General features: G+C 43.1%; 3 protein-coding genes across 6 annotated transcripts; all 3 read left to right on the forward strand.

Annotated features, from left to right (window-relative positions):
- Positions 1-33,041: 33,041 nt before the first annotated feature.
- Positions 33,042-51,730, forward strand: LOC132828656 (gastrula zinc finger protein XlCGF26.1-like). The gene is made up of 2 exons (XM_060845710.1): positions 33,042-33,128; positions 49,883-51,730. Exon 2 carries the CDS (start codon positions 49,985-49,987, stop codon positions 51,344-51,346), a length of 1,362 nt encoding a protein of 453 aa, XP_060701693.1. The 5' UTR covers positions 33,042-33,128; positions 49,883-49,984; the 3' UTR covers positions 51,347-51,730.
- A 4,655-nt stretch (positions 51,731-56,385) lies between these two features.
- Positions 56,386-111,137, forward strand: LOC132828738 (probable G-protein coupled receptor 139). 3 transcript variants are annotated; one of them, XM_060845859.1, is made up of 4 exons: positions 56,386-56,442; positions 60,983-61,185; positions 85,575-85,715; positions 109,959-111,137. In XM_060845859.1, the coding sequence occupies exons 2-4, from the start codon at positions 61,176-61,178 to the stop codon at positions 110,840-110,842; spliced, it is 1,035 nt and encodes a 344-aa protein (XP_060701842.1). In that variant the 5' UTR covers positions 56,386-56,442; positions 60,983-61,175; the 3' UTR covers positions 110,843-111,137. The 3 variants fall into 3 exon arrangements, with proteins under 3 accessions (XP_060701842.1, XP_060701844.1, XP_060701843.1); XM_060845861.1 differs by lacking the exon at positions 109,959-111,137 and adding an exon at positions 96,717-97,161; XM_060845860.1 differs by lacking the exon at positions 85,575-85,715.
- Positions 87,514-94,351, forward strand: LOC132828737 (zinc finger protein 501-like). Of its 2 annotated transcripts, none has more exons than XR_009646150.1 (2): positions 87,514-87,610; positions 93,960-94,351. XR_009646150.1 is itself a non-coding variant. In XM_060845858.1 (2 exons), the coding sequence occupies exons 1-2, from the start codon at positions 87,576-87,578 to the stop codon at positions 93,644-93,646; spliced, it is 1,266 nt and encodes a 421-aa protein (XP_060701841.1). In that variant the 5' UTR covers positions 87,514-87,575; the 3' UTR covers positions 93,647-94,351. The 2 variants fall into 2 exon arrangements, 1 of the variants encoding a protein (XP_060701841.1); XM_060845858.1 differs by having other exon boundaries at positions 92,416-94,351.
- Positions 111,138-144,179: the final 33,042 nt, after the last annotated feature.

Here is a 144,179-nt window from a genome sequence, read left to right on the forward strand (position 1 = left end):
AGTATAACTTTCATAAAATCGGAACAATTACACTTTATGCCTATGTGTGTTATGTTTTGAGTGCATGTTCACTTCTCCTCTTGACATGCTTTATTTTCCAGAACAAAATGGGAAAGGTTGGTGGTGTACTTCGTTTTGTGAATGTGAGCATAACTACAAAATGCTCCGTTCTCAAGGGAAATCTTATTATATAATTCACATAATTCTGTTTCTTGTCTTATCTATTTTTCATCGAGTACCGTCTACTTGCTGTGCTTTTGGCAGAGCTACACTTCATCAACTTTAAATAAATTTTCAAATATTTTCCACAACATGTTTAGTCATTTTTCACCGTATATCAAACATTCCGACTTGTTTTCAGTGCGTTTCCAATTCCTTCTCAGTGTTTTCTTACAGTATTTCAAATTCCACTATGAGTACAATGCTGAACTAGACATTTCATCGTCAAACTTATGGATACCAATGTGGCTGTTTTCCGAAACGAAAACTCAAATTTCTAGAATAAATTCAGAAGGTCTGGCAGCATTTGTGGGGAGAAAGAAAAGTTATCCATTATATTGCAGCGACCCTTCTTCAGAACAGATTCATCAGTGAAATGTCACTGGACCCTTCTGATTCTGATTTTGTTTCTGATTTCCAGCATTCACAATGCTTTCTTTTCTCTCCTCTTTAAAGAGATATATTCGTGTCAAGAACAACGGGACAAATGTTTAAGGTTTCAATATGATTTAGAGAACTTGAGTGAAGGTCGAAAACGGCACATGTGTAGTAATGCAATTCCTGATGAAAATTAGAGAGAATTAATATATGTTATATCGGAATACATTAGAATATGTGTATACAGAAAGGGATATTATATATATTTCAGTGAAGTCAATGCACGTAGACATGCAGATGCAGACAGCACACAAATGTGCTTTCTGATTTAAAGGCAAGTGGATTTGTGTTCTGAAGTTTGAATGTCTTACTCCTGTTATACAGTGCTAAGCAGAGACCACAACTACATTATAGGGTGCAGTTTTGGTCTTCCTACCAGAGAGAGAATATAGCTTACATTAAGGGAGTGCAGCAAAGGTTCATGTGGCTAATGTTGTGGGTGGCCTCTATGCTGTACAGTTTAGCAGAATGAAAGGCGACTGACTGACACGTATGGACTTTAACAAAGACTGACGGGTAAAATGCAAAATGCAAATGTTTTACATGGTACCAGTCTCCGAAACCAGGGAGTAACCTCTCAGATATGGTGTTGACAAATTACGAATGGGGAAAGTTAATTTCATCCAAATGACAGAGAACCTGTGAAACTCTCCACACAGATGACGATGGAAGCCACGTTAAATGTTAAGTGTTGTTTGAAATATTCCTTAATTATAAGTGGGTTAAGGGCTTGGGGAGAAAATTAGAATGTGACAATGAGTTAGGGAATCAATCCTGATCAAAGTGAAATGTGGAGCAGATTCCATGCACTAATCACATACCACTGCTCCAGTTTTCTGTTTTTCTAAGATTATGTTTTAACACAAAGGCATACAACGAAAAAGAAACACTCACATATGTGCTCCCTTTTACATGCCAATAACATGCGAGAAGTCTTTCCCTGTTACAGCTAACTTGGCGGTGATTGTGATTCTATCCCGTGGAACATGCGGTCTATCCAGTTGTATCACACACTACTTTTTGGCAATGGCAGTCATGGACATTTTAGTCATCATCGCTGCTGTGGTTGTAAACCGGATTGTTCGCATTTATTTACAGTTTAGTTTCCTATCCATCACGCCAGCATGCAGTTTGCGTTCTGTTATAATTTATGCAACTGTTGACAGTTCTGTGTGGCTCAGAGTCGCTTTCAACTTTGATCGATTTATGTCCATTTGTTGCCAAAAGCTAAACACGAAATATTGCACTGATAAAACTGCAGTGAAGGTGATCGGGATAATTTGTGCTTTGAGCTGCTTCAAAAATGCCTTCGTGTACTTTATATATGAACCGATGTACACAATCAAAGAAACACCCTGGTTCTGCAGCACAAAACCCGTATTTTACACATCAGCAGCATGGGCTGTATATGACTGGATGCATCGCATTCTGACTCCTTGTCTCCTATTCATTCTTATTTTAATGCTCAATGCCCTCACAGTCAGGCACATCCTCGCAGCCAACAGAACCCGCAAGAGATTGCTGCACCAGAACAATGGAGACCATGACCCAGAGATGGAGAACAGAAGGAAGTCTATTGTTTTACTTTTCTCCATTTCGGGCAGTTTTATTCTCTTTTACTCGCTATGTTTTAGCACTTTTCTCTACGTGAGAATTGCTAGTCTCACTTACTTTTCAGGTCTAAACTTTGATCAATCTAATTTTATTCTGGAAGAAAGCGGATTCATGCTACAACTGTTGAGTTCCTGTGTCAACCCATTCGTTTACGCGGGAACACAGAAAAAGTTCAGGCAGGAATTACAGAATGGTGCGAAATGTTTAAGAAATATGATTCTAAAATTGTTAAAATTATGGAAATAATAAAATCCAACATCATGTTTTCATTCTCAGGCATATTTTTTTTGTTTGTCAACTTCAATAAAAGTCTCTCTCCTCAGGGCCTTCGTCACTCGCTTTGAAATCATAATAAACAACGTTTTAATTCCACAAAAGTTTTTGCAACGTGATTACAGCAGTCACATTAAGTTTGTTGGTGGGAAAATGTCCACAAAGACAAATTCAGGCCAGAATAACCGTGAGGAGGGAGAAATGGACATTGCCTCAAGCAAACTTCTGAAGTTTCCTGATGATGTAATAGAAAGAGACGGTGATGTCACTTCTACTAGTGTCAGTTAAATGGTCTTCAAAACGAACATCCGTCTGGAGGGAAAGCTGTCTCTTATCAATCAAAGTAAGGGCAGGAGTAAAATTAATACAAACTTGACAACATGAGAGCATACAGAGATTAATGTTTACTGCACATTTTGTTTCGACTGGAATTGTGTTGTGTTGGAATTGCTTTGAGATTGGTATTGGAATCTCCATAAATTTGAGTTAATCCAAACCACTGCGTCACATGTGTGAATTCCCATTACGTCTCTTAACCTTATCACCTCTGCGTTCACCAAATAGCCTCACCTCTTGCTCAAGTCAAGCCTTTGTGCAAGAGGTATCACAATGGACTTGATATCCCTCCACAGCTTCAGCACTGTCTGACAACATCGAACCCCACATTTTCCGTGGAATCTGCTAAATCTTGCAAGGTGCAGACTTTTGGTCATACTATCTACATCTTTGATAAATACATATTGTGTTACCGTTGCCCCACGGTGTGCTATTACTCCCAGAGCTTTCCCCCTTTATAATTGTCCTCTTCGACTGAAGTTGTTTGATCTTGTATAACTGGATAGATATTTCTATTGCTGTCATATATGGTTACATAATGTTATAGTGCAGCAAAATATCCCATTTTATAATGATAACGATATTTTGTTGTACATTATCGGTAGAAAGACAAAATAACTTTTACACCTTTTTTTTGTTAACCAATGCACCGAGTTAATATAAAGTGACAAGAGTGACGCAAAGAGATTTGAACAACTCAAGTGTGTCCAATGGAACAAAGAAATAAAACTGATCAAGAGTGTTTCTGAAAAGATGACCACAGAGAAAGTGATGTTGTCGGCAATTGCACTAATTGTTTCACCGGTTACGAACATCGAATCCAACAGCAAGGACACAGGCCCTTTGGCCCAAAATGGAACATGTTGACTAAAACGTCCATTCAATCTATCCCGTTTCTATCCACTTTACCAATATCCTTCTCATCCTTTCCTAACCTTTTATTTAAACAAATACCATTTTAAATGCTGTTAGTGAACCTGCTTCAAGCCCTTTCCCAGCACTAATTCTATATGTGTACCATCCTCCTGTGTAAAAATGCCGATCCTCAGTTTCCCTTTTATTCTTTCCCATCTAAGCTTAGACTGATGCCCTCTGATACTCGATTCCCCTGCCCTGGGAAAATGACGGTTTGCATTCATCCTATCCATGCGTCTCTGGATCTTATACACTTCTTCAAGTTGCCCCCACAGCCTTTTACTTTGTCAAGAAACATTCCTTAACTTGTCCAAGCTCTCCCGTCAACTCAGACCTTTGAGGCCTAGCAGCATCTTTGCTCACTTGTTCTGTACCTTACGCAGTTTAATGACATTCATCCCATAGTACGTTGACGGAAACTGAACACAGTACCACCAAGTGCGGCCTCACCAACATCCTTTAGAATTCCAGGTTAACTTCTAAACTTCTATACTCAATGCCAGACCGATGAAAGTGAATGTGCCAAAAGCCTTCTTCACTGCCCGGTCTACCTGTGACGACACTTCCATGGAACGTTGCACTTGATCTCCAAGTTCCCTCTGATCCACTACACTCCAGAAATCCATACGATTCAGCAAGAAACTCCTGCCTTGATTTGACTTTTTAAAACCCAAAACCTCACATTCACCTCTATTAAACACCATTTGCCATTTCTCGGTCTAATTCCACAGCTGATCAAGGTCCTGATAAGCTTTATCACGATTCCACGAACCTATCTATTTCATGTCATCAGTAAACTTCCTAATCAAACTTACTAAACTTCGACATGCTCATCCAAATCATTGATAGAGATAATAAACACCAACCCCACGCCATTCCCTCCCTCCTCACGTTTCTCCCTTCTGCCTCTCTCCAATCTCTCCACTCCCTCTCTCTAATTTCTTCCTTCCTCTCTCCCATTCCATTGTTCAACTTTCCCTTCCTCCCACTCCCTGTCCTTCCTTCCATCCCGTCCATCCCTCCCTTCCACCTCCACTTGCCTCCCTCTATCCCCCTCTCCCTCTCTCTCTCTTTCTCCCTCCCAACTTCCTCTGTTCCGAAACTCTCTCTCTGCCTCCTCTTTCTCTCTGCCCCTTGCCCTCTCTTGCCCCTCCCTTCTTCCCGCCCCCTCACTCCCATCCCCTTCCCTTGTCTTCCCGTCCCTTCCACGGTTTCAACCTGGTGAAGTTACCATTCCGGACTACTTGCCTGCCAAATAGCATAAACAGCAAGTGATAGACAAAGCTAAGCAATCCCAATATCAACGGATCAGATCAAAGCTCTGCAGTCTTTCACATCCAGTCGGGAATGTTGGACAACAATTAAATAACTTACTGGAGGAAGAGGCCCCACAGACATCGCCATTCTCAATGTTGGAGGAGCCCATTACGTCATTGCCAAAGGCTGATGCATTCACAACAATCTTCAGTCAGAAGTGACGAGTGGATGATCTATCTCGGCCCAATAAAGTGGCCCTCAGCATCACAGGTACCATTCTCAAACCAACCCGATTCACTCCATGTGATGTCAAGAAATGAAAGTAGACCCTGGTACTGCAAAGACAATGGGCCCTGGTTACATTCCAGCAATAGTACTGAAGACGTGTGCTCCATAACTTGCCGTTCCCCCAGCCAAACTCTTCCAGTACAGTTAAAACACAGACATCAATCTGACAATGTGGAAAACTGCTCAGATATGCCCTCCATACACACAAAAAGCAGGACAAATCCAACTAGGCCTATTTTGCTACCCCCACCCAACCCCATCAGTCTACTCCCCATCATCACCTAATCAAACTACTCTCCACAATCACTAAAGTGATGGACGGGGTCATCAACAGTGTTAGGTGACAGTGTGATCTGCAAATGCTGGAGATCAGAGGTGACAGTGTGTTGCTGGTAAAGCACAGCAGGTCAGGCAGCATTCGAGGAGCAGGAAATCAAAGTTGCAGGCCAGAGATTGCTAATGGTTGTGATTGTCTCACCTACATTTTATTTAACTAGCTCAGAAACGATTCGCCAAGTCTTTAAAACTGTTGGCATCTTCTGTAGCCTGCTGGCACACCACTAACATAACATCAGGCGGAAATCATTCAACTGCTCTCAGTGTGGGAAGGAATTCACTCTGTCATCCAGCTTCCTGACACACCAGCAAATACATGGCGGGTGGGAACCATTACCCGTGAGTTCACGTTGGGGACCAAAATATTCACTTGCTCTGTGTATGGGAAGGGATTTGCATGGTCACCAATCCTGTTTAAACACGAATAAATTCACAGTGGCCACAGTCCAAAGGTTTTACTCTTACTCTTACACCAGTGAATAAATCATACAGCATTGAAACAGACCCTTCTATCCAGCTCACTTGCCCTGCCCAGATATCGTTAACTGATGTAGCCTCATATGCCTATGTTAGGCCCACATCCTTCTAAACACTTCTTATTCATGTATCCATTCAGATGGCTTTTAAATGTTGAAATTGTACTTGAACACGATCTCTGTCAGCCTGTTCCACACGTACAACATCCTCTGCATGGAAATGTTGCCCATCCAATCCCTTTTAAAACTTTTCCCTCTCAACATAAACCTCTACTTTTAGACGCCCCTCCCCTGGGGAAAATACTGTGGCCATTCAATTCATCTACGCCCCTCCTGTTTACATGAACCAGCATAACATCACCCGCCCTCACCTTCCGTTGCTCCAGGTAAGAAAAAAGTACGAGCCTCTTTGCCCCATATCGCAAACCCCCTAGATTTGCCAACATCTTTGTAAATCTTATCTACACACTTTCAAGTTTAGCAACATCATTCCCATAGCAAGGGGACCAAAATTTTACACTGTATTCCTAAAGTGGCTTAGCCAGTGTCATGTACAGCTGAAATATGACATCCCAACTCGGATATTCAACGCAACAACCAATAAAGGCTAGTATGCCAACTGCCTTCTTCACCACCCTATCTACCTGAGACTCCACTTTCAACCAACTATACAACTACATTCTTAGGTTTCTTTGTTTGTCAACACTCTGCAGTGCCCTACCGTTAACTCTGGAGCTCCTGCACAGCTTTCCCTGAACAAAATGCATTACGTCACGTTGGTCTAAACTCCATCTGCTGCTTCTTGGCCCACTGGCCCATCTAATCAAGGTCCTAATCAGTTTACACTGAGATATCCCTTTATTGTCCATTATATCACCTATTTTGGTGTCAGCTGTAAACTTACTAACCATTACCTCTGTATTCACACCCAAAACATTTTTATAAATGACAAAAAGCAGCATATCTGGCCTGGGTTGTTTGTTCCTCAACTCTGCTCATTTCAAAATGCTGGTATTGTGGTTGAAATATTAATCACATTGCGTTACTGTTATGGAAATGATTACAATATCAGTTTAAATCAAAGCATTCACACTGGGTATAAACTATCCATCTACCCAGTGTGTGACTTGGGATTTTCTCTTTCATCATGACTGGTTAAACACCAATAAGTCTCTGAGGGGGTGCATGTGTGAGTGTGGGAGTGTGTGTGTAGTTGTCTGGATGAATGGGCAACGCACAACAATCAACAGACAGGAGAATTCCCTACCAGTTAGGGAATACTTCAGTGGTCCAGGACCTTCAGCCTCGGACCTTTGGTGACCATCCTCCAAGGTGGACTTTGGGACAGACAGCAGAGGAAAGTGTAAAAAGTGAGGTCTGCAGATGCTGGAGATCAGAGCTGAAAATATGTTGCTGGTTAAAGCACAGCAGGTTAGGCAGCATCCAAGGAACAGGATTCATTCCTGATGACGGGCTCAGGCCCGAAACGTCGAATTTTCTGTTCCTTGGATGCTGTCTAACCTGCTGTGCTTTAACCAGCAACACATTTTCAGCAGAGGAAAGTGGCCGAGCAGAGGCTGATAGCTAAGTTCGGTACCGATAAGGAGGGGCTCAACCGGGATATTGGGTTCATGTCACATTACAGGTGACCACCAATGCACCACACGCAGATATTCCTACACACACACACACACTCTCGCATACACACGGACACAAGTACACACAGACGCGCACACAGCCACCCACACACACCCTTATAGGCACGCACACTCCCACACTCACATATGCACCACCTCACAGACTTAAGACATTCTGCACCCACTACACACACACACACAAACACCCACACCCACACACACACACACATATTCACACACACATACACACACACAAACACACTCTCTCACACTCACAACCCCCAGCCCAGACAGACACATACACACACAGACAGACAAAGACCCACATGCACACATATATTTTGTGGGGTGAATTTTTATTGCTGAGTTAAATTGCACTTTGCTCAAAAACTGCATTTATTCATGTAGAACTCTGAGCTCAAAAACTGCATGAATTTATGTAAAACTGTTATCTCACTTATTAGATTAGAATCAATCTAAACATTAGGCCATAAACAGAGAACACAGGGGGCCAACAACTTCAACATTTTGTATAGCTATCACCATTGTCAGCAGCTAACTCGAGAATGCAACTTTAAAAAGAAGGATTTTGTGATTTACACATGAAAGAAGTGAAACTATCACTGTATTCTAGCAGATGAAAGGCTTAACAGACAATCAATTTTTCAATGTATAATTCCAGTTACATCACACTGCAAATTTTTGCTATAAATTCTGTGTTACGATCGAGGCCTCCACAATCACCTGATGAAGGAGCATCGCTCCGAAAGCTAGTGTGCTTCCAATTAAACCAGTTGGACTATAACCTGGTGTTGTGTGATTTTCAATCAGGAATAAAGGCAGTGAGCCTGAAGCATGGAGAGATAAGCTAGACGAGGGTGGGGGTGTGGAGAAAGGAGCATAGAGTACAATGGGTGAGTGGGGGAGGGGATGAAGGTGATAGGTCAGGGAGGAGAGGGTAGAGTGGATAGGTGGAAAAGAAGATAGGCAGATTGGACAAGTCTGGACAAGTCATGGAGACAGTGCTGAGCTGGAAGTTTGGAACTAGGGTTAGGTGCGGGAAGTGGAAATGAGGAAAATGTTGAAGTAAGAGCTTCAGGGCAGAGGAAATGACCTGGGAGTTGCAGTGGGAGAGGGACTCCCTAAGATTCTTGTAGAGAGAGGAGGAAAGCTTCTTCAAGGCAGGCATCCTTGCAAGAGGATTCGCAGTCGGGTTAAAATCAACGAGGTTAAAACAATGACTGAAGAAGCTGGAAAGCAAATTCTGGATTCGTGGTGCTGGCCCAACACCTTCAACATGTTGTCTAGCTATCACCATTGTTTACAGCTAATCCGAGAATGCAACTTTTAAAAAAAAAGGTTTTGTGATTTACACATGAAAGAAGTGACACGATCACTGTTTTCTGACAGATGAGAGGCTTAACAGACAATCATTTTTTTCAATGTATAATTTCAGTTACATTACACTGCAAATTTAAACTACATTACACCGGCCCAGTGATAAACAGGGCGTATAGCATACAATAGAGAGTGGCGAGAGACGTAATTGACACAGATTCGTGGAGAAAACACCTCAGACAAGACTGAACTGGGAAGCGAGGAATAAGCCCTTCCAGATGATAAACAGGAAAAAAGCTTTCAATGGACACTAACAAACAAACTTTACTGTGCAGGACTCTGGGGAAAGTCAGCTCAGTCAGCAAGACTGAACAGCGGATCGAGGAAGACCACCCGCCCCACCCCATACCCACTCAAGCACAATCCAGTGCTAAACAAGTGGAAGAGCATTCAGCAAAGAGTGACAGACATAATTCACTCAGAAGAGTGGAAGAGGTCGACTCAATAACCACAACGTAGCAGCGTGTTGGGCGAGAACCCCCACTCCCGAATGGTAAATAGAAGGAAGAACATTCAATGGAGAACAGCAGAGAGACATTAGCCAGCGGTAAATGCGAATAGGTTTGGATGTGATATTCTTTAGAGGGTCAGCATTGACGTGTTGGTCCAAAGGGCCGACTTCCACACGGCCGGAATTCTAAGATTCTAAGACATCAATGGGGAGCATTCCGGGAGGAGTCGACTCAGTCACTGCATCAAAACAGCGGATCGAGGAAGAACTCAATACCAGGGAATGGCAATCCCTAAGACCGATATTACTGTAATCTTTTCGTCTTTCCACCTTTTCCAACCAAGGGGATTTCAGAAAGTAGCCACGAAAGTACTTGATCACTTTGTAAAGTTTGCACTGTAATTCAACTGACGGTTAATTGGACATTCTCAACAGTTTCAGAGTGATCGCTTTGTGATGCATGTGCTGCTGGTTTTTATAAATGCAACTTCGAGGAACACTGGGCAAAGTGCGTTCAATGTACAAGATAAAGGCAAGCTAGGCTTCTTTCAGTTTTCTTCATGTGAAGAGTCGGAGATGGCAGTTAAGGCCGTGGCTTGCTCCTATTCGCAGATGTGGGAGATCAGGGAGCGGTCTAGTGTTTCTGATGACTATACACACCGGAAGTGTGAACAGCAGCAGCTCCTCAGGGACCACATTATTCAGTTGGAGGGGACCTGGAAACAACGAGGAGCATGCAGAGTGGAAAGCAGTGTAATAGGCAGTAGTTACAGGGAGGTGGCCGCGTCAAAGTTTCAGTTTGAGAAACGGATGACCACCAGGAGAGGCGAGAAGAAGTGCAAGGGATTCTTATTGCTATTCCGCTCTGTAACAACTATCCCGTTTTTAATACTATTGAAGGGGGCATAGACTCTCAGGAGCGTGTAACAGCAGCATCCAGGCCTTCACAGAAACGCACTGCCTGAGAAACACAGTGCCTGATAAACTGAGTGCCTGAGAAACACAGTGCCTAAGAAACAGAGAGCCTGAGAAACACAGTGCCTGAGAAACACAGGGTCTGAGAAACAGAGTGCCTGAGAAGGTTTGGTGGAAGGTTATTATTATGGCTGGAGTTCTATGAACAGTAGTGTTATGCAGGTATCCGGACTGTGACCTCTGCTTTTTATGATATAAAGTACTTGGAAGACAATGCAGTTGCTGCTGGTAGTAAGTTTGCAGACAATACAATTTTCGGTGAAATTGTGCATAGTGACAGCAGAATATACATCATTTTCAGATTTAGCAGAGAAATGGAGTTGGAGTTCAAACTGCGGTCAGTGTAAGTGGATGCACCTTGAGAGATCAAATGTTAAGGACAATTATGAGGTTAATGGAAGGTGCCACACAGGAGGTTACTGAGTAAGATGCCTCTGATGTTAGAGACAAAGTGGTAGCATGGGTGGAAGTTTGACTGTCTAGCAGAAAGCAGACTTTGGAGATTAAAGGTTCCTTCTCAGGATGGCAGGCAGTGACAAGTGGTTTTCGCAAGGATTAATGTTTGGACCACAACTTTTCACTTTCTGTATTAAAGACCAAGGCGAAGGAATTCAGCCCTTTCTGGCTACGTTTGGAGCAGATACAAAGACACACAATGGGACTGGTAGCAATGAGGAATTTGGAAAGATTCAGAATGATTCGACTGCTTAGGAAAGTGGGCAATGAAGTGGCAGATGCAGAACAACATGGAGAAGTGTGAGTTCATGCATTTTGGTGGAAGAATGGAGGCGTGGACTACTTTCTAAATTTGGACTAATTTCTGAAACCTGAAGTGGAATGAGACTTGCGTGTTCTTGTCCAGGAACCTCTCAAGGTAAACTTGCGTCAGTAGTTAGGAATGCAAACGGAATTTTGGTGTTTATTTTGTGAGCAAAGAATATAAAAAACCGGTATGTACTTCTGAATCGCTATAAGGCTCTGGTCAAAGAACATTCGGAGTGTTGTGAGCTGTTTTGGACCACGGATCTCAGAAAGGATGTACTAGAGCTGGAGCGAGTTCAGGGGAGGTTCAATGAATCAAACGCTTAACATATGGGGAAATTTGAGGTCTCTGGGTTTGTGCGCGATTGAGTTGAGAAGAATGAGAGATGATCTATTTGAAACATATTGAATACTGAATGTCCTGGACAGAGTAGATGTTGGAAAGATGTTTCCATTCGGAAGAGAGACGACGACCCGCGGGCATAAACGTCGAGTAACGTGAAGATGTCTTAGAATGGAGATAAGGAGAAACTTCTTCATCCACTGTGTGGTGAATCTGTTGTTGCGATTGCTGTAGAAGGCTGTGGAGGCCAGCTCATTGAACATATTTAAGAGGGAAATAGTTTCTTGAGCAGTAAGGAGATCACGGATTATGGGGAGAGAGCGGTAGAATGGGGTTGAGAAACTTATCAACAATGATTCAATGGTGGAGCAGACTCAATGATCTAAATGGAATAATTCCATCTCCTATGCCTTATCGTTTTAAGATTTTTATTTGTATGTTGCGTGGATTAGAGGGTATGAGCTTTCAAAAGAGTCAAGTAAAACACGAGCTGTTTTACATAGAAAATAGAGCAGTTTATGCCCTTCGGAACTGATGTTTTGACAATCTTTAAATGTCATCTAAGATTAAACTAAACGATATACCCTTCATTGTACTATCGTCCACTTGCCTATCCAAGATTTGCTTCAATTTCTCAAATGTATTTGGCAGTGCATTCCACACACCTACACGCTGTGTAAAGAACCTAGCCCTGAAAGCTCGCCTAAACCATCCTTCAATCACCTTAAAATTCTGCCCTATTGTGGGAGCCATTTCAGCCTTGGAAAAAAAAACTCTTGAGTATTCACTCTATCCGTGCCTCTCATCACCTTATTTACCACTTTGAAGTTTGCTTTCAACCTTTTTCTCTGCAATGAGAAAAAAAAACCTTAGCTCCTACAAACTTTCTCAATAAGACATGACCTCCAGTCCAAGCAGCATCCTGTTAAATCTCTTTCGGCACCTTCTCTCAAGCCTCCACATCCATCCTATAATGATGCGACCATAAGTGAACAAAATATTCCAAGTGTTGACTAATCAGAGTTCCAGACTAATCAGGGGTCCATAAATTTGCAGAAAGTGAGGACTGCAGATACTGGAGATCAGAGCTTAAAAATGTGTTGCTGGAAAAGCGCCGCAGGTCAGGCAGCATCAAAGGAACAGGAAAATCGACGTTTCGGGCATAAGCCTGAAGAGGGGCTTATGCCCGAAACGTCGACTCTCCTGTTCCTTTGATGCTGCCTGACCTGCTGCTCTTTTCCAGCAACACATTTTAAGCTCCATAGATTTGCAGCATATCCACGCCGCTCTTCAACTCAATCCCCGTGTTAATGAAACCCAGACAAAGTATACCTTCTTAACATTTCTATCAACTTGTGTGGCAACTTTGTTGGGCACCTGGGCATGGATCCCAAGATTCCTCTGTTCATCCGCACTGCCAAGAAACCTGCCTTCAAACCTGTACTCTGCATTCAAATACGATCTTCCAAAATGGATCACTTCAAGTTTCCAGTTTGAAATCGATCTGACACTAAACCCAATAATGCATCATGTCAATGCCCCGTTACCACCAAAAACAGCCCTTCACATTACCCACAGCTCCACCAACCTTCGATGCATTGGAAGATTTATTAATCCCCCTTTCCACTTCCTCACTGAAGTCATTTACGAAAATTACAAAGAGGAGAGTCCCAACAACAGATTCATCCAGAACACTACTGGTCACCGAGCTCCAGCTCATACTTTCAATTAACTACCATCCTCTGTCTTCCAGTAGCCAACTATTTCTGTATTCAGACAACCAAATTTTCCCACATCCCATATTTCCATAATTTTTGAATGAGCCTGCCTTAACGAACCTTATCAAAGATCACGATAACACACTATACGCACCACAATAACTTTTCTAACCTCATTAATGTATTTTGTCATATCCTTGAAGAATACAAAAAAGTTTCTGTAGCATGATGCGCCCCTCAGGAAGCCATCATATTTCTAACAAAACAATAATTCTTTTTTCTAAGTAATCATAAATCCCGTCTCTCAGAATCCTCTTTAATAATTTGTACACCACAGATCTAATACTGAATTGTCTGTAATTCTCAGGATTGTCCCTGTTCCCTTTATTGAACAAGGGAATAACATCTGCCACCCACTAATCATCTGCTACCAATCCAGTTGACAGTGAGGGTTGAAAGATCATCGCCAAAAGTGAGGCAATCTCTTCCCTCACTTGCTGTAAGACCCACGGGTATGTACCGTCTGGCACAGTGGACTTTTCTGTAGTTATGTTTTCCAAAACTCTCAGCGCATCCTCCTTCTTAACCTCAACGTATTCGAACCCAACAGACTGTTCCTCGCTGTCATCGCAAACATCAAAGTCCCCCTATCTAATGAATACTGAGGCAAAGAATTCATTCAGGACATTCTCTACCTCGGCACAAGTTCCCTCCTCTCTGACTGATCGGCCCCACCCTCACTCTGGCTATCCTCCTTTTCCTCACAATTGTATGCAATGTCATACAATTTTCTTTAATCCTACACGCTAACGTTTTTATGCCCCTTCTACTTCTCCTAAGTCCATTCTTCAGTTCCTTCCTACTATCTTGTACCCCTAAAGATTCCTGTCTGTTACCTACCTTCTTAACCTGACGTTATCTTCCTTCTTCCTCTTAATTAGATGCTCTATTTCTCCTGTCGCTCATCGTTGCTTCGCCCTTTCATCCGTTCCTTGCCTCAATGAGACAAGACTATTATGTTCTCACAACAATTCTTCCCCAAACAACCTCCACATTTCTGTCGTGCCTCTTACTTACAACTACTGTTTCCAATTTAGGCACTACAGTTCCTGCCCAATGGCCTTATAATTCCTCCTCCTTCAATCAAATTATTCGCGTAGGTTTGCCTCTATTGCTTTCCATGACTGTAGCAAATATCAGGGAGTTGTGATCACTGTCACAGAAATGCTCTCCCACAAAGCCATCTGAAACCTGGCCTGGTTCGTTGCCAAGCACCAAATCCAATATGGCCTCCCGTCTAGTCCACCTATGCACATCTTGTGTGAGAAGTCCTTCCTGAACACACCTGGCACTACGCCACTGAACAGTGACAGTGATAAAACTGCTGCATTCAAGGTATTTTAACTAAGTTTCCAATCAATATCATGGAAGTTAAAGGTGTTACTTCTGCACCTTACCAAATCTGCCGACCTACTTGCTCCTCCGTATCTGTTACGACTGGATTCTCTGTTGAACACTCCTAAGAAATTGACATCTCATTTTCTATATCTGACTTCCAACTATAATGACTCTGTCGACAAAACTTATCAACAACCTTACTTTATGCAGCTATCATACTATCCCCGATCAGCAGTGCCACTCCACAACGTCCTTTACCTCTCTCACAATTTCTTTCGAAACTTTAAAACTCTGCAATACCCAACAACCATTCCTGTCCCACGTCTCTGTCATGGCCAGTACATCATAGTCCCAAGTATTGATACACACTGTACGTTCTTCACCCTTCTTCCTCATACTTCTTCCATTAAAATGGACGCATTTCAAACTATCGCACTGACTACAGCCTTGCCCTATAAACTGTCTATCTGTCTTCACAAATTCTCTGCACTCTCTACCCGTCTGTTGACAAGCTAATTCGTCCTCAGGTCTGTCGCTCTGGTTTCCATCCGGGTTATGCCAAAATATTTTAATTCCACCCGAAGAGATCTTGCAACCCTCCCAACTCTCCAGTTCAAGTTCAATCCGTTCTTCTTGTGCAGATCCCACCTTCGTTACAAGCTAATCCAATGTTCCACATATGTGATGTCTTCCTTCCAACGCAATCCCTGGATCGACTAAATCTAAGGCTAGATTATGCACTTTATAAATGCTTCGATGTGGTTGACGGTCAGGTTATTTGCAGATTGAATTGTCTGCAACTAGGGTGTTTACGGTGAGAGAGGCAATATTCAATTTGTATATGAGGGGCAAGTTTATTACTTGCAGAGTGGGAAGAGCCTGGGACGTGTTGCCAGGGGTGGTTTTGGAGGCAGACACTATCGTAGCGTTTAAGGGATTTCTAAACAAGCATATTAATATGCAAGGAATAGAAGGGCATGGGCCACGGAAAGACACAAAATCTGATTTGGTGCAATGTTTGACACAAGATCGTGGGCTGACAGGTCGTCTCTGTGCTGCATTGTTCTACTTTCTCAACGGATGTCCGAAGGGATTTGATGTTTCAGATGCATTGCTTGGTGAAATGTAACGTACACGTGCAGAAAATTTTCAAGACGGCTACTGGATTGCTGGCATTAATACTGAAAGGAATTGCATACAAAGATCTGGACGGGATGCTGCAGTTGTACAAAATCCTACTTCGGCGACATTTAGAGTATAGTGAGCAGATCCGTGCAATGAAACATGTTCTGACCCTGGAGTGATTTCAAAGCAGGCTTACATTGATGTCAACCTATCAGGATATAGTTGGCAGATTAAGTCTTTCAGTTCTAAATTTCTAAGTTCCGAGGTGAATTAATCGAGGTTTTCTGGATATTGACAGGGAAAGAGAAGTTAAATAAAGATGAATGATGTCCTCTGATTGAAATACCTATTGCCAAAGGATTATGGCCAACCATTCAGGACTGTGTCAGAAAGTTCTTCCAGACAAAAAGAGCAATGGATGCTTCGTTGTCTCTTCCTCAAATGGAAGTCAAAGATCATATAATTCTGAAATATACGTCTGAAAGCGACATTTTTTAATCGGCATGTTCCTCGGGCCATTTGGGCCAAAGTTAGTTGATCTAATCGAATGGCAGAGAACGCTGGAGAGACTAAATGGCCGCATCCTACTCCTATATACCAGTCGGAATGAAGTTTATTCCCTTCTTCTTCTGAAAAGTAATTGTCAGTTCCTGCTGTGAACAATAAAAAGATGAGATGCCAGGAAAAGGCAGACAAAAAGATAGCAGCGATATAATTTGCACTCATGACTCAGCAAAGAACGAAGCTAAAACCGAGAGGCTGAGACCTCTTGGCCACACAACCAGATGGAGTCTTCAAAAAAAAACCAAAGAGGTGACTACGACAGCCATGAAATGTACCAAGAAAAATCCTCTTCGAGTGTAATATGAATCGTGTAATTTCAGAATGTTTTCATTTCTCCCTTAAATGCAACTGGTAAATTCTGCCTCTGCTCTGTTGCCCTGGAGAAAATGTTGCGGAGGAGATTCGTCTGCACAGGAATAGTTTCCAAAGAAGAGGATCGGTTCCACCTGGATTTCTATTTAATATAATTAAATGAAGGCAAACTTGCATTTATATAACGTTTAGAAGCACCAGCGAACGTGTAAGAAAAGCGTTCTACTGAACGAAACCTTGTTTTGAATTGTGCACGTGGATTGGTGTTAGATGATATCCGCTCAGCAAACTCACACAAGCAGCAAAGTCAGAAGTAGCTGGAAATCTGCTTTTGTCATTTGCTTGAGGAATAAGCGTTCACCAGGGCCGCGGCAGCTCGCTTCTGCTCTCCTTTCAAATAGACTAACGGGATATTTGCTCATTCTGGCGCCTCAGCCCCGTTCCTGCTCGTTTTTTTTTTCTCCTTAATGAAATGAGAAGGCGATACTTTAAAACTACCACACTGAGTTTCTTCTTGTCCCATCTCATTGAATAGTTCCTCCTGCTCCGCCGTAATCAGAAAACACAGAAAAATTGACTCTGTAGGCTGTCTGTTGTTTCCTTACTTTCAATTACAGTATGCTTTGTCTGTCGTTGGGCACACACCTTACAATTATTAACTCTTTAACATGATAGTTGATATTAGCCTCCATTAATAAAGACATTAATATTTGGCGAGGCAGAATGAGCTGCAGAGAAAATTTATCAATACGTCACGCTTTTAGTACTTTAGCAACCATTTTCATCCTTTCGAGTTTTTTTTAACTAAACGAGAACTAGAAGTTAACATTACAGGAAATTAGTGCATTGAATGAATGATTAGCGGGGGATTGAGGTTTGCAATTGTTCCTCAGTATTGAAACAAGAACAGTGCCATGCAATTCTTTGTAGTAAAAATAGAAAGTGAGTTGACGAGTTTTAAGGTTACAGTTCGTATCCAAAATTGTGATATATTTGCGACAAATGTGGCAGTCCTTTTCAGGAAAAATCAAAAACATTCTGCTGAATTAATTTTCTGTAGGTTCACCAAAGCAACTGCACTCATGTTTATTTCAAAGTATAAACTGAAACAAATGATGCAATGGTCTCCCTGGAGCCTATAATGAAGCATAAATGTGACAAATTTCGGTTCTGTCCAGATCATCCTGTGACGTAACGCTATCCATAACAATGCACGGACTGCCAAAAGGTCTGGTGTTTACCATTTACTATCCCGCTCTCGTGTGTATAGGAGTTCCAGGTAAAACACTGTACTTTGTAACAGCACTGCTGTTGTTTACCGCGAATGTTCTTTCGTGATCCTTATTCTTCCATTGACACATATTCTTCTCTACTCTGCCATGCTCTACCTTCCTATCCAACAACTGGATTATCTTTAAAGTCATGGTTTCCTTCATTCAATTATTGCAATTTATTCTGATTTACTGATCTTTCTTGACTGTAGACATGCTACGTGTGTTTTATAATATTACCACAGTCCCCGTTTCATGATATTGCCTTTTATGTTAGTGATAAACTCAAGATTCTTTTCCAACTGCATGTTATTCTTTTAACTATATGAATTCACAATTTTAAGCGCCCTATATTTCTCCTGTAACATTATAATTTCTGTCCTAACCCCTTCCGCAACGATAGTTTCATTCATTTGTAAAATTAACAGCTCTCATTTACTTGAAATATTTCTCAGGGTAGATTCTCACAGCTACTGTCAATAGACTTGCAGCAGGTGGACAGCAATGGATCAAAAAGGCAATTCATCACCACATGTTCAGCGACAACGAAGGGACCAGGCATAAATACTGAATATTTTATGGGAGAGTTTAACAGTATAACTTTCATAAAATCGGAACAATTGCATTTTATGCCTGTGTGTGTTATGTTTTGAGTGCATGTTCACTTCTCTTGACATGCTTTATTTTCCAGAACAAAATGTGAAAGGGTGGTGGTGTACTTTGTTTTGTGAATGTGAGCATAACTACAAAATGCTCCGTTCTCAAGGGAAATCTTATTTATATAATTCTCATAATTCTGGTTCTTGTCTTATCTATTTTTCCGCGAGTACTGCCTACTTGTTGTGCTTTTTGCAGAGAGACACTTGATCAACTTTAAATAAATTTTCAAATATTTTCCACAACATGTTTCGTCATTTTTCACCGTATACCAAACATTCCGAATTGTTTTCAGTGCGTTTCCAATTCCTTCTCAGTGTGTTCTTACGTTATTTCAAATTCCACTATGAGTACAATGCTGAACTAGACATTTCATCATCAAAGTTATGGATACCAATGTTGCTGTGTTCCGTCAAAAAAACTTAAATTTCTGGAATAAATTCAGTAGGTCTGGCAGCATTTGTGGGGAGAAAGAAAAGTTATCTCTTATATTGCAGCGACCCTTCATCAGAACAGATTCATCAGTGAAATGTCACTGGACCCTTTTGATTTTGATTTTGTTTCTGATTTCCAGCATTCACAATGCTTTCTTTTCTCTCCTATTTAAATAGATACATTCGTGTCAAGAACAACGGGACAAATGTTTAATGTTTCAATATGATTTAGAGAATTTGAGTCAAGGTCGAAAACGGCACATGTGTAGTGATGTATTTCCTGATGAAAATCAGAGAGAATTAATATTTGTTATATCGGAATACATTAGAATGTGTGTATACAGAAATGTACGTTATATATATTTTAGTGTCGTCAATGCACGTAGACATGCAGATGCAGACAGCACACAAATGTGCTTCTTGATTTAAAGGCAAGTGGATTCGTGTTGTGAAGTTTGAATGACTTACTGCTGTTATACAGTGCTACGCTGAGACCACAACTACATTATAGGGTGCAGTTTTGGTCTTCCTACCAAAGAGAGAATATAGCTGACATTAAGGGAGTGCAGCAAAGGTTCATGTGGCTAATGTTGTGGGTAGCCTCTATGCTGTACAGTTTAGCAGAATGAAAGGCGACTGACTGACACGTATGGACTTAAACAAAGACTGACGGGTAAAATGCAATTCAAATATTTTACATGGTTCCGGTCTCCGAAACCAGGGAGCAAACTCGCAGATATGGTGTAGACAAATTACGAATGGGGAAAGTTAATTTCATCCAAATGATAGAGATCCAGTGAAAATCTACAGCCAGATGACTATGGAAGCCACGTTAAAGGTTAAGTGATGTTTTAAATATTCCTTAATTATAAGTGGGTTAAGGGCTTGGGGAGAAAATTAGAACGTGACAATGACTTAGGGAATCAATCCTGATCAAAGTGAAATGTGGAGCAGATTCCATGCACTAATCACATACCACTGCTCCAGTTTTCTGCTTTTCTAAGATTATGTTAAATACAAAGGCATACAACGAAAAGGAAACACTCACAGATGTGCTCCCTTTTACATGCCAATAACATGTGAGAAGTCTTTCTCTGTTACAGCTAACTTGGCGGTGATTGTGATTCTGCCCCGTGGAAGATGTGGTCTATCCAGTTGTATCACACACTACTTTTTGGCAATGGCAGTCATGGACATTTTAGTCATCATCGCTGCTGTGGTTGTAAACCGGATTGTTCGCATTTATTTACAGTTTAGTTTCCTATCCATCACGCCAGCATGCAGTTTGCGTGCTGTCATAATTGCTGCAACTCTTGACAGTTCTGTGTGGCTCACAGTCGCTTTCACCTTTGATCGATTTATGTCCATTTGCTGCCAAAAGCTAAAAACGAAATATTGCACTGATAAAACTGCAGTGAAGGTGATCGGGATAATTTGTGCTTTGAACTGCTTCAAAAACGCCTTCTTGTACTTTATATATCAACCGATGTACACAATCAAACAAACACCCTGGTTCTGCAGCACAAAACCCGTATTTCACACATCAGCGGCATGGGCTGTATATGACTGGATGCATCGCATTCTGACTCCTTGTCTCCCGTTCATTCTGATTTTATTGCTCAATGCGCTTACAGTCAGGCACATCCTCGCAGCCAACAGAATCCGCAAGAGATTGCTGCACCAGAACAATGGAGAACATGACCCAGAGATGGAGAACAGAAGGAAGTCTATTGTTTTACTTTTCTCCATTTCGGGCAGTTTTATTCTCTTTTACTCGCTACATTTTAGCAATTTTCTCTACGTGAGAATTGCTAGTCTCACTTACTTTTCAGGTATAAACTTTGATCAATCTAATTTTATTCTGGAAGAAAGCGGATTCATGCTACAACTGCTGAGTTCCTGTGTCAACCCATTCATTTACGCGGGAACACAGAAAAAATTCAGGCAGGAATTACAGAATGGTGCGAAATGTTTAAGAAATATGATTCTAAAATTGTTAAAATTATGGAAATAATAAAATCCAACATCATGTTTTCATTCTCACGGATATATTTTATGTTTGTCAACTTGAATAAAAGTCTCTCTCCTTAGGGCCTTCGTCACACGCTTTGGAATCATAATAAACATCATTTTAATTCCAGAAAAGTTTTTGCAACGTGATTACGGCCGTCAAATTAAGTGTGTTGGTGGGAAAATGTCCAGAAAGAACAATTCAGGCCAGAATAACCGTGAAGGGGGAGAAATGGACATTGCTTCAAGCAAACTTCTGAAGTTTCCTGATGATGTATTAGAAAGAGACGGTGATGTCACGTCTACGAGTGTCAGTTAAATGGTCTTCAAAACGAACATCCGTCTGGTGCACCACAGCCAACTGGAGGGAAAGCTGTCTCTTATCAATTAAAATAAGGGCAGGAGTAAAGTTGATACAATCTTGGCAACAAGAGAGCATAGAGAGATTAATGTTTACTGCACATTTTGTATCGACTGGGGAAATTTTGTGTTGGAATTGCTCTGGGAGTGGTATTGGAATCTCCATAAATTTGAGTTAATCCGAACCACTGCGACACATGTGTGAATTCCCATTAAGTTCCTTAACCTTATCACCTCTGCGTTCACCAAATAGCCTCACCTCTTGCTCAAGTCAAGCCTTTGTGCAAGAGGTATCACAATGGACTTGAAATCTCTCCACAGCTTCAGCACTCTGTAATGACATCGAACCCCACAGTTTCCGTGGAATCTGCCCGTCACCTTCTAACTGTTGCCAGGTGAAGAGGTTGGGTCATACTATCTACATCTTTGATAAATACAGATTGTGTTACCGTTGCCCCACGGTGTGCTATTACTCCCAGAGCTTTTCCCCTTTATAATTGTCCTCTTCGACTGAAGTTTTTTTGATCTTGTATAAATGGATAGATATTTCTATTGCTGTCATATATGGTTACATAATGTTATAGTGCAGCAATTATCGCATTTTATAATGATAACGATATTTTGTTGTACATTATAGGTAGAAAGACAAAATAATTTTCACACCTTTTATTTGTTAACCAATGCACTGAGTTAATATCAAGCTACAAGAGTGACGCAAAGAGTTTTGAACAGCGAAAATATGGTTCAATGGTTCAAAGAAATAAACCTGATCAAGAGTGTTTCTGAAAAGATGACCACAGAGACAGTGATGATGTTGACAATTGCACTCATTGTTTCACCGGTTACAGACATCGAATCCAACAGCAAGGACACAGGCCCTTTGGCCCAAAATGGAACATGTTGATTAAAATGTCTATCCAATCTACCCCGTTTCTATGTACTTTCCCAATATCCTTCACACCCTTTCCTATTGATGTGTTTAAACAAATAGCTTTTTAAATGCTGTTAATGAACTTGCTTCAAGCCCTTCCCCAGCAGCTAATTCCATATGTGCACCACCCTCCTGTGTAAAAACTTTGACCCTCAGTTTCCCTTTTATTCTTTCCCATCTAACCTTAAACTGATGCCCTCTCGTACTCGATTCCCCTGCCCTGTGAAAATGACGGAGTGCATTCATCCTATCCATGCGTCTATGGATCTTATACACATCTTCAAGGTGCCCCACAGTCTTTTACTTTGTCAAGAAACACTCCTTAGCTTATCCAACCTCTCCCTGCAGCTCAGACCTTTGAGGCCGAGCAACATCTTTGCTCACTTGTTCTGTACTCTACGCAGTTTAATAACATTCATCCCAGAGTACGTTGACGGACACTGAACACAGTACCACCAAGTGCTGCCTCACCAATATCCTTTACAATTGCAGGATAACTTCTAAACTTCTATACTCAATGCCAGACCGATGAAAGTGAATGTGCCAAAAGCCTTCTTCACTGCCCGGTCTACCTGTAACGACACTTCCATAGAACTTTGCACCTAAACTCCAAGTTCCCTCTGTTCCACTACATTCCTTAAATCCATATGATTCAGCAAGAAACTCCTGCATTGACTTGACTTTTTAAAACGCGAAACCTCACACTTACCTGTATTAAACACCATTTGTCATTTCTCGGTCTAATTCCACAGCTGGTCAGGGTCCTGATAAGCTTTATCACGATTCGACAAACCTACCTATTTCATGTCATCAGTAAACTTTCTATTCAAACTTACTAAACTTGGACATGCTCATCCAAATCATTGATAAAGATAATAAAAAGCAATGAGCCCAACACCAACCACACACCACTCCGTCCCTCCCTCCTCACTTTTCTCCCCTCTGCCTCTCTCCACTCTCTCCCCTCCCACTCTCTAATCTCTCCCTTCCTCTCTCCCATTCCTTTCTTCATCTTTCCCTTCCCTCCCACTCCCTGTCCTTCCTTCCATCCAGTCCATCACACTCTTCCCCCTCCACTTGCCTCCCTCTATTCCCTCTTTCCCGCCCTCTCTTTCTCCCTCCCTCCTTCCTCTGTTCTGTCTCTCCCTCTGCCTTCTCTTTATTTCTACCCCTTTCCCTCTCTCTCCCCTCCATTCTTCCGGCCCCCTCCCTCCCACCTGCTTCCCTTGTGTTCCCACCCCTTCCACGGTGTCATCCTGGTGAAGTTACCAACCCGGACTACTTGCCTGCCAAATAGCATAAACAGCAAGTGATAGACAAAGCTAAGCAATCCCAATACCAACGAATCAGATCAGATCTCTGCAGTCCTTTCACATCCAGTCGTGAATGTTGGTGAACAATTAAATAAATTACTGGACACAGAGGCCCCACAGACATCGACATTCTCAAAGTCGGAGAAGCCCATTATGTCAGTGCCAAAGGCTGATGCATTCACAACAATCTTCAGTCAGAAGTGCCGAGTGGATGATCTATCTCGGCCTCATAAAGTGGCCCTCAGCATCACAGGTACCATTCTCAAACCAATCCGATTCACTCCATGTGATGTCAAGAAACGAATGTAGGCCCTGGATACTGCAAAGACACTGGGCCCTGGTTACATTCCAGCAATAGTACTGAAGACGTGTGCTCCAGAACTTGCTGCTCCCCCAGCCAAACTCTTCCAGTACAGTTAAAACATTTACATCTATCTGACAATGTGGAAAACTGCTCAGATATGCCTACACACATACAAAAGAAAAGCAGAACAAATCCAACCCGGCCTATTTGGCCAACCCCACCCAACCCCATCAGTCTACTCCCCATCATCACCTAATTAAACTACTCTCCACCATCACTAAAGTGATGGACGGGGTCATCAACTGTGCTAGGAGACAGTGAGGTCTGCAAATGCTGGAGATCAGAGATGACAGGATGTTGCTGGTAAAGCACAGCAGGTCAGGCAGCATTCGAGGAGCAGGAAATCAAAGTTTCAGATCAGAGATTGCAGATAGTTGTGATTGTCTCACCTACATTTTTTTTAACTAGCTCGGAAACGAATCGCCATGTTTTTAAACCTGCTGGCATCTTCTGTAGCCCAAATCTGTACAAACCTGTCCAAATCACAGATCATCTTATTGGTTCGAGTTAGGCAAAACAATAAATTCAAACTCAGTTGGGTTTTAGTATGCCCAGGCATAATTTAAAATGATTGGTTACATTGGAATTATGGTGAAAAATAAACCAACTCAGGTATCTGTTTCACAGCCAAGTGTTGCATATTTTCAATTTTCCAGTACACACTGAGACTAGTAATTAGTCATTTGACAGATGACTGTGAGCAACCTTGAGTGCGGGAGTCAGTGATTCTGAGGAAGGTGAGGCTGTGGACTGAGGAACAACTAAAGCAAGATGGGTGCTGTAGACAAGGGCAAAAAACCTTTATGAAGAAGTGTGCACTGTGTCACACAGTCAAGTGAGGAGGCAATCATAAGATTGGGCCAAAATTGTGTGGTGTATTTGCATGGAAGACTGGACAAGCTAAAGGATTTTCTTACAATGATGCACACAAAAATAAAAGTTTTATCTGGAATGGGGAGATACTAGACACTTACTTGCAAAATTCGAAGAAATATATTCCAGGAACAAAAATGATCTTTGCAGGTGTCAAGAAGAAGAGTGAACGTGAAGACTTGATAGCTTCTCTGAAATCTGCCACAGCAAAATGGCTTTGGAGAGGGTGCAATGAAGATTTACCAGGATGCTGCCTGAACTGGAGTGCTTGTACTACGAAGAGAGGTTGACTAACATCGGACATTTCTCTCTGGAGAGAAGGAGGAAAAGAGGTGACCTGATCGAGGTATACAAGGTAATGAGAGGCGTGGATAGGGTCAATAGCCCGAGATTTTTCCCAAGGGCAGGATTAACTGTCACGAGGGGTCATAGTTTTAAGATAATAGGAGGAAGGTGCAGAGGAGACGTCAGGTGTACAGAGAGAGCTGTGAATGCTTGGAATGCATTGTCAGTGATGGTCGTGGAAGCAAAAGGACATTTAAGCGACTGTTGGGCACGCACATGGACAGCAGTGAATTGAGGTATTTGTGCGTTAGGTTAGCTTATTTTATTTTAGATTAGGAATAATCCTCGGCACAACATTGTGGGCGAAAGGGCCTATTCTGTGCTGTACCTTCCAATGTTCTATGTTCAAATAACTGACAGAATCTGTTGTCTTATTTATTGATCAGTTTAGATTTGACTCCTGCTTGAACAACGTCTGATGGTATTATTGTTGTTGCAATTGAATTTTTAACTCTCTTTTTAACGACGTGTCCAACTCTGGCATTCTCTACCATCCTGTAACATTGCACTGTTCAGTTTTAAATTTGGAAATCGTTAATCATTTCAACTAATCAGAATAAAAGGGGACAGTCAAACCAAAACAAATAAAAAAACGCAGCCGCATCCAGGTACCTCTAAGCTCTCACTTCAGAACAGCCTTCAAACTCTCTTAAAGTTACAATAGATGCCTTCAATTCCATACATAAAAGACATTTTATGTGTATTTCAAATTACAGAATCATTGACTTTCCTTCCTATCTGAGCAGCAGATTATGAGGATAAGTGAACCCCCACATCGAGGCCACATTCATGGGAGGTATTTTGCTGTCCTTGTATTGTGGAATCCATGAAGGAAATTGCCACATACGTTGAGCTCTGCTGTCTCCGGATTATTATCACCATAAGACTTGGTCCAGGTCTTGTAAACCTGGCTCTGTGTTTGGATACAAGTGATTGAAAGAAGGCTATATACCCAACACTGAAATTTCATTTGTTTTCCTTCTTCGGTTGAAAAAGGTGACAAATCTGTTGTTTCGATGAATCAAGAGGACCTTTTCGATTGGCTCCTTATTGGGGTAACCAAGTGAATTAAATATTTAATCATCAAGAGGTACAGCCTCAGGTAAAAGTCACTGAGACGTTTGTTGTGATCACTTGAGGGGACTGAGCAGAGGGAAGTCTGTTCATCACTTCTCACCAAAACTGTAATCGCTTGTGAACTTGCTGGTGCCTCAACATGGTTAATAATGAGGTGAACAGAATGGAGGACAGAGTGAATCTATTCTCAGACAAGGAGCAGGTCAATGGTCTCTCCCCCTTGTAAACGAATGGAATTCCTAAACATACTTCCCACATTCCTACGGTTTCTTTGAGGTGAGTGTCCTTTTATCTCTCTAGCCTTGTTGAGGGGTCAATCTTTAATCTCGAACAGAACATGTACACATCTCACCCCCCCCGCCCCCCACCCCCCAACTGTAAATATTGTACATTTTTTTCAGATTGTGTGACTGGTAAAAAGATCTTTCCGAACCATTGCGCTGAAACACTCACTGGGGGGTATGTCTCCTACACTCCAGTCTTTTCCTGTTGGAACAGGGATACAAATCTGATTCTCGATAGGAATGAGAGTGACACGGTAGTTGTTACGGGGGTGTTTAACTTTCCAAATATTGACTGGGACTACTGTAGTTCAAGCGCTCTATATCAGTCAGGTTTTGTACAATGTGTGCAGAAGCATATGAAGACAGTGAAAAAAGGATCCTTTAATAACATCGCATGTAAGTGTTAGATTGCCAAATCAGAGCACATTAATGGTAATATACTAACATGGAATCCATGAAGGATTTTAGATCGTTATCCAAACTGCTGAGTCACCAGTGAATTCACACTGGGGAGAAGCCATTCACTGCTCTGATTCTGTGAAGGTTTTCACTCAGTCATTCCACTTTCTGGTATGACAGTGAGTTCACACTGAGGAGAGGCCACTCACCTACTCTGTGTGTGGAAACAGGGCTTTACTGATTCATCAAACCTGCTGGCACACCACTAACATAACATCAGGCGGAAATCATTCAACTGCTCTCAGTGTGGGAAGGAATTCACTCCATCATCCAGCTTCCTGACACACCAGCAAATACATGGCGGATGGGAACCATTACCCTGCTCTGACTGAAAAAAGGGCTTTCATTTATCATGAAATGTGCTATGTACCAGTGAGTTCACGCGGGGGACGAAATGTGCACTTGCTCTGTGTTTGGGAAGGGATTTGCTTGGTCTCCAATCCTGTTTAAACACCAGTGAATTCACAAAGACCACAGTCCAAAGATTTTACTCTTACTCACAATAGTGAATGAATCATACAGCATTGATACAGACCCTTCAGTCCAGCTCACTTGCCCTGCCCAGATATCGTTAACTGATGTAGCCTCCTATGCCTATGTTAGGCCCACATCCTTCTAAACACTTCTTATTCATGTATCCATTTGGATGACTTTTAAATGTTAAAATTGCACCTGATTCAAACACGATCTCTGTCAGCCTGTTCCATATGTACAACGTCCTCTGCATGGAAATGTTGCTAATCCAATCCCTTTTAAAACTTTTCCCTCTCAACTTAAACAGCTACTTTTAGATGCACCTCCCCTGGGGAAAAGACTGTGGCCATTCAACTCATCTACGCCCCTCCTGATTTCATGAACCACCATAAGATCACCCCCTCAGCTTCCGTTCCTCCAGGTAAGAAAAAAGCCCCAGCTGCTTCAGCCTCTCTCCATATCTCAAACCCTCTAGATTTGCCAACATCTTTGTAAATCTCATCTACACACTTTCAAGCTTAGCAACATCATTCCCATAGCAGGGTGACCAAAATTTTACACTGTATTCCTAAAGTGGCTTAGCCAGTCTCATGTACAGCTGAAATATGACATCCCAACTCGTATATTCAACGCAACAACCAATAAAAGCAAGTACGCTAACTGCCTTCTTCACCGCCCTATCTACCTCACACTCCACTTTCAACCAACTATACAACGACATTCTTAGGTTTCTTTGTTTGTCAACACTCAGCAGTGCCCTACCGTTAACTCTGGAGCTCCTGCACAGCTTTGCCTCAACAAAATGCATTACGTCACGTTGGTCTGAACTCCATCTGCTGCTTCTTGGCTCACTGGCCCACCTAATCAAGGTCCTAATCAGTTTACGCTGAAATATCCTTTATTGTTCCTTATATCATCTATTTTGGTGTCAACTATAAATTGCCCTAGTGTTCAGGGATCCATCTCCAAACCACGTTTTCTAGAGTCTGTATTTCTAATGGTGTTTGTAATGGTGTTGTTAGCTATTTGGATGTCATTGAAGACATAGTGCATCACGTCTTCATCATTTCTCAAAGATTAGCTTAATTTGAAGGACTCCCAATGTCTTCAGTGGTTTACAGTGGCAAACACTGCCGCCTCGCAGTGCCAGGGACATAGGTATAAATCCAGCCTTCGGAAACTGCATGGAGTTTGCACATTCTCCCCATGTATGTGTGGGTTTCCACTGGGTGCTCCAGCTTCCTCCCACAGTCCAACAATGAGCAGGCTGGGAGGATTAACCACAAGAAATGCAAGGCTCCAAGAGTGTTATCGGAGGAATGGGGATAAGTCTGGGTGGGTTGCACTTTGTAGGATCAGTGAGGACCCCATGGCCAGAATGGCCTGCTTCCAAACTGTAGGGATTCTATGTTGTGCCTTACTGTCTACTCAAGTGCAAGGAGTCCATAGAGTTTCTTTGTGACGAAGAATGAAACAATCAGTATGCCTTGCCTGAGCAGTGCGAGGGAGCACAGCCAGAATTTGGTACTACCCTCGTGAGTGGGAGTTGCTGTAAATTTAGGGCATGATTGGAATTCTGCATGGAGGAGATAAGGTGTTTTTGTTTCTTTTTATCTTGGCAATGGTTTGTAAGGTAATTTTACAGGGTTTATTGTTTGAAAGGCCACATCTTTCAGCTTTAACTGAGCAGACAGAAAAAATTCCTAGTTTGATAGCTCTACCTTCAGGAGATAGATGACTGGGAAGAGTGCCACAGTGATTCAGTGGTTAACACTGCTGCCTCACAGCGCCAGTACCTGGGTTCAATTCCAGCCTCAGGCAACTGCCTTTGTGGAGTTTGCATGTTCTCCTCACGTCTGTATGGCTTTCCTCTGGGTGCTCTGGTTTCCTCTCACTGTCCAAAGATGTGCAGGTTAGGTGAACTGGCCAGGCTAAGTTGCCCATAGTGTACAGGGATATTGCATTAGTCAGAGGTAAATGTACATCAATAGGGTAGGGAAAATGTGTTTGGGTGGGTTACTCTTCGAAGGGTAGGTGTGGACTTGTTGGGCCAAATGGCCTCCTTTCACGCTGTAGGGATTCTATCGAAATAGTGAAATCACAGGAAAGCGGTGCATTAATTCATGAATTTTTTAAAAATTACAAGAATAAAATAAAAAACTGAAAACAAAAAAAAATCACAGATGCTGTAAATCAGAAACGAAAGCAGAAGTTGCTGGAAAAGTTCAGCAAGTCTGGCAGCATCTGTGAACAGAAATCAAAGTTTGCATCTCAGGGCAGTTACCCTTCCTCAGAATGCCATCTGACTTCCAAGAAACAAGGCACAACTCATACCTGCGCTCTTGTGGCAAATATAAAAAGTTTCAGTTGCCCCTGGTGCCCACACAGCATCCTGACAGTGTGGATACAGGAGATTCAGCCCAACATGTAGACAACAACCCTCCAAAAAGCAATCCCACTCAGACCCATTCCCCTACGTTTACCCCTGACTAATGCACCTAACCTAACACCCTGAACACTACGGTCAACTTAGCATGACCAATCCACCTTGACCTGCACATCTCTGTGACTGTGAGAGGAAATCAGAGCTCAGGGGGCCCAAGCAAACATAGGCAAATGTGCAAACTCTATGCAGACGGTCACCTGAGACTGGAATCAAACCTGTATCCCCGGTGATGCCAGGCAGCAGTGCCAACCACTGAACTGCTGTGCCACTACAGCTACTGGCAAACCAAATTAATAAGCAAGATTTCTGCAACAAGAGTCACTGGTTCCAAACCATTATCTGTGCTTTCTTTGTCCAGATGCTACCATATGTGCGAGGTATTCCCCAAGCATTTTCTATTGCAGCTTCTGATTTGCAGCGTCCTCAGTTCTTTACATTTTTCTGTCCAGTTTCCCTGCAACACTTTCTTGACTTAGCTCTCAATGCCCAGTGTCCATCGCCATTTGGATAATTTCTTTACTTCATAAGATTTGGACCATTTGGGAAACAGAGAACCGAAGTCATTATGAAGTTAAAACTCACACAACACCAGGTTATAGTCCAACAGGTTTAATCGGAAGCAGTAGCTTTCGGAGTGACGCTCCTTCATCAGGTGGTTGTGGAGGGCTCAATCGTAACACAGAATTTATAGCAAACATTTGCAGTGTGACGTAACTGAAATTATACATTGAAAAATTGATTGTCTGTTAAGCCTTTCATCTGTTAGAATACAGTGATAGTCTCACTTCTTTCATGTGTAAATCACAAAACCCTTTTTTTAAAAGTTGCATTCTCGAGTTAGCTGTTAACAATAGTGATAGCTAGACAACATGTTGAAGGTGTTGGCCCCCTGTGTTCTCTGTCTATGGCCTAATGTTTAGATTGATTCTAATCTAATAAGTGAGATAACAGAGTTTTACATAAATTCATGCAGTTTTTGAGCTCAGAGTTCTACATGAATGTATGCAGTTTTTGAGCAAAGTGCAATGTAACTCTGCAATAAAAATTCACCCCACAAAATATATGTGTGCTTGTGGGTCTTTGTCTGTCTGTGTGTGTCTGTCTGTCTGGGGTGAGGGTTGTGAGTGTGAGAAAGTGTATGTGTGCGTGTGTGTAGTGGGTGCATGTGTGAGTGTGGGAGTGTGTGTAGTTGTCTGGATGAATGGGCACCGCACAACAATCAACAACAGAGGGTTCCCTCCCAGTTGGGGAACACTTCAGTGGTCCAGCACTTTTGCCTCGGACTTTCGGGTGACCATCCTCCAAGGTAAACTTCAGGACAGGCAGCAGAGGAAAATGGCCGAGCAGAGGCTGATAGCTAAGTTCGGTACCCATAGGGAGGGCCTCAACCGGGACCTTGGGTTCATGTCACATTACAGGTGACCACCATTGTACTACTAAACACACACTCTCACATACACATGGACGCAGGTACACACAGATGCGCACACAGACACCCACACACACCCTTATAGACTCACACACTCACACATGCACCCCCTCACAGACTTAAGACACTCTGCACCCACTACACACACACACACAAAACCCACCACCACAGACAGACACACACACACACAGACAGACAGACAAAGACCCACATGCACACATATATTTTGTGGGGTGAATTTGTCCTTGCAGATTTACATTGCACTTTGCTCAAAAAACTGCATACATTCATGTAGACCTCTGAGCTCAAAAACTGCAGAAATTTATGTAAAACACTGTTATCTCACTTTTTAGATTAGAATCAATCTAAATATCAGGTCGTAGACAGAGAACACAGGGTAAAAACAATGACTGCAGATGCTGGAAACCAGATTGTGGATTAGTGGTGCTGGAAGAGCACAGTAGTTCAGGCAGCATCCAAATCGATGTTTGGGGCAAAAGCCCTTCATCAGGAATAAAGGCAGTGAGCCTGAAGCATGGAGAGATAAGCTAGAGCAGGGTGGGGGTGGGGAGAGAGTAGCATAGAGTACAGTGGGTGAGTGGGGGAGGGGATGAAGGTGATAGGTCAGGGAGGAGAGGGTGGAGTGGATAGGTGGAAAAGAAGACAGGCAGGTAGGATAAGTCCGGGCAACTCATGGTGACAGTGCTGAGCTGGAAGTTTGGAACTAGGGTGAGGTGGAGGAAGGGGAAATGAGGAAACTGTTGAAGTAAGAGCTTCAGGGCAGAGGAAATGACCTGGGAGTTGCAGTGGGAGAGGGACTCCCTGAGATTCTTGAAGAGAGAGGAGGAAAACTTCTTCAAGGCAGGCATCCTTGCAAGAGGATTCGCAGTCGGGTTAAAATCAACGAGGTAAAAACAATGCAAGCAGATGCTGGAAACCAGATTCTGGATTAGTGGTGCTGGCCCAACACCTTCAACATGTTGTCTAGCTTTCACCATTGTTTACAGCTAACCCAAGAATGCAACTTTAAAAAGAAGGGTTTTGTGATTTACACATGAAAGAAGTGAAACTATCACTGTATTCTAACAGATGAAAGGCTGAACAGACAATCAATTTTTCAATGTATTATTTCAGGAACATTACACTGCAAATGTTTGCTATAAATTCTGTTACGATTGAGCCCTCCACAATCACCTGATGAAGGAATGTCGCTCCAAAAGCTAGTGTTTTCCAATTAAACCTGCTGCACTATAACCTGGTGTTGTGTGATTTTTTTACTTTGCCCACCCCAGTCCAACACAGACATCCCCAAAACAGAATTCCTCATGAGCATCCGGTACATGCAAACAAGCTGCTCCCAGCCAATAGGAAAAGGGGGCGTGTCTGGAGGACTAGGGGCGGCGGCTGGTCCTCCAGCCAATGGAAGTGAATGAGGGGGCGGTGCCTCGCCGGCCGAGCCGCAGCCGCAGCGCATGCGCGGCACCTCCGACCCCGCTCGGGTGAAGATGGCGGGCGTTAGGCGGTCGGGCTGAGTGGCTGCCGCCAGATTAATCGCCGTGAAAAAAGGTAGGTTTCGCTCGGCGTTTCGTACCTTCTGCTCGCGGAGTTTTTCTGAATTCCACCTCTTTCCCCCCCCCCTCCCCATTTACCAGGCGAACGGGGCCCGCCGTAGACCAACCCTGAGGCCGGGCTCCATCGATATGATGGAAGGCCTGGATTGACAGCAGCTCCCGGCCAATGGGAGCCAGCCGGGGTCTCGCTCACAGTGGGAGGCGGGGATTGACGGCAGCTCTGGACCAATAGGAACCAACGGGGACATGTCATAATGGATGGTGGGGATGGATGGCAGCTCTGGACCAATAGGAACCAACGGGGTCATGTCACAATGGAAGGCGGGGGTGGGCGGCCACCCCGGGGGATGAGGAAACAGCCGGGGACAGTTCACGGTGGGTCGCGGGATTGACGGCGGCTACCGGCCAATCGAACACAATGAGGGGCGGTGCTTGATGGCAGATGGAGCCAATGGGAACCAGCGGTGATTGTGTGCAATGTAGGAGCACGTGCCTGTAGATGCTCCTCCCCTCCCCCCGGGCCCATGTCTTTGGCCAATTGTCTTCTCCTCGTTCCCAGCAGCCTCTTCGCCCAGCTCCAACTCTCCTTCCACCCAGATCCCTCTGCTTTTACCTCCCTTTTACCTCCACACCTTCCGTCCGTTCAGAGCCTAGGGGGTGACTTTGGTCGCCTCAATTTCATTGCACCGTTCCCTCACCACCTCTCTCCATTCCCCCACTATCACCATTATCCTCCCACTCCTCCCCCTGGCCCCACTGCCTCCCTTTCCCCCCTCAGTCTCTTCCTCCATCACTTTGCACCCCCTATGCCCCTCTCCCCGACTCTGAACCCCACCTCTCCCCCGTTTCCCCCTTCCCTACCCCTTGCCCCTCTCCTCCGCCTTTCCTCCCTGGGTAACTGCTTCACAGAGCACTTGCATCCTGTTCGCAAACAAAAACCCTGAACTTCCAGTTTCCTGCCAATTAATCCACTGCTGTTTACACCCTGGCCAAAATCTCTGTCTGAGGCTCACTGTGGTGCTCCAACGCAGTTCAGTGCAAGCTGGAAGAACAGTATCGAGTTCAATAACTTTAGGGCTTGAGCTGTCCCATGTCCTTACCCCAATGCCGAAAACCAGGCTTTGTTATCACATGCGCAAAAACAGAAGTTGCTGGAAAAGCTGGGCAGGTCTGGCAGCACTTGTGCTAGTATTCAGCCTCAAGCTCAGTGACCAGTGGTGTTCTGCAGGGCTCTGTTCTGTGACGAGGAAGTGGAAGGGTGGATTAGTAAGTTTGCCAATGACACGAAGGTTGGTGAAGGTGTGGTTCACGTCGAGGCTGTTGTATGTTGCAACAGGACATTGACAGGATGCAGAACTGGGCTGAGAAGTGGCAGATGGAGTTCAAAGTGTGAAGTCATTTGCATTGGAAGGTTGATTTGAATGCAGATTACAGGGTTAAGGGCAGGATTCTTGGCAGTGTAGAGGAGCAGAGCGATCTTGGGGTCCATGTCCAGAGATCCCTCAAAGTTGCCACCCTACTTGCTAGGGTTGCTAAGAAGGTGTATGGTGTGTTGGCTTTCATTAGCAGGCGATTGACTTTAAGAACCACAAGGTTATGCTGCAGCTCTGTAATGCCCTGTTTAGACCACACTTAGAATATAGTGTTCAGTTCTGGTCGCCTCATTATAGGAAAGATGTGGAACCTTTAGAGAGAGTGCAGAGGAGATTTACCAGGATGATCGGAGGGCATGCCTTATGGAACAAAGGTTGAGGGAGTGAGGGCGTTTCTCATTGGAGCGCAGGAGGATGAGAGGTGACTGGATAGAGGTGTGTGTAAGATTATGAGAGGCAGAGATAGTGTGGATAGCCACAGACTTTTTCTTCTGGTGGAAGTGGCTATCAAGAGGGGCTACAATCTTAAGGTGATTGGAGGAAGGTGTAGGGGAGCTGTCTGAGGTAGGTTTTGGGAGAAAGTGAGGACTGTAAATACTGGAGATCGAAGTAGAGAACGTGGTGCTGGAAAAGCACAGTAGGTCAGGCAGCATCGGAGGAGCAGGAGAATCGACATTTTGGGCAGAAGCCCTTCATCGCCCCCAACACCCAGCTCCATCCCAGGTCCTCGCTCCCAGCCTGCCATGTCCTCACTATTCCTCCAGACCTCACTGAAGATGAACGTTCAGCAAAGGCCTCCCCTTCATCCCTCTACGCTCCTGGATTAATGTGTTCAACACGAATTGCAACATTGAACATTTCTTCTGCTGCCTTCGCCTCTGAGCCCACTTTATCAATCAAGACTCCTGTCCATCAACGAGGACCCCTTCTTTTGCCTCCGACACCACCCCATCCACCTGGACACCCCGTACTGGCCTGTTACCCACCCTCAATTAATTTCTGATGAAGGGCCTATGCCCAAAATGTCTTTTTTTCCTCCTTCTCGGATGCTGCCTGACCTGAGGTAGGTTCTTCACACACAGGGTGGTGGGTGTGTGGAATGCACTACAAGCTGTGGTGGTAGAGTTTGACACATTATGGACATTTAAGAGACTCTTGGATAGACACCTGGATTATAGTAAAACGAAGGGCATGTCTGTCATTTTGATCTTAGAATGGGATAAAAGGTTGGTACAACGTTGAGGGCCAAAGTGCCTGAACTGGGCAGTATTGTTCTATTGTTAAGTCAGAGTTATATATCCCTCTATCCGAAACCACCCTATAAATGCTTCCTCTTCAGACTTCATGTCAGCTCTGATGAAGTGTTACCTGGACTCTGAACGTGAGCTTGCTTTCTTTCCGTGGATGCTGCCTGACCCGCTGTGATCTCCAGCTCTTTTTTGTTGTTGGAGGACTGGGCTGGAGCACTTAGTCCTCCAGTCAATGGCAGTGAGTGGGGTGGGGCTGGAGGACCAAGTGAGAGGCTCGTCGAAACAGTTCTTCAAAGTCCTGAGTGTTCTTATTAAGCAGTGAGTTCCAGATGCTCACCGCCCTCTCAATTTTACTCAACTATCTGGTCCTTACCTTAAAATTATGACCCCACGGTTACTGGTGCATCAGGGGAAACTTGCTCCCTATCACCCCAACTATGTAGAATCTCTACAATGTGGGAGAAAGGTAATTCAGCCCATCAAATCCAAACAGGCTCCAAACAGAATTAGTTCAGCCCTGGCAACATCCTGGTGAATGTGTTCATTACCCTCTCCACTGCAGTCATAGCCTTCCAAATATGCAGTAACCAGACCTGCACACTATACCCCGACTGTGTCTGAACTAACCTGAAATACGGCACCATTGTAAACTCCTCATAGCCTCTTGTATGCTGTCCCTTGTCTAAAGAAGTCAAGTGTGGTAAATGCCTTAAAATAAAGCAAAGAAATGTGGATGCCAGAAATCTGAAATTGATGGAGAAACTCAACAAGGCAGAGAAATCAGAGATCACGTTTCCAGCCCAGTTCTGAGTAAGAGTCACTGGAGTCGAAACGTTAACTTTGATTTTCTTTACAGGTGCTGACAAACATAAACATAGAAAAGTACAGCACAGAACAGGCCTTTAGCTCCACAATTTTGTGCCAAGATTTAATCCTAATGTAAAATATAGTAACTTAACCTACATGCCCCTCCACTCACTGCTATCCATGTGCATGTCCAGTAGTCACTTAAATGTCCCCAACGACTCTGCTTCCACCACCTCAGCTGGTAACGCATTCCATACATTCACAACTCTCTGCGTAAAGAACCTACCTCTGATGTCTCCTTTATACCTTCCTCCTAATATCTTCAAACTATGACTCTCATACCAGTCAATCCTGTCCTGGGGAAAAGTCTCTACCTATTGATTCTATCCATGCCTCTCATTATCTTGTATACCTCGATCAAGTCTCCTCTCTTCCTCCTTCTCTCCAGAGAGAAAAGTCTGAGCTTATTCAACCTTTTTTCATAAGGCAAGCCCTCCAATCCTGGCAGCATCCTGGTTAACCTTCTTTACACCCTCTCCAAAGCCTCCACATCTTTCCTACAGTAGGGCGATCAGAACTGGACACAGTATTCCAAGTGTGGTCTAACCAGGGACTTGTAGAGCTGCAGCAAAACCTCGTGGCTCTTAAACTCGATACCCCTGTTAATGAAAGCCAAAACACCATATGCTCTCTTAGCAACCCTATTCACTTGGGTGGCAACTTTCATGGAGCTATGTACTTGCACACCCAGATCCCTCTGTTCCTCCATACTGTCAAGAATCCTGTCTTTAATCCTATATTCAGCATTTGAGTTTCACCTTCCAAAATGTATCACTTCACATTTATCCAGATGAACTCCATCTGCCATTTCTCAGTCCAGCTCTGCATCCTGTCTGTCGCGCTGCAGCCTGCAATAGCCCTCTATACTATCGATGACACCTCCAACCTTTGTGTCATCTGCAAATTTACTAACCTACCCCTCAACCTCCTCATCCAAGTCATTTATAAAAACTACAAAGAGCAGAGGCCCAAGAACAGAGCCCTGCGGGACCCCACTCAACACTGACCTCCAGGCAGAATACTTTCCATCTACAACCACTCTCTGCCTTCTGTCAGCCAGCCAATTCTGAATCCAGATAGCCAAATCTCCCTGTATCCCATTCTTCCTGACTTTATGAATGAGCCTACCATGGGGAACCCTATCAAATGCCTTGCTGAAATCCATATACGCCACCTCCACTGCTCGACCGTCTTTGACCCTTCTTGACACCTCCTCAAAGAACTCAATAAGATTTGTGAGGCATGACCTGCCCCTCACAAAGCCATGCTGACTGCCTTTAATCACACTATGCTTTGCCAAATAGTCATAAATCCTATCCCTCCGGATTCTTTCCACAACCTTGCTGACCACAGATGTGAGACTGACTGGTCTGTAATTGCTAGGGATTTCCCTATTACCCTTCTTGAAAAGTGGAATAACATTTGCCTCCTTCCAATCCTCCGGTATGACTCCTGTGGAGAGTGAGCAGGCAAATATCCTCGCCAGCGGCTTAGAATCCTCCTTTCCCGCTTCCCGGAGCAGCCCAGGATAAATCTGGTCTGGCCCTGGGGACTTGTCAATCTTAATGTTTTCCAAAATGTCTAGGACATCGTCTTCATCAATCTTGATCTGGTCATGACTGTATCCCAGCTCCTCTAAATTTTCATTTATAACAAGTTCCCTTTCCTTGATGAAAACCAAAGCAAAAAAACTCATTTAGGGCTTCCCCTATCTGCTCAGAAAAACTTGGTGGGTGTCAGTAACTCCTCTTTTTATTATGTTAAGTATCGCAAATGTCTTTCTCACAGCCTTATCCACCTGTTCTATTATCTTTAATGACCTGTGATCATGCATTCCAAGCTTCCTCTGGATTTACCACAGCACCAGTATTTTTGTTATCCATAAGCATAGCGATCAGACCTTCTGTACACAGCGAACAGCAAGGGACTCAGTACCACCCACTGCTACTGTCCCGAGACTCAGGCTTCCAGTCATGAAAACGTCCTCGGTCGTTACACTCTCCCCGCATAGTGATTGTCCACTTCTTGATTTAGGTTCTAACCAGAACAGTGTTCTCATGTATCATCCTTCCTTCCTTCAGGAATTGAGTCCTTGATCAGTATTGATATCTATGTGTTAGTCAACTCCTTTAACTCCCCTTCCCTACAAGATTCCTTGCATTAAAATCAGTATCATCCAAGCTTGCTACATCCCTTTGTATTTAGGTTTCTCCCAGGAGAAACAGAGACTGGGATTTATAGCTTTGGAAAAGTGTTAGAGCTGGGCAGTGCAGAAACAGACCCTTTGATCCAACTCGTCCATGCTGACCATATATACTAAATTAATCCAGTCACATTTGCCAGCAAAAAGTTCTAAAAGAGGCCAATTTTAATGGCATTAGGCAGGAACTTTCAAAACTTGATTGGGGCAGAGCTTTGCAGGTCAAATGAATGGCTGGACAATAGGAAACCTTTAAAAATGAGATAAAGCGAGTTGAAAGACAGTATATTCCTATTAGGGTGAAAGGCAAGGCTGTTGGTGTAGGGAATGCTCGTTGCTGAGTGAAGTTGAGGTTTTGGTCAAGAAAAACAAGTAGGCATGTGTTGGCATATGCGCGAGGGATTGTGTGAATCCTTTGAAAAGTTTAAAGGCAGTAGGAGTACATGGAAGAGGGAAATCAGGAGGGCTAACAGGGGCCGTGAGATAGCTTTGACAAATAGGCTTAAGGAGAATCGAAAGGCTTTTTATAAATACACTAAGGACAAACGGTAACTTGGGAGAGAAAAGGGCCCCTCAAAGCTCAGTAAGGCAGCCTATGTGTGGAGCTGCTGGAGATGGGGGAGATACGAAACAAGTATTTTACATCAGTGTTAACTGTGGAGAAGGATGTGGAGGATGTAGAATGTGGGGAAGTAGATGGTGACGTCTTGAAAAATGTCCATGTTATGGAGGAGGTGGCACTGGATGTTTCAAAACACATAAAGGTGGATACATCCCCAGGACCTGATCAGGTATACCCTCAAACTCTGTGGCAAGCGAGGGACGTGATTTCTGGGCCCCTTGCTGACATATTTGTATCATTGATAGTCACAGTTGAGGTGTCGGAAGACTGGGGGTTGGCTACCAGCGTGTTCGACTGTTGAGCTGACATTGGTGGAGGACATCCAGAGGGACAGAATTTACATGTATTTGGAAACGCAAGGTGTGATTAGGGATACTCAACGTGGCTTTGCGTGTGCTAAATCATGTCTCACAAACATGAGTGAGTTTTTTGAAGAAGTAACGAAGAGGATTGATGAGGGCAGAGAGGTGGGCGTGAGGTGAACTCGTCCATACTGCCCAGATATTCTAAGCTAATCTAGTCTCATTTGCCAGCACTTGGCCCACACCCCTCTTAAACCCTTCCTATTCATATACCCATCCAGGTGTCTTTCAAATGCTGTAAATGTACCCGCCTCCACCACTTCCTCTGGCAATTCGTTACATACACGTACCACCCTCTGCGTGAAAAAGTTGCCCGTTCGGTCCCTTTTATATCTTGCCCCTCTCACCTAAACCTGTGCCCTCTAGTTCTGGACTTAACCCATCCCAGAGAAAAGACTTTGTCTATTTACCCTATCCATGCCACTCATGATTTTATGAACCTGTATAAGGTCACCCCTCAGCTTCCAATGCTCCAGGGAAAACAGCCCCAGCCTGTCAGCTTTCCCTGTAACTCAAATTCTTAAAACCTGGCAGCATCTTTGTAAATGTTTTCTGAACCTTTTCAAGTTTCACAACATCCTTCCGATAGGAAAAAGACCAGAATTGCACACAATATTCCAAAAGTGGCCTAACCAATGTCCTGTAGAGCCGCAACATGACCTCCTGTACTCAGTACTCTGACCAATAAAGGAAAGCACAATGAATGTCGCCTTCACTCTCCTATTGACCTGCGACTCTACTTTCAAGGGACTATGAACCTATACTGAAGATCCTGCCATTACGTGTGTAAGACCTGCTCTGATTTGCTTTTCCAAAATGCAGCACCTCACATTTGTCAAAATTAAGTTCCATCTGCCACCCCTCAGCCCATTGGCCCATCTGATCGTGTTGTAATCTGAAATAACCTTCTTCGCTGTCTACTACACCTCCAATTTTTGGTGTCATCTGCAAACTTACTAACTATAGGCGGCACGGTGGCGCAGTGGTTAGCACTGCTGCCTCACAGCGCCAGAGACCCGGGTTCAATTCCAGCCTCAGGCGACTGTGTGTGTGGAGTTTGTACATTCTCCCCATGTCTGCGCGGGTTTCGTCTGGGTGCTCCGGTTTCCTCCCGAACCCAAAAATGTGCAGTTGAGGTGAATTGACCGTGCTAAATTGCACCGTAGTGTTAGGTGGAGAGGTAAATGTAGGGGAATGGGTGGGGTGTGCTTCGGCGGGTCGGTGTGGACTTGTTGGACCGAAGGGCCTGTTTCCACACTAAGTACTCTATACCTCCTATGTGCGCATCCAGGTCATTGATATTAATGACGAAAAGCAGTGGAACCCAGCACCAATCCTTTTGGCTGACCTCTGTTCACAGGCCTCCAGTCTGAAAAGCAACCCCCTACCCACCACACTTTGTCTTATATCTCTGAACCAGTTCTGTATCGAAATGGCGAGTTCTCCCAGTATTCCATGAGAACTAACCTTGCTAACCAGTCTCACAAGAGGGGCCGTATCGAACACTTTACTGAAGTCCAGATAGATCACGTCCACCTCTCTGCCCTCATCAATCCTCTTTATTACTTCTTCAAAAAACTCAATCATAGAACATAGAACATTATAGCGCAGTACAGACCCTTCGGCCCTTGATGATGCACTGCCCGGTCACACCAATCTGAAGCCCATCTCACCTACACTATTCCATGTATGTCCATATGCTTGTCTAATGACGACTTAAATGTACTTAAAGTTGGCGCATCTACTACCGTTGCAGGCAAAGCATTCCATACCCTTACTACTCTCTGAGTAAAGAAGCTACCTCTGACATCTGTCCTATATCTATCATCCCTCAATTTAAAGCTATGCCCCCTCGTGTTGCCGTCCCCATACTTGGAAAAAGGCTCTCCCTGTCCACTCTATCTAACCCTCTGATTATCTTGTATGTCTCTATTAAGTCACCTCTCAACCTTCTTCTCTCTAACAAAAACAACCTCAAGTCCCTCAGCCTTTCCTCTGAAAACCTTCCCTCCATACCTGGCAACATCCGAGTAAATCTCCTCTGCACCCTTTCCAAAGCTCCCACATCTTTCTCATAATGCGGTGACCAGAACTGTACTCAATACACCAAGTGCGGCCGCACCAGAGTTTTGTACAGCTGCAGCATAACCCCCTGGTTCCGGAACTCGATCCCTTTGTTAATAAAAGCTTAAACACTGTGTGCCTTCTTAACAACCCTGTCAACCAGGGTGGCACCTTTCAAGGATCTGTGTACATTGACACTGAGATCTCTGTGCTCATCTACACTTCCAAGAATCTTACCATTAACCCCCCCCCCCCAGTACTCTGCATTCCGGTTACTCCGAGCAAAGTGAATCACCTCACACTTGTCCACGTTAAACTCCATTTGCCACCTCTCAGCCCAGCTCTGCAGTGAATGAGACATGATTTCCCACGCACAAAGCCATGTTGACTATTCCTCAGCAGTTCTTGCCTTTCTAAATGTAAATCCTGTCCCTCAAGATCCCCTCCAACAAATTGTCCACCACCGAGTTCAGGCTTTATCGTTCCCTGGCTTTTCCTTATCACCTTTCTTAAACAGTGGTACCACGTTATTTAGCCTCCAGTCTCCTGGCACCTCACCTGTGACTATCGCTGATACAAATATCACAACCAAAGGGCCCAGCAATCCCTTCCCCCTAGCTTCCCACAGAGTTCTAGGATACGCCTTATCAGGTCCTGAGGGTTTATGCACTTTTATGCATTTCAAGGCATCCAGCCTCTCCTCCTCTGTAATGTTTCTATTTCCCCACATTCTATATCTTCCACGTCCTTATCCACAGTAAACACTGAGGCAAAATACTCATTTAGTATCTCCCCCATCTCCAACAGCTCCACACAATATGTGCCTTACAGATCTTTGAGGAGCTGTATTCTCTCCCTAGTTACCCTTTTGTCCTTAATGTATTTATTTGGGTTTTCCTTATTTGCGCTCCCGATTCCCCTCTTAAATATATTTCTATTGCCTTTATACTCTTCTAAGGATTCATTTGATCTCTCCTGTCTGTACTTGTCATCTGCTGCTTTCCTTTTCTTAATGCAATCCTCAATTTCTCTCGTCATCCAGCTTTCCCTACAGCTACCAACCTTTCCTTTCACCCTAACAGGAATGTATTACCTCAGGACTCTCGTTAGCTCATTTTTGAAGGCTTCCCAGTTTCCAGTTATCCCTTTACCTGCCAACATCTGCCCCCAATCAGCTTTTGAAAGATCTTGCCTAATACTGTTGAAATTAACTTCCTTCCAATTTAGAACTTCCCCTTTTAGATCTAGTCTATCCTTTTCCATCATTATTTAAGATCTAATAGAATTATGTTCGCTGGCCCCAAAATGTTCCCCCACTGCCACACAGTCGCCTGCCCTGCCTTATTTCCCAAGTGTACGTCAAGTTTTCCACCTCCTCTAGTAGGTACATCCACATTCTGAATCCCAAACTTTTGTTATACACACCTAACAAGTTCCTCTCCATCTAAACCCTTAACACGATGGCAGTCCCAGTCTATGTTTGGAAAGTAAGAATCCCCTGCCATAACCACCCTATTATTTGTAAAGATATCTGAAATCTCCTTATAAATCTGTTTCTCAATTTCCTGCTGACTATTCGGGGGTCTGTAATACAATCCCAATAAGATGATCATCCTTTTTTAATTTCACAATGCCACCCAAATAATTTCCCTGGATGCATTCCCAGGAATATCCTCCCTAAGTACAGCAGTAATACTATCCCTTATCAAAAATGCCATTCCCCCTCCCTTCTTGCCCCCCCCCCCTTTTCTGTCCTTCCTGTAGCATTTGTATCCTGTAAGCTGCCAGTTCTATCTATTCCTGAGCCACGTTTCCGTCATTGTGATGATATCCCAGCCTATTGCTCCAAACCATGCCCTGAGTTCATCTGCCTTCCCTGTTAGGCCTCTTGCATTGAAGTAAATGCAGTTGAATTCATTAGTCCTACCTTGTTCTCTGCCTTATTCCTTCCTGCTGTGACCGTTTGACTCACTCCCTTTCCCAAATGTTTTAGATTGATCTCTTTCCTCATCACTTCCATGGGTCTCTTCCTTGCCAGTTTAAATCCTCCTGAGCAGCTTCATTAGGGCATTTGACAGGGTTCCTCATGCTGTGAGGTCAAAGACGAGTGAAATGTGTACTGTAAATGGCCAGTGTTAGGAGCATTACATACAAAGGGATCTTGAGGTCCAAGTGTGTAGTTTCCTGAAGCCCTATGGCATGCTTGCCCACATCTTTCAAGACACTGAGTGTAAGCATTAGCAAGTCATTTTGGAACTATAGGAGACTTTGTTCGGGTTGCATTTAGAGTACTATGCACAGTTTTGGTCACTGCATAATAGGAAGGATGTGAGGCTTTGGATAGGATGCAGTACAGGTCTGCCAGGATCGGACAGTCATAGTCCTACAGCATGGAAACCTGCCCATGTCAAACATAAACCCAAACTCAGCTAGTCACATCTGCTTGCTGCTGGTCCATATCCTACCAACCTTTCCTCTCCTGTACTGTCCAAATGTCTTTGAAATGTTGTAATTGTGCCCACATCCTCAGCATGTTCATTCCACATGCAAATGCCCTCTGTTATAAAATAGACATGAAGGTCAATTTTTTTTTTATCTCTGTCCTGTCACCTTAAAAATGTGCCCCTTGTCTTGCAATCCCTGCCCGAGGGAAAATACACCTTGTATTCAACCGATGTAGAGCCCTCGTGATTTTGTAAACCTCTGTAAGGTCGCTTCGCAACCTCCTACACTCCAGTGGAAACGCTCTCAGCTTATCCAGCCGTTCTCTGTAACTCAAACCTTCCATACCCAGTAATATCCTGTTAAATCTCTCCTGAACCTTCCTCAGCTCAATAATATAACTGAGCGACCAGAGCTGGGTACAGCAGTCCAGAACAGGCCCCACCAATGTCCTGTACAACTGTAACATGACTTCCCAACTCCAACAAAAACAGACATTGCTGGAAAAGCTCAGCATAGCTGGCAGCATCTGTGGAGCGAAATCAAAGTTAACGTTCCGAGTCTGGTGACTGTGCTTTAGACTTAGGTCTGCTGGCATGTTGCCTGGATTGGAGTGGATTAGCTAGAAGGAAAGGTTGAACAAACTTGGATTGTTTTTGCTAAAGCGTCGAGGCTGAGGGGGACAACCTGGGAGAAGTTTATAAAATTATGGGGATCCTGGATCGAGTGGTTAATTGGAGTCTTTTTGTCACATTGGGATAAGTCAAGTACTTCAGGGAATAGGTTTAGGTGAGAGAGACTAAGTTTAACAGGTATGTGTGAGGAATGTTTTTTTAACATGGTGCCTGGAACGTTGCTGCCAGGGAGGTGGTAAGAACAGATACAGTCACAGAGTTTGACAGCCATTGAGTCAGATCCATGACCAGTAAGGGAATAGAGTTTTCCAGGCCATGTGCAGCTAGATGGGATCAGCTTAGAATGGCATCATGGTCACATCGTCTTGGCATGCCATGAGCCAGTTCCTGTGCAGCACTATTCTCCTCTTGTCCTAACTGGGTATCCCGTCAGTTCCTCGAATGTCCCACAAAGAGCAACAGTCTTTGTACATCGCCAAGGGCGGCACGGTGGCTCAGTGGTTAGCACAGCTGCATCACGGCGCCAGGGACCCAGGTTCGATTCCAGTCTTGGGCGACTGTGTGGAGTTTGCACGTTCTCCCCGGGTCCTCTGTTTCCTCCCACAATCCAAAGATGTGCAGGTCAGGTGAATTGGCCATACTAAATTGCCCATAGTGTTTAGGAATGTGTAGGTTAGGTGCACTGGTCAGGAGCAAATATAGGATAATAGGGTAGGGAATAGTAACTCTTCAGAGGGTCAGTGTGGACTTGTTGGGCCGAAGGGCCTGCTTCCACACTGTAGGGATTCTATAGAGATACCCCATAAAGCCCCGTAAGAATTTGGTAGGTTTCAATAAGGTCACATTTTATTCTTCTCGAGTCTAATGAGGACTGGTCCAACCTATTCAACCACTCCTCCGAAAATGTTCTTCGTACACCTGGGATCAACTGAGTTCATTTTCCCTGAACCCCCTCCAGTGTTAGCGTCTCTTTCCTTCAAGAGGATGACCAAACCTGTACTCATTATTCAAGGTTTCGGCTAACCATGTCTTGTTTAATTTTTGCAATACTTCCCCTCTTTTTTTATTCTCCACTTTATTAGAAATAAAGGCGAACATACCCCCCCAAACAAAGATTTCCAATTCCACGTGCTAAGTTTTAGTCTGCATGACAGAAACGTGGAGGTTGTTTAAGGAGGACTCGAGTGCTGGGTGGGTTTGTCCAGCTGAGGCAATGGTAGGGTGATGGAATCTTGGATGGCAAGAGATGTGGAACATCTAGTCAAGAGGAAGAAGGAAGCTTACTGAGTTGATGAAGAAAGGATAGGACAGGGCTTTAGAGAGTTACAGTGTAGCCAGGAGGCACCTGAAGAATAGACTTAGGAGAGCTAGAAGGAGGCTTGAAAAAGCTTTGGTGGGTAGGATTAAGGAAGATCCTATGGCGTTCTACATCTACGTGAGAAACAAGGGGATGGCCAGAGTGAGGGTAGGGCCGACCAAGGACAGTGAAGGGAATTTGTTCCTGGAGTCCGAGGAGGTAGGGGAGGTCCTAAATGAATACTTGGCTTCAGTATTCAGGCGTGAGAGGGACCTTGCCGTTTGTGAGGACAGGTGTGAAACAGGCTGATATGCTCAAACAGGTTGATGTTAAGAAGGAGATTGTGCTGGAGACTTTGAAAAGCAGAAGGATAGCGAAGTGTCTTGTGCCAGATGGGATATCCTCAAGGTTACGACAAAGTGAGAAGTGATTGGTGCGACTTTGGCGGTGATCTTTGTGTTCTCACTGTCCACTGGAGTGGTACCAGATGATTGGAAGGCAGCAAATGTCATTCCCATGTTCAAGAAAGTGAATAGGGATAATCCTGAGAATTCCAGACCAGTCAGTCTTACGTCAGTGCTGGGCAAATCATTGGAGAGGATACTGAGAGACAAGATTTATGATTTTGGAAAAGCATAGTTTGATTGGAAAAGTCAACATGCTGTTGTGAGGATCAGGTCATGCCTCACAAGCCTTCTCGAATTCTTTGAGGATGTGACAAAATACATTGTTGAAGGTAGAGCAGTGGATGTGGTGCACCTTGATTTTAAAAAGGCGTTTGATAAGGTTCCCCATGGTAGGCTCATTCAGAAAGTAAGGAGGCATGGGGTACAGGCAAACTTGGCTGTCTGGATACAGAATTGGCTGGCCCACAGAAGACAAATGGAAAGTATTCAACCTGGAGCTTGGTGACCAGTGGTATTCTGCAGGGATCTGTTCTGGGACCTCTGCTGTTTGTGGTTTTTATGAATGCCTTGTATGAGGAAGTGGATGGATGGGTTAGTAAGTTTGCTGATGACATGAAGGTTGGTGGAGTTATGGATAGTGTAGAGGGCTGTTGTAGGTCGCAGTGGGACATAGACAGGACGCAGAGCTGGGCTGCACATGGAGTTGAACCTGGAAGAGTGTGAAGTGATTTGTTTTGGAAGGTTGAGTTTGATGCAGATCACAGTGTTAAAGGCAGGATTCTAGGCAAAGAACAAAGAAAACTTACAGCCGAGGAACAGGCCCTTCAGCTCTCCAAGCCTGAGCTGTTCCAAATCCACTGTCTAAACCTGTCACCCAATTCTTTGGCATCTGTATCCCTCTGCTCCCCACCTACTCATGCATCTGTCCAGGCGAATCTTAATGAATCTACCGTGCCTGCCTCTACTGGCAACGCGTTCCAAACGCCCACCACCCTCTGTGTGAAATACTTATCGCATGTATCGCCCTTTAAACTTTTCACCTGTCACCTTGAAAATGTGACATCTCGTTATTGAATCCCTCACCCTGGGGAATCAGCTTAACTCTATCCACCCTGTCTGTACCCTTCAATCAGGTCACCCCTTAATCTCCTTTTTTCTAATGAAAACAAACCTAACCTACTCATCGCCAGCACCTTCCATGTCAGGCAACACCCTCGTAAACTTCTCTGCACCCTCTCCAAAGTGTCCACATCGTTCTGGTAAAGTGGTGCCCAGAACTGTACACAGTATTCTAAATGTGGCCGAACCAATGTCTTGTACAATTTTAACATGCCCAGCCAGCTCTTATACTCAATATCCCATCCAATGAAGGCAAGCATACTGTATGCCTTCTTGCCCACTCTATCCACCTGTGCTGCAACCTTCAGGGTACAATGGACCTGCACTCCCAGATCTCTCTGCTCATCAACTTTTCCCAAGGCTCTTCCGTTCATTGTATAATTCACTCTAGAATTTGACTTGCCTAAATGCATCACCTCACATTTGTCTGGATTGAAAATCATCTGCCACCTTTTCACCCAACTCTCCAGTCTATGTATATTCTCCTGTATTCTCTGACAGTCCCTTATGCTTTCTGCTCGTCCACCAATGCTCATGTCATCTGCAGACTTGCTGATCATACCAACAGTGCCCTCTTCCAGATCACTTATGAATATCACAAACAGTTTGGAGGAACGTGGATGTTGAGGTCCATGTCCAAAGATCCCTCAAAGTTGCCACCCAAGTTGATAGGGTTGTTAAGAAGGCATATGGTGTGTTGGTTTAATTAGCAGCGGGATTGAGTTAAGAGCCGCGAGGTTGTGCTGCAACTCTGTCAAGCCCTGGAAATATTGTGTTCAGTTCAGGTCGCCTCGGTATACAAAAGACGTGGAAGCTTTAGAGAGGGTGCAGAGGAGATTTCTCAGGATGCTGCCTGGATTGGAGGGCATGTCTTAGGTTGAGGGAGCTCTGGCTTTTCTCACTGGAGTGAAGAAGGATGAGAGGTTACTTGGTAAAGGTGTACAAGATGATGAAAGGCATAGATAGAGCGGACAGCCAGAGACAACTTCCCAGTGTGGCTATTACCATAATTTTAAGGTGATGGGAGGAAGGTTTAGTGGAGATGTCAGAGATAGGTTCTTTATTCAGCGTGGTGGGTGCGTGGACTGCACTGCCAGCAGTGGTAGTAGAGTCAGATACGTTAGAGACATTTAAATGTCTCTTGGATAGGCACATGGATGATAGTGTATGGTATGTTTGATAAAAGGCTGACACAACATCAAAGGGTCTATACTGTGCTGTACTGTTCGATTTTCTACTAATAGAAACCGTCAGTTTCTGTCCAGTAAGTACTGCGAGTGCCCTGAACATTTCTGTACTGTCTGATCAATATTTCACCTGGGTCTGGGTCTGGGTCTTTTAGCGATGATTTGAATTTGATTTCCTCCAGTGACTGAGTCACTGACTGTTGAAGACATTCCATTTCACAGAACCTTCTCGTTGGAAACTTGAATTACACCCGGGAAAGAGGCGCGATCTGGCTGTTAGTTACAATATAAACCTGAACCACAGTGAGAGGCGAATAGGATAGATTCTCACGTGTCATGCTTGTAATTGTGAAACATGAAAAATAACAGCAGGCAGAGCAATTCAGGGTTATTAAGAAAATGACTGAAGTGAAGAGGAAGTATTTCACCATGATTGTGAGCAGTGTTGTCCGGACTCTGGCACTTCACAATGGAGTGGTTTGGAGCAGCTAGCAGATTGGAGTTTGTAGTGGGGTCAATGCCTTCTGTCTTGCCAATATTTAAATTTGTGCTCGTCCAGCTGAGATATCAGACATGTCAGGACAGTGTGTGATTGGGAGGTGACATTGTTGATATCAACCTCTGACTCCGGTATTTCTGGGTGATACAAGTTGTTAGGTTCTGTCAAAGCTCTAATCAATGTCCCTGTCCATCTCCTCCTGCAGAGACCAAAGGCTAGTGTTGGTCCGGACTAAGTGGCAGATTCCCAACACTGAAGGACAGCAGTCACCCAAATGGGTTTTTGTTACAATCAGTAGGTTATACGGTCAATTTTTCCCAATGTCAGCCCCACACATTACCAGATTCATTCAGCTCCATTTCAGAATTGTTAATCATGTTTTTTTGTTGCTGTGGGTTTTCTCTCACCCCTTTTCTCTTTCTCAGATCAAGTCACAGGAAGCTGGAAGGTTTGCATCCAGTAACATTGCACCAGGATTGACAGAGTCGTACGTTTTACCTTAACCTGAGCATCGACGGAGTTTGAACATGGAAGAGAAGAATGCCAGTCCCAGTGCAGAGGGATCACGGGAAGGTGGGGATGGTGGAAAGGAATTGAGTCCCGTTTCTGAGCTGGAATCTCATCAACACAGTCACACAGGGAAGAAGCCATTCATCTGCTCCCAGTGTGGGAAGGAATTCACTGAATTATCCGACCTCCTCAGCCACCAGCAAGTTCACGCTGGGGAGAAAACATTCAAATGTCCAGACTGTGGGAAGTGCTACAAATGTTCTAAGGACTTGGTGTCTCACCAACGTGTTCACACTGTAGAGAGACCGTTCAAGTGCTCTCACTGCGGAACTGGGTTCCGGCTGCCATCGCAACTGACTGTACACCAGCGGATTCACACCGGGGAGAGGCCGTTCATCTGCTCCGAGTGTGGGAAGGGATTCACTCGGTCGTCTGACCTGCTCAAACACCAGCGGGGTCACACTGAGGAGAGACCGTTCCGGTGCTCCCACTGTGGGACTGGTTTCAAGCAATCGTACGATCTCACCGTGCACCAACGAATTCACACTGGGGAGAGGCCGTACTCCTGCTCCGAGTGCGGGAAGGACTTCACTCGTTTGTCCAATCTGCTCAGTCACCAACAAGTTCACACCGACGAGAAACCTTTCAAGTGTCCAGAGTGTGGGAAGGGCTATAAAAATTCATGGAAACTGAAGTCCCATCAACGTGTTCACTCTGACGAGAGACCGTTTCGATGCTCTGACTGTGGGATGATGTTCAAGCGATCATTTCAACTCACTGTTCACCAGCGCATTCACACCGGTGATGGGTTATTCACCTGCTCCAAGTGTGGGAAGGGATTCACTCAGTTATCCAATCTCCAGTCACATCAGCTGGTTCACACCGATGAGAGGCCTTTTCAGTGCACGGACTGTGGAAAGAGTTTTAAAAGTTCTGCAGGACTGATCCGTCATCAACGTATTCACTCTGATGAGAAACCGTTCATGTGTTCTCAGTGTGGAGCGAGGTTCACACAGTCATATACTCTCACTGTGCACCAGCGGGTTCACACTGGGGAGAGGCCATTCACCTGCTCCGAGTGTGGGAAAGGATTCCGTCGAGCATCCAACCTACTGGAACACCAGCGGGTTCACGCCACGGAGAGACCTTTTGAATGTCCAGCCTGTGAGAAGAGCTTCAAATGTGCCCGGGACCTTATGTCCCATCAGTGCGCTCCCGCTGCAGCGACACCCTTCAGATGCTCTCATTGCGCGCCTGAGTTGGAGCAGTCATCCCAGTTCACTGTAGACCAGCGACTCCACACTGAGCAGCAACTGTTTATCTGCTCCGAGTGTGGGAGGAGTTTCACTCCATCATCCAAATTGCTGACACACGAGTGAGTTCACACCGCTGAGAGGCTGTTCACTTGCTCTGAGTGTGGGAATGTTTTTGTTGGAACACCAGCAAGGTCACACCGATGAAAAACTGAGAGAAAGGAATTGAAACTTCCTGGGACCTGACCTCCCGTTGTGTTCTTTCTGAGAGACTGTTAGCTGCTTTCACTATCAAATAGGGTTCGGGGTGATTACTACTGTACACCGGCGAATGTGGAGGGGCTGTTCTCCTGCTGACTCAAGTCATCCAGCTTAGTTGATGTACCAGCGCATTCATAATTAACTGGAGTTTGCTGTTGATCACATCCAGGATGTTTATCAGGCTGACATTCAAAACTCCGAACCAGTTGTGGGTATTAATATTCCGGTTTAAAAGGAAATAAATCCGCCTTATGCTAAACAGATTGTCTGTTGAGTCTTTTCAATGTCACTTACACAAGTTAGCTCCTTTTGAGAAGCTCCACCTGTCCCCTGTCCTCTCCATCCTCACCACCAACACAAGTATAAGGAGCACACAAAGCTTCTTTGTCAAGAATACTGAGATAAGCTGATCTGCTGTTTCCTTCCCTCTACCACAAGCCAGCATCTCTAAATCTCCTCCCAACTGTAAACCTGCACTCTCCTCTTTCTCCAGATTTTCTCCTATGACTGCATCCGGCCCTATGTGTTCACCTTCACCGTGTAGCCTTCCTCTTTCTGCCTGACCCTGTTCTCTCTGAAATATGGATCACCAAACTTCCTCAGTTTGTTGACATTGCTAACAATTTTCTTGCCCTTCTGATACTGTCTTAGACTTAACCCCATTGTCAACATTCATTCTCAAAGCATCTTCTCCAACTCGTCACCGTTCCAAACCCCACCCCTCTCCACCCTCCCTTTCCTCTCCAATTCGTAGAATCCCTACAGTGTGGAAACGGGCCCTTCGGCCCAACAAGGTCCACATCGACCCTCCAAACAGTAACCCACCCGGACTCAATCCGCCCACTCTATATTTACCCCTGACTAATGCACCTAACCTACACATCCCTGAACACTATGGGGCGATTTAGTACAGTCAATTCACCTCACCTGCCCATCTTTAGACTCTGGGAGGAAACCGGAGCACCCGGAGGAAACCCACGCAGACACAGGGAGAATGTACAATCTCCACCCAGGTTCCTGCTGCTGTATTAAAGCAACTTACTACAGATGCTGGAATCTGAAACTAAAAGCGAAAATGCTGGAAAATCTCAGCAGGGCTGGCAGCATCTGTAAGGAGAGAAAAGGGCTGATGTTTCGGGTCTAACTGACCCTTTGTGAAAGCTTTGACAAAGGGTCAAAGGGTCAGTTAGACTTGCAACGTCAGCTCTTTTCCCTCCTTACAGATGCTGCCAGCCCTGCTGAGATGTTCCAGCACCTGCTGCTGTAAGCAGTGCTAACCACTCAGCCACCAAGCCCCCAAAATTTTTATACTTGCTGCCCCTCAAGGATCTATCCTTGGTCCTTCCTATTTGTCATCAACATGCTGCCAAGAGGTAACATTTTCCAAGAGCCCTGCATTCGTTTTCACATGTATGCTGACAATGCCCAGCTTTACCTCAAAACTGTCCCTCTCCATTCCTCCACTCCTACTCAATTATCAACGTCTTAGTGCGTATCTGTCTCTTCACTTCAAGAACCATTTCAATTAGAGACATGTTCGGTACAGGCAAAATGCCAATGAGATGAATAGATCCCACAAGCTCTTGACTTGTTGCTTTCCATTTCCAAATTCCACCAACCCAATCCCTGTGGTTCCTGAGAAACTTGGGCCCAACATGGGATGTGGGAGGCAGGGAGACAGGAATCCACCGTAACCATTCCCCTCAAACAAGTACACCGTTTTAGATACTGTTGGTGGTGGTTGTTGGGGTTCACAATGACCATTCAGGGAAAATCGCAGTAGCCGGTTCAGTGGCAGTACGACCGGCTCTGGGGCACTTTGGGAAAGGGAAAAGGTAAACATGACCTTCGTAATAGGTGACTCAATAGTGGGGGGGTGGGTGAAGACAGACAGACAGGAGATTCTTTGCTCACAAATGGGAATCAGGATGGTGTGTTGCCTCCCAGGTGCCAGGGCAACTGCAGACTGTACTCAAGAGGGAGGGTGAGCAGACAGTAGTCATTGTGCATGTTGGCACAAGTGCCATGGGTAGAAATAGGGATGCGGTCCTGATGACTGATTGTAGAGAGATAGGAATAAAGTTTTAAAAACCAGATTCTCAACAGTGGTAAGCTCCAGTGCCAAGAGCAGGAGGATATGGCAGATGAATGCGTGGAGAAAGAATTGGTGCAGGGGCCAAGGATTCAGATTTTGAGATCATTGGGATCTTTTCTCGGACAGAGGCGACCTGTTCAAGAGGGACGGTTTACACCTGAATTGGAGGGTGACCAATATCTTGGCGGCCAAGTTTGTTAGAGCTACAAAAGAGGGTTTATACGAGATTGGCAGGTGGGATCCTCAACAGCAGGGAGGTAAGTACAAGGTTGATGCAGTGGAGAAGATGCAGTCATCAGAAATAGTAAAGTGATGAGGTAGGTCAGGCTGGAACATGACAAGGAGTAAGTAATGTTGGATTAAATTGCATCTGTTTCAATGCTAGATGGCTGACAGGTTAGAGAAACACAGCAGGTTAGGCAGCATCTGAGGGGCAGGAGAATTGACATTTCGGGCATAAGCCTTTCACCAGGACTTACGCCCGAAACTTTTTTTTTCTCTTTTCCAGGACCACACACTCGACTGATCTGCAGTCCTCACTTTCTCCTGGCTGACAGGTAAGGTCGATGAACTCAGGGCGTGGATAGGTATGTGGGACAGGGATACTATAGCCATGACAGAAACATGGCTAAGGGAGTGATAGGACTAGCAGCTTCAGGTACCAGGGTACAAGTACTTTAGGCAGGACAAAGGGGAAGGGTGGTTACATGTTTGATTAAGACGAGTATCACAGCAGTAATCAGAATTAAATAAAGAAGAAAATCCAGTGAGACTTCGTGGGTGGAGCTAAGAAATAAGGGTATGATGATGTTATTGGGATTGTACTATCGACCCCCAAATAGTCAATGGGAATTACAGGAAGAAATATTTGGGAGTTTGGGAGACTTGCAGGAGCAGTAGGGTTGTCACTGTAGTGGATTTTAATTTTTCTAGTATAGACTGGGACAGCCAGAGTGTTAAAGACTGAGATGGGTTGGAATTGTTAAATGCATTCAGGAGAGTTTGCTCAATCAGGATTTCGAGGGTCCTACTCCGGAAGGGACAAAACTCGACCTACTTTTGGGAAGTAGGGAGGACGGATGACGGAGGTGACAGTGGGGAGAACTTTGGGATTGAAGTAGTTTGTTTGCAGACAAAGGGACCTCCGGCAAGTGGGGGATTTTGAAAGTGAGATAGTGAGCGTTCAAGGTCTTTTTGTTCCTGTGAGCGTGATTGACAAGGTTGGCAGGAATAGGGAACCGTAGATGACACGAGATATTGAGGCTTTGACCAGACAAAAGGAGGAATGCCATAGGTAGAGGCAGCTGGGATCTAGGGAATCCCTGGAGGTATATAGGGACACAGTAGTGTACTGAAGGAAATCGGGCAAGCAAAGAGGGTGTCATGAGATAGAACAAGTACAGCATAGGACAAGACCTTTGACCCTTGATGTTGTGCCAGCCTTATTGCCAACTCTAGGATCAGACTAACCTACAATACCCTTCATCGCACTATCTTCCATGTGCCTATCCAAGAGTCGTTTAAATGTCTCAAATGTACCTGACTTTACTACGACTGCTGGCAGTGCAGTCCACGCACCCACCTCTCTGTGTAAATAACCAACCTGTGACATCTCCCCTAAAGCTTCCTCCAATCACCTAAAATATTATGCCCCCTCATGACAGACGTTTCCACCATGGGGAAAAGTCTCTGGCTATCCACTTTATCTATGCCCCTCAATGTCTTGTACACCTCTAACAAGTCACCTCTCATCCTTCTTCACTCCCATAAGAAAACCCGAGCTCCCTCAACCTTTCTTCATAAGACGTGCCATCCAGACCAGGCAGCATCCTGGTAAATCTCTGCACCCTCTCTAAAGCTTCCACATCTTTCTTACAATGAGCTGACCAGAACTGAACACGATATTTCAAGTGCGGTCTAATCATGGCTTTTTCGTCTTTTGAGCTGCATTATAACTTTGCGGCTCTTAGACTCATATCCCCCCACTAATGAAAGCCAACAAATCATTCCAGCTTCAGGCGACTGTCTGGGTGGAGTTTGCACGTTCTCCCCTCGTCTGCGTGGGTTTCCTTCCATAATCAAAAGATGTGCAGGTTAGGGAGGATTGGCCATGCTAAATTGCTCCATGGTGTTCAGGGAAATGGAGGTTAGGTGCATTAGTTGGGGAAAAAGTGAGGTCTGCAGATGCTGGAGATCAGAGCTGAAAATGTGTTGCTGGTTAAAGCGCAGCAGGTCAGGCAGCATCCAAGGAACAGGAAATTCGACGTTTCGGGCATAAGCCCCTCATCAGGAAAGGGCTTATGCCCGAAACGTCGAATTTCCTGCTCCTTGGATGCTGCCTGACCTGCTGCGCTTTAACCAGCAACACATTTTCAGCATTAGTCAGGGGTCAATATAGGTGGGTGGAGTGGGTCTGGGTGGGTAACTCTTTGGAGGGTTGGTATGGACTGGTTGGGCTGAAGGGCCTGTTTGCACACTGGTAGACATTCTAAGAAAAAGTCGACCCTGACCCTCCAATATATTCCACCACCACCTGCTGAAGGAGCAGCGCTCCAAAAGCTACTGCATCCAAATAAACCTGGTGCACTATAACCTGGGGGGGTGTGATTCTTAACTTTGTCCATCCCAGGCAACACATTCTCCCGTTCACCAATGGGGTGGCGGGGACGTCTGAATGACATACGTCTGGTCCAATTGGAGCCCAGGGGCCGCCCCAGGCGGTCCGCCGCGTCATGGGGGCGGGCGGTTGGTCATCCAACCAATGGGAACGAATGTCGAGGTGGGGGAAAATGACGCGTACCACGTGACCGTCCTCGCGCCGAGGCAGGAACCGTTGGGACTGAACCGTGAGTGCGCGTGTGAACCGGTAAAGAAGGACGTAGCAGCACAGGGCGGAGATAAGTAGAGCTCGTGTGGGCTGAGGAACTTTGGTGCACTCGAATTTCTAAATCTAAGTCCCCGTATTTGCCACGAAAAGAGAGAAAAAAGTGCCTGCAGAGTTCGGGGTCTCGTAGGCCATGGGCCGTCGCCGCCATCTTTGTTGGGGGCACGACACGGCCAACATGTAGCCAGCTGCCAATCGTCGCCACCTTTATTGGGGGCACTGATCACCTGACATCTCCCCGGCTGCCAATCGTCGCCATCTTTATTGGGGGCCGGGATCCGCCAGGCACGTTCTCGGCTGCCAACCGCCGCCATCTTTATTAGGGGCAGTCATCCGTCAGACGTTTGCCCGGCCCCAAGTTTGCAGTTTGATTGTTACGTCAGTCCAGTAGCCAGCTCCTGCACGTCATGCCTGCAGCCTGTCCACCTCCCACAGCTGGCAGTCACACAATACCAGGCTATAGTCCTACAGGTTTATTTGAAAGCATTAACTTTAGGAGTATTGCTTGTTCATCAGATGGTTGTGCAGCAGGACCAGAAGATACAGAATTTGTAGCAAATGGGTTACAGTGTCACAGAGTTGTAATGATATAGTAAACAAACTTAGATTGTCTTGCAGCTTTTAGGATGGGATATGTTTGTTTGGGCTCTCTACAATGTAAATTCAAGAACTCGCTTTTCACTTACATCCTCGAGGTGGCTCCAGTTTACCTAACAATTGGTGTTATCTCAAGATAAGTCATGCAAGTTTATGGGGTGGATCTGTACTTGCAGAGCTGCGTTTTATTTTTTCCTCAAAAACTGCACAAATCCATGAAATATTCTGTAAGTCCCACTTTCGAAAATAAGACTGGCTCAACATTGGGACAGATTTTAAGTTCACACTGTTAATACATTGTCTGAGCTAAGATAATACCTGTTGTCAGATTAACTGAACTGAAAATGTGTTGCTGGAAAAGCGCAGCAGGTCAGGCAGCATCCAAGGAGCAGGAGAATCGACGTTTCAGGCATGAGCCCTTCAGGAATCCTGAAGAAGGGCTCATGTCCGAAACGTTGATTCTCCTGCTCCTTGATGCTGCCAGACCTGCTGCGCTTTTCCAGCAACACATTTTCAGCTCTGATCTCCAGCATCTGCAGTCCTCACTTTCTCCTCGTTAGATGAACTGAAGCCAACTTTGTTGGTAGACCGACAGGAGACTGGAGAACACAGCAGACCAGGCAGCATCAGGAGGTGGAGAAGGTGACAGTTTTGGTGTAGCCCTTCTTCAGGATTGGGTGTGGGTGTAGGGGGAGCTGTAGATAAAGGAGGTGGTGAGGTGGGGATCGGCAAAGATGGGTGTGGGGTATGACCTGGTTGGTTAATGGGAGGAATGAATCTGGTTGGTGGCAGGGTGAAGGGGATGGTGCTGGAGAGGGATTCAGGGGGTGGGGATGGACATTATATGACTTTGTGTTGAGCTCGGGTGGACAAAGTTAAACATCACACAACACCAGGTTATAGTCCAACAGGTTATTTGGAAAACTTTTGGAGTGCTGCTCTTTTGTGAGGTAGCTAGTGTGGCAGATAGGCGCAGAACTAGCTACCTGGTGAAGAAGCAATGCTTCAAAAGCTTGTACCTGGTGTTGTGGTTTTCAACACAATAGAAAGAAAATGTGGTGTTGGCAGACTAAGTGGGCATGGCTGTTCCAAGTAATTGGAGTGAATAAGGGGTGAGGCTGAATTCCCGATGGACAAGTCAGGAGGTGTTTTCCTGGAAAATCATGATGTGGAGGTGCCAGTGTTGGACCAGGGTGGACAAAGTCAGAAGTCATATAACACCAGGTTGAGGTCTGGGCTGTAGACTGCCAAGGCAGAATATTAAGAATCACACACCAGGTTATGGTCAAATAGGTTTATCTGGAAGCACTAGCTTTAAGAGTGCTGCTCCTTCATCAGGTGGTTGTGGAGAATAAGATTGTAAGGCATAGAATTTATAGCAGAAGTTTACAGTGTGATGTAACTGAAATTATACGTTGAAAAAGATCTGGATTGTGTGTTAAGTCTCTCATCTTTTAGAATGATCTTGCTGGTTTCAGTTGTTTCATATTGTAAATTGCAAAACTTTTTTAAAAAGTTACATTCTCAAGTGCACTTTAACAATTGGTGTCTTGTTGGCTCAGATAAAGTGTTGAAGGTGTTAACTCCCTGTGAAGCTGTCTGTGCTGTAATGGTCAGGCTGATTCTAACTTTAAAAAAACGGATTTACAGAATATAACATGGATTCATCCAGTTTTTTGAGCAAAGTAAAATGTAATTCTGCAAGTACAAATTCACCCCACAACCTTTTATATGTATGTTTGCATGTGGGTGTGTGTTTGGTGGGTGGGGAGGTAGAGGGGTTATGAGTGTCTGTTAGAGGTGTGTGTGTGTGAGTGTAAAGGGATATAAGGCTGTGTGTGGGAATCTATGAGAGAGAGTGTGTGTCTCCAATTTCAAATAACCTCCCTTCCCAGTCTCTCCCCCTCCCTTCCATTCCTCCCACCCACCAATCAAGTCTATCCCTCCCGTTGACCAACCAGGTTGTACCCTCTGCCTGTCTTCACATATCTCCGCCTCATCACCCTGACCCTGCCACCCTGTTTAACCCCCCAGCCACAGCCCCCACCCCACCACCCCCCCCCCCCAGTGCTGAAGAAGGGATACACCCAAAATATTTTCTTCCCTACCTCCTGATGCCACCTGGCTTGCTGTGTTCGTCCAGCCTCCTGTGTGTCTATTCTGGATTCCAGCATCAGCAGTTTATTTTGTGTCCAGCCAACTTTGTAGGCGGCAAGGTGCAGTGGGATGCGTGTGCAGCCTTCCTGGCAGTGGGTGAGGATTGAAGCCAAGAGCAATGTTTATTTCTTTCCCAGACCTGACCGAGAGGGTGTATTTTTTCTCGGAGAGATGTTGAAGCTGGCAGTGTTATGCAGTCCATGCTTTATGCAGCTTAATTGCTCCTGTTATACTTCAGATACTTACTGGAGGCGAAATGCTACGAACTCTGTCATAATTCCATGTTACCCATTGCAGCCTCACTGCAGGGAACAACTAATGCTGAAGCATTACTTGGATGTAACAGCATCCAAGGAGAGAGAGAGAGAGTAAGCTAATGTTTCAAATCTTGTAGACTCGATTCCTGGAAGAGCATTAGGAGAAAGTGAGGACTGCAGATGTTGAAGATTAGAGTCAAAAAGTGCGGTGCTGGAAAAGCACAGTAACCTTCGAGCTTATGCTCGAAACTTCGATCTTCTGCTCCTCGGATGTTGCCTGACCTGTTGTGCTTTTCCAGCGCCATACATTTTTGACTCCTGGAAGTGCACAGCAAGCCAGGCAGCATCAGGGGGTGGAAAACCCAACGTGTCACCTTTCTTGAGGAGGGGTTATACCCAAAACATTGACTTCTCCAACTGCTGCATGCTGTTTTTTCCAGCCTCCTGTTGGTCTACTTTGTATTCCAGCATCTGCAGGTTTTTTTGTCTCTTCAGTACAGATTCCACCATCTGGAGTAATTTGTTCCTACTTACTGTAGGAAGCCCTGCTTTAAAGATTATGGCCTGATAAAGCATTTGTGCTCGTCCAGTGTCCATATAACTGGAATTGTAACAACTAACACAGCTCTGATGTGACTCTGTGCACACTGATCATCTCTTGTCATTATCTGACTTCCTCAGTCTCTAATGGTGTATTTCCGTACTGTTTACTATTTTAATGTTACTTTCACAGACCTATGCATGGAGTCATACAGCATGGAATCAGATCCTTCAGCCCAGCTTGTCTGCACTGACCAAATATCACAACCCGACGGAGTTCCATTTGCAAGCATTTGGCCCATATCCCTCTAAACCCGTCTTATGCATAGACCAACCTCGATGCCATTGAATGTTGTATTTGTACCTACCACCCTTTACTGTGGCAGACCGTTCAATACATGTAATCTCTCAAATCCTTTTCTAAATCTTTCTCTCTCATCTTAAATCCTTTGTCCTCCAGTTTGAGGATGAAAAAGCACCCTACTTAGGTCCTTCATGGTTTTAGGAATCTGTATAGAGTCACTCCGCAGTCTCGTTTACAGGGAAAAAAAGCCTCACCGTATTTAACCTTCCTGTAACTCAAACCTTTGGGTCCTGGCAACTTCTGAAGTTTAACACATCCTCCCTATAGAAGGGCAACCAAAATTGAAGACAGTATTCCACAGGAAACCTCACCAATGTCCTGCACAGCCGCAACATGACATCCCAACTCTTACACACAATGTTATGAGCAATGAAGGCAAGTGTACCAAACGCTGCCTTCAAGACCCTGTAAACAGGTTTTCTCCAGCTGACCACCCTCTGACCATGTGCTGCTGTCGTACCAAATTGATTATCGCATAATGTCATTTACAGAACGTAATTCTTTATCCAGCGTGAGTCTATTTCTGACTGTCAACTTCTGTACCGGTTTTCCTTCTGAAATTGAGTTTGCACTTGATGAATCATTAACTCTGTTTCTCTCTCCACAGTCACCAGTGATCATTTCATTCCTGATGAAGGGCTTTTGCCTGAAACGTCGATTTCGCTGCTCGTTGGATGCTGCCTGAACTGCTGTGCTCTTCCAGCACCACTGATCCATTGCTGAAGTCCTGCTGCCTGTGGAGAAGGTGATGTTTGACCTCCTTGTTCTGCTGCAGTTCATGTGGTGAAGGGACTCTCACTATGCGGTTAGGTAAGAAGGTTCAGATTATTCACATAGTTTTTGTGAAGAGTTGACAATTTATGTTGAAGTTAACAATAGTTTGTATTTTTATTTTCACAAAAATATAATCAAGGAACGTTTGACATGAGGGCACAGATATATTAGGTCAGGTCACCAAAAGCCTTGCCAACTAAGCAGGTTTTCAGCAATATCTTAAAGGATGAAAGTGGGCCTGAGAGGTTTGCAGTGGGAATTCTCGACTGTGTTGCCGTGACAACTGTAGAAGCAGCCACCAATGGTGAAGCAATGAATAAGTGCATTGCTGGAATCTGAAACCAAATGAGTCGTCAAGGTCTCAAAGGTTGTGTGATGCAGCGAGAAAGGGATAGTTACAGCTCGGAGTTAGCCAAGGCTCAAAATGTGAATATGTTGCCTATAAGTAGGAGCTTTGGTACGTCAGGAAACACTTGGTGATGAGTGAACAAGCGAGCACATGGGCAGCAGAATTTTGATATCCTGGAGATTACAGGGAGGTTGTAAGTAGGAGGTCAGCCAGGAGTGTGTTTGCCTGAAGATGAGACAGGAATGGATGAGAATTCCAGCAAGGTAAAGACAAGGACTGCAGATGCTGGGAACCAGACTCTAGATTAGAGTGGTGCTGGAAAAGCACAGCATGTCAGGCAGCATCCGAGGAGCAGGAAAACCGACGTTTCGGGCAAAAGCCCTTCCTAGTCCTGATGAAGGGCTTTTGCCTGAATCGTCGGTTTTCCTGCTCCTCGGATACTGCCTGACCTTCTGTGCTTTTCCAGCACCACTCTAATCTAGAGACTGAGAATTTCAGCAGATGAGCTGAGACTAAGGTGGAGTTAAGTGATGCCACCAGTCTTGGTGTGGGACTGGTCAGACCCTCTCACCTCACCTCTGGAACTCAGCTAATGTGTCAAACTGAATCCGGACTGGAACAAGGTCAGGAGCTGAGTGGACCCGGTGGAACCCAAACTGGATGTTGCTGAGCAGGTGCTGCTCGATACCATTGTCGAGAACACTTTCCAACACCTTAGTGCTGATCGAGAGGGGACAGATCGGGTGGTAATCGGTCAGGTTGGAATTGGCCTGCTTTTTGTGTCCCTGGGCATGACCCACATTCGTAGATGTCCACGCTGGAGTGGTACTGGAATACCTTGGCTTGGAAGGTGGCAAGTCCTGGAGCAGAAGTCTTCAATACTATTGCCAGAATGTTGGCAGGGCCCATCAACTTTGCAGTGTCCAGTGTCTCCAGCTGTTTCTTGACACCACGTGGAGTGAATTGAATTGGGTTGAAGACTCGCGTCTGTGATGTTTGTGGGGATGGCTGAGATGAATCATCTGCTTGGCCCTTCTGTCTGAGGATTCTGGGAAGGGCTTTCATCTTCTCCCTTGCACAGATGGTTTGGAATCTCCCATCAATGTGAGTGGGGATATTTGTCGATTCGTCTCCTCCAGTGAGTTTCATTTTTACAAATTCGTTCCTTCTTGTGGGCTGCAGGTGTCGCTGGCTGGGCCAGCATGGATTGCCCATTCCGAGTTGCCCCTTGAGAAGGTGGTGGTGAGCTGCCTTCTTGAACGGCTGCAGTCCACCTGCTGTGGGTTGATCCACAGTGCCATTCGGGATGGAAATCCAGGCGTTTGGCCTAGCGACAGTGAAGGAGCAGCGATATATTTTTAAGTCAGGATAGGGAGTGACTTGGAGGGGAACCTGAGGATTGTGGTGTTCCCAGGTATCTGCTGCTCTCGTCCTGCTAAATGGAACTGGTTGTGGGTTTGGAAAATGCTGTCTGAGCATCTTGGGTAAATGTTTGCAGTGCATCTTGTAAATAATAGACACTGCTGCTAGGGAGTGTCGGAGGAGGAAGGGAATGCTTGTGGATGTAGTGCCAGTGAAGCGGGTGGTGTCAAGCTTCCTGAGTGTTGTTGGGGCTGCACTCATCCAGGCAAGTGGGGAGTATCCCATCACGCTCCGGGCTTGTGCCTTGTAGATGGTGGATAAGCTCTGGGGAATCAGGAGGTGAGTTACTCGCTGCAGTACTCCAGGCTTCTGACCTGCTCTTGTAGCCACTGTGTTTTTGTGGTGAGTCTAGCTGAGTGTTTGGTCAGTGATAATTCCAGGATGTTGACAGTGGGAGTTTCAGTGATGGTAGCACCATTGAATATCAAGGGACGGTGGTCTCATTTGTGATGGTCATAGCCTGGCATTTGTGTGGCACGGGTGCTAGTTGCCACCTGTCAGCCCAAGCCTGGATATTGTCCAGATCTTGTTGCATTTGAACATGCTCCAGTATCTGAGGAGTTGTGAACGTTACTGAACATTGTGCAGTAATGGACGAACATCCCCACTTCTGACCTTCTATTGGAGGGAAGGTCAGTGATGAAGCAGCTGAAGATGGTTGGGCCTAGGACACTACCCTGAGGAACTCCTGCAGAGATGTCCTGGAATTGAGATGACTGACCTCCAACAATCACAACCATCTTCCTATGTGTCAGGTATGACTCCAACCACTGAAAAGTTTGTCCGCTGATACCCATTGCTGACATGTTTCGCTCGGGCTTCCTCTAGTTTCGCTCAGGCTCCTTGATGCCACACTCGATTGAATGCAGCCCTGATGTCAAGGGCTGTCACTCTCACCTCACTGCTGGAAGTCATCGGTTTTTGTCCATAATTGAACCGAGGCTGTAATGAGGTCAGGAACGGAGTGGTCCTGGTGGAACCCAACTGGGTACTGCTTGACAGAACTGTTCATAACACCTTCCATCACTTTACTGATGAATGAGAAGGGACGGTAATTGGCCGGGTTGGATTTGTCCTGCCTTTTATGTACAGGACAGACTTGGCCAATTTTCCACATTGTTGGGTAGATGCCAGTGCTGTACCTGTACTAGAACAGCTTGGCTAGGGGAACAGCAAGTTCTGGAGCAAAAGTCTTCAGTACTATCGCCGGAATGTTGTCAGGGGCTATCGCCTTTTGCAGTATCCAGTGTCTCCAACTGTTTCTCGATATCACGTGGAGTGAACTGAATTGGCTGAAAACTGGGATCTGTGATGCTGGGGACTACTGGACAAGGCTGAGATGGATCATCCACTCGGCACTTCTAGCTGAAGATTGCTGAGAAAGCTTCAGCCTTACCTTTTATACTGAGGTGCTGAGCTCTTCCATCATTGAGGATGGAGATTTGTGTGGAGCCTCCTCTTCCAGTGAGTTGTTTAATTGTCCACCACCATTCACGGCTGGATGTGGCAGCACTGCGGAGCTTCGAGCTGAGCTATGAATTGTGGGATCACTTACCTCTGTCTATCACTTGCTTTTTATGCTTTATGGCAAGCAAGTAGTGCTGTTTGGTGGCTTCACCAAGGTTGATATTTCATCTTGAGGTATGCCTGGTGCTGCTCCTGAAATGCCTTCCTGCACTCTCCATTGAACCAGGGTTGATCCCCAGCTTGATGGTGATGGTTGAGTGGGAGACATGCAGTACACATTGTACTGGAGTACAATTCTGCTGCTGTGAATGTTCCACAGCACCTCATGGATGTTTGAAGTCTGTCCCATTTAGCACGCTGATAGTGCCACACAATACGATGGAGGTTATTCTTAATGTGAAGGGCGAACTTTGTTTTCACAAGGACTGTGGTGGTCACTCTTACCAATTCTGTAATGGACAGATGCATCTGCAGTTGGCAGATTGGTCAGGATGTGGTCAAGGAGAAAGTGAGGACTACCGATGCTGGCAATCAGAGCTGAAAATATGTTGCTGGAAAAACGCAGCAGATCAGGCAGCATCCAAGGAACAGGAGAATCGACGTTTCGGGCATAAGCCTTTCCTGAAGAAGGGCTTATGCCCGAAACATCGATTCTCCTGTTACAAGGATGTGGTCAAGTATGTTTTTCCCCCTTGGTTCCTTCACCTGCCACAGACCCAGTCAAGCAGCTCTGTCCTTTCGGACCAGACTTGCCTGATCAGTAGTGCTGCTGCCGAGTCACTCTTGCTGGTGGGCATTGAAATCCCCCACTGACAGTACGGTTTGTACCCTTGCCATCCTCTGTGCTTCCTCTCAGTGTTGTTCAACATGGAGGGATACCAATTCATCAGCTGTGGGAGGATGGTGTGTGGTAATCAGCAGGAAATTTCCTTGCACATATTTAACTTGAAGCCAAGAGACTTCATTAGGTCCAGAGTTAATGTTGAGGACTCTGAGAGCAACTCCTTCCCAACTGTAACCCACTGTGTTGCTCCCTCTGCTGGGTCTGTCCTGCTGGTGAGACAGGACATCTCCAGGAATGGTAGTGGCGTCGGGAACATTGTCTGTAAGGTATGGTTCTGTGAGTAGGACTGTGTCAGGCTGTTGCTTGACTAGTCTGAGACCGTTCTTCCAGTTCTAGCACGGGCCCCCAGATCTTAGTGAGGGAGACTTTGTAGGGGCGACAGGACAGTTTCTGCCCTTGTATTTTCCGGTGCCCAAGTCGATGCCAGGGGACCTGACGGCTTTCATTTTTTTGAGACTGTGTATTGGTTGGTACAATCAAATGGCTCCAGAGGGCAGTTGAGTCAACCACGTTGCTGTGGGTGTGGAGTCACATGTAGACCAGCCTGGGTCAGGATGACAGACTTCGTTCCTTGAAGGACATTAGTGAACCAGATGGTTGTTGATTGTCAGAAAAAAAAGTTTCATGGTGATCATTAGATTCTTAATTCCATATTGTTGGTTGTTGAATTCAAATTCTACCATCTGCTGTGATTCGAACCCAGGTCCCCAGAATGTTAGTTGAGTTTCTGGATTAATAATCTAGCCACAATACCATTGCCAACCCTATTGTCCGTCACCACTTAGCAAAACTACACAGCGGTTGAGTAGAGGATATACCTGGTCATGAGGTTACAGATTGTGTTTTTGAGTACAGTTTTGCTGCTGTTGATGGCCCACCCGGATCCTCGTGGATTTCCAGTCTTACGTTGCCTGATGTGTTCCATCTCTGACCTATTTAGAATAGTAATAGTGCTGGCCAACACAAGGGCGTATGCTCTGAATGTGAAGGAGGGACTTGGTCTCTGTCAGGAATGTGAGGTGGTCACTCTTATCAATACTGTTACAGACAGATGCAACTGCAGGTTGGTAAGGATGAGGTCAGGTATGTTTTTCCCTCTTGTTGGTTCCCTCCCACCACCTGCTCCAAACCCAGTCTGGGAGCTATGTCCTGAAGGAGCTCATTAGCTCGAGTACCGCTGTCAAGCCACACTCGGTGGTGGACATTGAGATCAACCACATTTTGCGTCGTTGCCACCTTCCGTGTTCCCATCGTGTGGTGTTCAGCATGGAGGAGTATTGGCTGATCAGCTGAGGGGAGGGTACATGGGTAATCTGGAGGAGGTTTCCTTCCCCATGTTTAACCTGAAACCAGGATCCTTCATGGGATCTGGGGTCAATATCGAGGACTTTTTCGGATGATTGGCAGTGCTTCCATGGCAATCAGTAGATTCTGATTTCCAGTTTTTTTTAATTGAATTCCAATTCCATCATCTGCCAAGGTGGGATTCACACCCAAACTTTGTTCTGGATAAAAGTCAAATAAATCAGTTTATTGGTCATTTTTAAATATCACCAGCACCGTTCTTATTTCCTTCCAAAACACTGTCCATCATCCTGTCTCCTCCATCCTCCCCTCCAGAAACAAGTGTGAGAGGCACCTGAAGTTTCTTTGTCCTAGGACGGAGACAAACCGACCGGCTGCCTCTCATATTTCCCTCCCTTCCACTCACCAACCCGGCCAAACTGCCTTGCATGGGGCTCTTCAATTGCGCTTAAATTTGCAACCAGATTTTCTCCTGTCTGTTTTAAAGCCTTCTCAGAGCTCATCTTGACCCTCAGCTTATTTTGGTTAAAGTACAAACATTGTAACTCTCTGTCTCTCTCTCTCGCGCGCTCTCTCAGTCTTCTTCTCACCCTCACCTTCCTGCTGTACCATGTCTCTTGCCCCATGCCAGTTCATAGAGATTGTTACTTGTTTTGTCAGTTTCTCTTTACCTGGTTATGTCCTCCTCACCCATTCTGTTAAAAAATAACTTTGTCCTCGTCATCCTTGGAAAATGACACACCATTTCCATTCTCCCTTTCCTCTCTGAAGTCCTTGTATTTGGTGTCCCTCAAGGATCTATCCTTGGTCCCTCCTGTTTCTCCTGATGAAGGGCTTATGCCCGAAACGTCGAATTTCCTGTTCCTTGGATGCTGCCTGACCTGCTGCACTTTAACCAGCAACACATTTTCAGCTCCCTCCATTTTCTCATCTACATACATCCAGATGGTGGTGAGGTAGAGCTGGGCATTGTCAGTGAACATGTGAAAATTAACATCATCCTAAAGCACCGTGTTAGTTTTCACATGTTCACTGACATTGCCCAGCTCTACCTCACCACCATCCCTCTCCATTGCTCCACTGTTACTCAATTACTAAACTGCTTCCAGTACTCAATGAGTAGAAATCTTCTCCAAGGAAACACTGGGCTGGTTAATCCCATTGCCTTCTCTTACTGTTACAAATTACCTTCCCTTACTAACGAGTCTATCCCTCTGGCTGGGAACTGTCTGAGGCTGATCTATACTCCATAAGACAGAGGAGCAGAAATTAGGCCATTCAGCCCATTAAGTCGGCTTCACCATTCAATCATGGCTAATAGGTTTCTCAAACTCATTCTCCCACTTCATCCCCATAAACCTTGATCCCCACGAACCTATCTATCTCACTCGTAAATATACTCAATAACCTCGCCTCCATAGCCTTCAGTGAGAGTAAATTCCATAAATTCACCACTCTCTGGATGAAGAAGTTTCTCCTTATTTCCATTCTAAAAGGCCTTTACTCGAAGGCTATGCCCTTGAGTCCTAGTCTCTCCTACCAATGGGAACATCTACTCTGTTCAGGCCATTTAGGATTCTATGTTTCAATTAGTTCCCCTTTCAGCCTTCTCAAATTCACCGAGTATAAACCCAGAGTCCTCAAACGTTCCTCACTACTCCCTGTATTGTTCTCATGTCTGACCTCAAGATGAGTGTCTGAGCACAGCTGTGCACAACCTCAAAGAACAGAAATTTCAATCTGTAAAATGTTGCTTGTATCACTTCACCCCAGCTCATATGCAACGGAAACCCTTATACATATCTTTGTTGTCTTAAATTTGACAATTCTGAAACATAACCCCCTCATTCCCGACTGATCAAGAATCTGGTCCTAAACTGCCTCATGAAGGGAAGCATTCTCTCAGCATTTACCCTGTCGAACCCCTTAAGAATCCTGTATTTTTCAATGAGATCACCTCTCAATCTTCCAAGGTCTGGTGAGTAGATTAGCCTGTTTTAGCCTTTGCTTAAAAGACAATCCGTTCAAGGGATAATTCTAGTGAATCATCTCTCAATTGCATCTATTGAAGTGATATATTTATTTACTTTAGTGGACCAAAGCTGTTCACATTACTCCAGATGTGGCCTCCCAACACTTTGTACAATTGCAGTAAGACTTCCTTACTCTTATCCTTCAAGCCCCTTGAAATACGGGACAACATTCCATTGCCATTCCTGATTACCCTTGGCAACAATGTGGTAACTTTCTGTGTTTCATCTCAAAAGAATTGTAACACCAAACTCTGACAATTACTGAATTCATCAGGACGTGGATATCCACATCGTGTGAGAGAGGATTGTCTTCCAGCTCATTCCCTCTCGCTGCATACAATTTCTTCCTTTCATCAGCTCATTCTCTCAGTTTAAGATTTTGGGAAAGATCCTGTAATTTTGTGTCCTGTAATTCTTTTATGATCAGCTGACAAACGTTTTATTATCCCAATTTTTTGTAAATCCTTCTATCGAAGCTCCCCTCAATTTCCTTTGCTACAAAGAGAATAATATCAGTTTCCCCAAACCCCTGATTCCCCAGTGCCTGTTTGCTATCTATACGGCACACATCAGGATTGTGTTGGAACATCCTGTACTTGCCTGCCTCGTTGCAAGCCCCAGTAATATTAAAGAAAGTGAACCTGCTCCAGACTAAGCACTGGCTCAAACACCGCTTTCAATATTCCCTCTCTCCACCACCAAGGCACAGTGGCATGGTTGTAAAATGTAAAGCCAGCGTTGTCCTACCAGACTAGACAGCTGCTCGTTCCTTACAGAAAGATGACTGGTGACGGTTTAACCTGAAGATTACCACACCCCAGGTGAGGGATTCAGGAGAGTCTATCTATTGTGGATGGATATTCTGGATGTGGATCAGCAATACCCATGTCACTTGAATGAATAATGTCAAAAAAATGCTATCATACAACTAAAATCCCTCATTCCTAGAACCATCCTTTACAATGTCTGGGTGATCTCTGGTTTGTACAGGCCCAGATGCTGGGTAATGTCATTATGCAGTAACAATAACTCTGAACCTCACTGTGTGTAAGGGTGGTGGATGCAGAAATCCTGATAACATTTAAGACCTGTTTAGATGCATATTTGCAATGCCAAAGTGGGCAAGGCTATGGGCTAAGTGCTGGAAAATAGGATTTGACTAATTCAATGGTTGCTTTTAACTAGCACAGATTCGATCGGCCACAGAATGTTTCCCTGTACCGTAGACTTCCGAGGTACTTGAACTGGAATATCGCAAACAACATTTGAAATCAGGTCAGAGAAGGAGATAGTAGAAGAGATAGCAAATGATTGGCCCATGTTTTTGGGAGGAAATGAGGTCGCCGGGGAGGAAATCCTGGAGCTCAGCCTAAGAATCTGAAAGTGTCACCATCAAGGAGAGAAATAAAAATTAAGTATCCTCATTAGGATGGTATTAGCCGAAAGTACGTATCTCAGCGATTTGGGAGGCCAGAGAAGATTTGAGATGGGGAGGGTGATGAGGTTGGAGGAGGCTAGAGAGAGAAGAAAGATTGTGAGGCCAAAGGAGATTACAGAGAAAAGGAATTTTGTGGGCTATGGGAGGAGATTACTCTGGTAGGGAGGTTTGCGATGCTGGATGAGATTAGAGGTAGGGACGTTTTGTTTGGGCTGAAGATATTTGCAGAGGTAGGGAGGATTGTGATGCTCGAGGGTATTACAGAGATAATAAGAATTGTGAGGCTGCAGGAGATTATAGTACTGTAACAGTACTGTGGTGTACTCAGAGCATGTGGACTGCAGCAATTCCAGAAAGTTGTTCACCACCACTTTGTCCAAGTCAGATAAACATGGAGAATAAATACTGGCCTGGGCAGCCATCAACACACCCCGTTAATAACCTAAAATTATGGTGGGTTTCTGTTTTGTGGAGAGCTAGCAGAAGCTCAGATAATTATCCTTGCAGCTTAGAAGGTTAAGCAATGATTTATTCGAGTTGTATATTTGTTCCCAGGATATTTAATTCGTAGAGACAGAATGAAAATATTAACATTGTTACAATGTTTGATTACCACAGAATATAAGTTTCAGATATTTAGCAAATAATGCCGGGTGAATTCAGCAAGTTCTGAGGATCTGGAACAGTCTGAACTGGATGGAGATTCAGCAGTTATTCCAGAAAGAGATTTGGAATTTAACTTTTAAATGAAAGATTAAGAGGGCTGTGGGCGAGTGGCAGGGAAATTGGGACAGATTTGGAGGATTTCTAGGATGAGATTAAAGCCTTTGACAAGGTTCTGCATGGTTGTCTAAATAGTAAAGTTACATTGTAGGGAGAGCTTGCCAATTGGGTCCAACATTGGCTTTAAGGTAGGAGACAGAAGGTGATGGTGGAGGGTTGTTTTTCACAGTGGAGGCCTGTGATCAGGAGAGTTCCACAGAGTTTGGTATGAGGTCCATTTTTGTTTCTTTTATATAGAACATAGAAAAATACAGCGCAGTACAGGCCCTTCGGCCCTCGATGTTGCGCCGATCCAAGCCCACCTGACCTACACTAGCCCACTATCCTCCATATGCCTATCCAATGCCCGTTTAAATGCCCATAAAGAGGGAGAGTCCACCACTGCTACTGGCAGGGCATTCCATGAACTCACGACTCGCTGAGTAAAGAATCTACCCCTAACATCTGTCCTATACCTACCACCCCTTAATTTAAAGCTATGCCCCCTCGTAATATCTGACTCCATACGTGGAAAAAGGTTCTCATGGTCAACCCTATCTAAACCCCCAATCATCTTGTAATATATGAATGATTTGGATGAAGATATAGAGAGTATGGTAAGTACATTTGTAGATAATAATTAAATTAAATAGTGAATAGGTTGCTGTAGCAGCCCATGCTTAAGTTGACAAAATGGCCACTTGGGCTTTTTAACCAAACACAAAATGGCCGAAAGAGTTTGACAGTTACAGATGTTCACAGCTCAACTTGTAGTCTTCATATGAGATTGTCTGGGTAAAATGAGATTCTCCGTCAGAAGAGATGTTAAGGAAGTTACTGAAGTTTCTGTGAATGGGCAGTTTTAAACATCCAGGCATTCTAAATAAGGGACATTTTGCAAGGCCTAATTTAGCCAAGTTCCAAGTTAGTTATTTAGTAAAATGTAGAAGGAAAAGCCTGATCGTACAGTATTCTGAAATGTTTAAGTAATTGTCAAATTAGAAATGCAAATAACAAATTAGAGTGAAAAAGTTAGTTACAACCTTGAGCAAATGTGTATAGGCAGTAAAGAGGCCCGATGCATTTTGAGGGAAGATAAAGTAATAATTAGTCTAAACACGACCTTCAAAAAACCATTGACATAGAAGAAAGGTTGTAAATAGAGAGGTCATGACTGGAAAGGTACACAACTGAAACTTAAGTGCAGGTATAGATAATTTGGACTCCTGCATCCAAAGATCAAGGAAAGATTGATAAAGACAGATTACAAAATTTAGAGTGACAACGTGATTTTTTTTTGTGAAATCTAAAGTTTTGTGTAATGGCTTGGTAAAATTGTAAAGTGGTTGAATTTCACCCTCATCAGAGGCTTTTACAAAGAAAAGATCATTTGCGATGTGAAATGTTTACAGTGGAAACAGGAAAGATTTGTTTAAAAATGAAATTTGAGATTAAAATCCTCTTACAGCACGTAAATGGCAGTGGTCGTAAACCGCAATTACATATCAGAGAGACTGGTGTTTGATGTCTCAAACAAGGGAAAGAGGGTTGCTCTCAACTTGCCATCTGTGTCACATTAACTTTATATTAGAGTTGATTTTAAAGGCTTTATAACAATTGTTACGGATTAATATCCTTTCTAATCTGCTATACTATTAGTGAAGTTAGTACAGAATTTGTAAGATTTCTTCGTGAAAAGCAAGTATTTGGGCTATTGGTATATAATGTGGTGCAGCTGGCAAGTGTCTGGGAAGAAATAAAACTGTCAGAAGCATTGTAAGATCCCAAAGATAGATGATGAAGACGTCTGATAAACATCATGAGATTATGGGAGGGCCTATGGGAGGGCGGTCTGTCGAGTTGCCATTATAGATCATGGATTGTATGTACAGCTTAGGGGACTGTGGCTAACAATGACATCAATGTTGCATGGCATTATTATAATGCGAAGGGTATAAAACTATATGTCACTGGGGAGCTCAGTGGCTTTCCAATCTGAGCTGTGATTAAGAGGGCAATTAAGCCCCATGTGAAAGACAGACTTAGGGTGTCTCTGGCTTCTCCCACAAATGTGGCAATAGAACTCTAAATAAAGACCACTTTGGTGAAGAAACACAGAACTTAGGACTCCTCTTTGGGAGGCAAATCAAAGTAAGATTACAAAGAGGTATTGGTCATCGAGGTGAGGAGTGGGAGAGGGTTTAATTTTGTTCAGTGTGATTTAAGGATATTAAGATCGAACATACAAATTATGAGTGGGGCCCTGGATAGTGTTGTATAATAGAGAGACCTAGGGGTTCAGGTACATAATTCTTTGTAGCTTGTATCACAGCTGGTGAAGAAGGGGTTTAGTATGCTTGCCTTCATTGCTCAGTCCCTTGAGTACAAGAGTTGGGAAGTCATGTTGCGGTTGCAGAGGACAATGATGAGGCTTTTTCTGGAATATTGTGTGCACTTCCAGTCTCCTGTTCAAGAAATGATATTGTTCAACTGCAGAGGGTTGAGAAAAGATTTGGCGGGATGTTGCCTGGAATAGACTGAAAAGGCTGGATCGTTTTTTTTCCCCACTGGAGCGTAGGAGGTTGAGGGGTGACCAAATGGATGTTTATAAAATGAGGTAAATAGATTAAGTGAGTAACAAAGGTCTTTTCCCTTGGGTGGGCGACTTCAAAACTAGGGAAACACATTTTTAAGGCGAGAGGAAAGATTTTAAAAAGGAGAGGAAGGGTATTTTTTTAAAACATGATGATTCATGTGTGAAATGTGAGGGAGAAGTGGATGTATGCCCAGTCGTAATGTTTATAAAAGACATGTTGATAAATTTACACCAATGGGGAAGTTTTGGAGCTGTATGGGCCAAAGGCAGGCAGATGGGACTGGTTTAGTTTGGGAACATGGTCGGTGTGGGCTGGTTGGACCGAAGGGTCTGTTTCATGCTGTATGACTGTGAGAGAGTACAGCTGCAATGGGCTGAATGGACCTCAACCCCAGTGCTCTATGATACTGTTCCATTCACTGTGAATGGTGAAGCTCATCCCAGGGCAGGGAGAGAGAGGATCCCATCACTTACCTCACAGTGAGGCCCAGCTGATCGACAGGTGTATGCACGCACAGGTTTCCTCATGCACGGGGAGTGCGGCTGGGGGTTGAGGATTCACATGCAGCCAACTTAAACCAAGATAAATGACTGTCTCTTCGAGGTTTCTGCTTTGGACTGAGTACATTTTTCTTTTCTGAACTTCTTTTGCAGGATATTAATTGAGAATAATTTGCACTGCAGGATCTCAAAACACGTTCTGACAGAGTCAGCAGAGCCATCAGGACCTGAATATCATTGGTGTTTACTGTGGAAGGAAAAAGGTTTGTCTATGGGAAAAAATATGTCCAAAATGGTTGTAATTCAAAACACAGCAAGTTGTTCAGGCTCCTGTGTCTGGGCCCTGCAGCTGAGGAAGGAGATATTGGCTTGACAGGGGCGGGGGCACAGACTTATACAGATAACACCTCGTCTCTTGAAACAAACTGTTGTATTTAGTCCCAGTCTCACACTTCACGATTAGAGCCTATACTTTTCTCATTCTCTAAAGAGCTGCAAATTCCCATTTTTAAATTTGTTATGAATTTGCAATCCGGCACCCCTTCCGCTGGGAGGTTCCAGATCCTGACAACTCTCTGTTGATCCAGAAACTGCAGAATTCTGTGTGAAGTCTGGAGGGTTATGAAGGGTTGTATTGAGAAACGGGAGACTCTTCCCCGAGCTGCCACTGAGCTTCCCTGCACGAGTGCAGGAGGCTGAGGCCAGAGTGGTCTCTTTGAGTGCTGCTTCGCTAAACAAGAGCGCTTTGGAGTTGTGTGAAATCAGTGAGACAGGGTGACGGTAAAGCTGAAAGAATGAGAGCTGTCTCACTCTGGGCAATTCAGAAAGTGACATTCTCCCAACAGAAACAGCCATTTGGTGGGTGATACCTGCAGAATATTTTCCTAGCTGTTTTAAAGGACAGTAAAGATAGAGGTTTTCAATTACAATGGAAGATTTTGAAATGAAGAGAGGACCCTCACTGAATTACATTCTCTTGAAGGGAGTAACTAGCTTAATCTCGAGAGAAGTCAGGACAGGAGACCTTAGATTGTTTCCTTGCACCATGTGGGAAATAAGGGAGTTTTTCGGTATCCCTGATGGCTACCCGTGCAGAAAGTGTGTCCATCCGCAGCTAAGGGCTGACCGTTGTTTGGAGCTGGAGCAGCAGGTGGATTCACACCACACGTGAAAGTTGTCTGGGCAGAAAGGGAATGGGTGACCATCAGACAGACGAAAAGGCTCAGGAAGGAAGTGCAGGAGTCTGCTGTGGTCGTTCCCGTCTCAAACGGACATGTCACTTTGGATACTGTTGTGGGAGAGGTAGCAAACAGCCAAGTTCATGCACCACATGGGTTGCTGGACTACACAGAACGGAAGGAAAATGAGTGCCAGAGCTACAGTGATAGGGTACTCAAAAGCAAGGCCTACAGCCAAGTGTTTTTGTGGCTGCAGACATGTATCCAGAATGGTACGTTGCCTCCCTGGTGCCGGGATCAGGGATATCATGGAGCGGCTACAGGAAATACTTGAGCTGGAGGGTGAATGGCCAGTGGTTTGTGGTCGGCTAGGTACCAGTGACCTAGGGACACAAAGGATTGAAGGCCTGAAAGCTGAATACAGGAAGAGAGGGAGTACTTTAAAATGCAGCGCTGCAAATGCTGCAATGTCAGGCTCAGTCCCATTGTCACGTGCACGTAAGAGCAGGAATAGGAGGATAGATCAGATGCGTTTGCGGTTGGAGAAATGGTGAAGCAGAGCGGGGTTCAGATCCTTGAAGCATTGGGACAATTTCTGGGAAAGGTGTAACCTGTTTGACCAATAATACAGAGCGGGGACAAATTTCCCCACAGGGCTTTTGCGAGTTCGATTGGTGAAGTTTTGATGTGGTATGGCAGGGGAATGGGAACCTCGGTGTTGGCTTGGATGTTGGGTCAGGTTCAGGTCAGGAAACAAGAGGCAGCACATTAGTTCGTGATGTTGTCAATGGCTCAGAAAAACAAATGAGGATTAAACAAGGAGCGAATGTCTCTTCATATGTCCATCATAATAACTCAGGAATCAGTCTGGTGAACCTTTGTTTCCCTCTCTCAATAGCCAGAGGATACATCCGTGGGAAAAGAAAGCAAAAGTACACATATTATTCCAGGTGCCCTTATCGAAATATATCCCTTCTCCTGTATTCAAATCCTCTCACACTGAGGCCAGCGTATCATTTGTGTTCTTCACTGCATGCTGCAACTACTGAAAGAGTTAGAGAAACACAAGACAAAATGGGATCAGAGACTCTGATGTAAAATTATTGTTTGCAGTTTCCCCATTATATCCGTGCTGGTCAGCAGGTACCTACAGATGTCAGTCCCATTTCCCAGCAGTCAGTATGTAACCTGTTATTTACAGTGCTTTGTATGATCATCTAAATGCTTAAAGTCAGACAGCACAGAAACAGACTCTTCCGTCCAACCAGTCCATGACAAAGATAACTAGTCCCACCAGCCTACTCCTGGCCCATATCCCTCCAAACCTTTGCTGTTCTTGTACTTATCTAAGCGTCTTAAATGTTGGGACCATACTTACATCTAACACTTCTTCAGGAACTCCATTCCACACTGAAACCGCCCTCTGCCTAAAACAAAATTGCCCCTCATATCTTTTTTAAATCTTTCTCCTCTCACCTTAAAAATATGTCCCCTAGTCTTGAAATCCCCTATCCTTGGGAAAAGACCTACCATTAACTCTATCTATACCCTCATGACCTAATAAACCTCTGTAAGTTCATTTCTCAAGCTCCAATGCCACAGTGAAGAAAAGTCCAAGCCTATCCAGCCTTTCTTTATATCTCAAACCTTCCACTCCCAGCAGCATCTGGGTAAATCTCTTCTGAACCCTCTTCAGCTTTAGTAATATCTTTCCTTTAACTGGCCGACCAGAACTGGGCACAGTACTTCAGAAGCTGCACCAACAATGTTCTGTTCAACCTCAACGTGACATCCCAACTCGACTCGAAGTACTGAGCAGTGAAGGCAAGCACTCTAAAAGCTTTTTTAACCACCCAATCAGTAAGTGATGCAAATGTCAAAGAATTAGGTAACTGGGCCACTAGCTCCCTCACTTCTCCAACATTAGCCAAGGCCCATGTTTGTTGTAGCAAAATACAATACCTTGCTTTTATCCACATTGAACTCCATCTACCACTCCTCAGCCCATTGACCTACTTGATCAAGATCCCTGTGTAATCTTAGAAAATCTTTTTCATAGTCCGCTATGCCACCAATTTTGGTGTCTGCAAATGTACTCACCATAGAACATAGAACAATACAGCACAGAACAGGCCCTTCGGCCCACGATGTTGTGCCGAACATCTATCCTAGATTAAGCACCCATCCATGTACCTATCCAATTGCCGCTTAAAGGTCGCCAATGATTCTGACTCTACCACTCCCACGGGCAGCGCATTCCATGTCCCCACCACTCTCTGGGTAAAGAACCCACCCCTGACATCTTCCCTATACCTTCCACCCTTCACCTTAAATTTATGTCCCCTTGTAACATTCTGTTGTACCCAGGAAAAAGTTTCTGACTGTCTACTCTATCTATTCCTCTGATCATCTTATAAACCTCTATCAAGTCACCCCTCATCCTTTGCCGTTCCAACGAGAAAAGGCCGAGAACTCTCAACCTATTCTCGTACGACCTATTCTCCATTCCAGGCAACATCCTGGTAAATCTTCTCTGCACCCTCTCCAAAGCTTCCACATCTTTCCTAAAGTGAGGCGACCAGAACTGCACACAGTACTCCAAATGTGGCCTAACCAAAGTCCTGTACAGCTGCAACATCACTTCACGACTCTTGAATTCAATCCCTCTGCTAATGAACGCTAATACACCATAGGCCTTCTTACAAGCTCTATCCACCTGAGTGGCAACTTTCAAAGATCTATGTACATAGACCCCAAGATCCCTCTGCTCCTCCACCTGACTAAGTACTTTACCGTTAACCCTGTATTCCGCATTCTTATTTGTTCTTCCAAAATGGACACCCTCACACTTGGCAGGGTTGAACTCCATCTGCCACTCCTCAGCCCAGCTCTGCATCATATCTAAGTCCCTTTGCAGCCGACAACAGCCCTCCTCACTGTCCACAACTCCACCAATCTTCGTATCATCTGCAAATTTACTGACCCACCCTTCGACTCCCTCATCCAAGTCATTAATAAAAATTACAAACAGCAGAGGACCCAGAACTGATCCCTGCGGAACTCCACTTGTAACTGGGCTCCAGGCTGAATACTTACCATTTACCACCACTCTCTGACTTCGACCGGTTAGCCAGTTTTCTATCCAATTGGCCAAATTTCCCTCTATACCATGTCTCCTGACTTTCTGCATAAGCCTACCATGGGGAACCTTATCAAATGCCTTACTAAAATCCATGTACACTACATCCACTGCTCTACCCTCATCCACATGCTTGGTCACTTCCTCAAAGAATTCAATAAGACTTGTAAGGCAAGACCTACCCTTCACAAATCCGTGCTGGCTGTCACTAATCAAGCAGTGTCTTTCCAGATACTCATAAATCCTATCCCTCAGTACCCTTTCCATTACTTTGCCTACCACAGAAGTAAGACTAACTGGCCTGAAATTCCCGGGGTTATCCCTATTCCCTTTTTTGAACAGGGGCACAACATTCGCTACTCTCCAGTCCCCTGGTACCACCCCCGTTGACAGTGAAGATGAAGAGATCATTGCCAACGGTACTGCAATTTCCTCTCTTGCTTCCCACATAATCCTAGGATATATCCCGTCAGGCCCGGGGGACTTGTCTATCCTCAAGTTGTTCAAAATGTCCAACACATCTTCCTTCCTAACAAGTATCTCTTCTAGCTTACCAGTCCGTTTCACACTCTCCTCTTCAACAATACGGTCCCTCTCGTTCGTAAATACTGAAGAAAAGTACTCATTCAAGACCTCTCCTATCTCTTCCGACTCAATACACAGTCTCCCACTACTGTCCTTGATCGGACCTACCCTCGTTCTCGTCATTCTCATGTTTCTCACATACGCATAAAATGCCTTGGGGTTATCCTTGATCCTATCCGCCAAGGATTTTTCATGCCCTCTCTTAGCTCTCCTAATCCCTTTCTTCAGGTCCCTCCTGGCTATCCTGTATCCCTCCACTGCTCTGTCTGAACCCTGTTTCCTCAAACTTATGTAAGCCTCCTTCTTCCTCTTTCCTAGACATTAAACCTCCCTCGTCAATTAAGGCTCCCTCACACGACCATTTCTTTCCTGCCTGACAGGTACATACATATCAAGGACATGTCGTAACTGCTCCTTGAAAAAGTTCCACATTTCCACCACATCCTTCCATGACAGCCTATGCTCCCAACTTATGCTCCTCAAATCCTGTCTTACAGCATCGTAATTTCCCTTCCCCCAATTGTAAAATCTACCCTGTTGCACGCACCTAACTCTCTCCATAACCAAGGTGAAAGTCACAGAATTGTGGTCACCATCACCAAAATGTTCACCCACTAACAAGCCCATCACTTGTCCCGGTTCATTACCGAGTACCAAATCCAATATGGCCTCCCCTCTGGTTGGACAATCTACATACTGAGTTAGAAAAGCTTCCTGGACACACTGCACAAACACCGCCCCATCCAATCTACTTGATCTAAAGAGCTTCCAATCAATATTTGGGAAGTTGAAGTTGCCCATGACTACGACCCTGTGGCTTCTGCACCTTTCCAAAATCTGTTTCCCAATCTGTTCCTCCACATCTCTATATTCTCACCATACCTTCTATATTCTCATCTAATGTTTCCTGCATTTGCCACCATTTCCAATTCTCTCTGTCCCTCTCTCTCTCTTTCTTTCTCTCACACACACACACACACACACACACTCTTGCTTGTCACAAGCTGATTATCTCAGGATTTGGAACATTTAAGGAAAAAGCATCATTTGCACTGGGGAGAAACATGTCACCTGTGTGTGGGAGAATCCTGAAGATTCACCTGAAACACCAATACAGTGACACTGGGGAGAGACTGTGAAAAAGTGGAGATTGTGGAAAAGGATTCTGTTACTCATCCCAGCTGGAAATTCACCAGCGAGTTCACACTGGGGAGAAACCATACACCTGCTCTGCCTGTGGGATATGATTCGCCCAATCGTCCAACCTGCTGAAGCACTGGTGAGGTCGCACTGAGCAGAAACCATTCCACCTGGTCGGAGTGTGGGAATGCATTCACTCGGGTTTCCAGTCTCCTGATACACCAGAGAATTCATGCTGAAGAAAGACTGTTCATTTGTTCTGTGTGGGGGAATGGCTTCACTTGGTCATCAGAACTACTGGAACACCAATGAGCTCATACCGGAGAGAGACCATTCACATGTTCTGAGTGTGGGGAAAGGATTCACTTGTTCATCTGACCTCAAACACCAGCGAGTCACACTGGAGAAAGAACATTCACCTGCCCCTTTTGTGAGAAGGGATTCACTTGGTCATCTGGCCTACTCAAACCCCAGCGAGTTCACACTGGGGAGAGACCATTCACCTGTTCTGATTGTGGGTAGGGGGTTTACCGCTCACCTGACCTGCAGGTACACCAGAGCGTTCACACTAGAGAGAGAACACTTCTTTGTTCTGAGTGCGGTAAAGGGTTTTCCTCGATCGTCTAGCCTGCTGAGACCCCAGCGAGTTCACACTGGGGAGAGACCATTCATCCCACACTCTGTGAATGTGAGAAAGCATTCACTCAGAGAACTCACCTACTGACACACCAGCGAGTTCACGCTGAAGAGAAACCGTTCCCTCGATTCCGGTGTAGGAAGGGATTCACTTGCTTATCCAAAGCATTAACATATCAGCAAATTCACAAAGAACCACAGTTGAAGGATTTTGCTCTTTCTCACACCAAGCAATGAACTGTGCTCTTTGCACATTTGTTCTGATGTGACTAATCCCTGTTCAATTAAAGTTACTTATATTGTCAATAAAATGGTAGTAACAATTGTGCATCTATCAGATAGGTTTTGGATATTATCACTTTGTCATGGTATATTAACACTGGGTTCAGACTGTCCACCTGCACGGTTGGTAATAAGGGATTTCCTGGTTCATCTGCCCCTTTCTGAATGGTGACTGAGCACCACACTCAGTCTTTCTGCTTCATCTTCTCCTTGTCTCACCTAACTCCCTGTTATCACCCAACTCCAAAACACTTTCATCTTGCCAAACAACATTCCCAGTGCAGCCTAGGCATTTGATTTTTCTGCTCACACCCACTCTGATCCCGTTGTCCTGCACTGTCCCAATGAAGCTCAGTGGGACCTCAGGGAAGAGTATCCTTTCTTTAATTCAGCTATTTATAATTCTCCGGACTGAGCATGGAATTTAGCAGTTTCTGAGTCAAGAGAGTTGGAAGGATCTGAAAAGGTGCTGAATCTTGATACCATTAAACATTTTGAAAGGGAATTTGCAGGTGATGAGGAATTTATCGGTTAAAATCATGAAGTGGGTGACTTGAACATTTCATTCAAAGAGATGACGCGATATTTAGATAAATCTGTCCTCCCTCTCGGGCCAATAGCTCCTTCCTCAGTTGCTGGACCCAGAACTGAATGCATACCTCAAGGGTGGTTTCCCCACCAATTTGAACACTTTGCTGCTTTTGAAGTGACAATCATGTCGGAGATATTTTCCCCACAAATAGGACAAACTTTTCCACTTCCACAGTGAGTGCCAATGAAATTCAAATCCACATGGCTCTGCAGACTCTATCAGAATGTGTTTTGAGATCCTGGTGTGCAAATTATTCTCAATTAATATCCTGTAAAATGAGTTCACAAAGGAAAAATCCATTGTCAGTCCAGGATAGAAAGCTGGAAAGGGCAAACATGACAGAGAGAGAAACGAATTAAAAGAGACTGAAGGAGCAACTTTTTCAAGAAGAGAGTGGTGCGGGTATGGAATGAGCTGCCAGAAGAAGTGGTGGAGGTTGGTACGATTACAACATTTACCAGGCGTCTGGTTGGGTGTATGAATGGCAAGGGTTCAGAGGGATATGGGCCAAGTGCTGGCAAATGGGACTGGATTAATTTAGGATATCTGGTCGTCATGGATGATTTGGACTGAAGGGTCTGTTTCCATGCTGTACCACTCTGTGACTCTAGAACTTTGTTTGAGTTTTATGCGTCTGTCAATCCTCTTTTTCAAATCACCACACCCTGCCCCCAACTCCAACCACAAAGAAATCTGAGCATCTTCACCTTGCCCCAACAAAGATGGTCACCCAAGCTGTTAGTGCCTGAGGCCTGTAGCCACATTCCCTTTGCTCCCATTTCTAATTCAGATCTAGCACACTATATCTGGGTCTTGAAGAAGGGTTACACCCGAAACCTTGACTTCTCCACTTGCTGATGCTGTTAGGCTTGCTGTGTTCTTCCAGCCTCTTGCCTGTCTACGTTGGATTCCAGCATCTGCAGTTTTTCTGTCTCTAACCCCGCTTGGTCCACCAGTCCTGTCTTTGCTTAGTCCTCCAATCGTACCCTCTCCTTCTATTGGTCCGTTGCTGCCGTCCATCAGCCGGGGCCCATTGTGAGCTAAAGGTGGGAGCCTATCTCTTTGTGGTTCAGGGGTGAGCGTCATGTTTACAATGAATGGTGCAGTGTGTAATATGTATCCCAGAGGACAGGGAATTGCTGGCCATTTGGTCCAATGGGATTGTACACTCTCATTCGCTGCAAATCTATCCCAAATTCCCTGCAATTGCCCCAACTGGCCTAAAGTTAAATTTCAACTCTGCAATAACTGCTGAATCTGCATCTAGCTGCCGTTCAGACTGTTCTAGGTCCTTGGAACTCACTGAGTAAAATAATCTTTACGTTTTCACCCTGCATTATTTCCCAGTTATCTGAAAGCTATGTTTTCTGGCTCCTAAACCTTGTGACAATGTTGGTAATTTTTCACTTTATGCAAATGAAGTCTATTAGAAACAAATCTACACCTTGACTGCGTAACCTTCTCAGTTTCAAGGAGAATTATCTGAGCTTCAGCTACCTCTCCACAAAACAAAAACTCATCTTAATTTTGATTAATGCACAGTTTATGTTATTTGCTGTCCCAACCGATATTTATTTTCCACCCCTATTTGACTTGGAGAAGGTGGTGGTGAACTGCCTTCTTGAACTGTGTAGACCACGTATTGTTAGTACACCATAATCCGATTTGGAAGATAATCTCCTGCAGTCTCACAACTCTCTCTATGTCTGTAAATCCCTCCAATGTCACTATCCTCCCTGTCTCTGTCAACCCTTCCAGCATCAGAATTAGAGTCAAAAAGTGTGGTGCTTGATAAGCACAGTAGGTCATGCAGCATCTGAGGAGCAGGACAGTTGATATTTTGGCCAAAAGCATTTCATCAGGAATGTGTTTCTCCAGGGCCACACTTTTCGACTCTGACTCAGCATATGCTGTCCTTCCTTTCTCCTCATATCAGAATTAGCTATGGTTTACAAATAACACAAAAATCGGTGGGTGTTGTGGACAGTGTATTTCAGTGGCACCTTGACCAGATGTGCCAATGGGCTGAGGAATGGTTGATGGAGTTTAGATTGGAGCTATTACATTTTGCTAAGGCAAACCAGGTAGGAATTATACAGTCAATGGGTAGGCCGTGGGCAGTGTTGCTGAATAAAGAGACCGAGGGCTGCAGCTGCAGCTGCATATTTCATTGTAAGTGGATTCGCAGGTAGACAGGGTCATGAAGAAGGCGTTTGGCACATTTGTCAGTGCACTGAGTGTAGCAGTTGCAGTGTTTTGTCGCAGCTCTAATAGACATTGGTCAGGCCTGGTTGAGAATACTGCTTTAAATTCTGGTCTCCTTGCTATGGAAAAGATGTTGTTAAACATGAGAGGGTGCAAAAATAATTCACAAGGGTATTGACGGGATTGGAGTGTTTGAGCTATCGGAAGAGGTTTGGGCAATTTTTTCTCTGGAATGTCGGAGGCTGCTTTGTCGAGGTTTATAAGATCATGAGGGCAATTGATAGGGTGAATAGCCCAGGTCTTTTTCGTGGGGTAGGCAGACAAAACGAGTGGGTATAGGTTTAATGTGACAGGGGTAAGATCGGAAAGGGACCTTGGGCAACTTTTTCATGCAGACGGTGGAACCAGCTGCCAGAGGAGTTGGTGGAAGTGGGTATAATTACAACATTTAAAAGGCATCTGGCTGGGTAGATGAATAGGAAAGGTTTAGGGGGATATGTGCGAAATGCTGGCAATTGGACTGGAAAGTTTAGGATCTGGTTGGCACAGGAAAGTTGGACTGAGAACCTGTTTCCATGCTGTATAACTCCATAACTCTTACTATCTCTGTAAATTCCTCTGGTACCTGCAACAGTCCCTTGCTCTGTAATTTTCTCCAGTCTGTAATCTGCTCCAGCCCCAGCCCCAGCAAAACTTGTTTTCTATGTAATCTCGTCCAGAGTCACAGTCCTCCCTGTCAGTGTAACCTCATCCAGCTTCACAACCCTCCCCTACCTCTCTGATCCCCCACAGCCTCGCAATGCTCCCTATCTCTAATAACACCCCCCCAACCCTACAGTTTCACAACCTTCCCTATCTAATTTCCTCAACCTCAGAGCCCTGGTTATTGTGTAAAAACTGTCCAATTGCAGAATCTTATCTGATGTTAGATAACGTGTTGTAATTCTTTGAAGTGCGAGCTAGTTGGGTTGCCTTGTTTCTTGTGACCAGTTGGGGAGACCTGCTGCTTCCGATATGATCCCTCTCTTTGAGATGTATGGAGCAGAAACCTGGTCTCACGCTAACACTGACATGCCACATTACACATTACTGTGAGAAACAGAACACTGTCCTGGCTTGATGACAGCATCCTGTTTTGGCAAAGAACATGTACAGGGCACACTCAACTGATGGGAACTGGGGAGGCAGTTCAAGAACTTGGACAGTGTACTGGGAGACAGCATGTTGACACTGTCTGGTGTTAGTGAGCTGTGGGATGGGTATTGACCAGTACCAAATCCCTCCACCCTTCCCCATCCTCACTCTGCTGCACACCAGCTGGTGGAAATAGGTGACAAGTTTGTAAGTTGTTGTGGTTCTGTTCGCCGAGCTGGGAATTTGTGTTGCAAATGTTTTGTCCCCTGTCTAGATGACATCCTCGGTGCTTGGGAGCCTCCTGTGAAGTGCTTCTGTGATGTTTCCTCCAGCATTTATAGTGGTTTGTATCTGCTGCTTCCGGTTGTCAGTTCGAGCTGTCCGCTGCAGTGGTCGGTATATTGGGTCCAGGTCGATGTGCTTATTGATTATGGTCATCCACAGATTCAATCAATAAGCACATCGACCTGGACCCAATATACCGGCCACTGCAGCGGACAGCTCGAACTGACAACCGGAAGCGGCAGATACAAATCACTATAAATGCTGGAGAAAACATCACAGAAGCACTTCACAGGAGGCTCCCAAGCACTGAGGATGTCACCTAGACAGGGGACGAAATGTCTGCAACACAAATTCCCAGCTTGGCGAACAGAACCGCAACAATGAGCACCAGAGCTACAAATCTTCTCACAGACTTTCTAAGTTGTATTATCCTGTTTAAGACATCTCCTGCACAGACATGGTCATGACCTGCATGGGTCCAGTTCAGAGCCATACTTGAAGTTCCTCAGAAGCAGTTTCTCTCTCCGACCAGGTGCAGGTGAGAAACATTCCTCACAGTGTGACTGTGTACAGCCGAGGGGAGAACACGAGACTGGCCCAGCCCAGAGACCACGTTACGTTTACCGGCAACTTCCTCACCATGATGTGGACCAGCTTCAGGCAGGTAGTTCAGGTAAGTGCTTGAGGGCACAGGTCAGACTGGAGTCCAGCTGTTGAGTATAGGAGCTGGGAGGTCATGTTATGGCTGCACAGGACATTGGTTAGATCACTTTTGGAATATTGTGCGCAGTTCTGGTCTCCCTCTTATCGGAACGATGTTGTGAAACTTGAAAAGGTTCAGAAAAGATTTACAAAGATATTGCCAGGGTTGAAGGTTTGGGTACAGGGAGAGGCTGAATAGGCTGGGGTTGTTTTCTGTGGAGCATCTGTGGCTGAGGGGGTGACCTTATAAAATCATGGGTAGGATAAATAGACAAGGTCATTTCCCTGGGTTAGGCGAGTCCAGAACTCAAAGGCAGATGTTTAGGATGAGACGGGAACGATATAAAAGCGACCTAAGGGGCAACTTTTTCACACAGAGGGCAGTGCTTCTATGGAATGAGCTGCCAGCAGAAGTAGTGGAGGCTGGTACAATTACAGCATGTTCAAAGGCATCTGGGTGGGTATATGATTAGGAAGGGTTTCGAGAAATATGGACCAAGTGCTGTCAAATAGGACTAGATTAGATTAGGATATCTGGTCGGTCTTTACAAGTTGGACCGAAGGATCTATTTTGGTGCTATACACCTCTATGACTCTCTGACTGTCAGTCTCTGGAACCTCCTACAACCTCACAACCTTCCATGTGCCCTGTGCTCCTTGATTTCTGACAGTTTCCATATTGCTGACCTACCTTTGACCACCATCAGTGGCTGTGGTTTCAATTGCTGAGCCCCAAGTTGTCTCTCCTCCATTGAACATCTTAAGATCAGTCTGTTTGGCCGTGCATTTGGTCATGTGTGAACTGTTGTGCAAGGTTTTACAGTTCTATATAAATACAAGTCATTGATGTTACCTGCAATGGTCAATCTCAGCAAGATGACAGACCAGGCTTGTGTCCACTGAAGTTCAGAAGAGTTAGAGGTAACTTGGTTTAGACTGAGGGGACTTGACCATCCACAGTCAGACGCAAACTTAATGAATCACAAAGCAGGCTCGATGGGCCAAATGGCTTATTCCTGCATCTATCTCTTATTTTCAGCCATAGCGATTCAAGCACCCCGTGCCCACAACTCACAAAGGGGTCCTGTTCATCTCAGCTTGACAATTCCAAAGATGTGCAGGTTGGGTGAGTTGGCCATTCTAAATTGCCTGAGTGTTAGGTGCACCCGTCAGGGTTTAGATGTAGACTAATAAGAGACTCAACTGCGCAATGCAAGATCAGGAGTGTGAGGCAACGGTGTCATCAAATGTTCTGGAGCTGCCCTTTCTGGTAGCTACAGTGCTCCGGCCGACCTTATAGAGGTTTATAAATACATGAGAGGCGTGGATAGGGTAAATAAAGAAGGTCTTTTCCCTGAGGCGGGGCAGTCCAGAACTAGAGGGCAGAGGTTTAGGGTGAGAGGGCAAAAATGTAAAACAGACCAAAGGGACAATTTTTCCACACACAGTGTTGCGGGTGTGGAATGAGCTGCCAGAGGAAGTGGTGGAGGCTACTAAAATCGCATTATTTAAAAGGTAGGTGGGTGGGTATATGAATAGGAACGGTTTTGAGGGATGTGGATCAAGTGCTGGCAAATGGGATGAGATTAGGTTAGCAAATCTGGTCGGCATGCACGTGTTGGGCCGAAGGGTCTGATTCTGCGGTGTACCTCTGTCCCGATTGCAACAATGCAGACGGGCCAGCGCTAGGACCCGGGAGGGACAGGAGCCCTGAAGCGCCGCCCATAAGTGCGTCACAAAGCGGGTCACGCATGCGCCGGACTGCCGACGGAGCCAAGATGGCGGACGCCGACCAGGGTCTGCTCCCAGCTGAAATCCCAGCACAATATACATGCGGGATTTGCAGGTTGCGAATCGGAGTTCGAGGTAGAGTATTTAGGAAGCGTTTGCGAACACTCCGGCATTGCCTCCGCGGTCCCGCAGCGCCCCTTCCCGCCTTGGAGATGTGATTTTAAAAAAACCCTCTGAACGTTGGTATCAATGTTACTGCGCATGTGCCATACTCCAGCGGAGGGGGAACTGCACATGCGCACCTTTCATCACCGCGATGCATGGTGGGTAAAGGCATTGTCATTGCTGACATTGGAGCAGCCAGAGTTGGACTGAGGTGGACAAAGTTAAAGCTCACACAGCAGCCAGGTTACAGTCTGACTGACAGGGTTATTTGGAAGCATTAGCTTTCGGAGCGCTGTTATGTCAGCAGGTGGTTGTTGAAAATGCGAGAGTAGGACAGAATTTATTGCGAACGTTTACAGTGTGATGCAACTGAAATGATATATTGGTCTTTTTCAATACATAATTTACGTTGCATCACGCTATAATCTTCTGCTATAAATTCTGTGTCCTCCGGTCTTAACCTCCGCAACCATCTGATGAAGGAGCAGCGCTCCGAAAGCTAGTGCTTCCAAATTAACCCTTTAGGACTGTAACCTGGTCTTGTGTGATTTTTAACTTTGTGCCCCTCTGGGTCGCTCACCATCCTGCTCTGGAACGATATCAGCTCTCCTTCATTTTCCCCGGATCAGAATGCTGGCATTCCCTCCCTAATGTCGGTGTGGGCGCACTGCAGCGGTTCAAGATGCAGCTCACAGTTTTGTTTGGAGGAGTCGGTGTTGGGCTGGGAAGTACAAAGATAAAAATCACACAACCCCAGGTCTCAGTCCAACAAGTTTATTTGGAAGCATTAACATTCAGAGCGCTACTCCTTTAGGTGGTTGTGGAGCACAGCCGCAAGGCACAGAATTTATAACAAAAGATTACAGTGTCATGCAACTGAAATGATGCTTTGAAAAAAAACTTCGATTGCTGTTAAGTCTTTCATCTTTTAGAATGACATGTTGCTTTCAGTTCTTTCATATATAAAATCCAGAACTTTCTTTGAAGTTGCATTCTCAAGTGAACTTTAACAAAGCTGCCATGTCAGCCCAGATAATACACTGAATGCGTGTGGTGGCCTGTGTGACTCTGCCTGTACCTCAACGTTCACGTTGGTTCTAATCTAAAAAAGGGATTGACAGAATCTTACATAGAGTTTTGCAGTTTTTGAGCAAGATAAAATGTAATTCTGCAAGTACAAATTCACCCCACTAACCTATATGTTGTGTGTGCATTTGGATATGTGTGTGGGGAGGGGGGGGGGGGGTTGTGGTTTGAGTGTTTGTGATAGAGTGAGAGTGTATAGGGGTATAAGACTGTGAGAGGGTGCATGCGGGAGTGTATGTGTCAGCATATGAGAGAGAGTTTATGTATGAGAGATGGTCTGTGTGAGTGTGTGCATCTGTAGGTGTTGTGCAGGAGTGTCAATGTCTACGTGTGTATAGGGCAATGGGATCACCTATAGTGTGATATGGACCCAAGGTCCCGTTGGTATCCATGGGGATGGACTCAAAACTTGGCTATCAGCCTCTGGTTGGACACTTTGCACTGTTGCTCGTTCCGAAGTCCATCTTGTAGGATGGTCAACCGAAGGTCCGAGGCCGAATGTCTCAGACCGCTGAAGTATTCTCCAACTGCGAGGGAACACTCCTGTCTGTTGATTATTATGCAGTGTCCATTCATCCGTTACTGTAGGGTCTGCTCATTCTCACCAATGTACCATGCCTCAGGGCACCCTTGCCTGCAGCATATAAGATAGACAACGTTGGTCAAGTCACATGAGTACCTGCTAAGTACATGGTAGAAGGTGTCCACACGTGTAATAGTGGTATCCGTGTCAACACTCCAACACATCTTGCAGCGTCTACCAGAACAAGTTTGTATGGTGATGTCCTGAAAGCCGGGAAGTTTGCTGAGAACAATGATCTTTTTGACGTTTGGTGGTTATTTAAAGTCAAGAAGTGAAGGCATGGAGAAGGTCTTGGCAAGGTGCTCATTCTCATTGATAATGTGTTGCAGGCTGCAAAGAACATAGCATAGTCTTTCGACTCTTGGGAAATACTGGACAACGAAGAGTGCCCTGTCATTTGCAGCTCGTGTCTGTCTCCTGAGGAGGTCATTATGCTTTCTCACTGTGGCACATCGGAACTGGTGGTCGATGAGTTGAGCATCGTACCCCATTCTTATGAGGGCATCCTTGAGTACCTTCACGTTCCAGTCAAGTTCCTCCTCATCTGAACAGATCCTATGTACGTGTAGTGTTTGTCCGTAGGGAATGGCAGTTTTAATATGTTTAACATGCAAGCTGGAGGAGTGTAGTATTGTGAGGTTATCCGTGGGTTTTCAGTAGAGTGAGGTGCTGAGGTGCCCATCCTTGGTGGAGATGCATGTGTCCAAGAATGATACAGATACTAGAGAGTAGTCCATGGTGAGTTTGATGGTGAGAAAGTCTGTGATATCACTATGTAGTTGTTTCAGTGACTCCTTGCCATGGGGCCAGAGGAAGAACATGTCATTAATATACCTGGTGCATAGTTTTAGTTGGAGGTCCTGCATATATAATAAGTCTTGTTCGAACCTGTGCATGAAAATGATGGCATACTAGAGTGCAAATTTGGTTCCTATGGCTGTTCGTGTCACACTACAGGTGATCCAACTGCAATGCACATGCGTACACACACACTCCTACAGACCCATAAGCTCACACAGACCCTCTCTCCTATACAAGCTCTCTCACATACACTCACACATACACCCTTCACAGCCACTCATACCCCTCTGCGCGTACACACCCACATGCATACATATCTAAGTTTGTGAGGTGAATTTGTACTTGCAGAATTACATTTTTACTTTGCTCAGAAACTGCATGAATCCATGTAAGATTCTGTAAATGCTTATTTTTTTTAAACGATTAGAATCAGTCTGAACATTGGGGCACTGACAGCCTCACACAAGGGCACCTCACACCTTTTAATGCATTATCTTGGCCAACATGACACCGATTGTTAAAGTTCACTTCAGAAGGGAATTTTAAGAACGTTCTGGGATTTAGATATTAAAAATCTGAAACTAGCATGCCCATTCTGAAAGATGCAAGACTTACCAAACAATTTAGATCTTTTTCAATATATAATTGTAGTTATATCACACTGTAAACCTTTCCTATAAATTCTGTGTCCTACATCTTTATACTCCATAACCACCTGATAAAGGAGCAGTGCTCCGAAAGCTAGTGCTTCCAAATAAGCATTTTGGACTATAACCTGGTGTTGTGTGATTTTTATCTCTCCCATTGGTAGTGATGTCACTGCGCATGTCCCTACTCCAGTGGAAGGGGGAACTACACCTGCATACTTCATTTCTGTGGCAGATGCTGTGTAAAGGCAGTTATTGCTGACATTGTTAGCTATAATTTGGAGGTGCCGGTGTTGTACTGGGGTGGGTAAAGCTAAGAAGCTCCAGGACATTGTAACCCTTTTGCTATAAATTCTGTGTGATATGGTCATGTTCCACAACTACCTGAAGTGACAGCACCACCAACAGGAGGTTAATAGAAGGAAGAACTAGGGGAGGAGTGAAATTGAGCCAGTGTCGGAGAGGGAGGAAAGGCATTGAGCCAGGCATGGGGGAGGGAGAGCAGGAATGAAGCAATGGGTGGAAGGGGGATGAAAGTAATGGATTGAGGGAGGATGGTAGCAGAATGGAGTTGAGGTGGGGAAGAGGGAGAATAATGGAGTGAGGGAGGGGGAAGAGGAATCAAGCTGGAGTGGGAGGAGGGAGATTAATGGAGCTGGAAGGTTGGGGAGGGGAATGGAATGGAGCCAGGGCCTAAGTAGTGGGAGAGGAATGCAACCTGTTGAGTGTGGTAGGGGAGAGAGGAGGCGAATACAGCCACAGGTGAGGCAAGGAGAGGACTTGCATGCAAGGTGAGGGAGCGATGAGAGTAATGGAGTATAGGGCGGGATAAGGAATTGAACTAGGGGTTCAGGAGTGGAGAGTAATGGACATATCAGTGTAGGAGTGGGGAGACGAATGGAGCCAGGTGTAGAAGGAGGTAGGAGAGGAATGAAGCCAGGTATTAACCATGCCCAAGTCCTCAATAAGATCATGCAGGAGTCACGCTTGCAACTCTGTGGCATTTTCTGGGAAACCGTTTCAAATGGGAGTCAAGTGCATGTGCGATCATCTTGGTGATGTAACATGAGTGGACAATGCTTCATGTTCTCAGTGGCCTGAAGACTGGGTGAATGGTCAACTCTTCTGATCCAACTCTCCCAACAATGTTCTGACTACTCTCTCATTCCCTCACATTTCCTTGTGCTCTTTCTCACTCTGCCCCATGCTTCCTACTCATGGTCTCACTCATCCATGTCTCTGACACTTGTAATCTTCATTTTGTGACCACACCTCTTACACTCTGGGCTCTCTACACCTCCTCTTGTTCCTCTCCTACTCACACTCTATCCCTCTTTACCAGTTATTTCCCTGACTTACAACCCATTCACTCTTTGTTCCGAGCTCTCGGTCTTTTGTTCTTCTCTTCTCTTGTTTTCTAGTTCACCATTTCTTTCCCACTTCCCATCACACGGGAACCTTTGGATGGTCCAGATTGGATAGCTTTTCTTTAAACAAGCTGGCAGCTTTCATGCTCACACGTTCCTCTTGTCTGCCCCAGAAATTATTGGACTCTTTCTTTCAGCTCCATTTCATTGTATTCTTTTGTCTTTTGGTCTGTTCTCTTGCTCTCTTTCTCACTTACTCTCTCACTGTTCTGTTCGAAACAAACTTGACAGGGCATTAGCAAAGGAGGATTTGCAGTCGGGAACCTCGAACCAAGCATTGCACCAAGACTTGAGAGAGGCAACACATTTGTCATCAACAAAACATCATCGAATTTTGAACATGGAAGAAAAAGGCCCCCTTCACACTAGGAAGGAACCATATACATGTTGTATGTGTGGACAAGGCTTCAGCCAATCAGCTGGCCTCACAAACCACAATTGTAGTCACACTGGGAAGAAACTGTTCATCTGCTCAGACTGTGGGATGGGATTTGCTCAGTCAGCCCACCTCCTGCGACACCAGTGGGTTCACACTGAAGAGAGACCGTTAACGTGCTCTGAGTGTGGGAAGGGATGCACGCACTCATCCAGTCTGTTGAGACACCAGCGAGTTCACACCAAAGAGAGACCTTTTAAATGTCCAGACTGTGAGAAATGCTATAAAAGTACCAGCAGTCTGATGTCCCACCTCCGTGTTCACACTAACGAGAGACCTTTTAAATGTCCAGACTGTGAAAAATGCTATAAAAGTTCAGGAGAGTTGATGTCCCATCAACGTGTTCACACTGAGGAGAGACCGTATAAATGCCCAAACTGTGGAAAATGCTATAAAAGTTCAGGAGAATTGATGTCCCATTTGCGTGTCCACACTGATGAGAGACCATTTAAATGCTCAGACTGTGGGATGTGTTTTAAACGTTCCAGTAATCTCACATCCCACAGCCATGTTCACACTGACAAGAGACCATTCAGGTGCTCTCACTGTGGGTCTACGTTCAGGCAATCATCTCAACTCACTAAACACCAGCGAGTCCACACTGGGGAGAGACCCTTTACCTGCAGTGAGTGTGGGAAAGGATTCACTCAGTCATCCCACCTTCTCACGCACCAGCTAGTTCACACTGATAAGAGACCTTTTAAATGTTCGGACTGTGGAAAATGCTTTAAAAGTTCCAGGGAACTAATCCACCACTACCATGTTCACACCGAGGAGAGAGCATTTGCATGTCCAGACTGTGGAAAGTGCTTTAAAAGTTCTGGGGAACTAATGCGGCATCAACGTGTTCACACTGAGGAGAGACCATTCAGATGCTCTCACTGTGGGGCTGGTTTTAAGCGATCATCTGACCTCATTGTACACCAGCGAATTCACACTGGGGAGAGACCATTCTCCTGCATGGAGTGTGGAAAGGGATTCACTCACTCATCCAACCTGCTGAGACACCAGCGTGTTCACAAGTGACTGTGATGAATTTTGCTATTAACCATATAATGGTAACAACCATGTTCATTGTGTCTGTCGATGTTGATAACATCCAGTCTGGGTTTATATGTATAGCCTGAGTAATCGTCAAATAAATCAGCTCTGTGTCAGTTCGTTAAATATTCACAGTAGTTCATTCTGAAGGGCTCTCCCTCTCCCCGTCACCTCCATCCTCACCTCCAACAAGTGGGAGGAACTCATGGAGCGTCTTTGTCATGACGTTGAGACAATCCAATCTTCCGTTTCTGTTGAGTAGGTATATTTATTTAGTGTCATGTGTATTTTGTTACAGATACTGCTCCACTCTCTGGCAACATCGTAGAGTCCTGGAGATGTCCAGCATAGAAACAGACTAGCGGTACAATTTGTCCATGCTGACTAGATATTTTACATTAATCTTGTTCCATTTGCCAGCATTTGGCACAAATTCCAATAAACCTTTTCTATTCGTGTATCCATCCAGATGTCTGTTATATGTTAAAAATCACACATCACCTGGTTATCGACTGACAGATTTATTTGGAAATGCAAGCTTCTGGAGTATTGCTCCTTCATCAGTTAGCTGGCAGAGTAGGATCATAGGACAGAGAATTTATAGTAAAAAATCGTAATGTCATAAAACTGATGCATTCTATTGAACAAACTCTAGATTGCTCGTAAGTCCTTTATCTTTCAGAATGGGTTGCAGGTTTTGATTGATTAATATGTAAATCCTAGAATTTCTTCAAGTCATTTTCTCAAGATAATTTAAGCTTTTATACAAAACAATGACATCTCAACTCAGGCAATTCATTAAATGTGTAGGTTAGTGCCTGAATTTATTCCAGTCTTGAGTCAGACTGGTTCTATTCCCAGAATAAGAATTTACAAAATATCACGTGGATTATTAAAAAAAACATGACTGCCTATAGATTGTGTGCTTTTTGAACAAAATAGAATATATCTGCAAATACAATTCTGCAAATGCAAATTCACCCCGAGATGTGTGTGTGCATCTGAGGGGGAGAGAGAGATAGAGTGTGTGACTCTGTGTGTGCATGAGAATGTGTATGTACTTGCTTGATAGTGTGAGTGCATGTGGATGTGATGGAGTGCATGCCTGTGAGTGGGTGTGCACATGAGTGTGGGGTTTGTATGATTGTGCCTGAAAGAGAGCGTGTCTATTAGAGAGGGTCTGCTTGAGTGTATAGGTATGTAAGAATATGTGTGTACGTGTGCTTGTGTCTGAGTGTGTGTGTGAATGTATAGTTTAGTGAGGTTACCTGTAGTGTGACATGAACTAGAGGACCCAGTTCAGGCTATCTTCATGGGTACTGAACTTGGCTATCAGCCTCTGCTCTACCACTCTACATTGTTGCGTATCCAAAGTCCACCTTCAAGGACAGTCAACCGAAGATCCGAAGCTGAATGCCCCTGACTGCTGAAGTGTTCCACGTCTGGGAGGGAATGTCACTCTCTGGCACTTGTTGCATGATGTCCATTTGTCCATTGTCATAGCGTCTGCTTAGTCTCGCCATTGTACCATGCCTCGGGGCATCCTTACCTCGAGTGAATCGGGCAGACCACGCTGGCCGAGCAACTTGAGCCATATGGTGGGTAGTGCCCCATGTTTAATGGTGATATCCATGTTGATGCTCTGACATCTTGCAGTAGTTGCTATAACACGGTTATATGGTGTTGTGGTTGATGTTGTCCTGAAGGCTGGGCAGTTTGCTGCAAAGAATGGTCTGTTTACAGCTTGTATTTTGTTTAAAGGTGAAAACTGGAGGCGTTAGGCAGATCTTTGTTCTAAGTTCTGTGTTCTATGATCTTACTCCAAAGCTTTATAAAGGAGCAGCGTTCTGAAAGCTTGAACTTTCAAATAAACATGTGGGCCTATAACCTGGTGTTGTGTGATTTTTTTTAACTTTGTCCACCCCATTCCAACACTGGCACTGGTTACCATCGACACTTAAATGTTGTAATTGTGCTAGCTTCCACTACCTCCACAAGCAGCCTAGTCCGCACATGCATCACTGTCCGCATGAAAAAGGAGAATGGTGCATGTGTGGAGTGGGCTGCTGGGGAAGTGTTGGAGGTGGGCTAAAACACAGAAAAGAAACTATCACATAGAATATAAAGGCAGAGTTTACAATCCTTCTTGTTCAGTGCTCAGCCATGGCTGGCTCAAGACTCCTTCACCCGATGCTGAGACCGGTGTATGAAACAGTTGGCCAGCCTCGTGTCCCTTCACTGCTACCAGAACAAGCCACTCTCTGTCCCTCTTTCCTCCACCAATACCACCACCAGATCAGACCTCGGACTGACCTCATCAATGCTGCTGCTACCAATGCTTCAAGGTTCCACACAAAGGCCCTTCCTCTCCTCTGGAACTACTGATATGAATCTGTACTGAACACACCTGGATCTCACAACCGTGTTCTTCAGAAGTAGTTAAATAAAGCATAAAAAATTTTAAGAAGTGAAAATAATGAGAAAACGGGATGGAGCAACCAAGCTCCATGCCCAGGAGTCCAACTCTGCTACTGTCATCCAGCTGAACTATTCTGCCACATTTCCGTCTGGCAACATTGTGCTCCAGCTCCCCCCACCCTACATGGCAAAATGTCTCAAGACTTGTCTTGAGTGAGCTACTGTATTGACATTGCCCTACTGTTCTAACTTGGATCATGGGGTTTCCCTTGCCAATAGCTAAACGGGCTAGACTGCAGAAAGTTCCTCCTCATCTCCGGTCAGAATGCCCATCTTTCTCCAATTACCCTCCAATTTCCCCTCATTTTATTAGAGCTGGTCTTGTAGACAGAGATTCTAGTTCCACTAAATTGCAGACGAATCAACCTCCCGTGTTCATTGATATTGTTAACTGTTCATTCTCTCTTCTCATTTTATCCTTCATGCCTTTGAATTGAACAATCTTATTACAAAGAAATTTGACTCTTCTGAGCAAGGGAACTCTCCATCTCAGACGTGCCTTCCAAGATGGCGGCAGAGTAGGATGCTTCAGTCAGAGCTCATCTGCTCACCAGTTCTTTTTTTCTCCTCTTTATAGCTTTTGTTCTTCCACCACCACCCCACACCCCAAACTTTGGACTGCCCTACCTGCCTGGGAATGGAACTGTAGAAGGTGTTTGGGGCTCAAAGCTAGGTGGGAGCAGCACATGTAGGCAGAGCCCCATGGAGCAGCAGTGGGCTGTGTGGGCTGAGACCTGGCCAAGTCCCGGAGCAGCGGTAGAACAGACCAGAGCTGGAGCAGCTTCACGTCAAGTCATGGGTGGAGGCTGGCCCATGAAGCAAGTGTTCTGAGGCCAGCAGGCATGGACTCATGGTGGAAGGAGAGTAGAATTAAAGTACTTTATGGCCATTTTTATTATCATTCTAGATTTTAAACTGTAACAACACTTAATTTATCTGTGACTAGGTACTCTGTACTTACGATGGTGCCAAGAGGTGACATTACAAACTTGTCACTGAACTCATTGGAGAGTACGTGACAATAAAGGTTATTCTGTTCTATTCTTTCCTCTCTAACGTCCTCAAATTTTGGTCTGATATTATTCACCTACATTCTGCCACCAGATGCTTCGGCAGTTATCGAGCAGTGTATCAGGTGAACTTACAAGGTGTTCGAAATTATCAACAATTTTGACATTAGAGAGAGGTTGAATTGGATCAGGCTGTTTTCCCTTTAGCATCAGAATCTGAGGGGTGACCTTATAGAGATTTATAACATCACGAGGGGCTTGGATAGGATAAATAGACAAAGTCTTTTCCCTGGGGTGGTGGAGTTCAGAACTAGAGGACATTGGTTTAGGGTCAGAGGGGAAAGATATAAAAGAGACCTAGGGGACAACGTTTTCACACAGAGAGTAGTATGTGTATGGAATGAACTGCCTGAGGAAGTGGTGGAGCCTCGTACAGTTTCAACATTTAAAAGGCAGGTGGTTGGGTATATGAATAGGAAGAATTTGGAGAGATATGGGTCGGATGCAGGCAGGTGGGACTAGATTGGGGTGGGATATCTGGTTGGCATGGACAGGTTGGAGTGAAGGGTCTGTTTCCGTGCTGTACACCTCTATGACTCTGCGACTCTGTGACAGGACCGAGGACATTCTTTTCCACAAGTCATCAAAGATTGTGGAGCTGGAAAAGAACAGACACTCAGTAGGCATCCGAGGAGCAGGAGATTCGAAATTCCAGGCATCAACCCTTCATCAGGAATGAATGAGGAAGGGGTTATAACCAAAACGTCGCTTCTCCTGCTCTTTGGATGCTGCCTAAACAGCAGTAATTTTTCCAGCACCTCCCTCTTCGACTCTGATATCCATCATTTGCAGTGCTCAATTTCTCCCTGTTTCACCAGTTGTTGTGGACGTTACTAATGGTGGGGTGGGGGGGGGGGGGGGGATGTGTGGTGGTTACAATTTCAAGAGAGCTGGGAGTGAGATAAGGAGAAAATCTTTGCTCAGACTTTAGGATTTGGAACGTGTTGACTGGGAGAATGGATTCTATTCAAGATTTCAAAAGAGAGAGGATTACATATTTCAAAGCGATTATTTGGAAAGCTATGGAAAGAGGTCTGTCCAAGGCACAATGGGCCACCTAATGGACGATAGCCTTTCTATCATATTAATTGGTAACTTAACAAGAGAAGCACATAGGGATGGCATGATGCCGTTTACCCTTTGAGGCTGTTTCACCATTCATTCAGATCATGGCTGCTTTGTAAGTTATCTCCATCGACTCACTTTGCTTCACATCCTTTAATGTTTTTTAGCAGAAAAACCTACCTGTCCTGTTGTGAACTGGACTAGACTCCCTCAGAACATTTCAAGAAGGCAACCCAGACCCTAAACTTCTACCTGTTGTAAGCAGGTGTTTAGTGGATATTTCAGGAGTGATGCAGCTGGCCCAACAAATCAATTTCAAGAAGAAAAAAATATTTGTACACAAACAAAAGTAAACCGAATTTAGCACAACCTAACTATTTTTAAAACCTAATCGACTCTAATCCTGTTCCAAAGACTTTCAACATTCCCATAAAATAGCCCTTGGCAAAGAAAGGAAAATTGAAACATAGGTTCTTACTGGAGTGATGTCAGAGAGAGAGAGAGAGAGCGAATCAGCATGGAGCTTTATTTTGAACAGCGGCCTCAAAAACTGATTGTAGACTAATATAAAACCAAACCACAGAAGAGCTAAACTGGGAGAACTAATCACTCTCCTTTCATTGTACAAACAAAAATTTGCAATCTTCTTCATGCAGATGAAGCTAGACATATTGGAACCTTTGGTTTTATGACCCGTCTGAAAAAACTGACGAACAACATAACCGTGTAAAAGGAGCAGCATCGTCACACCACCCCCTTGAAAAATAAACTATCACTATAGAAAGATGGCTTCATTTTAAAATTCCTCAATATTACATTGTTAGTGCACGACAACACAAATACACTACATTGACCATGAACATCCAATAATGCACTGCTGCATTCTGTTTCCATCGATTTACTCCTGCCACCGAATTCGTCAGTTTTACAACCGAGTCTCGAAAGTGCACGGGCAATCACGTTTTCTCGTACTGCCACATGCACAATGTTTAAACTGAATGACTGTAAAAACAAGTTCCAACTAGGCAGTCTGGAACGTTTGTACTTAAAGTTCTCCACAAACTTCAACGTGTTATGATCGTTTTACGTGTTTTTCTCAGATACATTACTGGAAACATAAACTTTGAAATGTAGTAACTCCAACACCAAGACTCCTTCCCAACCTCTGAATATGTTTACTGATGAATGTTCAATTTCCTGGAGATATATCCGATAGTTCTTTCTTTCTTCTCATCGTCTTCCCACAAGAGCATAGCACTGACAACCACACCAGTCAAAGCCGATAGACACCTTGAATGGCTTTTCACAATTTGAAGTCGCTAATACAGAGACAATGACTAACAGAGCCTTCAGGCTGTCAAATAAGTTCTAGCAGTGCGTTGTCCAAGGAAACCTTGACTTGATTTAGTAGATCAGTGAGTGGAGCAGCCACACTGGAGGATAGCAAACGTTGTTGGCTTATTCAAGAAGAGGAATAGAGACAACACTGGACATTATAGATCAGTGAGTCTTACTTCAGTTGTGGGTAAAGTATTGAAAAGGTCTGTATGAGAGAGGATTTATAATCATTGTATAAGTTGATTCAGGATAGTCAACAGGGTTTTGTGAAGGATTGCTCGTGCCTCCTAAACTTTATTGACTTCATTGAGAAGGTGGACAAACAAATGAATGAGTTAAATCGGTTGATGTGTTGTATATGGATTTCAGTAAGACATTTGATAAGGTTCTACACGGTAGGCTATTGCACAAAATAAGGACAGATTGGATTGAGGGTGATTTAGCGGGTTGGATCAAAACATGGCTCGCTGAAAGAAGACAACGGATAGTGCTTGATGGGTAATATTCATCCTGGAGTTCAGTGACTAGTGGGGTACCGCAACGATCTCTTTTGGGTTCAGTGTTCTTTGCTATTTTGATAGATGACTTGGAGAAGAGCATAGAAGAATGGGTTGGTAAATTTGCGGATGGTACTAAGATCGGTAGAGTTGTGGATAGTGACGAAGGGTAGTGTAGGTTACAGAGAGACATAGGTAAGCTGCAGAGCTGGAATGAGAGATGTCAAATGGAATTTAATACTGAAATTGTGAGATAATTCACTTTGGAAGGAGTAACAGGATTGCAGAGTACCGGGCTAAAGTTAAATAGTGTAGATGAGCAGAAAACTCTCGGTGGCCACATACATGTATCCTTGAAAGTTGTCACCCAGGTTGATTTCGTTGTTAATAAGGTATATGACATATTAGCTTTTATTGGAAGAGGGGTTGAGTTTCGCAATCACGTGATCATGCTGCTGCTGTGAAAAACTCTGGTGCAGCCACACTTGGAGTATTGCATACAGTTCTGATCACCACATTATAGGAAGAATGTGGAAGCTTTGGAAGGGGTTCAGATGCAATTTTCTGGGATTTTGCCTGGAATAGAGGGAAGGTCTTATGATTAAAAGGCTGAGGAACTTGTGGTTGTTTTCATTAGGGAAAAGAAGGTTGAGAGTTGACATAAATGAGACATATAAGATAATCCAAGGGTTAGATAGGTTGGACAGTGAGAGTCATTTTTACTTGGATGGGAATGGCTAGCACAAGTGGACATAGCTTTAACTTGATGGGTGATAGAAAGAATACAGATGTCACAGGAAGTTTCTTTACTCAGAGAGTAGCAAGAGTGTGGAACATACTGCCTGCAACAGCAGTACACACGCCAAATTTAAGGGTATTTAAATAGTCATTGGATAGGCATATGTACGAGAATGGAATAGTGTCAGTTAGATGGGCGTCAGAATGGTTCCACAGGTTAGTACAACACTGAGGGCCGAAGGGCCTATAGTGCGTTGTAATGTCCTATGTTCTATTTCTATTGCTATACTTTGGTATGAATGATAAAATTCCCCTTTACCTTTGCTTTTGCATTCCGTGGAGTCATTTGTCCATGTCAAATAACATGGCCCAGGAAGGTGCAAATTTAATTTCAGCCAGTTTAATAATCAAACCTGCCTCTTGAAGTGAAGTGAACAATTCTGATAAAAGCTGCAAATACTCCTTCGATGTGTGACTAAAAGTCACCAGGTCACCAGTAAAAGAAAGAGTATTGCTGAAATGGCATTATTGGTAAATCTTTAAAATGTGGCTGCCTGATTTTTCATACTAAATGGGACAACTTTAAACTTATATAGTTCACTCGGCGTTGCAAAAGCCGAAATTGATTTTGCTCTTTCAGGCAAAAGCACCTGCCACTACCCTCTTGGCAAGTTCACCTTAGAAATGAAAGTTGTTTGACTCATCTTTTCAATACAATAGTGGAATCGGAATTGCATCATTCTTCATAACTGCAGTGACTTTGCAACAGTCCTCGCAAAACCGTTGGGTACCATCTGCTTTTGGCAACATTACAATGGGTGAGCTCCAGGCACTGTAACTCTCTTCAATTATGTTGTCGGGGAGCATGCATTCTAACTCCTTTTGAACCTGTGCCAACTATAGATGGTCATGCCTATAAGGATTTGCTTAATTGTAACACCACTTCCTATATTAATGTCATGCACAACCACGTTCGTATTCCCAACTTATTTCCACATTTCTCCCCATGTAATATCAATAACTCTGACAGTTAATTTCAATTTTTCGCTGGAAAATAACTCAATGGTTTATCCATTTTTTTTGACAAATTCCGAATTGTCCAATTTAGTTTGAAAAATGTTCAATATGGAATCCTCTGAACTTGGCTCTTCACGCTAGGTTGTAATCAATAAGAGTCTTTTTTGTTTGTTTTCCTTGTCTGTAAAAATACCTGTTGAGCATATTTATATGACACAATCTGGCAGATTTCTTTCTGTCTGGAGTCCCTATCAAATAGTTCACCTCAGTCAATCTCGTTTTGACTTGACAAAGTCCACTGAACTTTGTTTGTAAAGGATCACCTCTCAATGAGATTAATACTAACACCTTATCTCCGAGAGCAAAATTGTAAGTTTTTGATTCCTTGTCTGCTTTCTGTTTCATTGTATCCGTGATGCTTTGAAATGCTTTCTGCCCAAATCTCCCTCTCCATTTAAACAGTTCCTTAAATTTCACACATAATTCAAATATATGATCTGTGAATTCCGATTTGCCAGTTTCTCCTGAATCAATTTTAGCTGACCTCTCCTATGCCTGATAATTAATACAAGTGGACGAAATGTGGTCGATTCATTTGGCACATCTCCAATGGCAAAAAAATAGAAACTGAATTCCTTTTTCCTAATCACCTGGTTAGTCTTGGTATTAGCCCTGAGTATAGTATTTTATGTCTGATGCCGTTTTTCCAACGTTATTTGTTCCAGATGGTATGCAGCAAATTTGAATTGGTTAATCCCAAACCGTCAATAACATCCTTGAATAATTTCATTATAAAGTTTGACCCTTATTAGGATTGTATCGCTGTGAGTCACTTGTCTTCAATCCTTTCAGCTGTGATATTGTGTAATCGAATGGCCTCTGGCAATCTAGTGAATACATTCACTATGGCTCAAAAAATACTCATTCCCACTTTTTTTTTAGGTAGGCTTCCTATGCAATAAATTAAGCCTCAAATGCAGGAATGGGTATTATAAGTGCGGGTTTCATTACTGCCCTTGGTTTTCCAATTACCTGGCAGGTATGACATGTCTGGCATGTAAGTTTTGAGACTTTCAAATCAGTGACTCACAGCTTCTGACACGCCGCTGGTCCAACCTCCCTCCATTTGACCTGCTGCTGCTGCTGCAGAAAAAACAGAAACTGATGGCTCCAGCGCTCGAGGTAAATTTTTAAAGGTTCAAATCAGTGGCTCACTACTCCTGACAGGACCCTGGTACAAGCTCCCACCCTTCCAGCTGGTTCTACTGCTGCTGCTGAGAAACAGGAGCAGAATACTATGATAAATCCCATCCAGCCCAGGGGACTTATCTATTTTCACATTATCCAGAATAGCTGGCATGTCCTCGTGATGAACTTTAATCCGGTCCAGTCTAATAACCTGCGTCTCAGTATTCTCCTCAGTAACATTTTCTTTTTGCAGTGTGAATAATTTCGAAAAATATTAACTTAGTGCCTCTCCTATCTCCTCAGAATTCACGTGCAAATTCCCACTACTGTCCTTAATGGGCCCTCATTTCACTCCAGTCATTCTTTTATTCCTGCGATACCTATAGAAATCTTGAGGCTTTTCCGTGATCTGACCTGTCATACACTTTACATGTCCCCACCTGGCTCTTGTCAGCTCTCTCTTCAGGCCCTTCCCTGCCAACTTTTAACTTAGAAGTGCCCTAACTGAGCCTTCACAACTCTTGGTTACAGATCTCTCATTCTTCCTTTTGACAAGAGATTCAACTCCTTTAGCCAACCACATTCCCCTCACATGATCACTTCCTCCCTGCCTAGCAGGTACAACCTTATCAAGGAAATGCAGTGACTGTTCCTTGAACAAGCTCTGCATTTGAATTGTGCCCATACCCTGCAGTTTCCTTCTTATGCATCTTCAGTCATGCCCAATCGTATCATAATTGCTTCATTATCCACAAGTTGTTCACCTACATCCAAATCTACTACCTGCCACGGTTCATTACCCAGTACCAAATCCAATGTGGCTTCATCTCTTTTTGACCTATCTACGTAATGTGACAGGAAACCCTCCTGCACACCTTGGACAAAATCTGATCCATCTAAAGTACTTGAACTTTCCAGTCAATATTTGGAAAGATGAAGTCCCCCCATCATAACAACTATCCTAGTACTTCCGCACCTGTGCGGAATCCACTTTGCAATACTTTACATCTCTGGAACTTTTCAGAGACTGACAGAAAACTACCAAGAGGGTGACATCTCCTTTCCTGTTTCTAACCTCAGCCCTTGCTAACTCTGTAGATGAAGGCTCATCAAACGTCCTATGTGCCACTGTAATACTGTGATTGACTAACAATGCCACGCCTCCTCATATTTTACCACTTTCCCCGTTCCTACTGAAACGTTCAAACCCCGAAACCCGCAACACACAGACCTGTCCTTGTTCTATCCATGTCTCCGAAATGGCCATAGCATCGTATTCACAGGTACCTACCTATGGTGGAAGCTCACCCACCTTAATTCACATGTTCCTGGTGTTGAAGTAGACACACTTCAAAACATCTTCCTGCCTGACACGGCAGATGAGGGAAATAAATACAATGCATCAGTCTTCACAGAAGTGGACAAAAATAGCTGCAAACAACTAAATAAAAATGAGGAAATAAAAGGAGGAAATGAAATAACTATAGTAACTATCACGAAAGAAAAGTGGAATTTAATGGGAGAAAGACTGGTCAATCCCCTGAACAAAGCAGGATGTATAGGAAGCCAATTCCGGGATAATATATGCATTGGTAGAAATCTTACCGGAAACCTTATATTGTGACAAAAAAAAACTGTTAGTAAGGCGCCAATGTCATAAGTTTATTTAAGAAAGAGAAGGAAAACAACAATAAATTAGCCATCAACAGATCAATTTGACAAACGTAGGTCATTATGACAATACTAGATCTATCAGAAAAGATCGAATGACAAAGCATTTAGAATTACAAAATTGAACTTGCAGAATGAAGAAAAATTGCGTCGTGAAGGGGAAATTATTCATGAAAAATGTATTAGCGTTCTTTGACTTACTAAAAAGCAGGATAAATGAAGAGGGTGCAGTAAACAAAATCTACATCGATTTATAAATTATCCTTAATAAGAAATAACACATTATGCTCCTGAACAGGATGTAAGTCCATCTGATCGGATGGAGTATGTTTGCATGGATAGCTGATTGGTTAAGCAAAAGAAGATAGCCAGTTGGGGTGCGTAAGTCATTCTCTGGATTGCAACATGTAACTAGTGGTCTGGCGAAACTGTCAGTGCTGGGACATAATTATATCCAATAAACTCGACTTGCAATGTGAAAGAGAATCTACTCTTGCCAAATTTCTGCAAGACGCAATGAAAAAAAAAGTAGCAAGGCTGGTGGTGAGAATGTCACGAAGACGGCTCAAAAGACCATCGACAGGTTAAGCAGAAAATAAATTTGATACCGGAACATAATGTGGACAAAGGGACAAATACGGTTAGTGTCACTTTGGGAGGAATTCTAGAAGAAACAACTGTTATTTAAATTGAGAAAGACGGCAGAAACTTGGAGTAAAGAGGAATTTCGGAGTTTTCACCCATTAATCACAAAAGAGTCTCAGTTTTGAGTCCAGCAGATATCATGGCAAATTAAATGACGGTGTATATTTTAAATGGAATGGATTATAAAATTAGATAGGCTTTACTAAATCTACAGAAGGCACCAATTAAACCAAAGCAGGAATATTGTGAATAATGTTGGGCCTTTTATAATAGGAAATATACATATAACATAGAACATTGAACACTACAGCGCAGAACACGGCCCTCGGCCCTCGATGTTGCGCCGCCCTGTCATACTAACCTGAAGCCCATCCCACCTACACTATTCCATGTATGTCCATATGCCTGAGCAATGACGACTTAAATGCACTTAAACTTGACGAATCTACTACCGTTGCAGGCAAAGCATTCCATACCCTTACTACTCTCTGAGTAAAGAAACTACCTCTAACATCTGTCTTATACCTGTTTCCCCTCACTTTAAAGTTGTGTCTCCTGTTTGCCGTAACCATACTTGGAAAAAGGCTCTCCCTGTCCACCCTATCTAACCCTCTGATTATCTTATATGTCTCTATTAAATCACCTCTCAACCTTCTTCTCTCTAACGAAAACAGCCCCAAGGCCCTCAGCCTTTCCTCGTAAGACCTTCCCTCCAGACCAGGCAACATCCTGGTAAATCTCCTCTGCACCTTTCCAAAGCTTCCACATCCTTCTTATAATGCGGTGACCAGAACTGTACACAATACTACAACTGTGGCCGTACAGAGCTTTGTACAGCTGCAGCATAACCTCCTGGTTCCGGAACTCAATCCCTCTATTAATAAAGGCCAAAACATCGTATGCCTTCTTAACAACCCTGTCAATCTGGGTGGCAACTTTCAGGGATCTGTGTACATGGACACCGAGATCTCTCTGCTCATCTACACTCCCAAGAATCTTACCATTAGCCCAGTACTTTGCATTCCGATTGCTCCGTCCAAAGTGTATCACCTCACACTTGTGCACATTAAACTCCATTTTCCACCTCTTAGCCCAGCTCTACATCCTATCTATGTCTTTCTGCAACCTACTACATCCTTCGTCACTATCCACAACTCGACCGACCTTAGTGTCATCCGCAAATTTACTAACCCACCCTTCTAAGCCCTCATCCAGGTCACTTATATGAATGACGAACAGCAGTGGACCCAACACCGACCCTTGCTGTAAGCCGCCAGTAATTGGACACCAAGATAAACATGTTCCATCAACTACAACCCTTTGTTTACTTTCAGCAAGCCAATTACTGATCCAAACTTCTATGTCTCCCACAATCCCATTCCTCTGCATTTTATATTATAGCCTACTGTGGGGAACCTTATCGAACGCCTTGCTGAAATCCATGTACACCACATCAACTGGTTTACTCTCAATTACCTATTGGGTCACTTTGTCGAAAAACTCAATAAGATTCGTTAGGCACGACCTACCTTTCACAAAACCGTGCTGACTGTCCCTGAACAGATTATTTTTTTCTGGATGGTTATAAATCCTATCTCTTATAATCTTTTCCAACACTTTACCAACAACTGAAGTGAGAATCACTGGTCTGTAATTATCAGGGTTGTCTCTACTAACCTTTTTGAAGAAGGATACCATATTTGCTATCCTCCAGTCCTCAGGCACTATTCTTGTAGACAATGATGATTTCAAGGTCAATGCCAAAGGCTCGGATAGATCCCATCCGGCCTAGAGGACTTGTCTATTTTCACACTCTGCAGTATTTCTAAGACCTCTTCTTTCTGAACCTCAATCTCTTCTAGTCTAAATGCAAGTACCTCTATACCTTCCTCGCCAACATTTTCATTTTCTACAGTGAACACTGTCGAAAAATATTCATTTAGTGCTTCCCCTATCTCCTCTGACTCCACACACAACTTCCCACTATTATCCTTGACGGGCTTTGAAGGCAAGCCAGAAAAATGATCATTCGCCGAACAGCAGATATGAAGCCTCCAAACAGTAAGGAGATGTTGCATTAGTTTGTCATTTGTTGTTTGTAATTGGTAGATTGAAAGGCGTTGAAATATGGGGACATACATAAGATCACCGAGAAAATTGCAGAAAGGTTATTGTTCCCCACAATAGAAAGGAATAATCTGAAAATAATTGTTCTAACCTGTACAACAAAAATGAGGGAGACATTCACTCTCTCAGAAGGTAGTGAATATGTTGAGTCGTTTTCTGCAGTGGACAGTGGAATTTGTATTTTTGATTATTAGATTAGATTACTTACAGTGTGGAAACAGGCCCTACGGCCCAATAAGTCCACACCGACCCGCCGAAGTGCAACCCACCCATACCCCTACATAACACTACGGACAATTTAGCATGGCCAATTCACCTGACCCGCACATCTTTGGACTGTGGGAGGAAACCGGAGCACCCGGAGGAAACCCATGCAGACACGGGGAGAACGTGCAAACTCCACACAGTCAGTCGGCTGAGGCGAGAATTGAACCCGGATCTCTGGCGCTGTGAGGCAGCAATGCTAGCCACCGTGCCGCCCACAGTAAGAACACGGTTATGATCTTATTTAATCAGTACTGGATTCAAGTGTTCTGGCGGTGCAAGCATCACCATGCAGTTAAGAATGATCAGGTTCGATGCGATCTCATTGAATAGCGGAGCAGAAACAATGAAGGAAGTGGTCTACATCTGTGCTCATGCATTGTGTCCTATTGGTTGTCTCAAATCAATGGTAGATTGAACGTGAAGAACTAAAATCGTGTAGTTATGTTCTGAATTAATGTACCCGAGAATGCACTGAAAGCACATGCAAACGAAAAAAAAACTAACGAATAAACAAAATAAAACAAAAATGACCTGGAGATAGACAAGTAGAATTATCTGAGATATTTTTCAATGAGTGCGCATAGATAAGAAATGGTTAAAAATAAGTTGATTTTTTTATACATACAAGAATTATGATGCGGATTTACTGCATACAAAACGGGCAGTTGCTGAGAACAGACGAAGTGCATTTAATTGTTGAAAGAGTGAAGGACATGAATGAGACCTGGTGGCAGGTGTCAAAATATGCATTTCCATTACTTTGAACCCCATTCCAAGTACGTTGAGTTACTTATTGTATTGAGCATTACAGGTTTGTAAGTATGGTGGGACTAATTTATTCTTGGCAGTTCAATCAAACAAAAAATGCTTACGTAATCTGTTTGTTCAAACATGAAAAAAAACACTTCATGCAATTCTGTGTAGACGCAGAAGGATATAAAATGAATGACTGAAAACCATCAACTGAGAAATCAATTCAGCTTGTTTTATCACAACCAGTTAGATTGGATTCATTTAAAACATGCTTCAAATAATGCTATGGATAGAGAAAGTTTACTATATGTTCCTTGCTGTATTTGGTATGCCTGGTAAGTGCCTTTAATAAACAACTTTTCATAAATCTTTGTAGTTCGCTGCTGTTTTGCTCATGGTAATGTCACATGCAATCGATAGTTCAGAGCTATACAGACTTCCATTCAATAATATGTCTGCGCTATTGAATTTTTTTGTGTTGTTGATGCAACTTTAGACTTTTGTCTCAACTGGTTCTACCAAACCACAAATTTGTGCTACAAGATAAATTTCTCTTCTGCTGAATACCTTTGTTATTAACAGGAAAATCTATCATTAGGCATAATACTTGGGACTCAACTATGTTGAGTGTGGTCACAGAAGTTAATGACAGGATTACAGTGACCATAAATTACTGGGAGTAACTAATATCCTAGAAAAGCATTTAATATGTGGTGAGCAACGTGACACAACCAAGAGTACGATTTGTGAAATACATCTTGTTTTATAATTGAGAACGTCATCTCACTCTGATTCGTAGTGAACTGAATGGCATCACTTTTCGAAACATACTAATCTTACCAAAAGCAACACTGAGAATTACTTGGTCCGGGTGCACATTGTTTATAAGTATTGCACTTCAGGAATATGCAAGAATTCCTCACAAATTTGATAATTCAATGCAAACGTTAATTATAACATAGAATAGGAATTGAGGATTGGCCAGACCGGATGATTTTCATCTTCACATGCCACCAGTGAACTCTCCATTCCAGATCGTTTAAATCTATTAATACTTCCACCATTTCCTCTCCTCCACATCTACCTGCGTCATTTTGTACTAAACTGTTTTGTTTTCTGATCGCAAAGACTCCCAGGAATAATTCCACATTCTGATTTAGACTGTTTTTCCCTAAATTCTTTCGCAAATTCATTGATCATTGCTTCGCACTGGTCATGCTTCGAATTAAATAGCATCACAGGTGGAAATATTTTTGGAAATATTTCAATTTCAAACTCCTTTATAATGAGGAGATCATTGTTTTGACATTTCTCCCGCACGTTTGCGTCAACAACAAAGAAGGTGCACTATTTTCTAATAATCTAACGTTCTAATTTTTATCAGTCTGTTCTTAAACTTCCTAATCATACTAAGTGTTTTTTTTTCTATTGTTTATCTTACAGTAAATATCATGACAATTGTGATTCTATACCAGAGGAAGTGTGGACTTTCCACCTGCACCACTTACTATCTGACGGCTATGGCAACATCTGACCTGCTGATCATTGTTACTGAAGTCATATTCCGACGTATCAATTATCATTATTTCCCAGTAAATTTTCTGAACATCACACCTGTGTGCACGGGTATCTATGTCCTTCTTCGAACGGCATTAGACTGTTCTGTTTGGTTTACCACTGCTTTCACTTTTGATCGATTTGTTTTCATTTGTTGTTCAAGACTGAAGACTAAATATTGCACAAAGAAAACTGCAGCTGCGGTTATCTCAACAAGTGTAATTCTGTTCTACCTGAAAAACATTCCAATCCACTTTAGATTTAAACCTGCCATGATAATCAAAAATATACCATGGTTCTGCTCGAATAAATGGAGTTATAATACTGACCCGAGATGGATTGGATTTAGGATGTTCGAAAAGGTATTAACACCAATGATACCATTCTTTTTAATTCTGTTACTCAACTCTCTTACAGTCAGATTCATTTTCGTGGCCAGTCGAGCCCGTAAGGCACTGAAGTGTCAGAGAAAAGGAGGAGATCTCAGAGACACAGAAATGGAAAGCAGAAGAAATTCTGTGATTTTGTTGTTCACCATATCAGGCAGTTTCACTCTTCTGTGGTTGGTTTATGTTCTGTACATTTTTGGTGTATTTCGCGCCATTGATCCATTCGGTATACGTGTGCATGTCGCATATATGCTGCGGAACTTAAATTGCTGTACAAACACATTTCTTTACGTGGCGACACAGTCCAAGTTCAGAAAACAGGTGAAGAGTCTCCTAATGTATCCAATTGCATCAGTTGTTGATCTATTTACAAAGCTTTAAATCCCAGCATGTGAAGCCTTGGATTTCTTTTTCTGTTCTCAAGTCAAAACGGTAGAATTAGCTGGAATGGGTGGTATCAATCCTCTGCTGAAACAGTAGTTTTATTTTAAGTTTTTCAGTTTTGCTGAGATCTTAAACCAGGGTATGGAACTGCCATTCATCGCTCCGTGCTACTCTTTCTCTCAGAATGTTCTCTTTTTTTTCCTTTTGAACTGGATAATTGCATGTGAGTTTATTTACTTTACTGACTACGCCTTTGACAAGTGTACGTTTATGAGGTGTTACTAAATTGGAATAGTCACTGTTTAGTGTTGAAGTCATCTATTGTTCTGTTAGGTTTTCCAATTGAGTCAAGCCAATCCATTTTGTTAGGTATGTGTTTGTATTTTAACTACTGTGTATGAATAAAATGTGTTTTGTTTCAAGACTTGTAGGTTAACCAATCCGATTGGATCCTGAACGCAAAGCATGACACAGCCTTTAATACAAGACAACATTAGGTTCTAAACTGTCTTCTTAATCTATTCTAATGAGATCTGCTTTAATCCATAACAAGCTTGGACTCATCCGGGATTAAAATATTTATAATTCCCGATTGTATTTAGGATTATTGGATGTTAAAACAGTGAGTGGCGAATTGTTGCTTTTTTTTTCGTTTTGACGTTGCATTCCATTGCTTAAAACAGATTGTGGTTTGTATAATAATGTCTTGTTCAATCACAAAAACGTTTCTGCGAATGGGAAAAATCTTCTCTTCAGGAGTTTTACAGACAGTGAAGTGGGCAAAACGTTTGAAATTGACAAAAAAGAACTGGAGTTGTAGTTGTTTGCGTTTGTGAGAAAAAGCGAAATATTGGTGGCAATTAGAAGGCATTTACAATGAATATTAATGTAATTTGAATCTTGGTAGAGATAAAATGCAAATTAAAATCAAGCAGCTAGAGTTGGCAGCAAAACAAAAACACTCAGTAAAGAGAAGAGGAAATGAAACAATTTTAATTTCGATTAAAACCAGGGAAAGAAAATGAATCGAAAGTTCCAGCAGAAGAATGGGCGAAAATATAAGAACAACGGGAGAAAACGAGAGTTTTGGGCATTCAGATCTTGGAACTGCAAACTCAAAGTTTACTTGAAGTAACGGAAGCAGAGGGTGAAAAGTAGGATTAGTGACGAGGACAGTGATGAACAGAAATCCCATCGCAATCAAACATGCTGAAATATGACCAAACACTGCCTATTTTTTACAAGAAAGATTCCATTTCTTTTGAGAAAGAGGCGAAAGATATGAAATGACCAGTGACTGTGTGACTCCTTTTTGATCCAAACAACGTTGATACCTGGGGAGTTGAATGACATGAAATATGCTACCTCAAGTGTATATGAGCTAACTCCAGCAGCAAAATATACAGTGTCCTACTCGGAAAGTCAAACAGACCACCTATTCTTGTGAAACAGAACAGGACAGGTGATTGAGCTGGCAGTGGGGATGCTCTTTGGGACCAGTGACCCCAGTTTTATTAACTTTAAGGTAGTTACGAAGATGGAAACAACTGCTCTACAGGTTCAAGTTCTAAATTGGAGCAGGGCGAATATTCATAGAATTCGACATGAGCTCAGAGGGTTTGATTGGAGTAGCTCGTCTGCAGGCAAAGTGACCTCTGGTAAGTGGGAGACTTTTGAATGTGAGGTAGCTAAAAGCCAAGATCGATATGTTGCTGTGAGGGTGAAGTACAAGGTTGGCTGTGAAAGGGAAACTTGGATGACAAAACAAATCGTGGCTTTGATCAGAAAAGAAAAAACAAGGAGGATGTATGTCTCAGAGAAAGGCAGCTGAAAGAAAGTGAATCCCTCGAGATGTATTGGGGATATTATTGTTTAATAAAGGAAATCAGGAGGGCGAAAAGGGGGCACGAGATTGCCTTGGGTGGGAAGATTAGAGTGAATCCAAGAATGTTGATAAGGATATTAAAGGAAAAAAAAATAACTAGAGAGTGAATATAGCCCCTCAAAGGCAAAAGTGGACATGCATGTGTTGAACCGCAAAAGAAGGTGAGTTCCATAATGAATATTTCTCCTCTGCGTTTACTGTGGAAAAAGACATGAAACTTGGGAGCTTGGGGAAGCCTGTGGTCAATTCTTGGCGACAGTCTACATCATTGTACTGAAGGTGGATAAATCTCCTGACCTTGGTCAGATATATTCAAGGACACTGCAAGAGGCTAGGGAAGAAATTGTGATCCTGGCTAATAACAACGACCTGGAATACTGGAGGAGAGCGAATGTTGTTCCTTTACTCAAGAAGAGCTGCAAAGAAAACCCTGAGAACTATAGACCGGTTAGCCTAATATCTGTGATGCTACTTGATAATATTCTGAGTGATAAGGTGTACATGCATTTGGAAAGAGGTTTGATAAGGAGCGGTCAGTGCGACTTTGTGCAAGGACATCGTGCCTCATATATTTGTTAGAGATCTTTGATGAAGTAACTAGAAAGGTTGATGTGGCCAGGGCTGTCGACGTTTCAACATGGATTCCAGTAAGGTCTTTGATAAGGTTCCACACAGAAGGCTGTTCTGAGTGTTAGATCTCTGGAATCTAGTGCAGCTGGCAAATTGGATACACAATTGGCTTGATGGTAGGAAGCAAAGGTTAGTGTCACGAACCTTGTCGGACTGGAGACCTGTGACTTCTGGAGTGCCTCAGGGTTCGGGGCTGGACCCATTACTGTCTGTTATCTATGTTAATAATTTGAAACAACACGCACGAGATGTCACTAGTACGTCTTCAGATGACACTGAAATAGATAGTATTATTTTTAGTGAGGAACATAATTAAAAATTGCAGCAGGGACTTGATCAGCCCGGAAGTGGACTGAGAAACAATAAATTGACTTTAATGTAGGTAAGTGTAAGGTCTTGCATTTTGGAAACTGAAATTAATGTTGGCGAATCGTGGTGAATGGAAGGGCCTAAACAATTGTAGTGGAACAGAGGGACCTTGGAGTTCAGATGCATAGTTCACGAAACATGGAGTCACAGGTAGACAGGACAGCGAAGAATGCGTTTGACACATGAGTCAGGCATTAAGCATCGAATGGAGAGAATGCAGAGAGACATAGATAGGACGCAGAGCTGGGCTGAGAGGTGGAAAATGGAGTTTGATGTGGACAAGGGTGAGCAATCGGAATGCAAAGTACTGGGCTAATGGTAAGACTCTTGGGAGTGCTGATGAGCAGAGAGATCTCGGTGTCCATGTACACAGATCGCTGAAAGTTGCCACCCATATTGACAGGGTTGTTAAGAAGGCATATTGTGTTTTGGCCTTTATTAATATAGGGATCGAGTTCTAGAACCATGAGGTTATGCTGCAGCTGTACAAAACTCTGGTGCGGCCGCACTTGCAGTATTGTGTAAAGTTCTGGCCACCGCATTATAAGAAGGATGTGGAAGCTTTGGAAAGGGTGCAGAGGAGACTTGCTAGGATGTCGCCAGGGATGGAAGGAATGTCTTACGAGGAAAGGCTGAGGGACATGAGACTGTTCTCGTCAGATTGAAGAAGGTTAAGAGGTGACTTAATAGAGACATACAAGATAATCAGAGGGTCAGATAGGGTGGAGATAGGGATAAGACAGATGTCAGAGGTAGTTTCTTTACTCAGAGAGTAGTAAGGGTATGGAATGCTTTGCCTGAAACGGTAGTAGATTCGTCAAGTTTAAGTGTATTTAAGTCGTCATTGCACAGGCATATTGACATACATGGAATAGTGTAGGTGGGATAGGCTTCAGATTAGTATGACAGGGCGACGTAACATCGAGCGGCGAAGGGCCTGTACTGCGCTGCAATGTTCTATGTTCTATATGTTCTATGTTCTAATCTAGAACTTATGTCTTCAGAGCATCGGAGTCTGAGTAATGGTCTTGAAGAGGTATATCAGATCACGTGAGGCACGGCTAAGGGGAATGCACTTAGTCTTTTTTGTCCCAGGGATAGGAATTCGAGGACTAGAAAGCATTGGTTTAATATTTGAGGGGAAATAATAAAAGGAAACCTGAGGAACAGATTTTTTTACACAGAGAGTGTCACACATATGAAATGAGTTGCTGGCAGAAGTGGTCGAGGTGGGTAAATTAACAAAATTTAAAGGGCATTTGAAAGATTACATGGATAAGAAAGATTTAGAACAAAATATGGGTCAAGTGCCTGGAATTGCTGTTCGCAGAGGTGGGAAGGTCTTTCAACATGGGCCAGTTTGTACAAAAGTGCTGTCGGACTCTATGACTCTTTCTGACTCTAAGTCTCGAGACAGTGTTTCAAGAAGCTGAGAAAGACAGGCCAAACACTCATAGAATTTGAAAGGTAAAACCAAATAAGTTCGATAGGTGGAAAACGATTAACTTGTAGGAGTTCAATCATTCACTTTCTGAAGTATTCAGTGTTAGTGTGGAGAAGCAGAGAGTTAAGATTGCAAAACAAACGGCAGAAGTACTTGATGATCATGATTTGATTCATAAAACAAACGTCTGACGTCAATTGCATTCTGTGAAGTTGGTACATTGGGGAAAGAGAAGTCCTCAAGAGTTAAGGGAGAAGAAAATCTCTTTGAAAATAGTAACAGTTGTTTCTCACAGGGTAAAACGGATTCAAAGAACCCGTAAAGTACGCAGAAATATGCTTAGGTGCTTTTGTTAAAATGAAGTAGGCCACATAAATTCGCAGTTTTGATTGTCTAGGAAAACAAAATAATGCAAGATGGGTGTAATGAAATGAGGACAAACCAGTGAGTTTTGTTGCATTAGCGTAGGAAAGCATAGTGGAAGGTTAAAAAAAAGAACAAAACCGCAAAGGAGTGTACAAGCTGGTCAGCCGTTACTGGACGAAAGTGCCAGATCTCTTTAAGTAATTTAGTGCACGGGATGGTTTATTCTGTATGTCAGGAGAAGCAGATGGAAAAATAAAATTTGAATATACAAGTCAATCATTGATCGTGGAAAATCAGAAGGCATTCAGAAAGAGCATTGTAATTAAAAAGTGGCAAAATGGGGAATTTATGTTGAAACCAAACCATTTACTTTATGTAATGTGAAGTTGGAGGGTCCGATGGAAGTTGACGACGTGGTGGTCGGAGTGATGGCGAAATTATTGGCTCTGGAAATACAGGTTATGTTTAGTACTGACATTATTGCATTACAGATGGTGTGATGCATCTTATTGTTCTAAAACCAGTGGAAAATCAAGCAATCTAGGTGTTACAGGATATATATCCTGGGAGTTTTTCTTCATTGTGGGTTGACAAGGTCACAAACCCACAGACTGAAACAGGAGAGGAAATCAAGAACTAAAGACAAAGAAAGTGAGGCAGAATGATCAATGACTATGTATAATCAAGGGTTTGAAAAATAAACACTCAAGGACAGGTGAGGGATAACTTGGTATTTTTAGTTCAGACAAATTAGTGGCATTTTAACGCAAAGATAAAAAAGAAATATAACAATCGTATAAAAATCATAGACAGGAAAGGGATCTCTGTGTATCCGATATATTAATATTTAAATCGCGTCTTGATGAAAAAATAGCGACCAACACTTCAGCTAATGGTGAATCGAAGCTTCAAAAAATTACGATTTCCAATAAACCTGATGGAATGTAACCTAGTTTTGTGTGACATCTGACTGTAAGCAAGTCTCATGTAAAGTAATAAGGAAACTGATAATCTCAGAGAGGAACTATACAAAACCAGAGACAAGAGAACTCAAACCAACTGACTGGGAAGTAGATCACTCTCTATGTTACCTGGCAATGTGGACGTAAAAGGGACATGAGACAGATGACAGATATCAGTTTTACCAAGATAAAGGGAGGCCAGCACCCTTTCATGTAATTGGACGGCTTGCGTGACTGACGACCTAAGTCTCAGACGAGAAAGTGAGGACTGCAGATGTTGGAGATCAGAGCTGAGAATGTGTTGCTGGAAAAGCGCAGCAGGTCAGGCAGCATCCAAGGAGCAGGAGAGTCGACATTTCGGGCATAAGCCCTTGTTCAGGAATGAGGAAAGTGTGTCCAGCAGGCTAAGATAAAAGGTAGGGAGGAGGGACTTGGGGGAGGGGCGATGGAGATGCGATAGGTGGAAGGAAGTCAAGGTGATGGTGATAGGATGGAGTGGGGTGGGGGCGGAGAGGTCAGGAAGAAGATTGCAGGTTAAGAAGGCTGTGCTGAGTTCGATGGATTCGAGTGAGACAAGGTGGGGGGAGGGGAAATGAAGAAACTGGAGAAATCTGAGTTCATTCCTTGTGGTTGGAGGGTTCCCAGGCGGAAGATGAGGAGCTCTTCCTCCAACCGTCGTGTTGTTATGGTCTGGCGATGGAGGAGTCCAAGGACCTGCATGTCCTTGGTGGAGTAGGAGGGGAAGTTAAAGTGTTGAGCCACGGGGAGCCCCCATTACATGTACTATTGAGATAGAAAAGAGAAAAGCTATGCTTAGAAGAAAGTGTTTGCAAGGAGGTAAAAATGTATTTTAGAATGTGAACAGTGTTGTAGTGTACAAAGAAACAAGAAGATATCTCTACATTAGAATGGAGATCTTGAACCATTATTTTATTAGGGGAAGAAATACCTTCTTTTGTGCCATGATTTCCTTAGGTGCATATAAGTCATCGATCAAAGTCTGTGCTCTGATCTTCAATACATTTGGTTTTGTTCTTTGGTTGTGAAATATTGCTTTCTATGTAGTTTTTATTTGAGATTTGGAACCAGCTTTAATTTTAACTTGTTTTCCTTCTCCCACAATGCCCCTGATCTCAGAAAATTATAGCTCGGGTGTCTGTATATATTTTGCTCTTCTTTTTCTGCAAGTTATAGGCGTTCATCTTTGGTGTTTATGGAGTTTTATAATGATGCAAGCGTATTTCAGTGTACCTGTTTCAGTCGAATGCCAATCAGAATTCATGTTGCAGCTCGCGATATAATATTTAATTTTGGCATTTTGTTGTGGTATTATGAAACTCTGAAATAAAACAAGAGAGTGATGCTGAAAGGCAAATTAATTAGAGCTGTGATGTCATTGTATTCGGTCTCGTCAAAAAGGTCTCAGCAGTTCTGAAAAGCTGCTACGATACATTTGTTAGAGTCAGAATGACAGAGGTTTACCTTTGAGAATTTGCCTCTTAGTTTTATTAATTATAAACTCAAATGGGTGAAAGAAGATTCACGATAAATGAAGAACTGCATTTCCTCCATTCCTTTAAATGATTGACTATACAATTTGTCATTAGATTCAGGGAAAAGCTTTAGACAAGCAGTTGACTCCAAAACGTTCAAACCTGAATTGAAAAATTTAGGATTCCATTTTCTGGCCCCAGCAACCTTCGAGATGCTTCAAGAAGTATTTTACTCCGAATAATCCCGTTTTCTCAAAGCAAATATTTCTTTCTCTGAACTGGCATTTTAGTTCAAAGAATGGGCATTTGATTTTTTCAATACTGGAGCATAAACATTGAAAGATTATATTTCTTTGAATAAAGTCACGATTTTTTCAAAAATTGTTATTAAAGGGACGAAAAGAAGAAGCAATGAATAATTCGATGCCATATTTTTGCATTTCTTAATGGAAGAAATAAAATACTTAACTTGCTCTGAAATGAAAATGTGTTATGTGACATAATCATGCCCAATTTTTGTCCTGCATGCTATTATTCAAGCAGGTGATGATTGAAATCAGAACGTCTACTGTGATAACTCTAACTGTTTTGTATTTCGACACCATGAAGCTTAAGCCACAGAAATAGAAATACGTTAGATATTACGACAATTAATTTATTTAAGACTTACAAGGAATTGTATTCTAAAACATTAAAATATATTGCAGGAAAATAATAAAGCAAGTTGTTTGGAATGCCCAGAAGGAAAAAAAGACGAGTTTTTAAGGCGCCAAAAATCCTGTGAGATAAAATGAAAGCGAACTACCCGTTTTAATTTATGGAAATAATGGTTGAAATAGATTTCTGAGATTACACAATTTCCCTTCTTAAGCAATATACACTTAACAATGAACGATATGTATGGATGTTTTTCTAATTTTAAGAACGATGTTGGTATACTGGCCAAGTATAAACAATGTCTTTTTGGAGATATCATGATAATAATTTCAAGTATGCATTGATATAGATAACTTTGGAACTCTAATTCTACCTATATTATGTGAACAGATTTTAGAATTTCACTGCATAGGTCCCACAACCTTGAGCCCGAATAGAAACGACATTGAAAAGAGTGTTTCTTAACAGTAATCAAATCTAAATGAGGCTTGTTTAAAAGGGACTGTTTTCATAATGCTGATGAATCTATTCTAACGAAAATGAATAAATTGCCAGGCGCATACCATTACTTTCACGTTTTGTTGTATAGTATATTGCAATGTGGACTCAGCAAGCCTGAACTGATATTTGAAGTGAGTATGTAATTTATTGGACAAAATGCAGGATGCAACTTTCTTTGTGGAAAGAATTTCAGACAGAAGACAAGCATGCAGACAGGACATGCAAAGTGACCTGGAAATGAAGTTTTCTTTCATAGAAAGACTTTTTGATTTAAATATTAAACGCAACCACTTGAATGACATCGAATTGCATTGTAAGATAAAAAAACATAAGTCTCAGGCATATAATATTTAAATCAAAACCCGATGCAAGTTACAGTATCCTTCAGAATTCCTCAGGAGTAATGCATGTAATTTACAAAAAAGTAACTTGTTTGCTGACATGTAGATTTTCTTTCATTCATAATTATCCAATATCCCATACGGTAACAATGGACTCGAATGATAAAACCGTGCCAAGTCCCAGCAGTGAATTTGGTTTGACAACATCAGAACGTGCTGGAGAAGCTCAGCAATCTGGTCGCATCTACAGAGTTAAAAGTAGATTTAACGTTTCGAGTCCAGTAAGCCTTAATCACATATTCTGGTGAAAGTTCACGAGTCTCAAAAACATAATTCTGTTTTACAATCTGCAGATTTTGGAAGATATTCTGAGTTTCTCTAGAACCTCCTGGTTTTGATTCAAGGTTTCAGCATCAAAGTTTACGTATATATAAAAAAAGTCCTGTTGTTGAGGTGACAGGTTTAATTAGTGGCCAATTAACTTTTTCCCAAACAACATTTGTCATTTTGATAAAAATGAAAAACCCACAGCTTGTCCCCATTTACTATTTTTCAATTATTTTTTTTAAAAATCTCCTAATTCACCAATCAAATAAACTATTGCATTCTGGAGGAAGTAATTTTTATCGAATTATTTCATCAATCCCAGTTTCTGAAGCAATTATGTCTGTGCTTGTTGATTTTAAATTGTAATTTTGTGTTGAAAATGCAGGTGACCACGGGCAGTTCAGCATCGCTCATTATCAATGACGCTGCCACTAAACAGTGAATTCTCTATGTTCTGGAAACATATTTGAAGAATAAGAACACAAGTTACTGTGTCTTGGGAAGAAATCCGGTGTGTGTTTTTAAAATATTTGTAAACGGGAAAATCAAGAATTTGGTCTAATTCAAAATCAGGTGTTTTGCCACAAAGCAATGCGTAATAAATTGAGTGAAGCCCAAATTATCAGGTGACGTCCTGATATACTTCACATGCCCTATTAATAAAAGCATGTCATCATCTTCCAGAAACTTCAAACTCCATTTTGAAATTTCGAGAAGAAATCATGAATAATTCAAGATTCAAACATTCATATACAGCTTCCCTCTGGCTTGATAACTTTCACTTTTTCTGTTAAATTCCGCAACATAATCATTTGATTGACTTTCTTCTTTTTTTTTACAAAAGGAAGCACTTTGTAAAGCTTTTCAATGTGATATGGTTTTAATGGCCTGAACGGATGATACTTTCCCTGTTCAGCAATGATTTCTCTGGAATGTAAGGAATACCCGCATTTAAACTTTTTGACAACTTCCTATGAAAATAATCCAGAGTTTATATTGGTATACTTCAATGACACTGCCAGAGCGAAATTTTTGATCTCTTACTCAGCCATATCTCAGAGTTCAACTGTTTTCCCCAAGCGTTCCAGATCCTGAGTGACTGTGCATTTCACTTTGTCTCAGCACATTGGGATCGAACAGTGAGGGAGCCACTTTCAATTATACTCAAAGGTTGCTTATCTTTCGTTGCGAGGTGGCTTGTGTCTGTTTACACAATCTTGCTTGGCAGGCTTTGCACTTTCGTAAGTCAGAGAAAAGTGCTTATTTTACATTCCTGTTGATTTGCCCTGTTGCTGTTTTACCAATTCTCACCAATTGTTATTTTCGGTATCCAAGTGTGCAGCACACAAAGAGTTTTTACTATTGCATGAGGAGATAGGCAGAAATAAGAGGGGGAATACTAACTGAATTATGCATGATGTAAATTAGGAATTTCTGTTCCGATTAAGAAACAACTTTGTTGGCTGAATCCTTCAAAGTTTGTACACAGTCAAGAGGAGATGGAAAGCATGCTCCAAGACGACATAATCAAAGTGAGTTGCTGTGGCTGGAGCTCACTCTCAGTAATGGTAGTAAAATCACATGATACCACACGTTTCTAGCACGAAGTTAATGCCGTTACAAAGTCTGATTCATGTCCTATACCACATTTGGATGGCTATGCTGAACAGGCGGGACAGGCAAATTATATTTGTAAATTGGTCTTGGTCAGAAGGTACTGGTAGATACATTTATCTGAAAGAGTGAAGAGTTTCAACTTTTGTAACACCAAATTGACTGCATCAATTCAAATTCATGTCATTTGATATGAAAAACGCGCCAACCAGATTTCAACGATTAAACAATAATGTAATTTCCAGATTTACCGTTTGTGTATTTTACATTGATGACCTGGTAATATTTATTGACACAGGAAAGGAATATTTGTAACATTTTACCGAATTACTCATTCGACTTCGGGAGGTAGGCTAATGAAAATTCGGAATCTGCAGTGCCAAAAAGTCCATTATGTGAGGCAGCATCCGAGGAACAGGACAGTCGACTTTTCAAACATAAGCCCTTGGTCAGGGTCCCTGGTGAAGGGATTATGCTGGAAACGTCCACTGTCCTGTCCTGGGATGCTGCCTGAGCTGCTGTGTTTTTCTAGCACCTCATTTTTCGAATCCGACTCACCAGCTTCTGTATTCCTAAGCTTATACTAAGCTTTATGATAAATCTGGCGAGGATTAATTTTGACAAATCTCAAGTTAGCTTCCAGAATCATTTTATTGGACATGGACAAATGACCACATGGACTGCAAAAAAAAAACAAAGGTTTCTGGAGAGTTTCCCATGCCATCGACATAAAGAGCAGTACTACTGCTCCTGGAACCGTGTGGAGTTCATTGGAAATCCGTCACAAATTTGAGCAGTATGGTTGCGCCACTCACTGACTTATTAAACAAAGGCGAGAATTTTCAGCGAACAGCAGATTGTCAGTACACATTTGACAACTTGAAAGTTGTGTTAATCACTGTCCATGTGTTAGCCACGCATAAAAAGGCAAAGCTATTCAATGTGGCTGTCGATGCTAGTGATGTGGGTATCAGTGCTATATTCTAAAAGGAAGATGACAAGACGGTCGAAAGACCTATTGGATATTTCTCCACAAAAAAAAAATCACCTACACAAATTGGACACCACTGGAGGGTCCCTGCCTTGGGATTGACATGTATGCTCAAACTATCAGGAAATATATAAATGTCAGATTCATCAGCCGCATTCACAATGTAGAGCAAAACATCATCTGATCACAATACAACGTCATACATGCTCTAAAAAACAATCACAATATTGTCATCAAACCAAAAGTAAAAGGAGGAATCGTCGTCATTCAGAATAGAACAGATTACTGCAAGGAAATGTACCGATAACTGAACCACCAAGAACACTACAGGCATCTACTGGACGATCCATCGAAACAATATACCCGTGAACTAAACACGTTGATCATGTCGTTTGACCCAGTCCTTCAGAGTTCCCTACGCATCATCATCGCATGTATGTCTCGCGTAAATGACATCCACTGCCTTACAAAGATTCGCAAAACCAACACACCAGGACATCCCATCGTGTCAGGCAATGGGACCCTGAGTGAGAACCTCTCTGGCTACGTCGAAGGCATCTTGAAACCAATTATACAGGGGACCCACAGCTTCTGCCGTGATTCTACAGATTTCTTACAGAAAGTCAGTGCCCAAGGACCAGTCGAACCAGGAACATTCCTCGTCACAATGGACGTTTCAGCACTCTACACCAGCATCCCCCACAATGATGGCATTGCATCAACAGCCCCAATACGCAACATCAACAGCTGCCAATTTCCAAGCACTGCCCTGCAACTCATCTGCTTTTAATCTCAATCACAGCATTTTCACCTTTGACAACCAGTTATTCAACCAGACGCACATAACAGCCTTGGGGAACTAATGTGCGCCCCAATATGCCAACATTTTCACGCACAGGTTTGAAGAAGACTTCTCCTCTATGCAGGACCTCCAACCATTCACCAGGTACATTAATGACATTTTCTTCCTCTGGACACATGGTGAGGCGTCATTTAAAAATCTACACAGCGATATCAACAAGTTTCATTCCAACATCAAATTCACCATGGACTACTCTCTACTACCTGTCACGTTCTTGGCCACATGCATCTCCACCAAGATAGGCATCTTAGCACCTCACTCTATTGCAAACCCACGGATAACCTCATGATGCTACACTTCTGCAGTGTCCACCCTTAATGCATTAAAACAACTATCCCCTATGGACATGCCCTAAACATACACAGGATCGGTTCAGATGAGGAGGAATGTGATGGGCACATGAAATTACACAAGGATGCCCTCATAAGAACGGGGTACGATGCTCAACTATCGACCATCGACCACCGAATTGCCACAGCGAGAAAATGTAATTACCTCCTCAGGAGATAGGCAAGAACTGCAAACGACAGAGTACCCTTCATTTGTCCAGTACTTTCCAGAATCCGAAAAACGATGCCATGCTCTTCTCAGCCTGCAACACATTATCAATGAAGATGAGCACTTCGCCAAGACTTTTTCCACACGATCCTCTCTCACCTTTTAACAACCACCAAACCTCAAACAGATCATTGTTCGTAACAAACTGCCCACCTTTCTGGACAATGCTATTCAATCTTGCCACGGTAGACACTGCAAGACGTGTCAGAGTGTCGACACGGATGCTACCATTACGCGTCGGGATACTTCCCACTGTGTACGTGCCAGGTATCTTGGGACTCAGCCAACGTTGTATATCTCATACACTGCATGAAATGATGTTCTGAGCCATGATACAATGCCGAGACCATGCAGAGGCGACAGCAATGGATGAATGAACACCGCATAACAAACAGCAGACAGGACCATTCCCTCCTAGTTGGACAGCACTTTGGCATTCCGAGATATTCGACCTCGGACCTGCATGTGACCGTCTTCCAAGGCAGACTTCGGGACAGGCAACAACGGAAAGTGGCAGAGTGGAGACTGAAAGCCAAGTTTGTGACCCATGGGGATGGTCTCAACTGGGGCCTTGGGTTCATGTCTCACTTCGGGTGACCCTATGCACTACACACCCATACCGAGACACAGACGCACACACTCATAGAGACTCCAATACGCACATACTCCTACACACACATTCCTACAATCACACACACTCCTACAGACATACACACACTACTGCAACACATACACACAAGCACACCTTCTCTCATACACAAGCTCTCTCTCATATGCTCACACAGACACTCCCACACACGCATCCTCACAGTCTTGTGCCCCTTTACACTCTCACACACAAACACACTCTGTCACAGAAGCTCATAACTCTCCCCATAAACACACCCACATGCAGAAACGGAAATATAAGTTTGTGGGGTGAAGTTGTACTTGAGAATTAAATTTTATTTTGCTCAAGAGCTGCATGAATCAACGAAACATTTTAGATTTAGGCGGCTTTTTAGATTAGAATCGATCTGAACATTGTGGCACAGACAGTCTCACACAGAGCATCTCAACCATCAATGCATTATCTAGGCCGGCATGACTGCAATTGTTCAAGTTCACTTGAGAAAGTAACTTCAAAAAAGTGCTTTAAATATGGAAGAACGGAATCAAACACGCCCATTCTAAAAGATGAGGAACTTAACAAACAATCCAAGCCTTTTCAGTTTACAGTTTCATCTGTATCAAACTGCAAACCGTTGCCATAAATTCTGTGTCTTATGATGTTATACTTTACAACAACCTGATGAAGGAACAATGCTCCGAAAGCTAGGACTAGAACCTGGTGTTGTGTGATTTTTAACTATTAACAGAAATATTCGGCAAATGTAATGAAGACTTTCACCTTGGTGTTGTAGTTGCAACATTTTCACATTTATATCGACGGTAATGCATTTGAAGCAATCATATTTACTGTTCATACTTCATTGAAGATTTTTTGGATAAACTTGGCAACAAATATCCAGACTATTTTGTGGAGATTGCTTTTACATTCAGATTGAAAATTGTGCACCTAGCAAGAAAACATGATTGCCAACGCATTGTCAAGAATTGGATGAGAAACAGAGGTATTCAGTGTTGGGAGTATACACACTGAAATAGAACGTAATCGCGCATGTTCACATGGTTGCAGTCAAAGTAATGTGCATGTGTTGCAGTGTGCTAACAGGGTAATACTAAAGGGTTTAAAAATGAAGCGTCCTTTGAATATTGATCGTTCACTTTTTTAAGGAGGAAGAAGCGATGATGCTGCCATTTTAATCAGGTTATTGTACCCTTTTTTGTCGAGAGTGGTCGGAAAGGCAGAGATGCCGATTTGTCTGAACTGGCTATTTTAATAATGGCTAATGTCCGTAGTCAACAACCAGAGGAGTTCCTTAGGATTCTTTGTTGAAATACTTACAAAATGAAAGGGGAGCTCCGGGAATTTTCCAGCTTGGTTTAATTTTAACAGGGCACCTATCAAAAACTGCGGTAGTTGAAGGAGGTTTTATGTTTCTAAGAATGGTCCCTGGCTGATTCTCTCTTTCTCTTGCATTTCTCTTGGAAGAAACACTGCCTCAGAGTTACCTTTACGCCAAGGTGTGTGTTTAAAGAACGTTGCAGGATATCAGAACAGCTCTTTATTAAGTTGGATTGTATCGACCAGATTTTCACTGCATGGTTATTCTGCATTCTGTTTTCTTTTGTTTGCTTTTCGTTTTGTAGTCTGTCAATCAATTCTGTTTTGTTTATAACTGAATGGGTTAACCAGCTGCATCATTCCTGGAATGCCCACATTCCACATGCATAAGACAACTAAAAGCATTACTGTATGGGCTAACCTCTTGAAATATTTTGAAAAGATTTGGCCTAGTCCATAACAGTGTATAGCTCCATTTATCAAACATGTACTGAACAGCAACATTGTGGTTTTGCTTTTTAATGTCACTCACCTTGAGAAGTGTGGAACTATACTTGGTAAGCCAAGCAGAAGAAAACAAAGTGAAACCAAGGCTCAGAAATCCTATGTTTTCATGACTTGCCAAAAGTGACAGCTTTCCAACATTGTTTTTCTCTTTCTTTTCTATGGAGAAATGAAAAGAACTATAATATGGTCGGACCAAGTATGGAAGCCTTTCTCCAGTAACACCATTCGCTCGAAAGTTAGCATCAGAAATGAGATATTCAGACACGAATCTGCTACACCATTCAATGAGTTCGTGACTGATCATCATTCTCACTTTTCTGTGTTTCCTTATAACCCTCCAATCCATTATGACTTAAACACGATCACAATTTAAAATCATCGTCCAACTTCAAAAGGAGGAATTGCGACTAATTATCAAAACACACGTCTGCAATATTCGCTACAAAGAACAAAATGACACGTTCAGGAGAGTTTTCTACAAGACAGAAATCTTGTAGTCTTTAATCTGAATGTACAAGAAAGCGTGGAATTTGGATCACAGTTTCTATACTGGATTACTTTGTTGTTAATTCATATATCAGTTTTCACCGCTGTGGTCCTTTGAGTTTGTTTTGTACGTTGAACCACAAGTTTGAAATTTTCTACCTTTTAAGGAATATATTATTTGCACCCATGGGGAAATAATGTAAGGAACAGAAAATAACAACAGTACAAAATGTCCAATAGAATGTTGAAGGAACGTAAGCACAAAATACATTGTTACATTGTATCAGAATCTGAGGGAACACGACTTATGATAAAATATTTGTCTTGAAAAATCAGATGCAAGGATGTTCCTCTAAAAGGAATTCTTATTCACTTTTTTTTAATTTGAGGAGTTGCTTCCATAAAAAATTCACGACATTCTTCATCTCGTCTCTGAATTTCCTCTGTGTTATTGCATATATACAAGGGTTAAGAAAACAACTCAACATCTTTAGCATTATTCCTGCTTCAGTTGTGATATATTCAGCGTTTGTGACGTCGCCTCGGTAATAATTAGGGTGGGATAGTCTGGTAATAATCAAACTCAGAGAATATGTCAACCAAACCATTACGAAACTGAACGAAACTGAGAATAATAGAATGATGGATTTCTGACGGCATTCCATATCTGATTTATTGTGATTCTCATTTCTGCGTCCTTGGAATTCAAGACGGATTCTATTCGCCATCAAAATACGATGGATAGTTAAAGAATTACACATGAAAATTAGCAGAAATGGAATACAAACAATCCAGGCGCAGTAAAACCAGACAAACAATATTCCCGGAGAAGAAGCTAAGAAACTTAAACTTGCTTGGCACCCCCATGGCAATTTATTAATGATTTGTTCAGGCTCATATAGAAATAAAACCGGAACATTCTTTAACAAGTTCAGGAATGAGATAATTATTAACACTCTGGTGGCAGTTCTTTTAGTGCAATACCATGTGTTGAATTTCTGAAGGCAAATCATCACAAATCTGTCAAGTGTGAAGGAAACTGTGAACCAAACATTCAAATCGAGTGCGATTGCAATCATGTATATAATAAGTTTGCAGACAGGCGTGTAGGATAAGAAGGAAAAGGGAAAGTAGTAGCTGAAAATTCGATACACTACAATGCTATTGATAATAACCAATAGATCTGCTGTTGCCCTGGCCACCATGTAAACGGAGATGCACTTGGAAAGTCCACAGTTTCCTCGCAAAATGATTACAATTGTCATCAAATTCGCTGTAAGAGAGACAGAAAATGTCTCAAAGCATCACTGCAATAAACATGAAGATATTGACAGAGTATTTGAAAACATTCTAGTTGATATTTTGCATACTTAATTAATCGAACATTTTCATATGCTCGTGCAGATATCATTCTGCTTGGTAGGATGAGATCATTTCAAGGTTAACAAGCGCACATTTATAGAACGTTATTATTAAACCAGAGATATTTCAGATAGCAGCAAAATAGGAGATGTCCACCACCGTTTCTTCATCTTGTGCTGATAGCAATCCATTGTGAAACAGTGACATTGTTAATCAGGCTATTTTGACAATATGCAGCATTAACAATGACAAATTAGCATCGACTCAAGCCAAAGAAGTTAGAATGACTCACGTGGGAAGCAAAGAATTGCAAGAATTGGGTAGTAAATCTCTTTTAAAAACAAAATCACTGGCTTTGCCATCACAGAGAATGAATTATTAACAGGCGTTGATTGCCTGTGACTGGTGCTTGAGCAAGGGAAGGACAGGTATATGCATTTATGCATGCATCAGACCTCCAGAGATTCATTAGTGTCAAATCATCATTCACATCATTCACATCATTTTGAACTATTGAGAAAAACAATCAGTTTCTTTCAGGTCTAACACTTGAAATAAAATAAAGCCTGACTCTGCTATCACATACATGGCTTAAATTGCTCTATGTATTCACCTGGTCCTCATTTCATGTATATACCTTATTTTTGAATCTATGCAGTTATCTGCCTATAAAATGAACCTATCCTGTGAATCCGTTTCATCTCATCTATTGTTATCCCAAACGTTGCACATTACAGTTTTTCTCTTAACTGCCAAATGAAGCATTTGGTAGATATATGGCAGCTCTTCACAATCTAATAGAAGTTCAGTTTCTGAATGTGTATATTTAAATAGACTAATGAATGTTGCAATGTGAATACTGTGGCTGCCATCTTGGAGATTCACTATCTTCCGCATCCCACATCATTTTGCATGCAACTTACATTGATGAATGCCATCCTCTCAGCATGTCGCACATTCTACTAAATCTATAAATCTACCATAGTTCCTCAAATGACCTGGACAAGAGTACAAAGCATTCAATGATCTCTGGTTTTCCTTCTATCAGACATCTACTATTTTCATGCATCACTATAATATTAAATAGTTATGGCCATGATATATGTGTGTGTGTGCAAATCATTGCCATCTCCAGTAGGATTAAACAAACTAATTGGGGAAATCGCAAATAGATCTACTCCTGAAGGCTTGCATTATAAGTCTTGAAATAAATCGCTGCAGTGATAGTAAATGCATTGATTGTATTTTAAAAATAAAGTTGAAATCAGACCAGGTACTGGACAGTTTAAAACCTGTCAAGTTGTCACCCTTTCCCGAAGTGGGGCAAACTGCGAGCTAATATAATCTGATGAACCAAATAGTTCTTGTTGGCAAAACAAAAGAACGAATTAATAATGAAGTGTACGGTACAGTTGGAAATTTAATCAAGAATAATCAGTATGCCTTCATGAAAAGGAAATCATACTTGGAATATTTTATGAAAGTTTAATGGGGAATATTGAACCGGTATGGATAGAGGGCGAGCTGGTAGATGTACTGTTTTTGGAGTTCCAGGTAAAGTTCATCTAGAGCCTTGGATTCGACGATTATAGAGGTCTATAAAAACATGAAGAACACACGTAAGGTAAATGTCAGGTCTAATTTCCTAGGGTGAGTTATTCCAAGACAACGTGACATATTTTTCAAGCAGAAAGGATAAATATTTTGAAAAAAACGTATGTGAAATACTTTGAAAAGCTATGAGGGGCGAAGGTATTCCACCTAGTTAAGACCTTACGTGGAATGAACCTACAGAGAAAGTGGTAGCAGTGGATATAGTTGCAAAATGTAAAGGATGTTTAGTTAAGTACATGACCAACAAATGTGTGTATGCATAATGATAATATTCGCACAAATGGGAGGAGATTAGTTTGGGATGACGTTCTGCATTGATTGTTTGGCCTGTTTTCGTTCTCTGTGACGTATGACAGTATGAAATACGAAGCATTCCTAAGTAACTTATAAAGGTAGATGCTGAAAGGATGTATTTCGCCATGTGATGGCCTGGAATAAAAAACGTAAAAGTGCACCAATGTAAAACTGACATAGGAATGAATCTCTCCTCTCAGAACGTTGCAAGCCTTTGGTACTTCTTGCCGCAGAGAGCTGTGAGAGCAGAGTCATCCTGATAATTCGAAGCATACAATATTTATTCAACCATCTGTCTGTCTGTCTGTCTGTCTATCTATCTATCTAACTAACTGTCTATCTATCTTACAAATGAGAGGGACCGTATTGTTGAAGAGGAGAGTATGAAACGGACTGGTAAGCTAGAGGAGATACTTGTTCGGAAGGAAGATGTGTTGGACATTTTGAAAAACTTGAGGATAGACAAGTCCCCCGGGCCTGACGGGATATATCCCATGATTATGTGGGAAGCAAAAGAGGATATTGCAGAGCCGTTGGCAATGATCTTTTCGTCTTCACTGTCAACGGGGGTGGTACCAGGGGACTGGAAACTGGCGAATGTTGTGCCCCTGTTCAAAAAAGGGAATAGAAATAACCCTGGGAATTACAGGCCAGTCAGTCTTATTTCGGTGGTAGGCAAAGTAATGGAAAGGGTACTGAGGGATAGGACTTATGAGTATCTGGAAAGACACTGCTTGATTAGGGACAGCCAGCACGGATTTGTGAGGGATAGGTCTTGCCTTACGAGTCTTATTGAATTCTTTGAGGAGGTTGCCAAGCATGTGGATGAGGGTAGAGCAGTGGATGTCGTGTGCATGGATTTTAGTAAGGCATTTGATAAGGTTCCCCATGGTAGGATTATGGGCGGAAAGTGAGGAGGCATGGGATAGTGGGAAATTTGGCCAGTTGGATAGAGAACGGGCTAACCGGTCGAAGTCAGAGAGTGGTCGTAGATGGTAAATATTCAGCCTGGAGCCCAGTTACAAGTGGAGTTCTGCAGGGATCTTTTGTGGGTCCTCTGAGGTTTCTAACTTTTATTAATGACTTGGAAGAGGGAGTCGAAGTGTGGGTCAGTAAATTTGCAGATGACATGATGATTGATGAAGTTGTGGATAGTGTGGAGAGCTGTTGTTAGCTGTAAAGGGACTTAGGTATGATGCAGAACTGGGCTGAGGAGTGGCAGATGGAATTCAACCATATCAAGTGTGAGGTTGTCCATTTTGGAAAGACAAATAAGAATGTAGAATGCAGGGTTAACAGTAGGGTTCTTAGTAAGGTAGAGGAGCAGAGGGATCTTGGGGTCTATGTTCATAGCTCTTTCAACGTTGCCACTCAGATGGATAGAACTTGTAAGAAGGCGTATGATGTATTAGCGTTCATTAGCAGAGGGATTGAATTCAAGATTCGTGAAGTGATGTTGCAGCTGTACAGGACCTTGGTAAGGCCACATTTGGAGTACTGTGTGCAGTTCTGGTCGCCTCACTTTAGGAAAGATGTGGAAGCTTTAGAGAGGGTGCAGAGGAGATTTACCAGGATGTTGCCTGGAATGGAGAATAGGTCGTACGAGGATAGGTTGAGAGTGCTAGGCCTTTTCTCATTGGAACGGCGAAGGATGAGGGGTGACTTGATAGAGGTTTATAAGATGATCAGGGGAATAGATAGAGTAGACAGTCAGAGACTTTTTCCCCGGGTGCAATAGAGTGTTACAAGAGGACATAAATTTACCACGTTGTTGACTGTGTGAAACATATGGAATACTGCCAATAACCTTTGTCTCAATACAGGAAGCGAAGTCACCTCCATGTATTGACTATTCAACGTGTTCAACTTTGCCCATATCAAATAGTGATTCCCAGAAGCCAACCTCATACGCCCATATCATTCCAATACAAAAGTGAATTGACAGTCTGAGGAGATAGCTATAGCTTTGAGGGGTAGGGATTGGTTCCTCTTGTGATATATGTAAATGCAGTATTGTATTTTAATTTGTCAGGCTAGGAATCTGCATTGGTTTTCCTATCAGTTTTTAGATTTTTTTTATTGAGAATTACCTGCTCCTCCTTTATAATGTTGCAATTCAGCTCCTATTGCCTCTTCTTAATATACTGCCGGAAAAAAAAACACTTTAATTCTCCAAGTTAAATTTCATCAGCCTTTTCTCACTCTGTTTTGTCTGTCCGTGAAAACAGCCAACTAGCCTCCAGTTCTGATGAACGGTTACGGGATGTAAAACATTAACTTTGATTTCTCGTCACCAATGCTACCAGACATGATGAGTTTTTTTCTTGAACGTCACGTTTTTGGCGCTGAACACAATAAAGGCGTACAATTAGAACATTTCATCACCATAAACACCGCACTGGAATGTGGTCGAGTAGGGCATTGCCCGTACCTTCTTCCATTTAATCTCAGTTGAATGTAAGCTGACAAAAATAAGGTACAGTACCTGCTGCATATGCACAGTTAACCATTTTCTCTGGTCGAAAACGTATGTTAAAGAAGTATCATTGGTTTACTGCTCTCCAGTCTGAACAATTTTTCGTTACCACTCACTTATTACTGACTTCAGAAATATTTGGTCTCGAGCCTACTGGTGCCTCTACAGTCTCATAAGCTTTATTTTTGATCAAAAGTATTTATGTGGCATTTCACTAAATTTCTTCTGAAGTTTTGTTAACGAATCATCCACACGTGAGCCTCCATCACCCCTTTCTGAAAAGCCATGAGATAATCGAATGTATTCCAAAGGTGTATGTAGTAGAAAAGATCCATTCACTTGTTAAGTACGTATTCGTCCAACTTCCTACAGACTCCCCGATTCTCTGCGTCTGTCTTGAAAATTAGCTCTGTTTCAGCAGGACATAAGAAAGAGCACGGAGAGGCCAATAGTTCCCTCGACCCTGCTATTCTATTTAGTAGGATTATGGCTGATCCAAAATTAGTCACGCCAACTTTCCTGCCATTCCCCTGACCACTTTATTCCTTTATGGTTTGTGAACAATGAAATTTGACTGTAGCACCCTTTCAGGTAATGGGTTCCAGGTGTTTGGAACTTTCTAAGCGAAAAAGAAAATGTACCCTCCTTGAACTGCACAAAACGTTCGTTTGGCCACAGCTGGAGTTTTGTTCTGGAATCGACATTGTGTGTAAAATGTGACTGCACTGAAAATCGTACAGAAAATGTTTATCATGCCGTTGCCTGGACTGGAGAGTTGTATGTATACAGAAATATTGGTAGACTGGGATTAAATTCTTACAGCACAGGACACTCACAGGCACATGACTGAACATTACAATATTATGCGGGCATTTCTGAAAAGATTTGTAGCTCAATTTGTGGTTCTGGATGTAAGTTTTCTCGCTGGGCTGAGAGGTTTATTTTCAGATATTTCATCACCATTATAGGCAACGTTGTCAGTGAGCCTCCAGTGAAGAACTGATTCTATGTCCCACTTCGCATTGATGTATTTAGTATGCTGGTAGGTTTGTGACTACCAAAATGTCAAGAGGTCGGAGTAGTCTGATAGTCATTTTCAAGATGTCTTCGATGTAAAGCAAAGTGGCTAGAGTTTCTGGGCGTGTTGTATTTGCTTGTTATCAGTTACATCCATAGTAACACAATTACATTGCAATTACATTGTTACGACCTACAAAATGCACGTTTTCGAAATTAAAAATCTCTAACACAAGACTTCGACGAAATAGTCTCATAATCCTGTGATTACAACGTTCTAAAAATGTAAGAGCATCGTGATCTGTGTACATTACTGTGTCCAACACATTGCTCTTGACATACACATTAAAATGTCGCAAGGCCAGTAGCAAACTGAATAGTTCTTTTTCGATCGAGGAGTATTTCCGCTTCTGATGATAGGCTTCTTGGAAAAGTGACCGACTGACATTTCAACCTATTCTCATCTTTCATTAGGATTACAGCTCCAACTCCGATGTCACGAGCATCGATGATGACTTTAAAAGATCTTGAGCGGGTTGATGTGGCTAGAAGTGGTTAATATGGCTTTCAAATGGTCGAATGCCTTCTGGAATTGTTTATCCAGCGAAACTTTGTATTCTTCTTCAGCAAATCGATTAACTACACTGCTGACGTTTGGAACAAAGTTCTGAAAAAATTCGCTGAGTCCTAAGAATTGAAGCAACTCTTTCTTCGAAGTTGGTCGGGAAAATTCCTTGATGATGTTCGCCTTTGCGTTCTGTGGGGTCAACCCTCCAAGACCGATGTTAAGATCCAAGAACGTCACCTCTGCTTTCACAAGTTCAGTTTTATTTAAATTTATCACCAGTTTTTCTTCTCGTAGTCGTTCAAAGAACTCTGCCAACTGTACCATGTCATCTTTCTAGGACTTACATAAGATCACTACATCTTTCTAGGGGGAGGTGTGACATTGTTTATCAGGGACAATATTACTGTTGTAGAAAGGATGTTTGGGGACTCGTTAACTGAGGTAGTATGGTCTGAGGTTAGAAACAGGAAAGGAGAAGTCACCATGCTGGGAGGTTTCTATAGGCCTCTGAATAATCCCAGAGATGAAGAGGAAAGGAGAGCAAAGATGATTCTCGATAGGAGTGAGAGAGGTAGGTAGTTGTCATGGGAGACTTCAACTATCCAAATATTGACTGGGATCAACTACAGTACGAGTACTATAGATTGGTCAGTTTGTGTCCAGTCTGTGCAGGAGGGATTCCTGGCACAGTATGTAGACAGGCCTACAAGGGGCGAAGCCACTTTAGATTTAGTACTGGGCAACGAGACTGGTCAGGTGTTAGATTTGGAAGTAGGTGAGCCCTTTGGAGGCAACGATCACAATTCTGTCAGATTTACTTTATTGATGGAACAGGGTAAGTGTACTCCAGTGTAAAGCGTTACAGCTGGGGGAAGGGAAATTACGATGCAATTAGGAAAGATAAAGGAAGCGTAGAATGGGAAAGGAAACCTCAGGGGATGAGCACATGATACTCGAACAACTCCACTTACCTAACCAATTTTTCAAAAGAAATAAAGAAGACTTCAACGTTTTTCTCATATAAAAGTGGCAAACCATCTCTTTTCATCTCTGTTCTGTTGACTTTGCTGAATAATTAGCAACATCTCAAGTTCAAATTCTCTCCCTTTTTGCCAGCAAAAAGCCTTCTCTCTTTTTCTTTCTCCTCTCCATCTCTTTCTCCTTCCCTTTCTTCTCTCTCTCTCTTTACTCAGCAAAGTACATTCTCTCTGTATTTCGCTTTCTCTCTCCCTTTATATATCTTCTAACTCCATTTTGCTCAATTGTAATTTAATGTTTTTCTAACTCTCCCGCCCTTGTTGGTATCTCTGACAGTCCTAATGTTTGAGTAACTCCCTCACAATTTCAATTTTGCCTTTGTCTTTGGTTAAACCCAAATCTACCTTATTTGCTAATTCTGATTGTATGACATTTTTTCTTCCGTTCTAAACATTCTTGGCAAATTTGATAATCCGCTATAAATCCTAAAACGGCTTTAGGAATTTGAAGAACCATTTTTCTCACTTCTAATTTAATCAACTACAAGTCACCGAAAGTAAAAAAGATTATCTTGCCTATGCTGTATTTAAAAATCTAGGTCAGTAACTTGCAACTTTTTACATCTGCTGGGATTATTCGTTCTCCCAAATCCATTCAGAGTTATCCAAACCAGTTCAAATTCCGGAAGGGGCCCCCAAAGTGTTACGACACGGTGTAAATCCTCGGGCTTAATTCAAATCAGAAACAGAAGATTTATCCCGTGCAGTAATCTGTGAAAATTCGAGAGTCCAAGAGCTACTTAAAGTTCAATAAACAACTTTATTTCTTGAAGTGTAACAGAAAATAATTATTTAACAACTATTTACAACTCCTTTCTCTAAGCTATCTTTTACTTTCCTATCTATGACACGAGTGCGATTTTACACCCCCCCCCCGCCCCCACCCCCTCCCGATTCAGATTTACTGAAAAAAATAACATTTCAAACCAAGGCAGTGGTCGAATCTTATCCCGTATTTTTCTCAATAGACTTGCTCTCCAGGTTGGTGTTGATGTTTTTCTCGGTGCCACCTCCTTCTCGAGACAGGCACCTCTCAGAGAATTCTGAGCCTACACGTGTTGCCCTTTTGGCAATTCTCCTCCAACTGTTCAATTTTCCCCGGTTTTATCCACCAAAACATAGCAATGTTTCATTGGTTTTAATATTGTCAATATAGTAACTTCACACTTGATTGGAGGATGGTATTTTGGGGTATAATTTGATCTGATTAGTCGAATTCACATTTGTTTTTTTTTGTTTCCAGGCAAACAGCTACCCTAGCATCTGGACCACATGTTATTTTGAATCTTATTCAGAACGTTGTTGCTCTTAGGTAATTCTACTAACATTAATTGTCTTAAAGGTGCAGTACACCCACATCTTCAGAACACTTGGTCACAGATAACGTGCTACTATTTAGCGGCTGAGAATTTGAAAATTTCTTCATATCGACTGGCATTCCACATATAAGTACAGCTCCACAAATAAATCCTCCATTGATCTGATGGAATGAACAATTAAAGTTTGAAGGGAGACCTAAGAAACAACCGACAGCTTTGCTACGGGCACGGCTCCCATTTGATTAAGGAAATACCCCTCGTGCAACTGCAGGGGTAGTTTGAACACAGTTGCTCACACGAGGGGCACTCCAGGAAATGTTTGGTCGTGTTGGTGCTAAAATGGCATCAGGATCACAAATGCTGAGCACAGGGCTCTGCTAAGCGAGGGAGACCGATTAACTCAAGGGATGAAGATAGGTATAGGAATCACGGGAAAGGTGTTGCATATACAAGAGGCATGATGCAGTGACATATCATGTTCGGTAGCTCAACTGCCCTGAACAAACACCTGGACCTGATGGAAGCTGCAAAATAGCAAACAGTGCCGAATTAAAACATTCATCTCTTCTTTGCAGTCTTCCGAACTGTCCTTGGTTCTCCACTTGCATGTTGAAATACCATGGAAGTAGCAACAGAAATGAAAAAATCTACATCGTGGGCCAATATAGCACCATTCTTACTGTCGAATGGCAAGTGGCAAGACAGCAGAAATCTTATTAATAATTAGTTTAATTCAGTGAATGTAATGGTTGAAAGGTGAATGAAATGTTGCCACATATTCAGTGAAAACTTGTTGCTGACTGGATTCTCAAGGCATGGCATTGGTGGGTACAGCCAACAGATAGGACAACATCTGTAGAAAGATAAGAAGAATTTCCTTTTCATCTCTATGTGCTTCTTTCAGGATTTAGCTAATATTTTCCACACAGTTATGACTGACAGTAAAGTGTGAATGCATTTGTTTTTCTCTCTTTATCAATAAAACTGGATTGCTTCTGCGAATGCAACTGGACATTTTTCATCTGAAGCGAACATGTAACTGCAATGGATGTGGAGGATCTGAGCTACAGGGAGAGGCTGAACAAATTGGGGCTATTTTCCCTGGAGGATCGGAGGCTGAGGGGTGACCTTATAGAGGTTTAGAAAATTATGAGGGGCATAGATAGGATAAATAGGCAAAGTCTTTTCCCTGGGTTCGGGGAGTCCAGCACTAGAGGGCATAGGTTTAGGGTGAGAGGGGAAACATATAAAAGGGACCGAAGGGGCAACGTTTTCACGTAGAGGGTGGCACGTGTATGGAATGAGCTGCCAGAAGATGCAGTGGTGGCTTGTACAATTGCAACATTTAAGAGGTATTTGGATGTGTATATGAATAAGAAGGATTTCGAGGGATATGGGCCTGGTGCTGGCAGGTGGGACTAGATTGGGTTTGGATATCTGGTCGGCATGAACGGGTTGAACCGAAGGGTCTGTTTCCATGCTGTACATCTCTATGACTTCATGACTCTAAGCACAATAAAGTATGTCACTGAACAAAATGATGTCACTCAAAGACAAACACTCCAGGTTTGGATGAGGAGAGATACAGAGAGAGAGAGAGAGAGGGAGAAACTTACAGACAGACAGGAAGTGCAAGAACTAGAGAAAATCCAGTGCCAGACAGAGGCATTTCATTCTCCATTTTTGCATTATTTATCGACCTAAATGATAACCATACATGCTGCAAGGAGTTTTGAAGTGGTGTGTTCAAGCAGTTCTGTGCAATAATATTGAAAAAGGGAATTGTTAAAATAAATCTATCAGCCATAGTCTTTAAAGTCCCATTGCAAGAACTAATGAACAATAATATACTGAATTGCTGTGAACACCAAGATCTTCCAGAATGGGCCAACCAATGCCCTTTATCTGGAGGATTTTCTCTCGTAACATTCTTCTCTACCATTAAGACATGAATTCATCCCTGACCAATGGCCCAAGTGAAGTACAGTTCATGCCCATCAGTGACTACCCTTTATGCATCACACAGTGCCTTGCTGAGAAAAGTTGTTTTCATGATACTGACACTCATGTATGCTCACTGAACAAATAGCGGTAAGTTTTCTATTTGCGCGCCATCTTCTGTGAAAAGGATCAAAGAATAGTTATATTGGAGAAGGAGAGCATTTGTTTGCACTGGCTTTATTACCAAGTGCAAATTTCCCAATTTTACACATATCCAGTCACACTGCTGGTTCTTTCTTTAGGACCGCAATTAAAACTGCATGCACTATATTTCGAAGCAGTGCATTCCTCAGCAGAACTACCAGAAAAGCCATATTGACATTCCATGTTTTCTTGATACATATTATATCAAATTTATGCTTCCTCAGCCTTTGCTCCCTTTACATCTCCATCATGATTTGGAAACCTTGTGTCAAAATTTCCTTCCAGCCTTCTTCTCTCCAAAGTGAACAGTCTCAACTTCTTTAATTTATCCTCAAAACTGAAGCAAGCCATATAGTTTAGGTCATGAAGTACGATTCTTTCATGTGTGGTTTTCCTCAATGAAAGGTAAAATACATGAGGTTTTATTTCTAGTATTTGTAACACGGTTGAAATACTTAATAGCATTCACAAAACAAGGACAATTATTTCCTTCATCGGTTTATGCCAGATCTAAGTGTGGCTCTTCCCTGCTAATTAAATAACACAGCAGCTCGCTCCTTCGATTAGAATGCCCAACGCAAAACTGATGTCAACCTCTATGAAATGCTTTGAAATGCAGATTGTTACAACCCACAGCAATTATCTAGGATAAAGACCTGGGCTGATACCTTGTCTCAGCTGGAATTATACCACTGTGAGCGTGATTGAAAACCAATCAGAGCAAGGTTCTTACTGAGAGATTGACGCAGTTTCTTTTAATCTTAAAGCGAATCTGACTTCAAGCCTCGGATTTGTCTATGCATGCTTAAAAAGGAATGGAAGTCAAGTCTTTCTTTCTTCCTTCTTTTGATATAAAGAAGAAAAATATGACACAGAAATTTAGAATCATAGTGGAACTGAGCACTTCATTGTCTGAGACTGCGAAACTAATACCCTTTCAGTTTCTCTACGCATCTGTGAGTGAAAGTTTACCTTGTTGTGAGACAAGGTTTTAATTCTTATTTCTCCTGCATTATCCTTCATATCTCAAATGGAAGGATGTGAAGAAGAAGCAAGGACAAACTCTGTGATGGGGTGAAGGGAAGGAAATATTTCAATTTGAAATGTTGGTAGTAATGACGCAAATTGTACAAGAATAAAAGTGTGCCAATGTTCGAAAATCAGTCACAGTAAGATTAGGGTAAAATGATCCTAAATAGCTGTTGTCTGAAAGGAAACTGATCAAAGTAAAATGGGAGCAGAAGCTGCAAGATGGGTTCTCTGCAATGTGTCTTTCACTGCTCAGAAAGAACACTTCCAATTTCACATTCAGAATGTATTCACTCAACCACACCTACCCCTGTTCTCCATTCTTCCCAACATCCTCCAATTGTGCGACAATATCGCAGCCCACTTATGTTCTGTCCCCAAAAATGAATGGGGGCTTCCCACTTCTTGCCACTTCAACACATTAGCGTGTTCAGTTTCCAATAATTCTGTAGTCGGCTTACTGCAGTGCTCCACCAAACCTCAGAACAAGTACATAAACAAGATCCCATTTTCCGTTTGTGAACTCTGCACTCTTTTGGACACTAAGTCGTCTTCAAATCCTTAGAGGTCTTCCATCTTTTCTTTTTTTAAACACTAAATCTTCATTGTCCCCTCGTGACGTGTTCCACTCATCATAACTCACACATGCTCTCCTCCTCTCCTCTCTTATTGTGACTTAATCACAATTGATTCTGTACTAGTTTGATATCAGGCATCCTCTGCTCAGTCTACCCGCTCCATGTCTGCCTTTCACTGAGATCCATCTCTACATCTTTGCTCACTCTGCCCGGCACTCATCCCTCTCCACAGCGCCATCAGCAAAAGTAATATTTTGTCCTAGTTGCCGTCAGTTCTCATGAAAAGTCACTGGACTGAAAATGTTACCACTGCTCCCCACACAGACACGGGCACCTCCTGCTGAGTCTCAACAGTGATTTCAGTTTTTGCTTCAGTATTAATTACAACCAGTTCCTTCGCATGACCCTGGTTTCATCTCTTTCCCTGTCTGTGAGTTCATGGAGCCCAATCACCGGCAATCATAGCTAGTCTTCTCAACTGGATCAGAACACTAAGGTCTTATTAGTCAATTCTGCTCTTTGCTACATTTTAACAATTGTTTGTATGAATAAATCAACATTTCAAAACATTGATTTAATATTTTGAAATAGTTTTGGGGCTTGTTTTGGAGAATTTGAGGGCCAAAACAGATGCAACGGAGCACGTCTATATTTTTAGGATTGCCAGAATATTCTTTTGTAAAATAACAAAAGCAGAAAGCGACAGCAAAGATTTGGTCGGTCAGGTAGCATGGCATCTGTACAAAAAGAAACAGAATTCAAGGTCATTAGATTTCCAATCTTAACGCTTCAACTTTCTCTTTTCACAACCTCGTCACAGCCCATGAGGTTCTGCAGCACTATCTTTGGTTTTGGTTGCTTCAGGTCTCCAGAATTCAGAGTTTTGATTTATTTTATGTCAGTAACGTTTATTATATTCAGTCTGGATACAGGCTTCAAGAGAAAATCGGCAATTACGTAACGTGAGGGTTGCATAAAGCAGGGCACTTCCATCGAGATCTATGGGATGTGGTATGCAAAGAGATTTCTGGAGAATTGTTTGTGAAGTTCGTGAGGTGCACAGCAACAAACGGATCATCTCACTACAGAGTTATTCCCAGTGCTATGGACGAGGCTGCGCCCACCCCACCCCCCTCCCCCACCAAAATATTTAGAGAAGGGAGACTAGAATCTAACTGTTCCTTATTTTAAACGCTGGCGTGATATGGATATTACAGGTGTGAGGCAGCTAGTCAAACACTCGGCTTTAAACAAAACAGAACTTATTTAAACACTACAGTTGAAACAACAACCAAAGAATACATAACTTAGAATAACTAACTTAACAATCTGAAATGCAACTAATTCAATATAACGAAATAATTGTGTAACGGTTCGAATCCCCACAACACTCATTAACACACCCCTTGGCAAAACGTAAATTCAAACTTAGGTTCTTACAGGTAGGAGAGATGTTAGAGAGAAAAGTCAGTAAGTAATCATCTGCTGAAACATGGAATCCTTTGCACAGTAGCAGATTCTGTGCCTGCTAACAACAGCTTCTACGCTATAACTAAGCCAAACCGGACAAATTCGAACAGCGAGCACTAGTCACTTCCATGCCATTGCTAAACTGGGCTCTTCCCAAAATGTACAGACATCTGTATCATTAAGAAATATCTTGAAAAAGAAACCCACGGGTAAAATAACCTTGTTGAAGTGACTGGATAGTCCTTCCGGGTTGCAATTACATTAGGCAGTAATGAGTGCAAAATTACATGGAACTAAAGTTGTTAAATGGTGCATTACCAACGCAACTAAATTAATACATATTCAGCTTCTTTTCTTACCTAATATATTGAGCAAGGTAGCTGAGAAGAACTGTCAATAATGCAACATAAAGAAGGTACATGGTGACCTCAGCTCGCTCCTTCTCCTGAAAATCCACTCAGTTGAACACGAGTTCCCAAGATCTTTTGACACGCCTTTTGCAGAAAACTTTATGTCCCAGATCTAATCGCACTTTAATTAGCACGAATCTGTGAGATTAAACTCAACACTCAGCGAAAGATTAATAAAAACTAACTTGAACTGAAAAAGGTTCAGTCTTTATTTAGAAAAAAAAGCCACATGCAGTGTTTCTGGATAAAAATAATAAGAGGGAGAAAACAAAGGATCCCAGCCCTCTCCATGTCTATTGCACCTTTACAAAGAAAAAGAGTAAAATCATCAATTTTACAATATGCTGACAAATTGCAGATTACATGAAATGTATGTCATCTGTAGTGCTGAACCTTTGCCTTATTAGTTTTATCAAATATTAATCGTTTGCATCATTCCATAACTCTGTTTCTGTTGTATGGACATTTTGTTTAATCAAAACTCTGCAGGTCAAATTATACCAGGAGCCATTAAGAAGATTACTGACTTTTTATCAAGCTTGTACAATTTGTGTACATTCAGACTGGCCCTGACAGCCGTTTCTGAACTTTTGCCACAGACCTGTTTAATTTGCTGATCCTTTATTCGAGAATTCGCCATTTTTCCCATCATGAAATGTTAAACGTTCCCCACAATACCACACCTAGGCCTGAGCATTCATAATATGGCAAACTGCAAGAACAGACTGGGCACACATCTGATCTAATTGCAACATACTTGTGCAATTCTATGTTGCACGTTAACTGTTCCAGCAAGGAACACATTGTGCGCTGGAAGAAATGCACTTAGCTCATGACTAGGACCAAGGTTGCATCCCTGAGCCGGTTGTTTACTGTCAATCACAATACCAGTCCACCATTGCATAGGCTGTTTGTCTCCTCAAACAAAGACATTTGACACCTAAGACTTCAGTCTTGCCTTACTGCTTCACATGAACCCAGAGCGGGATTGTTGTCAAGGTTTCATCAGGCTTCATTCCAGTCAAGATGGCGATCCATTGCACAGGGCCCCACAGCACAGTAACTCTGCGACAGACTCTGGTAGTAGTCAAGAGAATTGGACACAGTCAGTCAGACACTCAAGACGTTCCGTGTCAGCATGCACACCGATCAAATACACTTGGAACCAACTGTAGTATGTCCAATGGTGTTGGATTGGAGGCCAACATTTGGTGCCAATGTCTACTTCTCCTTCAACCGAGGATCTATATCATCTATGGCCTTAGGCAGTCATGACTCTAAAAAACATTAAAAGCTGTCTCTTGAATATATTCAGTGTTGTGTCCACCATTGTCTGCTGTAGGAGAGAACTCCATGTGTTCACTGTTCTCTAATTGAAGAAATGTTCCCTCATCTCAGTCGTACCCCATATCCAGAGACTTGGACACCTGGTTATAGAGTCGCCAACAAGGGGAAGTATGCTCCCTGAGTCAGTCAATCCAGCAACGTTAAAAAAGTATACTTTACAATCATATCATCTCACATCTTTCTAAATTATATTGAATAAACGACCACTCAAAGCAATCTCTCCTCGAGGCCAGTTCTGCTCTCTCTCATGACAGCCTTGTGAATCTCCACTGCAAGTCCACTCTGTCAAATGGACTCTCTCTCAGCGAGTGAGAACAAAATCACTCGTGATTCTCTAAGCGTGGTCTCACAGAGCCCTTTTAAAACTGCAGTTTCATTTAGAGATTACAGCCAGGCCTAAAACAAAGAACGTTCATTTGAAACTTTTCCTTTAAGGGTTTATGGCAACAGCAATTGGAGGTATAAACAGATGAACTCCTGAGACTTCACGTCTTGTTTAACAGAAGTGGAATAGAATGCAAGCAGTTCACTCTTGACCTATATGTCAAACACAGCCCCATCAATGTCATGTAATTACTGTAAATACTTGATTAATTTATCTAAAAAAAATTTGATTGATTCATATGGCATGGAAACGGATCCTCCGATCCAAGTAGACCAGGTGACAATGTTCTGAACTAAACTTCACTTGCTGCACAAATGCTCTCTGAAATGTTTTCTGACTTCA

Source organism: Hemiscyllium ocellatum, chromosome 27 (genome assembly GCF_020745735.1).
Source record: "Hemiscyllium ocellatum isolate sHemOce1 chromosome 27, sHemOce1.pat.X.cur, whole genome shotgun sequence".
NCBI classification, from domain to species: domain Eukaryota; kingdom Metazoa; phylum Chordata; class Chondrichthyes; order Orectolobiformes; family Hemiscylliidae; genus Hemiscyllium; species Hemiscyllium ocellatum.

Bases quoted from the DNA above. Each gene is read 5' to 3' on its own strand.
- LOC132828656 (XM_060845710.1), top strand. From the start codon at position 49,985: ATGGAAGAGAAGAATGCCAGTCCCAGTGCAGAGGGATCACGGGAAGGT.
- LOC132828738 (XM_060845859.1), top strand. The intron at 85,716-109,958 runs GTAAGTGCTTGA...TTTATCTTACAG, and splicing joins GCTTCAGGCAGGTAGTTCAG to TAAATATCATGACAATTGTG.
- LOC132828737 (XM_060845858.1), top strand. From the start codon at position 87,576: ATGCGGGATTTGCAGGTTGCGAATCGGAGTTCGAG. The intron at 87,611-92,415 runs GTAGAGTATTTA...CAAACTTGACAG, and splicing joins GTTGCGAATCGGAGTTCGAG to GGCATTAGCAAAGGAGGATT.